Source organism: Rousettus aegyptiacus, unplaced genomic scaffold (genome assembly GCF_014176215.1).
Source record: "Rousettus aegyptiacus isolate mRouAeg1 unplaced genomic scaffold, mRouAeg1.p scaffold_m13_p_7, whole genome shotgun sequence".
Taxonomy (NCBI): domain Eukaryota; kingdom Metazoa; phylum Chordata; class Mammalia; order Chiroptera; family Pteropodidae; genus Rousettus; species Rousettus aegyptiacus.
In genome coordinates this window covers 108,978,816-109,117,278 of record NW_023416310.1, presented here as the reverse complement: position 1 = coordinate 109,117,278, position 138,463 = coordinate 108,978,816, and the positions used below count along the sequence as shown (strand labels likewise).

Below are 138,463 nucleotides of genomic sequence, written 5' to 3'. Positions count from 1 at the left end.
GCTTTTAAAATATCAATTAAATACATCTGGTCTAATGTGTCATTAAGGCTGCTGTTTTCTTATTAATTTTCTGTCTGGAAGATCTGTCCATTGGTGTCAATGGGGTGTAAAGTCCCCTACTACATGACTGTCGATGTCCCTTTTTATGTCCATCAATGTTTGTTTTGCATATTTTGGTGCTCCTGTGTAGGGTGCATAAATGTTTACCAAAATTATATCCTCTTGTTGGATTGATCCCTTTTTCATTATGTAATGATGATCTCTTCTTATAGCTTTTGTTTTAAAACCTATTTTGTCTGGTATAAGCATTGTCACCCCTGTGCTCACTTCAGTAGCACATATAATAAAATTGGAATGACACAGAGAAGATTAGCATGGCCCCTGCACAAGGATGACACGCAAATTTGTGAAGCATTCCATATTTTTTTATGAACTATATAGATGTCTAACAATGTACTATATACTTGAAACTAATTTAAAAGAAAAAAGTATTGTTACTCCAGCTTTTTCCCATTTGCATGTAATATCTTTTAGCTCTTTTTACTTTCATTTGTGTGTATGTTTTCAATCTGAAGTGGGTCTCTCGTAGACAGCATATGCATGTGTCTTGTTTCCTTATCAATTCAGTCACTCTATGTCTTTTGATTGGAACATTTAATCCATTTAAATTTAAAGTAATTATTGATAGGTACATAGTTATTGCCACTTTATTATTCATATTTATGTTCTCCCCCTCCTTCTTAAAACAGTCCCTTTAACATTTCTTGTAAAACTGACTTTGTGGTGATGAATTCCTTTAGGTTTTGTTTTGTTTTGTTTTGTTTTTTGGTCAGGGAAACTCTTTCCCTCTCCTTCAATTTTAAATGATAGCCTTGGTGGGTAAAGTAATCTTGATCGTAGGTCCTTGCTTTTCATCACATTGAATATATTGTGCTAATCTCTTCTGGCCGGCAACATTTCTGTTGTGAAATCAGCTGACAGTCTCATAGGAGGTCCTTTGTAGGTAACTAACTGCTTTTCTCTTGCTACTTTTAAGAGTTTCTCTCTGTCTTTATCCTTTGGCATTTTAATTTTGATGTGTTTTGGTGCAGGCCTCTTTGAGTTCATCTTGTTTGGGACTTTCTGTGCTTCCTGGACTTATATGTCTATTTCCTTTGTCAGGTTAGAGAAGTTTTCAGTCATTATTTCTTGAAATAGGTTTCCAGTCCCTTCCTCTCTCTCTTCTCATTCTGGTACCCTTATGATGCAAATATTGTTACACTTGATTTTGTCGCAGAGGTCCCTTAAACTATCCTCATTTTTTTTAATCTTTTTTTTTTTTTTTTGCTGGTCTGATTCAGTGTTTTCTGCTACCTTATCTTTCAAATCACTGATATGATCCTCTGCATCAGCTAATCTATTGTTGATTCCTTCTAGTATATATTTCATTTCAATTATTGTATTCTACTTTTCAAATGATTTCTATGTCCTTTTTTTAATGCTTATTATCTCTTTTTTGAAGTTCTCGTTAAGTTCTTTGAGCATCCTTATAACCAGTGTTTTGAACTCTGTGTCCGGTAGATTGCTTCCCTCTATTTTGTTTAGTTCTTTTTCTGGAGCTTTGTTCTGTTCTTTCACTTGGAACATATTTCTTTGTCTCATCATTTTGGCTGCCTCTTCGTGTTTGTTTCTATGTAATAGGTAGACTTGTAGTGTTCGCAGGGTAGCCTTGTATAGTAGGTGTCCTGAGGGGCCCAGTAGTTCAGTCTCCCTGATCACCTGAGCCAGGTGCTCCAGGAGTGTCTCTTGTATAGGTCTGTGTGTCCTCCTATTGTAGTTGAGCCTTGGATGTTGTTGGCATGTCAGTAGGTGGGATTGACATTCAGTCTAAAGGGTTGTGAGGGTTGGTCACAACTACAGAGTAGGAGCTGCTGTTTAGGGCCTGACTCCCTGGAGCTCGATTTGCCCCAGTGCACTGTGCTGCTTGCCAAGGCCCCCCCCCCCTTTGGGTCTGCTGCTTGTGGAGCAAATTGAGCAGTGCACTGTTGTGATATGAAGATACCCTTAGAGTGTGTTGGTCCTGGGGCCTTTTGGGAGGGGCTCCCCTGCAGGCCAAGGTCAGCAGCTGCCTGTGACCAGTCCAAAGTTACCTGGCAGGAGCTACAAAATGATCCATAGTTGGTCACTGCCTGTGCTGAACCTGGTGGTACATGGCAGAGGCCATGCTATGAAACTAGGCCACTTGACACCAGTACTGAGCCTGGGGCAGCTCAGCAAAAGGCACAGGGCACCTGGAGGACTGCAGGCTACTCATAAGTTTCAGCTGCTGAAAGAATCTTGGGCAGTATGAGAGTTGGTTGAGGCAAGGTCCCGAGGAGTCACCAGGGTAGAGCAAGTGGATACCACCAGGTTAATGCAGATTCGGGTTTGGCTGAGTTGTGAGGGGGCCCAACACAGGAAAGATGATGCCCACCTGTAGGCTGCACAGGAGAAGGGCTAGGCAAAGAGACAATAGTGGCTATCCCTCCAGCCCTCGTCCTGAAGCCACACAGGTCAGATTATCCCTGCATGTCTCTGACACCCCATCCCCCAGCCTCTGTCCCTCTGTTGAAGCCCAAGGTGAGCACCTGGGAGTGAGAGAGTCTGTGTGTAGGCTTTTTAAGAGGACTCCTGGGTCTACAGCCACCTTAACTGTCACCTGAACAGATAGAATCCCTGCTGATTTTCACAGCCAGGTGTTGTGAGGACTTCTCTTTCTGGCACTGGTGCTCTGGGCTGAAGAACCCTGCTGTGAGGCTGGAACCCCTTGCTCCTCAGGGGGGACTTCCACGGTCAAATTATTCCTCCTGATTTTTAATCCCACCATGGATATGGGACTAACCCCTTCAGCATTTCCACCCCTCCTACCAGTTTCCATGTGGATTCTTCTATACGTCCTTAGTTATAGGACTTCTGTTTAGTCTTCAGGTGGTTCTCCAGGTTGATTGTTCTATAATTTAGTTGTAATTCTGATGTGGTCATGGGAAGAGGTGAGCACAGCATTTATTTACCCTGCCATCTTGTCCGGAAGCTGCGCCTGGTAATTTTAACAGAGCAGAAACTCAGAAGCTGAAATGTCTGCAAGAACCAGTGCTGAGGTAGGGAACAAGATCAATGATTAGAAAGAATGGACCAAAGAATAGGACCATTGTATTCTGGGCCACTTCTACATATTCCAACCTCACATGCTGTTTTCTAGGAAATCCAGTCCAAAACAATAGTCTTTAGAGAATGACAGAGTCAGTTCTGAGGAGCTGCAGCAGCTGCCACTCTTCTCAAAGGAAACTTGATTTCACAAATCTCACGGAATCTCAGGAGTTCTTACGAGGAGGGCAGGAGAGTCCTGGGATGAGAAACCCCTGGTGCCCCAGGTGTTGGAGACCCCTGTCCCAGACCCACTGTAAAGAGTCTAGCTCATGCCACCTGTCAGGCAACCCCCAATGCTCAGGGGTCTGGACAGAGGGTTTTTAATCATACTGTTGCTTTTGATGGAGAAACCTTGGAAAGAACCTATATGGCCATCAATATGAAAATGGATAAAGAATGATCATGTCACTGGGCAGTGAGTGCTACACATCAGTTTTAAAATGAGCTGAATCGTATGCAGAGTTAAGTCTAAAAGGCATAGTATCAGTAGATAAAGCAGGCAATCAAATGAAAAAGAAAAACCCCATTATCCCTTCACCCACCCACCCCATGGTTTTTGTGTTCCCACTGCCTCCCCTCTGCCGAGACAGTCTACACCCACAGCTAAAAGCTGAGAATGAGGGGAGGAGGGGCGGCAGGGGGCTCAGAGGGGAGGAGATGTACCAGAAAGACAAGGGAAGGAAGCCCTGCCTTGCACAGCAGCGTGGGTGAGGAGGCAGGGTTGCAGAGAACCCCTGGGTCCTGGAATCTGGCTCTAGGGTCTTTCAGGTCCCCATGCTCAGTAATGTGAACCCCAGAAAGAGCTCCAGGACATTCTCAGTGTGGCAGGACTGGAAGGGGGCCCTCAGCCAGGTGGTGAGGGCCCAGGAGGAAGGGAGAGACCAAAGGACACCTTGGGCTGACCACTGACTGTCCTGTGTACAGGCAAGAGAGGCTGCCAGGCTGGCCTGGCCTCACTTACCAGGCTAGTGGGGGCACTGGGAAGGGGAGCTGGTTCTGGGGGTGCTGGGTTTTACAGGTCTCTACGAGAAGGATCCATGGACCCCTCCTGGGTTCAGGGAGGGTGCCCCACTGGATCCCTGGGGTATAAGGAGAGCTGGCGCCTTGAGGAATGAGGTCAGGGCCTCAGGGCACATACATGCAGAGGAGAGGGACCCAAGAGAGGAGTTTACCAGCGCCCTACTTGTCTCCCTGTCCATGTGTGGGCTGTCCGCTTTTGGGTCTGAGTGCCCCATGCTGTGGTGGGCGTTGTCCTGGCCCCATCCTGGTCCCCATAGCATGTACCAGGGGACGGTGTTCCTGGACAAGCCACGTCCTTCTCCAAGCTGAGCTCCGGGTCCCTGCCAGGACTGCAGCAGCCCCAAAATAGGAGGCTGCCTTCTCTGGTCCATGGATCCCGACTCCCTGGGGTTGGTCTTACCCTGGCCCCACTGCAGGGTAGCTGCAAAAATCCAAGAGCCATGACAAGTGCTACTGAAAGGAAGTTGTCACAAAATTCCAACATGCACCAGAAACAGTGAGGCCTAAACTTGGATCAAGAGAACACCACACTGGACCCTGCAGTTATTGGATTATGAAGCACTGATTTCCTCCCAACAGCCACAAAAGGCTGTCTCGGTGGTGGCTGCCCTCCAAAATGTTAGGAGAAAGAACTGAAGAGAAAAAATAAAAACAGACAGTTCTGCGACATCAGTTATGGGGACAGTCTACATGGCTGAGACCAGGTCCTAGTGGAGAAGCCTCGTGTAGTCAACTCCCACCCAAGGCCAGAGGGAGCCTGCAGGCCACTGCTGCCTGCATTCCAATGTCAGAAGCCACAGAAGACTGAAAAAAAAAAATCCAGAAAACTCTTAGCAAATTGATAACTGTGGTTATTGCTAGAGGTGGGGTGTTCTAATTTGACATCCTTATATTATTATTTGAATTTTGAACACCAAGAAAAAGAAATGAAAGACAAAAATTAGTTCCAGGAAAATTGAGTGGCTCTGGGAGCTACCTGCCCCTCGCTGGGGAGCCCCACAGAGGTGATCTTCAGGTGGAGGGGAGTGGACAGTCCACCAAGACCACCCAAGATGAAGGTCCCTGTCCTGGGGGTGGGATGACTCAGATCTAAATAACAGCTTCTGTAACATGACATGCCCCCTCTCTGTGGGAACACCACCTTCCTTTCTGCTGGTTTTATCACAAATATCTCTTTTCAAAGTCACCTTTCTCCAGGAATATTTCAGGAGCAAAATAAAATCTATTTGGAGTAAGTAAAGTTGACTCTGACAGCAGTAAAGTATTGACAACAGACACCACACACATGGATACCATGGAAATGAAAGGATATCGTTGCCCTTACATATTAGAAACAAGCTAATTAAGTTTTTTAAAGTAGAACTGTATTCCCAGTTATTAATGTGTGTTGAATTGCATCATAAAGCTAAGAAGACCTTTGTCCTCTTTCCCCTGCCTGGTCCACTCCTCTCTTCCGGTCAGGACATCATGCATCGTAAAGTTCATTCGACAACAATAAACGTTGTGGAGGAAACAGTCTCCAATTCCAATCCTCTCATTCTTCTAAGGATAATTCAAAAGTGGTTGTCCTCTCTGTTTCCATTTCAAGACCAAAGGGTAGATGCCCTTTATTTTCTTCTTTTTGTACCTCTTAAAAACAAAGTCATTCATTACACATTTAGATCAATTAATGCCAGAAATGAGGAATCAAAAAAAATGCTACTTTTTCCAAGTTAATTGTGCAGAGGGAATGTAGCACATGATGTATGGGCTCACGCTGTCTCTGTTAGAATTGTGTTATGGGTGTTTGTGACAGTGAAGCCTCTGCACTCATCACACAAAATGGGAGTCACACTGTTCTCATGCTCAGGTTTACATCTGGGTACTTCCAGCTGAGCTTTAGGAAAAAAATAACATCATCTTTGCAGATGTTATTCTGTGGTCAGGATTCTGCAAAGCTTTTATATGAAAGAGGCACAGATGTGGGACAGACCCCCGAGGGGGCTGTGTACACCCCTAACCCCGCCAGCTGTACACTGACTGAGCCCAGGGTTTCAGACGTTTAAAATCACCCTGATAGCTTCTAAAAGTGGTCTTATGGGTTTACCTCTAGCATATCACAGTGTGGAGGAAAAGTATGGGCTTAATTTTAAAAGTTGACCTGAGCCAAACACAGAGAAAGCCAATTTACAGCCTCTACCTGCATCCTACAACTATCTGATCTTCAGTCACACTGCTAAGACCATTCCTCCCATGGGGAGTCAGCCATGCCCCCTCCCATTCAAAACAGGGTGTGAGTGCCTTTAAGTATAGGGTGAGCGATTTGGTGCCTTTCTTCACTGGCAATCTGGGTGTGAACCAGACGCAGAGACCACTTTACTCCAGAAAGAGTCTGAGTGTAGACCTAAGGGGCCAAGGGTGGCCTTGTGTTAGACTAAATGCTAATGGGTCACTTAGGGGCAACACGGCACAGCACTGGGAGCTAACCCAGCTATAGGCCTTGTCCCTCTGAATCACATACTGAATCGTAAACACTACCGGGATTGTAATAGGAGACAGGGCCTTCGGAGGTGATGGGGATGTGAGGGTAGAGCCCCAGGAATGGGATTAGTGCCCTCATAAATGAGACCTCCCTCGTCTCTTCTGCTGCGAGAGGACACAGAAAGAAGATGTCCTCTGTGAACCAGGAAGGAGTCCTCACCAGACACCAACCTCCGGGGGCTTGTTCTGGGACGTCCAGCCTCCAGAGCTGCGAAGAGTAAACATCCGCTGGCTACAAGCGGCCCAGCCCATGATACTTGGTACAGTGGCCGAGCTAACACTGGAACAGTTACTGGCAGGGCCGCATTCCCACACTCAACACTGTCACTTTTACATTTGCGTGGTGAAGCCTTTTGTAAAAGGACTTCAAAAGATTAAACAACATTAACTAGGCAGACTCAGACACAATCGCTGAATCCTACAGAAAACCAAGCGCACAGAACTGGGGCTATCGCAGCTCAGGGCCCAGCACTGCCAGCCAGGCCTCAAAGCAGCTCAGGGCCTGCAGAGTGAAAAGAACTACATGTTCAGTCTTGGCCCCAGTTCCTAGTACAGGGCTCCTAAGCCCCTAACAACTTCCTGGGTGTTTGGAGCGTCTGACACCGAGATCCTAGATCTCTTAGAATTTCCTGAGTGATAGGAGCATCTTTTGCTCTAATGATGGACCCTAGTGGACTTTTGGGTGACCATTGGTCACCAGAAAGACCAGCCATGGGTAGAAGCCTGTAACTTTTGGCACCACTCCCAGCTTCCTGAGAGGGGAGGGGACCCGAAATGGAGTTAGTGACAGATCACACCCACATGAGGAAGCCTCCATAAATTCCAGTAGTAAGGGGTCCAGGGGATTCTGGGCTGGTGAATGCATCTACATACCAGGAGGGCGACGCACCCCAACCCCACAGGAACAGAAGCGTTAGCACTGAGGACCTCTGAGACTTGCCCCACGTACCCCTTCATCTAGCTCTTCTTCTGCATCCTGTATCACATCCTTCATTACATGATAACCCGGTAAATGTGTTTCCCTGAGCTCCATGTGCTGTTATGGCAAATGATGGAAGCTGAGGAGGGGTCATGGGACCCTGACTTGCAGCCAGCCGGTCAGAAATGTGGGTGGCCATGGATTTTCTATTAGCATTTGAAGTGGGGACAGTCTTCTGGGACTGAGCCCTTAACCTGTGGGATTTGATGCTGTCTCCAGGTAGATAGTGTCAGAATTGAAATAAATTGTTGGACACCCCGCTGGTGTCCACTGTAAATAGTAGAATCAGTTGTGGTCATTGGAAGACACCCCAGGACACATCTATTCTAAAACTTCACTGAGGATACACTTATGAGGGAAAAAATGTAAAGATACACAAACTGATCATGATACCTGCACATCCACAGCCATTCCTTATAGCCATTTGAAAATTAAAGTCAATATTTCATGTTTTGATTCTGTTAACATCCTGATAAGATGCTGCCACACAACGGATATTATAAATGCTTACCACTTGAATTAAGTAACTATTTTGCTTTACAATGTCAGTCACCTGCCCCAGACCTCGTATCACTAGAATTCTTCTTGTTCCCTTTGAAAGGCTTCCGACCCTCAAATGTTTTTATAAACGATGCTGGGAGGGGCACTGGTATCCAGCTATGTTGGACAAGGCTGGTGTTTCTCCAGAACCTGCTACAGAGTCCCATGCAGCTTCAGAGAGGGTAGACTCCCTGTCTTCCCTCACTTCTTGCCCATGTCATTCATATCAATACGAAATAATCCAATCAATATCTAGGCAGTATGGTTTTAAAGGCCCCTCCCAGGAGACCAACTGCATCTGAGTCTGAGAACCACAGGCATCACCTTAGTTCAGAAAAGGGGAGAAAGTTTCCACCTTTGGAACACAGCATGAGGTACTATGCAGACCCACCTGCAGCAAAACAGGTAAAATAGGTGAGAGCCAACTTAAAAAACAAACATTTATAATCTCCAGAAATTGTCCTCAATGCATTCAGCAAATGAAGAGACATTGAATCAAGAAATTTTACCAAAACTTGGTGAGAACAGAGAGTCTGGGGAGCTTCGGCCATCTCCTGCTGCCCTCCCACCCACCTCCCACCCCCACCCCCACCACAGCTAGTCAGAGCTCCCTCACTGAAGTGGATGTGGCCAAGAAGATGGGGCTTTATTTCCCTGGTGAGTATGGCCAAGAGTCTGGGGGTGCCCTTTCTCTGCCTAATGCCTACCCCTAGATGGCAGGCTGAGAACACCAGGCCAACTGTCCCCACCCTTACCTCCCCACTCCCGCCCCATCTCACTCACAGAGCAGGGTGTGATACCAGGAGAAGCAAGCCAAGAAGACTCAGAGATCCTGCCTGGGAGAAACGCAGCCCAGAGGGGGCTGCAAGCAGCTCCCCAAAAGAACTGCCCTATTTGAAATAGTACAGGAAGGTTCAGGCCTCAGCCTGCTCCTCTGAGTTCAGCACAACCCTCTAAACCACAGTTCCCAAGTGAGACCCAGGGAAAGTGACAGCTAACCCCCAGGGTGGGAACAAGTGTCAGACCAGAAGACCGTATAACAGTTATGCTCTAGGAGTTGTTGAAAACAGCAAACTAGTCCACGAGGCAGCCGAGTGTGACACCCAATGAGACAGCTTAATGAAGGGGTGGGGAAACAGACGTTCAGAGGGGGCCTCCTACCATCCCGCATCCTAACGACCTTGCTGTTCCCCCAGAGGAGCGACACCAAAGGCTCCATGCAACAGGAGAGAGACGCACAGCCATAGTCTAGCCACATCACCAAGCACATATGTAGGCAGACACTTGCAAAACCAAGCCCAAAGAGGAAGGCAGAGGATCAGTATCTACAATATGTTGCCTAAAATATCCAGTTTTCAATTTAAAAAAAAAGTCATGACACACACAAAGATCAGGAAAGTGACCCATACACAGGGGAAAAAAGCAGGCAACAGAAGCTGTGTGCAAGAGGGCCCAGATGTTGGACTTAGTGGACACGGCTTCGCAGTGGCTACTATAAATGCCCAGTGAATGGAAGGCAACCACCCAGAGAGAAGTGAAAGAAGTATCATGATGACATCCCATCAAATAGAGGATAGCCATAAAGACACGGAAATATGAAGTGCAACGTTCCCCAAGGGGACTCCACAGTGGACGTCAACTGACAGAAGGAAGAATTGGGCAACTTGAAGATCGACTGATAGAGATTGTGGAACCCAAAGAACAGAGAGGGAAAAAAGGAAGAAAAATGGACAATCTTAGAGAACTAGGAGCACCATTAAGTGCACCAATATATGTACGAGGAAACCACTGACTGCACGCAAGGAAAGCCCAACATGATTGACAGCTTATTTCTCATCAGACAATGGATGCCACAGGTGGTGAGGACAGGCAGCAAAGTCGAACCTCCTGGGTAAATCATGCTCTCTGGTCAAAACAGTGCATCAGCTAAAACAAGGTCTTCAGTGCTGAATCAGAACATTAAAATAAACGTCGCATGCTTAAAATTCTGTTACTATTATTCAGACTAGTAACTATTATTAAACTCATTTGATCATGGGCGATGCTTTCAACCCCTGCTGGGGAGTAGTGTGATCCTATTGGTTAAACTCTAGAAATTCTCTCATCGAACTCTGAGGTTTTCTTACAGAGTTCAAGAAGGATTCAGTTGCAATGACTAATTTGAGTGAAAATCCAAAATTGACCCCATAATTTGATAGTGTTTCAGGAAGCAACACTGGTACAAGAATTTAAACGACTTAAAGTGAGGTTTTTGATAACCTATCTTTTCTCCACTAAAAAAAAATGCCACAGAACACATATGAAATAAAAATTTTTTAGCCCAAAATATTTGTCAAAACTTCAAAAAGTCTTGTTGACATGTGCTGAGGAAATGAATCCCTGGGTGCCCTGGCACCAGTGCCAGCTGTGCAGCTGTGAGCCCTTCCTCCCCCTCCCTGTTATGGTTTAAAATTAGAGCCCACGGGGCCTGGGAGCCACCAGCACAGAGCTGCCTCCTCTCCCTGGAAATGCTGAGATGAGGGCTACACAAATTCCTAGGATAGAAATTAAGGTCTGCAATTAACCGGATGACTTAACTTGGCCACCTAGCCATCCTTCTTGTGGCCATGGCTCTGCTGCAAAGTGACTCAGTTGCTTCAGCTCTAGTCCTGCCTCGCCAGCCTTTGTGAACAGCTGCACGCCCACAACTCATGCCTTCTGGGCATCTTGTTCTGGGCATTAGCTTCTGCCACATCCTGTCCCATCTTCTTGTCCCAGGGCTGTGCTGGGAGATGCTTTGGACAAAGTCATTTGTATGGCATACCACTAGGCTCCAGGACCTCCACATGGCCACTACTCAGGGTTCCAGGGCCAGCATGTGCAGGAGGGTCCCCAGGACAGAGGGCTTTCCAAGCAAGAAACACTGACTAATCACTTACTCTCAATGTGTTAAGAGTTCTCGCCAGGACAGAGAGCCTGGAAACGGGCCCACACATAGACACACGAGTGGGAGAATATTCTGGCAACCGTCTGTCCTCTGGGGGGTAAATAAATAAATAAATAAAAATAGATCCTACTTCACACTGGGAGTGGGATGAATGGTATCCCCCAAAAAAAGACATGTCAAAGTCCTCACTCCTAGAATCTGTGAGGGGACCTTATTTGGGGGTAGAGTCTTTGCAGGTGTAATCAAGTTAAGGTGAGGTCATTCAGACAGGCACCAATTCAATAACTGGCATCGTCACAAGTAGAAATTTAGACAGAGATAGACATGCCCAGAGGGAGGAAGACACAGAGACACGCAGGGAGAGAAGCCACATGACGACAGAGGCAGAGATGGGGTGATGTGGCCACAAGCCCAGGGACACATGGGGCACCAGGAGCTGCAAAAGCCTGGAAGGACCCTCCCCTGGAGTCTCCAGAGGGAACATGGCCCTGTGACACCTTGATTTTAGACTTCCATGAGAGAATAAATTTCTGCTGTTTTAATCCCCCAATTTGTGGTAACTTATTACAACAGTCCTAGGAAACTAATATGATGCCACTCACAAAATTCAAGCTATTTAAAATTATCATGTGATCCATCAATTCCATTCCTGGGTGTATACCCAAGAGAATGGAAACATATCCACACAAGGACTTTACACTCACTAAAAAGTATGTTATAGAGATGTTAATTATCACTACAATGGCAATTGTATTACGACATATATGTATGTATCAAATTAACATGTTGCATACCTCAAATTTACACAATGTTATATGTCAAATATATTTCAACAACATGAAGAAATACTTGTACATAAATGTTTATGGCAACACTATTCACAAGAGCCAAAAAGTGGAAACAACCCAAAATTTCACCAATGGATGGATAGAAAAATAAATAGTCATACGATGGAATACTACACAGCCATACAAAGGAATAAAGCACTGACACAGGCTACAATTTGAATGAATTTTGAAAATACAATGCTCAGTGAAAGAAGCCAGACACACGGCCACACGTTGTGTGACTCCATTTATATGAAACATCCGGAACAGCAGTAAGTTAGTCCGTAGAGATAGGAAGTGGATGTTTAGTTATCAGGGCCTGGGGAGGGGAAGACTGTATGATAAGTATGGGGTCTCTTTTTGAGGTGATGATTGTACAATGTTGTGAATGTACTAAATACCACTAAATTACATGTTTTAAAACAGTTAAGTTTATGTTATGTGACTCTTACTTTGATAAAAAAAAAAAAAATCAAGCTGAGATATATTAAAACCTACCTAAAAAATTTAAACAACTTTTAGGAGAAAATTGAGAATATTTGTATGCAAGGATTTCTTTTGTATTGCGATATAAACGACACATAACACTGTTAGTTTTAGGCGTATGACACAATGACTCGATTTATGTATATATTCCAAAATGATCACCATCATAAGCTTAGTTAATAAATATCCAGGATTTCTTAAACAAGACACAAAACAGCAGCCAACCTGAAAAAGAAAAAGTTAATTTGACTACATTAAAACTCATAATGATGGCCCAACAAACAACATCAAAAACAAACCCTGGAAATGGCACTGCCCCACGTGTGACTGGCAGGAATTTTAAAACACATGCATAACAATACAGATACAAGATGTTCAAGGTAGCAGATGGCCGCAAAAAAATTGTCAACAGGCTCAATCACCAGGGAGAAAATCAAATAAATCACAGGATACGCCCTCCTAGGGCAGGGCACAGTCACAGCCAGAACACAGCAGGTCGTCGCCTCTGCTGAGGGATGACACTGCTATTTAGGCTTCTCTAGAGGGACACAAATACCAGGAGCACAAAGGTATGTATCTGCTCAGCAAACTGGAGAGCCCTGGGGCTGACGTTCCAGTCTGAGTCCAAGGACAGAAGATGACTGAGGGCCCAGTTCAACAGCCAGGCAGGAGCCGTTCCCTCTCCCTCTGCCTGTTGGAAGGTGCAGCCCACCCTGGAGAGGGCCATCTGCTTTACACAGCCCACTGACTCAATGCTCACCTCACCCAGAAACACCTCACAGACATGCCCAGATTCATGCCAGACCAAACGCCTGGGCTCTCACGGCCCAGTCACGGTGACATAAAATCAACTGACACAGGTAACGAGCTTGGAGACGTGAACTGCAGGACACAGATGGCACAATCCGATTTAGCATAGAAAAGAGAAACATGGAACAGTGTGTGCGTGGACACGAGGGTATGTCTGCAGATGCACAGGTGAGGACCACATCGACCTTTGGGAAGGTAGAAAAGGGGATGCGGCTCTTTACCCTGTGTGCTTCTGTGCCATTAGGTTGTACTCAACGGACACACAACCCATTCGAAGTAAAAAAAGTAACAAGAAGATAAAATTTTAAAAGAAGAAAGCCAAGTCGTTGAGCTTGACCTCAACATAGGAGTCCACACAGGAGATCTTCCAGATGATGCAGCCGAGGGTGGAGGGAACAGGTGCAATCAGGCCAGGTAAGCATGTTGTGGAAACCTGGAGAACTCAGTCAAGCAGGCCAGAGCCGGGAGAAGACCCAGAGGCACCCAAATTTGTGTTTTATGTCCCAACTCTGAGCTGCTGAAGACAGCACACAGGTCAGTTAACGAGAGCAAAGAAAGTCTAAAACAATATAGCAGCAGCCCCAGATTGCACTATGCTAGAGGCCAAGCCTGGGCAAGGCTGGGTAACAGCCATGATAGAGGCCATGGTGAGGGTCATGGAGGGGCCACAGAGAGAACCATGGTGGGGACCAAAGTGGGGGGCATGAGAAGACCATAGGGGGGCCATAGGGAGCCATGGGGGGTCATGAGGGGTGGCCACAGGGGGCCACGAGAGGCCTCAGAAGGGGGCAGTGTCACACTGTGAGGGCCATGGGGTGGGCCACGGGGAGGGACATGGGGAGGCAGGCCCTGAGGCCCTTTTAAGAGACTTAGCAGTATGGGCAGTTTCCAGTGATGCTGAGACGCTGCTGTCCTTTCTCCCATTCCCATAAGTGTGGGGTTGTCCCTGGAGGCTTTAGGACTCCTAAGCAGGGAACCAACTATCTTGGGTGTCAGTGAGCTGCACACTGTCACAAACACCAGTCTCCTGATACATTTTTTATTGGTTTTGGAAAATACAGCTTTTTTTTTTTTCACTAAAAAATATATTACTTATATTAACAAATAAAATAATAAACATCTAAAACTTTCCTCAGTTTTGATATTGATAGATTTGTTGCACAGGAACTTGAAGCTCTCTGGAGCCCATAATAGTTTAGGAGTTGAAGTGCTTGTGAGGCCAAATGGCTCCCAAGGAGAACCCGACTCACACAGGACATAAATCTAAAGTATCAAGCTTTAAACAAGGAGCAAAATGGTTTTGAGCAATGGACATCAAGACTTGTGGTTCATAAGCTAACAGCTATTGGTGCAAGTGGTAGAGATATATTCAGAGTTATGTACATATGTTGTATACACACACACATAGTGCTGCTAAATGAAAAAGATTTGGGAGATAAATAACAAAACCAAAAATCTAAATATTGCTGAATATTAGAGACACCTCTAAAACATAAGCATATAAAAAAGTTCGAAGAAAAAGAATAGGAAAATACAGAAATAGTAAATGGTGTTCACCAAAATAAAACCAATGCAGTTGTGTTACCAGTAAACAAAATTGGCTTTGTGGAGGAAATAACAACTAAAGTTCAGATGTCATTGAAAGGATTCAGTTCACCAGGAGCCATGAACTTCAAAGGAACAGCATGAAAGCTAACAGATGTTAAAATTCATCAAAAACAAAACAAAGACAAGCTCCATTCATTTAGACATTGTCTCTGAATAACTCAAGGGCCAAGAGAGAAAAAAAGCAAAATGGAAATTTTAAAATACTTAGAACTAAAATGTAACAAAAACATAGCCTGTCAACACCATGGGTTAAGTAAGGCTCAGAAAGGAGCCACTTTAGCAGCTTAGAGCTGAAGAGAAGAAAGACCAAAATGAAAAGCTCTCATACAATTTCAGAAGCTAGAAAAAGAAACATTGAACCAATACCAGGGACAGGTAAGGAATGAAAGAACAAGACAGAAGTTAATGAAACAGAGTCACAAGACACCAGAGAGGATAAATAAAACCATATGTCACTTCCTTGACAAACCTATGAAGACCAACCAAGAGAAAAGGCACAAATAGTCCACACTAGGAGTGTCAAGGTGGCACATTGCGAGTGCTGCACAGACTGAAAAGATAAGAGGATTCAAACTACGTTATAAGGCTACAGTCATCAAAACACCATACAACTGGCATAAAACAGACATATAGATTACTGGAACAGAACAGAGAGCTTGGAAATTTATCCCAAGGAAACTAAAACATTAATTTGAAAAGATATCTGCACACTTGTGTTCATAGCAACCAAGATACAGAAGCAACCTAAGTGTCCATTGACTGAAAAAAAGGAAAGCGTGTGTGTGTGTGCGCGCGCGTGCGCGCGCGCACACACACACACGCACACACACACACTGGAATATTACTCATCTGTTTAAAAAAGAGAGAGAAGATGGAAATTCTGCCATTTATGACAACATGGACGGACCTAGAGGGCATTATACTAAGTGAGATAGTCAGAAAGAAAAAGACAAATGCTTCATGGTATCACTTTTATGGTTGCCAGGGCTCAAGGGGATGGAGGAAAAGGCGAGATATTATTTAAAGGGTACAAACTTTCAGTTACAAGATGAAAACATTCTAAGGATCTATATACAGCAGGGTTAAAAAATATAAGAGGACATTTGCCAAAATTCATTGGATTGTATACTTTAAATCAATGTAGTTTACTGTATATCAACTCTACCTCAATATAGATTATTGTTAATAGTGTATTATGAACAATATTATTATAATAAAATTTTAAAACTTAGATGATATGGACAAATTCTTGGAAAACATAATCATTTCAATTCATATCCCAAAGAAATCAATAAATTTCAACAAGCATTCTCGATTTTTAATAAAGACTTAGGATGGCATGGGAAAAGCACCAAACCACCTACAGAAAAGAATCATTTATAATGTCACAATTTTTTCCATGCAATTTCATAAAGATGCCATTTTCAATTGTATCAAAATTCTTTTTAAGAACACATGGATAAATTTAGCAAATGACATGTAAGAACTTTAAAAAAAAGTATACGATTGTTGTGAAAGACATTAAAGTAGGATTAAATAAATGGAGAGATATGTGAAGTTCACAGGTTTGAAAATTCAATAACACTAAGATGGCAGGTCTCCCAACTCAACCTACAAATTCAACCCAGTGCTGATCAAAATGCTACTCCACATGTGCACAAGTGTGTGTGTGAACAGATCATAAGCCATCGGACTCTGAAAGTCACACAGATAAGCAAAGAGCCAAGAATAACCAAGATGCTATCTCAAGGTCTTGGCTTGCTATAGAGCCACACCAGTTCCTGAGACAGAACTCAGAACAGGGTGATCAATGCAAAGTAGCCCCAGTGTAGGGATGGACAGACAGGACATGTGCAATAGGACACAGGGACCAGAAACAGACCCACATGGGTAAACTGAGGGGGATGGGCAAGCCATATCTGCGGTATCCTCTTCTTACTGTAACTGGGGACTCTGTAGGCAAAGGCCCCACCCCAAGCCTGCCTATCAGTAGTGCTGTAAGGCCAGGGGTACCAAGAATGAAAACATGTACTATGACATGGGTCTTGGAGCCCCTCCCAGGGCAACGCAGGACCCACGAGGGGCCGCAAGTGTCACCCCACCTCATGGAACAGGTCAGTTCTCCACACACTGCTTTGCAAGTCTAAGGCAGTTCCTATCAGAGCCAGAAGCCGAGGTCAGCATAAAACCTTAAATGAGCTAAAGCCAACAGAGGCCCTGCAGACCCCACACTTGCAGTTGGCTCCCCGTGACCCAGTGAGGCCAGTGCTGGCCACTGCCCATCTGGACTCTGCGTCTTGCTGCACACTTCTTGTCTGTCCATCCTGCACTGGTGCCACGTTGTCTTATCACTTCCTGCAGTGCTCGCACACACATGTGCATGCCCTTTCTGGATGCTGCTGGGACCTACTTACTTCAACTCCACTTCATCTCTCTCTCTCTCCATCCACCTCTGTGGCACTGCATTTTATTCATAGAATTCAGCACTGGCATCTGACTCTACCCTCCCCACATATTATGTTTCCATGAATGGCTCTAGAGCTAAGTTTCTGTCCATCACTCTCGGCCACCGGACAAACAGAGCCTAGCTGGGTTACAAGATAGGCAGCTTCTGCAGCCATTTCTTCTTCAACTGTTTGTATTCATCCCTACATTGTGCAAATCTATAAGCACAGACCAGACTTGTGCTCCATCTCAAATTCTCCCTATTTCCTCTCCCACCTACAATTCCTCTCTAGGAATTGTCTGCTGCCCACCTAACTCTTTAGCAGTTCACTGCAAAGTAAGTTTCTGGAAAATGAGTCTTCATTTTCCTGAATTATATTTGACATGCACAGATATGTTCCTTTAGAGATAAGTCTAAGATGAAAACTTAGTTCATTGTCTTCTCCACTATATACTAGAAAATGTTGCTTATAATTATGTTTCGCCAATCAGATATTATTCTAAATCCGTGCTCTGATTTCTTGATACTTCAGACACTCTCTCTTCTTGATTGCCATTTCCAGTGTTTTATGCGATAACATCCACTATTGCATTAATGCAATGCATTTGAACACAAATCTTTACTGACTGGAAAAGTCTCTTATTTTCATAGTCAATTAATACAAATAAAGAAGTGCCAAATTGGTCAGTTCTAAAGTTTTATCAACATATAGTGTCTATCTAAAATTAGCAGTACTCATGATGAGAACTTCTAATGCATATCGACTTCGTTCTCTACTAGATTTCTAGCATCCTGCATGAGGCCTGCACTTAGATGATACTTAATATATTTGTAAGATTAATTAAATTAATGTTCACATCCTCAATTGAAATGCCAAAAGTAAAACAGACTTAAAAAGAATTTGTCAGTGAAGGTAGAAGAATTCACAATCACTTGCACAATAAAGTACCATGCTCTCAAGAAAAGAAAGGAAATGTCAACAGAAGTCATTGGCACAAATTCAATGCCAAAAGGAGTCCCCAGTTTGGGGTGTGATGAGGGGAGAGTACTTTATTCAGTTCAGAGTTCAGTTGTGAAACAGCTCAGTTATGATACAGCGCGGCTGTGGAATGGCCCGGCTCTGAGCCTCAGCAGCCCTCATACTTATGCTCCATATTGTAGCTAAGCCAGTGTTGCAGCTCCAGGTCTTCCACGAAAACGGGAAGCACACTTCACTGAGACAGAGGGTGATTTATATAGGCAAGAGTACCTGCCCCTGACCCCTGATTGGTCAATTTCTATGCTAATGAGGACTCCAAATCCCCAAATAGCACTATCCTTGGTCAAAATGGAGCCACTTTGATGGATCAGTGAAGATGCAGATGAGGATATAGCTTTGCAGCTCCGACTGGAGGACTGGACAGGGAAAGTCTTAGTCCTATTGGTCAAATTTTAATCCTTTCAGGGGTTGACTCAGGCGGCAAGAGCTAGTGCAGGAGGCTTGGCGGCCCAGTCTGTGGCTCTTCCCTGAAATGCAGTGTCGTTGAGGGAGCCCTGCAAACAATGGCTGCTACTGGATTCCAGTTATGAATTTGAGCCCAATCAACCACAAGGAGTCCTCTTTGGCAAGTATATTCTCCTTGGTGTCAATGGAAGGAAGGAAGAGAAAAAACAGCTAGGTTTCTTGAAGGCACAGTCAACCTTATTCTAAAAGGTATATAAAAAGGCACAGGCCCTGGAATAGCTAAACAGTCTAGACAAAGAAGAAAGTGGAAGAATCACACTACCCGACATTAAGGCTACTCTAATACTTACAGAAATCAAGACAGTGTTGTATGGCAGGGGTCAGATGCACAGAGATAAACAGAAAAAGAGAGAGAGAGAGAGAGAGAGCCACACAGATATGCACAACTGATTTTCAACAGGCATGCAAAAGCAACTCAGTGGAGGAGGGATCCTTTTCAACCAACAGTGCCAAAGCAACTACACATCCACAGGGAAAAAAGTGAATCATCTGTGGTTTGTAGGCACTTGGTAATTTGTTGAATGAATGGAGGGAAGGAAGAGGGGAGAGAGAGAAGGAAGAGGGAATAGTAAACATAGAATTCGGCAATCTTGACTTTTCATTGACTGGATCCCGGCTATCATTATTTTTCCAAATTTCTCATTTTGAGAGATCTCTAACATAAAACAAAATTTACTCAGAATTAATTCATTTTCCTACAAACCCTAATATGACCAAATGGAATCAATCTCATTTGAAAAGAAATTAAAGACACAGACTTCAAGTAGGTCAGGTGCCTAGACCACAGAGAATGCATGGGGCTCTCCCAGGGCCACCTCCCACCCCCGCTCACACACAGGCAGGCATCTGCCCAAGATGTTTGAAATTTAGACAACAAACTTACATGTGGAAATTAGAGACAGACAGCACCAAGTGCTGGTAAGGACGTGCTGTTGACAGGAGTGTCACTGCGGGAAAGTGCAGGCAGCTCCCCATACCCAGCTTTCCCTTACCAGTGGTCACAGGTCCACTTCTGGTCGTTGACCTGAACCCGATGAATGCCTGTGTCCACAAGGTCGCTTTACAGTGTGGAAATAAACGGAGACCACAGACAAGAATGGATATTTGCTCAGAGTTCGCTGCAGCAAGGGGTTTTGCCACCATCACTCACAAGAGACACTTAGAGGCCCTGTGGAAACAAGGAGGACTCAGGGGTGCTCTGATGGGGCTGGCAGCTGAATGGAAGTGGGCGTCCTAGATTGTCACTAGAGATGACAGCCTATTGTCCTACTAGGCTGACTTACAGCAGCCAACTTCCCGGGTGGGCTACTGGGGACGGTGGGCTGATTTCCTGGGCAGGTGGCTACAGGTTGTGGGTCAGAATTCTATTTTTGTGGCTGATCCAGCCACAGTCTGTTTGGATGTGGAGAGCTGCTTTCCTCTTAACAAACTGCAAACACCCCAGGGGCCCCTCCATAGGAGAAGTAGCTAAATGTGGTCCACATTTTCAACAGCAGTACTTGGCAACAAAGGACTGCACTAAGGACACGCAGCACTGAGGAGGCTCAAAGTAGTACCAAGAGGTCAGCCTCATCAAGGGCATGGCCCCAGGTCTGTACGCACATGAAGCTTCAGAACAGGGCAGTGCATCTGTGGTGGCTGGGGCACCATGACAGACTGGGAAGGGGCAGGAGAGTGCTGTCCTGGAGGAGATGGAATGAATGTTCCAGACCTCCCTGGGGTCTGGGTTACATGCTCCTATGCATTTCTAAATCCATCAAATAGCAGGATTTGTGCATTTCACTGAATGGAAATCTTACCTACAAGGAGAAAAAAGAACTATAAATGATAACCATTTAAATGAAAACCATAACACCTGACAAAGGTGTTTGTATGAGGGGCCAACATCTGCACTTGCTCATTTGGAAATAAGTCAAAAATAAGAAAGGCCGAGTGGGGTGAGAGGGTGGGGGGTTGACACCCAGAAGAGAATGGCCCCAGCTGCTCATTGAGAATCGGGAGTGTCCATGGGGTATTTACTGAAAAACTCTCACTTTCTCTGTTAAATGTCTTCATAGTAAAGTGTTAAAGGAAGCAGATCTTTTTTTTCACCCTCTTTAATTCCCTGCTCCCACTCCACTTCCACCCCTGACCTATGGATGTTGCCGTTTCCCCTTAAGAACTGGATCTCTGAAGGTGGGGCATCTCCTCCCACATGATGCGGCATGCATCCAGGGCCTTCTGGCACACCCGAGGCCTGGCACACCCAGGGCATGGTCTGTAGCTCCACTTGGGGCACAAACCCAGGACCTTCTGCATGTAAAACAGACATGCTAACCACTACACTATTGAGCCACCCTGAGAAAGCAGATCTAACAAGCATTACGCGGTGTAGGATTCCTGCAGGGCGTGTGACTCCCTGCACCCAGCACCCACTTGCCCATCACCCGCCTCCACTCGGCTCTCACACTGGCCTCTTAAAATGGGGTCTCCTTCCCACCCAGTCTCAGCCTCCCCACTCCATAATTTTTTTCAAACCTATTTATAAATGCTCCTCACACCAGTGCCAAGTAAAGAACACAGCACAACTGGCTGTGCGCCACCTACTGCTGGCCAGCACCCCGCCCACACCTCCAGCTGACCAAGGCACCAGAGCAGGGTCAAGAGGAAACCATCTCCCACTACCTACCTGGAAGATTTCTAGCAAAGCATTATTTGCCTAAAAAGAGAAAAGAACAAAGGAAACCCACCAGAAGTCCACCGACAGCCTACCTGAGTGAAGGGGGTGACATCCAGACTGGATGTCACCCAAATCATTCATAGTGACAACAGGGGTTCAAGCACTCATGATACACAAGGAAAAAATACAGGAGATGAAACCGTTAACTATTATACGTGGCAAAATCTCAGCTACACAAACAGCGCACAAACCTGGAAGAAAATGAGACACACTACACATTTGTAAATGAGCACTCTGAAAAATCAACGGCTGGGAAGGGGAGCATGGAGAATACAACAGGGAGGCAGGAGAGGGGCCCCTAGGAAGGCTGGGCACGGGAGGTGGGTACAGAGCCCCGATCTGAGCCCCTGTAGACCTTGGGCCCTTCCCACACCCACCACCCCGTTGATCTCAAAACATTTGGTTTTATTGCTCCTCTGAGGGTTTTTTAATTTTTTAATTTATTATTTTCCTTCTACTTTCTTTGAGTCTATTCTGTTATTTTAAGTTCTTAAGTTGAAGGCACAGCTGATTAATCTTCGGTCTTTTTTTTTTATGACTAAAGTTATAGTTACCTCTAGTAAATCTATCACAACTCAGGAGCGAAGAGATTTTGATAGGGGTTTGCTATGAATAACAAGTCACCTTTATCATTTTCATTACAGGAAATTCCAAGGGTTTTAAGAAGTTGGTGTCGGGAAGGACCACAAAGATCAAATACATCTATTATAAGTCACATCACAGATAAGAATGTCTTATTTTGCCTCATTCTTGAGTGAGTTTTGCTGGGCTGATAATTATTTTTCTCTCAGTCCATGGAGGATATTATTTACTTTCCTACTGTCTTCCACTGTCACTTTTGATAAATCGGATTTTTTTTTTTTTTAACATTTTCTCTCTACCTAAGTTTAAGATCTTCTGTCTTTGGAATTCTGTACTTTCACTAAATGGTGAGTAGGCAGTTTTTTATTTATACAGCTGGGGACCCACTGGACTTCCTGAGTCTAAGAATGACCACATCCATTAGTTCTGGAAGGTTCTCAGGCACTATTTCTGTGAATATTACTCCTGCCCCCATGCCCTTTCCCTTCTGTAATGCCACCTTAAGCCAATGTCACAGACCTTCTGGCTTGACCCGTCTGTTCACCTTGTTCATGTTTCCATCTCTCTGTGCTCGGTCTAGGACTATCTTTTCATTCTAGAGTCATTTCTTGCTTGACATCAGCCTCCCAATTCTTCAGAAAATATATCCATGAATTTTTTTGAAATATTTTATTTCTGTAAATTTGCTTCTGCAGTCTATTATTTGATTTTTTCAAATATATTAAATATACATTTAAAGTGTCTGGTGACTTTGCTATCTGAAATTTTATGGGCTTTTCTGCTGACCTTGTTTCTTTGGGGGCTAAATGAGTGTTTCTGGGTTTTTCGGTTTTTTAGCAACAAAGGTTTATTTATTCCTTAGAACCTTCTAAGGAATGGGTTTCCAAAGGCAGGCTTACTTACATGCACCACCAGGCTCCTAGAAACACTGCCACACAGGGCTTTCTTTTACTTTTAGCTATGGCCATCTATTAGTTTTAGAAATTTACTTTCTATAAAATGAACTAAAATAGGTATGAAAAGAGGCAAAGATCCTTCTGGGCACCTGCAGCAGTTCACAGATTATTTTAATGAAGTTGAAGGCAGATGTGAGGATGGGACCCACTGCCGCCAGGGGCAGCTGTAGTACCCCTACAGGCTGAGCCTTCTCCAAGTTTGTGAAGGTTGATGTGGTTTGTCAGTGTAGCAGCCATCTTCTGAAAGCACCAAGGTAGAACCTGGAAGGTGTATTTGGGTCTGAGCCAAATATTTTAAGGTCCCCATTAGGTTACCTGGAGAACCCTGGAAATGGTCATAGGAGGTCCCCGTGCTGAAAAGCGCCAAGGCCAGCGTCTGCTCTCACTCACAGCTTGCTCCTTCCACCAGCACTGATGTGCTGCAGACGCCAGTGCCCACTGAGAAGCCTGAGCACCCGCAGGACACAGCAGGTGCTGGCCCAAGAGCACCCAAGAAGGGTGGCCTGGCTTGCAAGGCTGGCCTCCAGGATCCAGTCACACAGATGCAGAGAAGTGGAACCCTACGCCATCTCAGCATCAGTGTACAGACCAGCCAGAGGGGCTGAAACTGCCACATCACATGTACTCGTGAATTATGAATTGTCTCCTACAGGTGGGGAGAAGTGACTGATGCAGTTTCCGGTTAATATATTACCTCTGTTACCCGATTTTCAGTAAAAGAGAACACAAGAAGAGGGTGCCAGAGGTAGAGCCGGGGACAGGTGGCTATTCTGGTCTTGGCCAAGTGGGACGGTCACTGTAGTGCCATCAGCACAAGGGCTCCTGAGTTTATGTGTTGTGAGAAATTCATTCCTGTCCAGAGGCTGACCTGCCTCAATCTCGTTCACCCCAGATGTGCCTCAGCACAGTAGAGCCTGGCCTGACCACCTGCTCTCAGTACTGGGGGACAGCACTGCCTGAGGGGTGCCTTGCCTTGTGTGGCTGGCTGGGGCCACACCCCCATCTCCCTCACTCTCAATGGCCCAGTCACTCTCTGGGCCCCCTTCCCTTCAGGTTCGCCCTATCTCCTCCTGGGGTGACTCCAAGCTGCATTTAGCTGAAGGTTCTGGGTGAGGTCTTGCTCCCCACCTGGCACCAGGATGCCTCCTTGTGGGCTTAGCCCTCTGCTTGGGGCGGGCCTTGGCTGCCTCCTTGCCCTGAGCCAATGACCACAGCTCAGAGCCCATAGGGCCCTGGTGCTCCCTCCCTGTCCCAGCCTCTAAGGCCTCTTACCTTACTGTCAGCCCAGCCAAGCCAGGAAATCTGACTAAAATATTTTAACTGGTGTGCTTGGCTGCTCAAGGGAGAGCTTCTCAATGTATCTTCTACCCAAAATCAAGTCCTGGCAACTTCCACCCCAAATGAAACCAGAATCCCATGAGGACCGCTTGTGGGTCAAACTTTAATAGTTGCTCTGGAGTACGAGCAGGTCACCCATAAACACAACATTCACACTGAGTCGAAGGATGGATGTCAGCAAGGTCTCCTTACCATGAAGGCACACCACATCATAAAACAGCAGCAGGAAATCAAGCCAAAGCCCTCCCTGCAGGCAGCCTGCCAAGCTCATGCAGGCTCCAAAAGGGGCTGCCAGGACACCACAGCCAGACGGTGCGGTGCCACCATGAAGAGGTCCAGGGCTCCACAGCTGGCGCCGAGCGCATGGGTGTACCTGGAGAACCTTGTGTGGTGCTTAGGGGCGGTGAGTGCCTCCACGCACATACACCACCATGATACCACTGCACACAATTCCCGCCCTGAGAACTGCCCCAAACCCATACGGAAGACAATTTCCAGAGCCACCTACCCCTTGCCAACCAGAGGCTGTACTGCCTCGGTCCCAGGCCTGCCCCAGAGCAGGCTGAGTAGTACAGGTGGCAGGGAAGGCTCAGGAGCACAGCTCCTCTCTCCTATCCTTGCCTGATGGACAAACAGCCTCTAGACCAACATGGTTTAAGACCTTGTCCAGGGTGTGATAGAGGCTAGGACTTAGCTCAGCACAGAGGTAGGCACAGGGCTGGCTCCTGCTCCCCCTGGCACAGACCAGTGTCTCTGTAGAAGCATGGTGGGCTTTCTGGAAAGGCCTGGAGCAGCAATGTGCCTACTGCACTCACAGTCCCAAGAGCCCCATGTATACTCGAGGACCTTCCAAGAGGGTGTGCATTCCACAGGGCAACCCTGGGAAGTGGGAGCCAGCCTGCAGGTGTGCAGAGAGAGAAGCCCTCGGTGGAAGCGCAGGGATGTCCAGGCTACTTGGTGGTTGTGGGCCACCAGTCAGGCACAGATGCAGTCAGAGCCACCCGGCCACTCTCGGCAGTTCTGATATGCAAAGGGCCCTTGATTTTCTCTGAATGCAGCAAGGCTAGCCCCACGTCCCCCTGGCCGGCTCTGTATTTGCCAGCTGCCTGTCCAGACTCAGTGAGCACTGTAGTGCCAGGGGCGATGCCGTTGGCAGGAAGGGGACCCGAGAGCTGCACCGGAAAGAGGCGCTTGCGGATGACACCCATGTGGTGGGTGCGGGCTGTCAGCTCCTGGCCTATGTAGCAGCCCTTGGTGAAGCTGACGCCGTTCATGAAGGCCAGGTTGGACTCCAGGGGCAGGGCCACTCCTGGGGGCAGGTCGTGGACTCCCTCAGGAACGCCTGTAGGGTAGGAGGGGAGAAGCTTGGTGAGGGCTGAGGTGTCCTCCAGAGCCAGGGCTCAGCCAAGGAGAGTGGTGCAGCCCAACACATCTCCATAGTTACCTACCCTCTGCCCCCTGCTTTGGTCCCCTGGTGAACAGCTGTCTGGCCCTCATCCCACCTGCTAGAGATGGTACCTTGCCTGACCAGAGCCCTGCTCTCTCCAGTGGCTCTTCCCAGTGCCTCTCTAGGGTCTGGCCCTGCATTCCCACCCTCCCATCCAGCCCCTGCCCTCCCTAACCCTTCTGCCTGGCGCCCGTACCTTGCAGGTACCGATGCCGGTGATAATCCTGGAGGTCCCCGAGCTGGCCCCCAGGCACCAGGGTAGAGCCCTTGTCCTGAGCAAGGAGCCGCCAGCCCATGCGAGCAGTGCGGGGGTCGCGGGTGAGTATGGCAGTACTCTTGTGCTCCTGCAGCAGTGTGGCCCCACTGGCCCCCTCTGGGTCACAGGACAGCACAGCCCAAACGTGCAGCTCAGGGCATGGCTCCACCGTGACCTTCCGCCGGATCTTGTGCAGCACCAGGTGCTTCTGCAGCGCGTCCAGCACTGAGCTGTCACACTCCAGGAGGAAGGCGGGCTCCTGGTCAGCGTGCTGGGGGACCCTGTGGGAGAAGGCAGCAGCACACGTTGGGGCACACCATAGGACCAGTAAGCAGAGCTGGGCCTCGGACCCTCCTGCCTCCACTATTACTGAGCAGCACAGTATACACAGGAGACCCCTCAGCCACCACGAGAACCCGCCCCCACATGGCCATGTGCATGCCAAGGGGTGGGCCCAGGGACCACAGTGGCAACAGGTACTCAAGGTGAGGCAGAAAGGAGCCAACGTCCACCCTGAATTCAGAACCTGCCGCCTCCAGCCCTGGAGCCACCCAGAAGTCAGGGTCCTAGGCACAGCCAGAAGGGGCGCACATGAATTTTAGGAGGGGCACTCTGGAGCTGGAAAGTACGAAGGGGCCAGTGAGGCCACACCTAACAACGACCACTTTCGCCTCCCAAAGGCCGCCCAGAACCACCCCAAGCCCATGTCCACCTGAATGACCCCAAGATTCTGATGTGGTGACCAGATAAAGTGCAAAGGTCCTTCAGTCAGGTAAGAACAGAGAGGCTAATGCAGTTAGACGTAGCTGGGGGGCTGGGGCCAGATGGAGTGGTCCGGCTGGGATGAGGACACCCAACAATATGAAAACAAACAACTGGACTTAAAAATGGGCCAAAGATTTTGACAGACACCTCACTAAAGAAGACATACACAGATGAGCACATGAAAAGATACTCCCCATATGTCCTCAGGGAAATGCAAATTAAAATAATGAGCTATCACTATACACCTACTAGAATGGTCAACACCCGTAACACTGACATCACCAAATGTGGGCAAGGAGGTGGAGCAAAAGGACCTCTCAGCTACTGCTGGTGGGCATGCAAAATGCTGTTGCCACTTTGGAAGAGTTAAGCAGTTTCTTACAGAACAAACTCTTACGACATGACCCAGCAATTGGTCGGTCTCCTTGGTGCTGACCCAAAGGAGCTGAAAATGTACATCCACACGAAAACTTGCACACGGATGTTTACACTTGCTACACTTGCTTTATCCATAATTGCTGAAACTTGGGAGTCACCAAGATATCCTTTTGATAGGTGAGTGAATAAACTGTGCTGCATCCATTTGATGGAATATTACTCAGCACTAAGAGGAAATCAGCCATCAAGCAATGAAAAGACAGAGTAACCATAGCTGTGTGTTACTAAGTGAACGAGGAGACCACACACTGGATGATTCCAACTGCCTGCCATTCTGAAAAAGGCAAGAACTATGGAGACAATAAAAGACCCATGGCTGCCGGCGGTTGTGGGGTGGGGAGGGGAGGGATGACTAGGCGGAACACGGAGGATGCTCAGGGCAGTGAGACTACTCTGTTCAGACCACAGTGGTGGATCTATGTCAGTAATTTGTCCTAACCCACAGAAGGTACAGCGCCAAAAGTGACCCTAATGTACACTATGGACTCTGGATGGTGATGTGTCCGTGCTCAGACAAATGCACCACTCTGGGAGAGGATACTGATCATGGGGGGAAGCCATGTGTGTAAGAAATTTCTGTACTTTCCTCTGAATTATGCTGTGAACCTAAAACTGCTTTAAAAAGTGTGAAAATGAGTAAAAACATCATTAAAATAGGAATCGTGAAACTCTGAAGGGGGAGCTCTCACACACTGCCACCCACTGTCCTTTGCAGACTCCAGCAGGAAGAAGCTTACTTTACATGCCCCATCAGGAAGATTTTCTCCTTGTCCAGATACAGCCCAGCCAATGAGAAACCACCAAACTCTAGCTCTCATCCAAGGAATCTCTGCTCACAACAGCCCCTCCAACTCCCTCTTTTCCTCCATAAAAGCAGTTCCTGTCCTCTGTTCTCAGGAGTCACCATGGTTTGCAAGTCCCTAATTGCAATTCCTCTGCTAGTCCCGAATAAACTCATTTTGCTGGAAAAATAAGAGGCTATTTTATTTTTAAGGTTGACGTAACTCTACAAGCAAAAAGTTGCATCTGAGAGAAGGTACTGCATCCAGGACACAAGAACAGGGCGCTCTGTGGAAGGAATAACTCAAGAATGGGAAATTAGAAGCATGAGAGTTAAAATGAAAAATTCAAGAGAAAGGATGCAGAGAAAACACTCAACAGGGAGCAAGCACAGAGGAAGCCAGAAAGCACACAAGCCTCTGGGCGGTGGTCACACCCAGTGCTGCACTCTGCCCAGAGAGCAGACCCCAGAAAGATGGGACACAGGTAAACAGCAACAGCAACCAAGTGGGGAAGGAGCTTATCAACCAACCCCGTGAACTAACCAGAGGGGTCAGACTAGAAAAGACATGTCAGGCAGGGAACAAGGAGAGTCCCCAGTGCCCCTACACCACAGAACAGAACTAGGAGATGAACTTGGACATCGCCTATCAAACCCCCAGGCGGAAGGTGTCTTTAACTCCTCCCTCTTCTCACTGCTGAGGAGAAGTGAGACCACTGCCTCTGTGGTGTCTGACAGAATGAAAACCCATCCCACCCCTCCCTGCTGAGGACTTTGTATTGGAATCTCAGAAGAGAAACAAGGGTCAGGGGACATCATCATAATGGCCCCCAGTTCCCTCAGCACACTGAACAGCGAGTGGCACCACGATACACTATTCTCAGGAATTAGCCAGGAAAGAATAACCAACTCATCTCTAGGACAAATCAGGGCACACACAACATCTGCAGAGAGTGCCAAGTGCGTGTACTGGGCCAGGAAATACTAGTGCAGCATATGTGCAATGACATTCGGACCAGAGGGACAGTGTGAAGAGAAAACAACCAAGAACCAAAAAGATACTGCTTTCCACTGTAGAATGACTTATAATATAAACTCGTTGTAACAAGAACACAAAGGCAAAGAGCTTAAAGGCACACTGCAGATACAGCAAGGAAACTGGGGATCAAAATATCACAATGGTGATAAATTAAAAACAGTAATAAGCAGAACAGGTGCTAGTGAAAATTATTGACAGAGGGCTCAAGATAATTAAAGAATGCAGGTTTTAAGATAAAGAAATTAAACCAACTAGATGAAGCTAAAAGATATATGAGGCACAGTGACCACGGCATCTCTGAAACAAGGGACATAGCACAAGTCACAATTGTTTTCTGCAGAGGGTCAGATTGTAAGACAACTTGGGCTGGGGCCACACTGCCTATCACAAATCTGCTATTGGACTGACTGCAAAGTAGGCCCAGGCAGTATGCAAACAAGTGGGAATGGCAGCGTTCCAGTAAAATATTTACAAAAGGCAGGTGGCGACTGCCTTACTGACCCGTTCCACAGTCACAGCACCCACCGAGCACCAGGCAACACGATAGGAAAGAAGCTGCAAAATAATCATTGATGAAAAGCCCCTAAGAGCTTTCAGGGAATGAAACAAGAAGGCATGAGACCTCTCAACAGAAATACTGGTGCAGGAAGACAGGCCACAGCTTCGTAACTCTCAGTGAAAATTTTCCACCTGGAGTTTTATCCTAGCCAAACTATCAGGAAGACCATTTGCAGAGCTATAAGGAGTCCAAGTCCACTTACAGTATCCCACCTCTCAATAAGTCCCTAAAGAACGTGCTCCTACAGATGCAGGAGTCAACTAAGAAAGATACAGATGCATCCACATCAGGAGGGGGACATGGGAGTTCCCAGGGGTGCAGGCCTAGAGGACTGGTCAGAGAGGAGCGGCCCAGCATGGCTTCCAATACATGGCCTGGAATTGCACGAGAGGGCATGGCCCTGTGACCATCACATTTGCCATGATAATCTCAACACAGGCTGATGTAAAACACCAAACACGGATCTCGCTGGACATGGGTTGATTGGGGAGGGAAATGCAGAAGACACTGTAGAACTCGTGGCACAAGCCGGTCACGCAGAGGCTGTTCCCTGCAGTCATGGCTTCAGAAGCCTCTGACCCCTGTTCTGTGCAGTGGACAAGACAAGTCGAGTAACGCAAGGCTGAGCCGGAGCAGAGGTCAGGCGCAGGGAAATCCAGAACTCCACCACAGGTGCCATTTACAGGCCCGTCCCTGGGTATCCTTCTGCCTACTAAGGAGCCCTGCCCCAGTGACCTCCTCCAGGGTGCCCTCCCATCCTCGGGTGGCCTCCCTGGATGCCCAACCCACGCGTCCCTCTCCAAATGCCTTACCGGTGTGGTCTTCCGCGCGGTGGTCTCCACCAGGGTGGCCCCCCCTCTGGGTGACCCTCCCATCCTCAGGTGCCCTCTCCCTGGGTACTCCCTCATCCTAGCTCCCCACGCCTCCCTTGGGTGCCCCGCCTCTCCACCCTCCAACAACCCTCCCCCCCCACACACACACACGGTAGGTCCCCTTCTAGCAGACTCCTGGGCGCGCGCCCTCACCCGTAAAAAATGACGTCATAGAGCGTGCGTCCCTGGACGTTGAGAAAGTGGGCATAGACCGCGCGTACCAGAGGCGGGGCCGCATCCGCCGCAGGACCCGGAAGCGGTAGCTCATTGGTCAGCAGCCCCAGGAGAAACGGGGCCGAGTCCGGCCCGCGCACGCGCACCAGGGCGCGCTGTCTCAGCGAGAAGCAGGCCCAGGCTGCGCCGCCTGCACGGTCGCCGTCCTGACGGCCCGACCCGTGGGCCAGGCGGTGCCTTGGGGCAGCGCGCAGCCGCCAGCACCAGGCCGAGCCGCCACGCCCCGGAGCTGCGCCCCGGAGCAGTGTCGTGGCCGCCATCTTACGCACGAGTGAGGCAACGGGAAGGGGTGACCCGGGCAGCGGGCGGGTACCACAGCGACCCCTCGCGGCGGGCGGGCAAAGCGTATGCCTGGGCGGAATCGGGGTGGAACCTGTGTGCTGGAGGTGTAGGTGAGGCGGGGCCTTGCACTGTCCGTCAACTCCACGCCGCCCCACCTGTCCCCTGGACTGGATCCTGGTCCAGGCTCTGGGCGCGCCTGCCGTGCTCTGCTGGTGGGTTTTCAGAGCAGTTTCTGCTTGCTTATTGCGGTCTTAGTGCTATTCATGTGCACAGTTCTGGAGCATTAAGCGCATTCCCACTGTTGTGCAGCCATCCCCACCATCCAGCACTTTCTCCTCTTCCCAAAGTGACCCCCCCACACACCCATCGGACTGGCAACTCGGCTTCTCCCCAGCTCCTGGAATCCCCTCTTCCACTCCTCTCTATTTCTGTGAACCTGACTCCTTTTGTGACTGCGGATGCCAGTGCCCACAGTGTTCTCCAGGCTCATTCAGTGTGTCGGGATTTCCTTCCTTTGTAAAGCTGAATAACATCCCCTTACGTTGTTTACCCATTCACATGTGGATGGACATGGAGGTTGTCTCCACCCCTTGGCTATTGTGAATGTACTATTGTGGACACGAGTGCGCAGATTCTCTTCAAGTTCCTGCTTTCAGTTCCTTTTGACATTGTGTAAGGAAACCCACTGCTCTGTGCCCTTTACTCTCACATTCCCTTCACTTCTGACACTTCTGATCACCAAATGTGCATGTTTAAGGGGTCATTCCACACATCAATCAGTTCTGTGAAGCCAGCTGGGTGTCCCACAATTTAAGTCGATTCTGACCCTACCTGCCTGTAGATAGCCTCAGACCCCACAGGTAAAGAACTCAGTCTTACAAGACTGCCCCCACTTCAGACACTAATCACAAGTCCAGATTGTCACTTGTTCTTATAATGGAGGTTCCCACAACCCCCTCTTTGGGTTTAATTTGCTAGAGTGGCTCACAGAACTCACGGGCTTATTATAAAGGATATAACTCAGGAACAGCCAGATGGAAGAGATGCACAGGGCAAGGTATGGGGGAAGGGACAAGGGGCTTCTATGCCCTCACTGAGCCCACCACTTTTTCCGCATCTCCACATGTTTACCAACCTAGAAGCTCTCCAAACCTCATCCTTTTGGGTGTTTACAGCGGCTTCATTACACAAGCATGATTGATTAAATCACTGGCCATTGGTGACTGATTCAACCTCCACCCCCTTTTCCATCCCCAGAGGTCAGGGGATGGGACTGAAAGTTCCAACCCTCTAATCACTGCTTGGTTTCCATGGCAACCAGCCCCTTTCCTTAGAGACGTTCCAAAGTCACCTTATTCACATAACAAAAGACACCTTTATGGTTCTCATCACAGGAAATTCCAAGGGTTTTAGGATCTGTGCCAGCAACAGTACGAGACCCAATATATATTTCTTATTATAAATCATAGTATCATAGGTATATACCCATAGTGGAATTGCCGGGTCAGATGGTAATTCTACATGTAATTTTTCTAGAAATCTCCATATTGTTTTTCCTAAGTGTCCCATTCGGCTCAGGCTGTGTAACAAACACTACAGGCTAGGCGGCTTAAACAACAGACGTTCATTTTCTCACAGCCCTGGAAGCTGGAAGTTCCAAATCAGGGTGCTGTCAGAGCAGGTTTCTGGTGGGGCCTCTCTCTTCAGTGTGCAGATGGTGCCTCCTTATGGTGTCTCTTCTTATAAGGACACAAGTCCTATGGGATCAGGGCCCCACTTTTATCACCTCACTTAACCTTAAATAACCTCCTAGTGGCTCATCTCCAGATACAAAGACACTGGGGCTTAGAGCTTCTGAACAACCTAGGTGACGCCATCTTAGGTATAAGACTCCATCTTAAGCACAGGCCAGTTCCCGGAAAAGCCACAGATAGCGAGATGATAACCCCACCCTAGACTCAGCTAATCAGAGCAACTGTGGAAAGTAACTCTCCAAATTCCCCGCCTTGTTCCTTGGCACCATCACCCAGCCAATCCTGCTAAGAGACAAGTTTGTTGTACCAGTCCTGTAACGCCAAGACATCTCTCCCCATGCTTATGATTTTCCCCTTCAAATACCCCTGAAGCCCCATGTTTGAGATCGCCTCCTACTCACTGCTGCGTCAGTGTGCGGAGTGTGGTCCGGACTCGAGTCTGAAATAGACTCCCTCTTGCTCTTGCATCGGTGTCGGCTTCTTGGTGGTTCGTGGAGATACACGTCGGGGCATAACACTTCCACATGTGGATATTGAGGGACACAATTCAGCCCTTAACACCAAGCACAGTGTTTGAACCCTGCTTCCCCATCAGCTGTCATCCCCAGTTGTTTGCTTCCCTTTAAAGAAAACTGAGAGCCTATGTACTGGCTCTTAACCCACTGTCTCTGAAACCCACCCCTGCTCTCCCCAGGAAACTGCAAGGTGGCAAATTGAAACTGGCCACAGACCCCCACATCCCTTTCTGTGTTTTATCCCTGCCTGCTTTCGTGATCTGGCAGGACTAGGCTCCGTGGATCACCATCACTCCTGCCCCAATCCACTGGTCAGAGCCCTTCAGAGCAGCACTGTACTGGCCTGTAGTGTGCGGTCAGGGACATCCTTGGCAGCCTCTCTACCACCCTTCCCCTCACCACCTCATCCAGCTACCGATTTCATAGTGCTAACAAGCCCACGGCTCCAAGTAATGTCAGGCATTTCCTCCCAAATTCCAGACCCCATGGCCTGTTTAGCATACCCCCAGCATGTCTGATACTCGAACTGTATGGGTACAAGTGTGACCTCCACATCTCCCCAGAGCACAACTGCTCCAGAACCCAGCATCCCGCCCTCCACTGCACCTGGTGTCACCTGCACACCCCTCAAATCCAGGAGGTCCCCATGCGTTCACTTAGACTCACCCCCACAGAGCTTGCAGCCCCACACTCCCCTCTAGGATTATCGGAATCAGCTCTGGCCCCTCTCCTGCCTCCCATCCCTGTTCTTTCTCCACCACAGATCCTGCCCCACCCCGCAACAGCACATAGGTTGTCCTCACCTCGAGTTTGGGCCCCAGTGCTGCCTCTCAACAGAGCTGCTCTGACCAACTATAGAAGCATTTGTCCAACTTTCCATTTGAAAATTTTAACCTACAGAAATTGTGAAAGAATAATAAACTGCACCACCTTTCACCTAGATTCAGCAATTGTCAACATTTTGCCCTGTCTGTCTGTCTGTCTGCGTGCTATCTCCTCACTGGTCCTCTGTTCATCTAGCTCCGATTTGGGGGCTAAACTCTCCTCAAGGCCATGCTGCCCAAGCCCCGAAGTCCCAATTTCCCAGCAGAACCAACTGCATGGTAAGAGGCACAAACAGCCTGCCCAGAGCCCCCCAGTCTCCTAGGCCCTCAGTCCCCCACCCAACGAGTTTCCTGACTATGACCAGCCAAGCCTGGTATGTGGCTTCCCTGGCCAATGGCCCTTTGTGGAGGTCTTCCTCTGCTGACCTCACATTCCATGGGTGACCCAGCACCTCCCTGCCAGCCCCTGGGGACAACAGAGGCAAGTTCCTCCAGCCTCACGTCAGTCCGTCCCCAGCCAGCAGAGAAACCTGCTTCCCACTGGCCCTGCTGCAGGAAGGGCCAACAGGCGACCCGGGACCTCCTGAAACCTTCCTGACCTCCTGATCCGGTTCCAAGCCCAATCTGCTCCACCACCAGGGCTGTTTAAATGCAAATACATTCAAATGATATCAAATGAACCTTCCAGCTCTTCCCCAGATGGTCCCACTGATGTGCCGGGGACATGCGTGGCTGGTGGCTGCCTCAGTGGATGGAGCAGAGAGCACCTCCCACCATCCCAGAGTCTGCTAGTCAGTGATGCTCCAGGGCCCCTCCTCCAAGAAGCCTTCCTGGGTCTCTGCAGCAACCTGGCGAGCCCAACACCAGGGATTTTGGCACATGGGCACCTCCCAGCTACTGCCCCTTCTCAGGTGTCCCCATTGCTGCTTCTTACGCTACAGCTCTGGGGGGGAGGAGAGGCTGTGGCCTCAGGAGGATCCTAGGGACCCCCACTCATTGACCTGGGCTAGGCAGGGGCTGAGACTACAGCTGTATCTCATGTGTGCTCAACTCTCTGAGGCCATGGGCCTGGAGCTGTCAGGAGGGGTGGGGAGATGAGAGCTGGAAAATGACAGGCGTGGGGGTCCAGACCCCACTTCCCAGCTGTTACTGTGCCAGGGTGATTTCCTGTTATTCTCTCTTTGTGGCTTCCTCCCTTCCCAAAGGCAGGAGAAGGAAGCTGCCCCATTCTGGGGGTGTTGGAGGACCCCCTCCCCATAGCTCTTTGTGGTCTCCCTGAGCAGCTGGGGAGCTGGCTCTGGCTATGGAAACGGATGAGAATGAGACAAGAAGGCCATTCTGTCTGGTCCAACCCCAGCCACTCCCCTGGCCCTCCCTGCCCCAGCATGGACCTAGGCAGGCCCCATGAAGCCCAGGGACACTGCCAGGCACTGAGGCTTATCCTGCCAGCCTGCTTCTGAGCCCAGAGGATGGGGGTGAATAGAGGGGACAATTCTATACCCAGACCCAGGTTCAATCCTTCATCCTCAGAGCCATCCAAGGTGGATGAGGAAACCCAGGGTTTTTTTGTTTGTTTTAGTAGCTAAGTAAGCACAAAGTACTATGTCGAGTGGTGGGTTGGGTTCCACCTCTGGGATGTATGTAACAGAACTGAGCATCTCAGACACTATGTCCCGAGGGGGAAATGGCCACCCACGTTAGAGCATCGGCTCAGACATGAGATTGTGGTTGTGTCAGAGCATCGAGGAATTGGTCTTAGAGGTGAGATCATGGATGACACAGAGGTTGGCTCCCCAGGCCTGGGATAACTAGTGACAACAGAACCTAAGACACTACCATTGAAAGCTCACAGAACTGACAGGACCCCAGTGGTACAACCAAGACCCTAAATCCCCAAAACAGAAGGCCAGTGCCTTCTCTTGCAGTGATCACAGTTTGAGTTGGGCACATGCCTTAGGGTGTAGACCAACCCCAGGACCTCAGGTGGGGCTGTATTTGGAGATGGGCCTTAAAGAGGTAAGGTAAAATGAGGTCACTTAGGGTGGGTTCTCATCTCGTATGACTGATGTCCTTATGAAAAGAGATCAGGACACAGACACGCACAGAGGGACAACCATGTGAGGACACAGGAAAGAGATGGCCATCCACACACCAAAGGGAGAGGTCTCAGGAGATCCAGCCCTGCCTGCACCTAGACCCTGGATGTCCAGCCACCAGGGCTTGGAGGCATAAATGTCTGTTTAAGCCCCCAATTTGTGACATTTGTTACACAGCCTGAGCTGACAGAGATGTCTTCCAGAATAGAGCCTCTGTTTGCAGCTTCCCTCACAGCTGGGATGCCCTTTAACCAGCCCTGACTGATGGGGTGTGTGAATTGGGTTTTTCCAGAGAGACAGATCCAACTAGCTATATATAGAGAGAGATTTATTAGAAGGGATTGTTTCATGCAGTGGTGGAGACCGAGAAGTCCTAAGATCTGCCATCTACAAGACCCAGGAGAGCCAGTAGCCTAAGCTCTGGCCCAAGTCCAAGTCCAAGGACAGGAGAAGACCAATGTCTGGACATCCTGTTTGGAATGTTCAAATCCAGAATGTTCTTAACCAAACACCTCCCCTGTTGGCTGACTTCATGGTTCTTTTCAGATGGATGCTGGGATGCTGGCGCCCCTCCTCCTACCCCTCCCACTCCCTTGTGGATCCTGTTACTGTCAGATGCCTGAGTGCTGACTTTCAGGATCCAGGCCAGCCTCCCAGATTTGCTGGGGATGTACGCCTGCCTTCCTCACTGACCCTCTGCAGCCACTAGGACTATTATAAACTTCATGTTCCTCTGTTCCCCACTCAGATGTCCATCTGTGTCCCTGAGGCCCTGAGGTCCTCCAGGGGATCCACTGAAAAGGGAGTCAGCTGCAGGAATCTGACCTGGAGCATGGAGGGGCCATGGAGAGGATGCAGGCACACAGGGTGCCTTACAGGTGTCTGTGGCCAGTTCTGCCACTCACTGCACCCAGTCACACCTATGGGGTCCAGGCAGGGCTGGACGGCACGGTCATCACCCCATGGGCCCAGCCTCCCTAATGATGATCCCGTCAGGAGCATAGCCCCAAGTCTGGGACTGCTGGTTCCATGGACCTCCCTCTCGTGGAGAAGTGAGTGGTGCACCCCTACTCTAGATCCAGACTGGCTTGCATTCAGCTCTTTCTGGGGTGGGGTTCCCCTGGGAGCAGGGCTCAGCCAATCAGATCCCACACAGAAGAGGAACTCAGCTTGCTTTTGACATTAGACCAGAGGCAGGCTTGGCCCCAGGACACCAAAGAGAGGATTTGCAGCTGGGAGAGGCTGTTAGGAGCTGCCCTGGGCCTAAGGGAGGCTGAGAAACAACTAGGATTACCCAAGTCTAGATCAGGTGGTTCCTTGCTGGCAGCAGCTTCTCTTCCCCAACCCATGTCTCCCTTACCCACATCTGTCCCTCTCCAAAGCCACTACTGCAGGCTCTGGCCACTGTCCAGATCATACTGGGCCTAACACAGCAGTGCCCCTCTGTAGCCTGAGCCACAGGCCAACCTTGGCTCTGAGCATGGGGGCAGGGCTTGCCCTTGTTCACCGTCTTCGTGCTTGTTGGTGCCCTCCCCGCCTGCTGCCTGGCACTGAGCTGTACCCACGTGTCTCTGAGGAGCTGTACTCCCAGCCAGCCTGGAGCAGAGCTGTGTCCTAGAGGCCAGCGATGGACATGTAGATGTGTGTATACACCACACGATACACATACAGGTGCATGCACACTTGTACACACCACATGTGCATCCACATGCAGACCACATATGCACACAATAGGGCTGTAAACAAAAGTTAGCTTTTTATTTTATGCCTTTGTTTGGGAGGCTGTCTGAATTAGGGAGGTCCTGGGCAGGAGCCCAGAGCGCCTTTTCCCATCACCTCTGAAGCTGCAGCCCCTGGCTACCAGCCTGTTGGTCTCAGCAGCAAGGCAGATCCATGTCTTTAAGGAAGTCCAAGTCTGCCTCAGAGGAAGGGGCCCTGCCAGGCCTGGCGAAACACAGGCGGGCGTGGCTGAGAAACTCCTGGGCCTCAGCCGGCTGTCTGGGCAGGAAAGCAGGGAAAAGCTGCAGGTCCCCCCCCCCCCCACACCAGCTGGAGGGTCAGCAAAAGGAGGCGCAGCCGAGGGCGGGGCGCAGGGGGCCTGTAAGGGCCCTGCCTGGGTTTCCTCTGCTGTAGGAGGAAAACCTGGGATTGCTTTCGACTCTGCAGGAACCACCAAGTGGACTGGGGGTCACGGAGCCAGAGAAGGAAGGAGCCGCATTGGCTGCTGCAGGGAGTGGGGACAGTGCTGTACGCCCAGCGCCCAGGCCAAACACCTCTGGGCGTCACACCTGGGCTGCTGCAGTGAAACAGGGAGGGGGGGGGCACTCTGTCTGGAGTCCTTGTCCTGAGGTGCCAACTGGATCCCAGGGAGGTTCCTAGGGAAGAGCTGGGTGCCGGGGCCAAGGCGGCTCAAGGTGGAGGGAGAGGACTGAGAGCAGTGGGGGCGGGGACTCAGATCCACACGGTGGTCTTCCCCTCCCTGCTGCTGGCACTGCCCTTCTCGGAGCCTGCCCTGGGCCTGGCGCCCTGCTGACCCTGGCCCCCGCCCGTGCCCCCCGACGTGGCACTGCCGGACCCGGAAGCGGGCGCACCGGCCCTCCGAGGTCCCCGGACGGCCTCGGGGAGGCTGGAGCAAGGCGGACTGTCGCGGTCCCCGAGCGCGTGCCCGTCCTGCAGCGCTCGCAGCGCCAGGCTGGCCAGGTCCTGGTCGTGGGAGCGCGCGCGCTCTGCCGCGCGAACCACTAGGCTGTAGTCAGGCGGGCAGGCCAAGCCCGCAGGCGCAGCGGCCAGTGGGCAGGGCGGCGCGCGCGGCACGGGGGCGGGGGGCGCGGGGCGACGGGCGCGCACGGCGTCTTGAGCGCTGCCCAGGCCCAGGTGCGCCATCTCGCAGAGGTTGAGCAGCAGGCAGAGGCAACTGACCACGTACATAACCAGTAGGAAGACCGTCTTCTCGGTGGGCCGTGACACGAAGCAGTCGACCACGTGTGGGCAGGGCTGGCGGCTGCACGGAAAGAAGGGCGGTACCTCAAAGCCATACAGCAGGTACTGACCCACCAGAAAGGCTACCTCGAAGGCGGCCCGCGCCACCAGCTGGGCCACATAAACGCGCATAAGGCCCTCCCGCTGGATGCGCCGCCGCCCGTCATGCGGCCCATTGGGGCCCGGAGTACCCCCAACCTTGGCATCCCCACCAGGGCCCTTGGCCTCACCCGCGTCCTCGGCTTCATTCTCCCCTCCCAGGCCCTCTGTCGCTCCCTGCTCCTCGTCCTCCTCGCCCAGGCCCAGCATGGGCTCCTCCTCACCCAGGTTGGTGGACTCAGGCCAACTGGGGTGGGACTGCGGGGGCATTGGTAGGGGCGCGCGGGGCCTAGGGCAACGGCGGGGCGCACGCCTGCGCTCTTCCTGCGCAGCACGGGCTAGGCGGTGCACAGCGTAGCCGAGGTACATGACGGAGGGCGTGGAGATGACCACTATCTGGAAGACCCAGAAGCGCACATGGGACAGGGGCGCGAAGGCATCGTAGCAGACATTGTCGCAGCCCGGCTGCCGTGTGTTGCACGTGAACTTGGTCTGCTCATCAGAGTAGATGGACTCTCCTCCCACGGCCGTGAGCACGATGCGGAAGACCACCAGCACCGTGAGCCACACCTTGCCCACGAACGTGGAGTGGTGGTGGATCTCCTCCAGCAGCCGCGTCAGGAAGCTCCAGCTCATGTTGGTCATAGGGGCTGGGGGGCAGGACCTGTAGGCCACAGCAGAGCTTAACCCAGGGCGAGGGGACGAGTAGAGGAGGCCGATACTGGCCACGCTGAGCTCAACTCAAGGCCAGGAAGGCTCCTGTGGCAAAGGTGGTGGCACCTGGAGCTGGGGCCCTAGACAGGAACTCACCGTCTTCAGCTGAAGGGGCAGCCCCTCCAGGAACACAGCTCCCACTCCAAGTTCTGACCTTGGTGCATATAGGGAGAGGTGGGGCCAGGGCAGGAGAAGGACAGACCCCAGGAGGATAGATGACAGGCTGCCTAGCTCCAGCTGAGCACCCAACCCCAGCAACCTCCAAACCCGACCCAGGTCCCAGTGGCCTGGAATGGAGCCAGCCCTTACTGCCTTCCCCTAGAACCCTTCCCAAGGAAAGCCTGGCCCCAGTGCAAGCCGAACCCCTCCCCCACCTCTGGGGACCCACCCTAAGCCCTGTGAGCCATAGGGGGTCAACTGGGTGAGCCAGCTTTGCAACTGAGGGGTAAACAGGCCAGCCCCAGTCAGAATCTGGGAGCTGCATGGCGTCAGGCATCATGCACACATGCCCTCACCCCACTCAGCCCCCAGCAGCACCCAAGTCCCTGGAGAGGGTCTCATGGAGTCCTGTTCCCAGCCTGGGAGTTCCCAGCTCCTCAGCCAATCCAGTCCCTCATCGGTCCCCATTCCTAAGGGCCTATGGGCTTCCAGTAGGGCACTGCTCTCCCCTCCAGACCCTGCACAGGGGCTCTGATCCCTTCCCCTCTATAAAGGACCCCCAGGCTTTTTCATGCCCCCCACTCTGGTCCAGCTGCACCAGGAGCTGCCACCAAACCCTCTGGGCTGCTTTTCTCCTTCATGGGCACCCTCGTGTCCTCTGCAGTTGCAGCTGAGAAATCCCACCTGGGGGGGCAGAGTGAGGCCAGGGGGACTGTCGGCAAGGCACAGTCACCATAAGGCACCTGTGACACTCAGAGATAGCCACAGGCCACTCACCACATCTCAGACCAATGCCCTTTCCAGACCAGCTGACCACTGTGTGCACCTGTGGCCAGGAGAAGGGGCTCTGCAGGCAGAGCTACACAATCCCAGCCCCCTGCACCTCCAGGAAGGGACTGTACCTCCCAACACTCACCCTCCCTCCACCACAGTCAAGCCCAGTACCTGCAACTGGATAGTTTGGGGCAGGAGACCCCTGAGTGCCAGACTCTCTGGTCCCCTCCCTCCTGGACTGGGCCTGGGAGGCAGTGTGGACAGGTATGAGATGGAGCAGCAGAGACGGGCAGGGCTCCAGGCCCTCTTTATGCAGCTGGGGCCTCTCCCCTGGGTGGGGGGAGGAAGAGGGAGCAGCGGGGGTTCCTGGGGAAGTGACCCCACTTCCTCACATCTGTGTGCATGGCCCATCTGAGCTACACACGTGTGAGGCAAACACAGATGCACACCCACACGTTCACTCAGACATACGTGCATATAAGTATGCCAACACAGACATGCACAACCGTGTGTGCGCACACGTATAAATATACTTGTGTACATGCAGTTACCTCACATGTGCAGACACTCAGACACATGAATGCTGGTGTACAATGCACTCACACATGCACACTCCTGCACACCTATAAATGCTCATGTACACGTAGTCACCACACACACATGCAAACACTCAGACACATGTGTATGCAGACATGCACACTCACATGTGCATATACACTTGTGCATGCACAGATACAGATACTGACTGGCACAGGCCCAGCCCTCCAGGACCACCACCTTCCTCACTGCCGCAGGTAGGGACTTGTAACCTGGGTGCGGATCCACATGCTGTGTATATGTGTGTGCAGGGCCTGTCACACATGCATAGTCCCACTTTACAGGAGACCGAGGTCCACACCCCTCCTGCAGGAACCCAGGAAGTGGATGGCAGAGCAGGCCCTACCTCTTCCTTCTCTCCCAAGACATGAAAGTTAGTCTCAGGGTTTAGGCAGACCAGCCCCTAATTCCCAGGGGTCATTGCTCCCTGCCCTGGGAGATATGATGGATTTTCTTAACATCACCTCTATATCTCCCATGGGTGGGCCCTTGCCCCGGGGGATAAGGGATGGTTGTCTGCCCTGAGGGGCTTGTGCAGGTGCAGTCAGGGCCCCAGAGAACAGACTTGTGGGGAAGAAGAGGGCAGATGAATGTGGCCCTGTGAGTAGTCAGCTGAAGGGTCATCTTGAGCAGCAAGATGAAAGAGGGAGCAAACCTCTTCTCTCCCTTCAACAGTGACATGGAGGCGCTTGGGAAGCCTCGTGGCAGGGCAGAGGCTCTGGCTTTTCAGATGGGTGCAGGTCCATTATGCAGTACCTATGTCACGCACGCATAGTTGGGGCGTGGTTACTCCATGGTCAGGGAACTGGCCCTGATCACCTCTGGCTGGAAGACCCCTGCCCTGATCTCAGTGCCATGGAGGGGGCTGCCCAAATCTACACCTTCTGCTGGCACTGCCTCCTGACCTAGCACAAGGACACTGGCAGGAACTGAAAATTCCAGAGGACCAGTCCCAGATACCTCCCTCCAGAATGGCTTCCAACACAGATGGGCCTATCTAGGTGGCTCTCTGCCCCACACCCTTTGGGCTGTCAGCTCCGATGCATCCACAGGACCTGTGTTGTCGCTCTGCAGAAACCTGAGGAAGCCCATGAACCAAGCTCTGTGATCTCCCTACCTGTGGGGTAAAATGCCAAACACCTCTGCAGCCACATTCTGCTCCACATGGGCCAAGCCCAGCCCTGCTGCAGCCTCAGCTTCATGCTTGGCGTACTGACCCCACACACTCACAGTCCCCCCCCACCCCACCCCCACACACATACCTCTGCCAGTGCACTGGACTAAACCTGGGGGAGTGGGGCCACAGATATGTGAGGGGCAGGGCTGGAGAGTATGCCACGTAGTCACGAGTTAGCGTTGGAGACAGGGGTCTGAACCTGTGTTTGTCTTAACATGGGCACAGATGGTTTCCTAGAGAATGTCACAGATACATACATGCAATACACAGCTCTGTACTCCCTTGCCTGTCAACTGAAAGGACCTAAATCAAAAACACCCCATAGCACTGAACACACCTCCATCCCACTCCCCACTTAAGGAACTGGGCTCAGAAGACTAGCTGATTCCAGGGCAGGGAGTTTGAGGGGAAAGGAAACCCATCTGGATCATTTGATGGTGGCTGAGGGTAAGGAAGTTGCTAACGTGTACACACACACATACACACTGATGGGGCGTGTCAAAGCAATGCAGGAGCTCACTGAAGGAGTGCCCTGTATCCAAGCCTGGCCAATTTGGACAATAGGATGAATAAAGTAGTAATATATAGATTGGGTTTTAGATTATCACCAAGTTTAACATAAATGAGTTCACACTCATTTGATATAAATGATTCAATAACTGAATAGGGAAAAGAAGATTCTAAAAGGTGTTAGCAGGCACTGTGCCTTCCAGGAGGGGAACCCAACTCTCCATTCCTGGGGGCAGCTGCCCAGAGAGCCCCTTCAGGGATCCAGTCCCAAGTGGTTTGCAGAGACTTTTGTTTACAGAGCACGCAGCAAAAGAGGGGAGAGTGGGATCTGTAAATGTCATTTCAGGTCAAGGCCAGGTCCCACCCACAGTGAAAAGCCAGGTTGAGAGCATGGGCGTTGCTAGGATGTGAAAAGGCACTGCCCCTGCCATCTTTCCCTCAAACCTCAGCCCTGACCATTGACCAAGCCAAGGGCGTCAGGCCAGGGGGTTTGAGGGGCCCTCGAGGGGGGAAGTGCCACATGGGGCCCTGTGGGGTTGGGGAGTACCAAGGGCAGTGAAGGTCATGGGAAAGCTCAGGAATCTGTGGCAAGTGCGGGCTGTAGTTTTGACAACACATCCTTATTGATGCACTGATTGTGCCAAGTGTGCCACGGGGGAATGGGCATGGGGGTCACATGGGAACTCTCCCTGGTCTCCACAATTTCCCTGTACATAAGAGTTGGAAAGAAAAACCTTAATTAAAATAGTTCCTGCTCCATCACTCAAAGGATCGTCTCCCTGCCTTTCCCACCTGCCAGGCATCTATTTGTCTGGTGGCTGCAAGCACTGAATAGGGACTTTGGTGACCTGTCCTGGGTTGGCAGGGGTCCAGGTGGGGGAACAGGCTGACCCCTTTGCTGTCAGTGCTATTGGGAGGCTGTGGCCATCTGGGCCTGTGGAGGGTGGGGATGAGGTTGCTGACCCTTCAGGGATCCAGTCTCAAGTTGTTTGCCGAGACTTTTGTTTACAGAGAATCTCCCTCAAGCTATGTGTCAGAGCATGTGTAGGCAGAGGCCACTCAGGGATCCAGGGTGAGGTTTGGTGGGGAAGAACCTGGGAGAGGCAGGCCTAGCAGTGGTCAGCAAGGATGTGGGGTTTGGGGAGGGGGGATGACTGCTGGGCCAGTATGGGCACAAACGGGGGTACCCCATGATAGCTGGTCATCTCCACGCAGAGCCTAGAGGGAGGCACCTGACAGGAAGGTGACAGGCAGACACCATGGGCTCCAGTGGGTGTCAGGAGGACCTCCCCGGGAAGACCTGGCCTGCCACCCACATCCAGGGCCAGAGGAGTAGTCTCTGTCAGGGTGGGCAGCTGGGGTCTCCCTGATTCAAGCCACCCCTCCCCCCAAGTTCTGAACAAAGGTCAAGGAGGCAGGCAAGGCTGAGGGCCAGAGCCAGCCCAGGGCCATAGAGCAATGCAGCAGACCGGGGGCTGGCCATCAATTTCCTTCCCATCCCTGGCCTGACTTCCTCCCAGTGGCTCAGGGCCATGGGCAGCACTTCCTCCACTGAGATGGGGCTATGGGCAGGGCCGCAGTGCTCAGTTGGCCATAGTGCCTGGGGACTCTTTGGTCACTGGAACTGAGTCTCAGGCAGCTTTTCCAGTCCCTGAGGACACAGGGCCCCTGCATGCGCCTGGCACTGGCACCCCTCGTCCACTTGTGAGCACCCACAAGGACCTCACAGCAGCTCTGCCTTGCTGGGCTGAGGCTTTAGTTGGGGTGCAGGGCCTGCCTTACCTGCCTGCCTGAGGGGCCCTGGGGGATCAGACCTCATGCAGGCTTGGTGCTACATGCCCATCTCCCCACCCAACCTTAGCACTAGCCCCAGGTCTCCCCCTTGTCAGCTCTGTGGTGGTCCCATGGGTTCTGTCCTCATTCCTCCCCAAGGACACTGGCCCCCCAGACTGGATTCCCAGTCATGTTTCACCTGGACTCCTCAGCTGCCTAAGACCCAAACCCCAGGCTTGGGGACCCTCTGCCACATCAACTGCACCTGCAGCTTCTGTGTAGACCACAGGCTACCTGCCCCCAGCAACCCAAGGAGGGTCACAAGCCCCACAGGGTTGGGTCCCAGGGATCCCAGGCTTTCGGTCGAAGCTCTCATCCTCACAGGGTCCTCAGGGCTGGCCTTGCCCACATCTGGACTCTGATTTGCAGGTGTGCACACTCACGTGCACTTGCACTCCCTTCTAGGAAGCCCCCACCCACAGCGTGTTCAGCAAATGCAGGGGGGTGAACAGACTTCTGAGCTCTGGGGAGGGTGGTTGCACCTGAGGTGCAGGTAGCTGGGCTCCAGGGGACCTCCAGGGGGCAGAAAACCCACTGAGAACCCAGGGACCCCTCTCCACTGTGGCTGGAACCTTGAAACCAAGAAGTGAGGGACATTCCTCCCCAAAGGGTGGAGGAATGATAGGGTCAGGCCTGGGGAGTGAGTCATGGTGGCACAGCCCAAACAACTCAAGCAACCAGGCTGGTGCTGCTTCTGGGCCTCCCCAGGCACTGTGGGCCCAGGGCAGGACACAGAGCCCCACCCCTGCAGGGTGCCCATACTCTCCAGCTCTCCTTAATCCCACCCTACCCCTCATCCCCATTTTATAAGCTGCCTTGGGTAAAGCCACCAGAGCCAGCACTGTTTCTTGGCAGGCAGCATGGTGTCACTCCTTTTTTGTCTCCCCACCCGTCACATCCATCTGCTCCCCTCACAGCCGGGTGCACTACAGGCCCTGGGGAGGCACGGCCCTCACCAGTGCAGCAGCCCTGGCCACTCTTGAATGTATCAGTGCCCCTTTGCCTTGCTGGCCACTTGCAGGGCCCCCTGCCCGCTTCCATTCCTCATCCTTGTCCCCCCACAGACAAGTCATTCACCACGTCTGCGGCACATTGGGGGGCCCTCCTGGAGGACAAGGGTCTATTCTGCTCTCTACTGGCCCCTGGAGGCCAGACCTGAGGATCTGGGACCCGGCAGGTACTTGTGAGGTCTTAAATGACAGGAAGCCCCAGGCCACGCTGAGGCTGGCTGAAGCTGGGTCAGCAGTGCAAGGGGCAGGCAGGTGGGCCCACTCTGGCTCATCTGCTCATGTATAGAGGTGGGGCTCCGAAATTCCCCCTAGGCCTGAATGGCTCAAGGCCTCAGCCTCTGGACACACTGCAGCTGCCTGACTAGTGTGGGCTGGACAGTCTTGCACAGTCTGAGGGGCCCAGCTGCTGGGGGAGGTGCTGGGCGCAAACCCCTTCCTTCCCTGCTCACTGGCTGGCCTGAGCAGTCCCAATAGCTCCACCTTCCCATACCTTCAGGTCTCGTTGTCCTAGAAGACCCTGCAGGTCAGGACCTGTTTATGAGACGGTAGGCCTGAGACAGACCCCTAGAATGGAGGGACACGCAGCCAGACTCAGCACCTGTTATCTCCTAGGGCCAGATTTCAGGAGAGGCCAGCCCAGCCCGAGACCTTGGCCTAAAGGGGAGGGTAACACTGCTCTGCCCCAAAGGGCAGCCCGTACCTGGTTCCCTAGATAGCAGCCTACCTTTCTCAAGCCAGAAAATGCAAGTTCTTCTGAGCCCTTCCACCTGCCAGCTGGTAAGACACTGGCCTCCAAGGGTGTCCACCCAGCAGAGTCTAGGGCCCGACCCAGGGCCACCTCTCACCACCAAGCACAATATAGAGGGAGGGCCTTCAAGGGCCCCATTGTTCCCCACAAGGCCCAGCATCTGAATCCTCAATTGTCCGTGGGGCTGTACAGGCCCAAGAAAGGGAAAGGGCCTCCCCCAGGCTGCACAGTGGGTTGGGAGGCAACCCAGCCCTGTTTCACCCGCCCTGAGGCCTGGGGGCACTGCCCAGCACCTTTGCCCACTGTCCCTCACCCAGGCCCAGCTCCCACCAGGCCTCCTCTGTGAATCTGGGCGTTTGGATGATGCCCAGTCTCCCCAGCTATTTCCATCTGGGCTATCTGCCGTCTTGGGGTCTTCATCCACTATGTGTCTTGGTCCCATTGCAGGTGTGTGGCCTGGGCACAGACCACCACACCACAGCCTACCATAGCTTCCCTGGCCCAAATGAGCAGCACGGGAGATGCCTTCTCAGACTCCAGGATCCTGAAATCACAAGAGGCCCCCAGGTGTCCTTCCTGTGTTGGCTTCCCCCAGACCACTGGGCCAGCTGGATTCTTGGATGTGCATAAGGCTGAGAACGTATGGCACATACAGTCCCCAATGATGCAGGGGTCTAGTCCCTGAAGTCTCACCCTACTCCCAGGTCAGCAGCATCTGTCCCTTGGGTACCCCTGGCCTGGATCAGGAACCATTAGGAATGGCTAGAGCAGAATGAGACCCCAAGGCCTCTTCTCCTCAGCCTCAAGTTACCTTGATGAGACAGTACAAGGCATATGCTTCCCAGCAGCCCTGCCCACTCCTGGGGGTGGAGGGAGCCCACCCACCAGGAAGTAGCCCAGCCCTGGGGGATCCCCAATGAAGGCAGCCCCAGCCTGTCCCCTGACATGGATCTGGGGCATTGGGAAGCTGGAGACCCTGGTGTTCTTGGTGGGGCTTGGGTGAGGGGAGCATGAGAATAGGATACAGCTAGGGGGCAGCCTCACTAGCCAGCAGTTCAGAGCAGCAGACTAGGGTGGGACCTGATGCTCTCTGCCCTCCTGGGAATGGCTGTTTAGGGGTGGGACTGTCAGGAGGGACGGGGTCCAGCATGGAGGGTGCAGGGCTTGAAAGGCCATCCACGGGCTCAAGGACACTCTAACCAGCAGCTCTTTATTAGGACACTGGCCAAGCTCCCACAGGAGAGGGGGACTGAGCACAGGGCATCCAGAAATGGGCATGGGTGGACGGAGTGACCTGGGCAGGTAGAGCCACCTCTCATAAACACCCTGGCCACCAGGGGGAGTGCAGGGCCCTATCCAGTGAGGACACAGCTGGCTGCCTCCTCAGGAGAGGCCAGTCCCTTGAGCCTTCTTGATTTCCTGCAGGAGAGAAAAATAGAAGGGCTTGTCCAGGGCCTGGTCCACATGTCCCATCCTAGGCTCTTTTCCTAGAAGAGAATGAAGTCTAGCCACCCCCCAACCCCAGCCCAACTTAGAGAGCCCACCTCAGAGAGTGCCTCCTTCAGGGTCCAGTAGGCCTTGTCCAGGCTGTCGTTGATGATGACCAGGTCAAACAGGCCAGGCTCTTTGCCTAGGGGTGAGTAGGGCACAAGGCCAGTGGAGGCTCCGTGAGGGGTGGGGAAACTATGGGTGACAGTTCCTGCCTCTGCCCTCCCTCTCCAATGGGTGAGTCAGTCTGCTACGAGGGAGAGTGGGGGACACTGGCTAGGCACTTACTGCTTTCCATGTCTACCCGGGCGGCGGCCAGGCGCTTGGCCAGGCTCTCCTCTGTCTCTGTGTTCCGCTGTCGCAGACGCTGTTCCTGAGGAGCATGGGAAGGTCAGAGCCCGCAGAGCAGCCATGGAAGAGCAGCCCCAGCCTGGCTGGCCCCAGCACTGACGCTGACCCGGCCCCAGCCCCGCTCCTGCCCCTGCCCCTGCCCAGGCCCCCACCAGGACTTCGAGGGAGGGCGGCTGCACGAAGATGTAGATGGGCTGCAGGTCGGTCTTCTTAATGTTGCGCACGCCCTGAAGGTCCACGTCCAGCACACAGATGCGGTTCATGGCCTGCACAGCGCGAACCGCCGCTTTGCTGAGAGTGGCCAGAGGGGAAGGGCAGCCACTCAGTCTGGGCTCCTCAGGCCTTAGCACCCCCACCTTTGGCCCTGGGCTCCTGTCTTCCCTACTCCCTTGCTCTGGGTCTGGCTAGGGGCCCTGCAAAGGCCCATCCTGACCCCATCTGCGCCCCTTTATGGAAGCACATCCCCAGAACTCTTGTACTCAGGCCCTCTGCTGGGTTGGGAGCCACAGTGAGAAGGGGCAGGAAGGCCCTGGCTGTCACTGCTGGGCCCGAGGATCCTGATACCTGCAGCCCCAGCGCCCCATTTCAGGGGCTGGCTGCCCTTTCCAGCTGCACCTGGGGTGGAGCGTGATGGTCCTGTGGGAGCTTGGGTACAGGCTGCACACAGCAAGCCTTGGCCAGCCTGTACAATGACACTGCTCTGTGTGTGGGGGTGGGGTGGGGGGGGTCCAGCTACTGCTGGGTCTGAGACCCTCCCAGGAGGCCCCAGTGGTTGGAAGGGAGGGGAGGGGGGCCTCAGTGTAGCCTGTAGACCTCTGAGACCCAGGTCCCCTGGTTCCTTACTGCATACCAGCCCATGGAGTGGCCCCCTGTTCCCACAGTGGCCTGGCCAGAGCCCTGGCTGCTGCTCCATCTCAACCCCTAGAGGGGCTAGGTCCCTCATCTCAACAGCCCGACAGCCCAAAGAGCGAAGCCCATCTCCTAGCTGCCCATTCTAGTTCCCCAGGAGGCTGGAGGGAAGGATGGAGGGAGGGTCCTGAGCTCTGCTCACCTGGTCCCATACAGGTTCCCAGAGAACTCAGCATGTTCAATAAAGTCTCCGGCAGCAATGTCCCGCTGCATCACCTCCCTGGTCACAAAGTAGTAATCTGCAAGGAGAAAGAGCTGTCAAGGCTGCCCATACCCAGACCACCAGGGTCCATGGGACCACACAGAACCAGCTTCTGTCCTGGGCATGTCTGCCCATCTGTCTATCTGCAGTGAGAGCTATTCTGGCTACTGGGCAAGGAGAGATGTCGGAGGAGGGGACAGACGTACAGATGCCTCTTCTCACACTGTCCTCACCAAGGGGGGCCTGGAGACTGCAGGAATCCACAGGGGATGCTGGGGGTACTTTGATGCCCTGTCTCAGATGGGCACAAATGCCCTATTAAGGTTACAGAGAATGCTTGTGATGTCAGAAAGCCCTAAATGGTGTGCATGGCTGTGACTTTATCAACAGGCCATGCAGAGAACAGTGCATACGCTGGGAGCAGTACCCCACAGATGCCTGGTGCTAGGATAAGGGTTCCCACCTGCATCTCACATGGACATCTAGTGCCAGCACTTGCTTTGATGCCTATCACCTAACTGAGCCCACCCACCCACCCTGGAGGAGAACCTCCATCAGATGGGGAGACTGAGGCCTCATCAACACCCCAATAAGCAGGGGGCAGCGATAGGTCTTTACTGGGGCACCAAGAGGCAGGGCCAGCTCACCTTTGCCGTTCTCCTCTCCAGGCCGCGGGTCCCTCGTGGTGTCTAGGAACAAGCACCTGTGACTCACCTAGGATATCTAGAGCCTTCACATCCCATCCCCAAGGCTTCCCCAAAGGGCCAAGCTTAGCCCGTGTGTGGGGCCTGTGGGAGGCTCCAGGGGTTTAGCAGCATAGGCATGCCCCCTGTGTGTGAAGGGGGGCTCCTGGGGATATCAGCAGGGTGGGCACATTCCTATATGTGTGGGGGCTCCAGGGGGGTTGACAGGGCCCCCAAACCCCTAGAGCCTCACGGGACACGCTGAACCCGAAGATGCTGCTGTGCTCTTGCAGAAGCCTCTTGAGCAGGGTGCTCTTTCCAGCCCCCGATGGTCCGCTCAAGACAACGGGCCTTGGTCCTGACATCCCTGTGGGCAAGTGGGGGCACATATCAGCAGTCCTCAGGGACCCCAGTGGGTGAGGTGGCTGCAGTCACACACACCCCAACTCTCCCCAGGAATTAGACAAAACTGAAGACTACTCAAACCTTGGCTGCACCTCCCCGAGGGGTGGGCTACTCAGTATCACAAACACATGGCCTCTCCAGCTGTCTATTCTGACTCCACCTGTCTATTTCGACCCAACCTGGGGAGCCTGGACTTCTCCTGGGAGGGGCACGTCTGGGTCCCCACCCCTGCGTCTCCTGGCACTATGCCCTAGAGGCGGCCATGGTCAAGGTCAGTGGAACCCAAGCCCTATTCCAGGAACCTTCAACAGGAAGTGAGGGGCCAACCCCGAGGGACAACGGCTTCCTGACTCCCCGCACCCCCTCCTTTGGTACTTGCCAGGAAGCCAGCAGGAGGGCAGCAGTGGCCTCCTCTCAGCCCACAGCAAGGGGCTTAGATGACTGCCCCAGGTGAGAAGGGGAGGAGGGGGGCTTTGAGGGGCATGGGTCCAGCCAGCTCTGTGCCTGCCTGACACCCCCAGCCTCCCTCCCCAGGGCAGGACCCACCTCCTGAGTGGGGTGCTGCAGCTGTGGTCAGCCTGGGCTCTGCATGAGCTGGGAGGGGTTGATAATCCCAGCCTCCTCCTGCCTCTTAACACTAAAACCCTCCTAAGGCAGTCAGCCCCACCTGCTGCTCCGTACTGGAGAGAAGGCTGCTCCTGGCCCTTGAGAGGCAGCTTGCCCACCCAGCCACCTGAGTGTGATGGCAGGAAGGCCACGTGCAGGTGCACCCTGACCCAGAGGGAGACTCCCAGAGGGCATGTGGGATCTGGAACAGCTCCCTCTACCAGCCTGCCCCTGCAGGGCTCTCTGGGGGCCCTCTGGTAAGGTGTGAAGGCCCCCAAAGCACAGTCAATGGCCAGAAGACCACCAGTGAGGACCCGGAGGGATAAGCCACTTGGGCCAGGGACACCCAACCCAGGGCAGTTCTCTAGAAGGCACCCCCCCTCCCCCGTGGGCACTGCTTTCTTAATCTGCAATATAGGCCAAGTGGGTAATCTCGCTAAAGCATGGCTATTCTGGGGCCATCAAACGCCACACATGTGCCCTAGAGGAGGTGGGAGACAGACACAGGAGGAAGGGACCTAGAAGAACCCATAGACACAGTGAGTGTCATCTCCATGTGACCAACTCTTAGCTCCTCAGTCTCTTGCGAGTTTCCTGTCACAGGAGTACCTTGTTTCTAATGATGATCCCGCTAGACTCCCAGCTCCTCTCTGGTGTCCGAGCTTTCCCACCCAGACACACATGCCACCTGCATGCCTGCACTCACATGTGCCTGGCTCCAAGCTCATGGCCACTGCCAGCTGTCCCCGCAGTCCTGTCCCCCAGAGGCCTGGTTCATGGGAAGTGTCATCTCTTCCTCATTGGCACCTTTCACAAAGCCTCATCCTTTATAAGACAGATGTCCTGTGGGTGGCCCAACACAGTCTCTTGCATCTGTCTGGACTTCCTAGGCACTAAGTAACTGAAGAGGGGAGTGGAGGGAGGAACACAGGAGGGAAGAGGAGAGACTGGGCACCACCAAGTCCTGAGGGGCGCTAAGGAGGCTGGGGTTTGCCCCACTACACTGCCTAGCCTCTGGACAGTGCTGAGTCCCTTCCTCTCGGGCCAGTGGCCTAGACCCCCTGATGGTGTGCTGCTGCCACAGAAATGTGAGTTCTTCCAGGGCAAGGGAACACAAAGTGACAGCTGCAGCGATGGACCAGGAGGTCTGCTTGAGCCTTGATCATAGCAGCAAACCCACAACCCAGTGGGTGCTGGGGCCCCTACCACCCAACTTGGGGTATCCACCTCCAGGGAGGGGAGAATCCAAGGTCTCTCCACCTCTATCAGGGATGTTAGGAGGCACCCTCTGGAGGACTGGGGGCACAAGGAAGGGAGTGTGGCCCATCCCTCCTGCCTGCACAGAAGCCCCTCATGGACATTCTGCTCTATCCTGTGCCTGCCAGAGGTGGCACCCTTCCCTAGCACACCATAACCCATGAGCACACCCAGCCTGCTGCTGAGCTGCTGCGGATGGGACTGTTTGGTGACTGCTGTGACAGTGATCACTACAGCCACCATCCACACTACATCTAGCGTGGGACAGTGCTCTAGGCTTCAGGGCCCCTGTGATTGAGCACTCTGGTGCCTGTAGAACTGGTTGACTGAAATGCACAAGTCAGAGGAGTCATCTCTTGGGAAGATAGAGCCCTCCATTCAGGGCAGTCTGTGTCCTCTACTCCCCAACGACCTCACAATCCCAAACCCCAGCTGGCCAGCAAGAAACAGGAAAGTACACAGGACTTAGCCTTAGCCTCAGGGCTCTGCGTGTGGGACACGTCCTGACCGAGAAGCCCTGACAAACCATTTGGCCTTTGGGAACCAGCTTGAACTGGGACAGCCACAATGTGGCCAGCCATTTTTTTCTCACTTCTACCCACAGTGGGGCTGGACCATTCCTATCCTGAGAGGAAGCTGGGCTTTCAAAAGCATGGGCAAGAACCACACAGTGCAGGACTTAGGCCTGTTTTGGTGCTGTGCAGTATATCCGGGCCTTTTTACATAAAGGACCAGGATTGCCCTGCACTAGATCTTAATTTTGCCCCAGAGGCAGAAGGCAGAGGAGGCACAGAGGTTATATGCCCCAAGCAAAGAGCTACGAAGCAAGAGGATCCCAGACCCTCTAGGGGTCAGTCTCAGCCTTACAAAGGTGAAATTGAGACCTGCATTGGCAGGGTTAACAGGGAATCAGGGGAGACCTGGAGCTGACCCTAGGAGCACCTGCCCCCAGTCAGTGTTCCCAGCTGTTCACCCTTGTTACTAACCTTTGTTTCTCATGGGCTGGAGTCACCTCTTCCCCTTCCCAACCAAGTCACAACACCACCTTCATTTCTGCTGCTCCTCGAATTGAGCATGTTTTTTAGAATATGCTAAATATGCCACAAAAGATGGAAGTATACCATTTAGGTGTTAGAAAAAAAGAGTTTGGGTGTGGCTGAAGAGAAAGGTACATACTGAGTGCACTGCTACAACTTCTGGAATCTGCTCCTCAAGGAAACTGCTGATATCACCCTTCCCAGCCAAAAGTCAAGGGCCAGGTCTGAAATCGAACTCAACAAAGCCCAGGCACGCTGCACCTGTCACAGGTGTTGGACTGACCTGGGTGTGAGCGGGCTTGGTGTTGCAGGCAGGTGTGTGGTGCTATGAGCAGAGGTAGGGTGGGGACTCACCAGGCAGGAAATTCAGCTTGTCAGCGGTTAAGACAGGAAACCCCACCCACCTGAAATCCCTCCACGGGGGCGGGGAATAGGAACGTTTTCTCGAGTTCCTCATAAATCATTGCCTAGAAAGTCTAAGAGTGACAGAAAAGTCCAGAAAAGCCCACATTTGGGCAGGCATGCTGCCTGGGGGCCTCAGGTGAGGCTGACTGCAAAGGTCAAGTCTTGGCCCCCCCTCTTCCTGCCCCACCCCACACTGAGCAGCTGTCACCTCTGCTTACAGTTTCCCTCTTTCCTAGTGAAAGCCAACAGTGATGACGGATGATGTGACATGCCTCACTGCTCCTCCCCAAACCAGCACATGGATGAACTAGGCTCACTACCTCTCTGCTCCTAGAAAAATGTCTAAGAATCACAGATGGGCAGCTCCAGCAATCCAGATTTGAGGTCTCAGAACCTGAAGGAAGCTGAACCTCAATTTACCACACGTATGAGTCAGGATATCCTGCCCCCAGCGATCTGAATCTAAAACTGTGGGGCAGGCCAGGAACCTGCAGCAATCCTAAGGGCCCTCACAGTAGTCAGCTCCACGTGCCCAGGACCACCAGGAGGGTTTCCTTTGAGCCCGGGAAAGACACTACGTTACTACTGGTCCCACAAGGTGGCTAGGACTGTGGAGACTCTGCTATACGAGCTCCCCAGGCGGCCAGTGATGTCCTTAGGAACCCTGATCTCCCAGGGTTTTCGGCTTTGCTGTGCGGTCCACCTTGGGGAGGAGTATCGGGCTGCTTCCCCTTTCTGCCCCTCCACATCCTTCAAGGTCCACAATGGCATCCAGCATGAAGTCCTCAGGCTGCAAGGGTTTTTACAAACTGTCTGGAGCTTCCAGTGACAGAATTTCCTCCTACGTTTTGAGAACTGACACAGGGAAACCAGCTTTTTTTAATGTGCCTAAGAAAAACAGCCCCTAGAAGCAACTTTAACACAAAAACACCCAAACACATAGAACACAACTTCAAAACGTAGTGCGGCCCTTTAAATGAAGTCAATTCACCTGCATGAAAAAACGCGCTACCCTGTCTGTCTTCGTATCCCCGCGTCTTGCTCGCTGGGATCCGGCGACAAGCCAGTCCTGGGAACCCCTGACGTAACCTGAAGCACGCGGGAAGCGGTGTTCCGGGTGCAGAGAGAAGACTGAATGCGAATGCTTGCTTATACGTGCGGGGCCGCGGCGGCCCCCGGGACTGCCCTCCGCGACCTGCGCGCACCCAGACGCTTCGCCCCTCGCGGGACAGGCCGCCACTCACCGTCGGAGGGGGCGCGGCCCAGGGCGGCCGCCGCCAGCCCGGCCAGCGGGCGCCGCAGCATGAGAGGCCACCACCGCCGCCCTTGGGGACGTACGTCACAGGAACGCGCCGAGCCGCTTCCACCCGCTGGGCCTACGTCAACGCCGCGCCGGCCACCTCCCTCCTACAGACACGTACGTCACGGCGCCGCGCCGGCCCCGCCCCTCAGGGTCGTTCGTGAGCACCGCGCGACTCAGCGCTCGCGGATGACGTCGCGCCTCAGGAGGGCCGGGCGAGGAGTTTGCGGTGACCGTGTGCGTGGCTCCGGTCACCCCCTCTCTTACCTGGCGGGTGCAGCCAGGGTCCTCTGGAGCTCAGGGAGAGTGGTACGTTGGTGTCGCGTCGTGCGAGTGGGGACGGACTTCCCGAGGGAGAGTCCGGGACCCGCTGCCGGCATCCACTCGGGAAGTTTACAGCATTTCTCTCTTCTGCCGGGTCACGTCCTAAGGGTGAGGGAGGCCTGCAGGTGCCCTGTCCTGACAGGAGACAGCGAGGCAAACCCCGCGCATCTCGGCCGGGAGGGCTCGTTTCCTGGGGCCTGAATGTCGAGACCTCAGACGTTTCGTTTTGAAACTCTGGCTTGTCGCCGCGGAAACCTCAGCCCTGACGCTTCCCAGGGGTCCAGGCTTAGTAAGAGTGTCTCTAAACCTCGGCTCCCTTTTTGTAATCCTTACCTCGCTGGATTTTGTGAGAATCACATGACTTTGAAAAACAAGGCGTGAGCTAACCTTTAAGTTACAGTCCATCCTCAGAGCAGCTTTCTGACTCCCTCACCCACCCGCATGGGCCCGGGCCCTGACCTCACCTACCGAGCAGGATCTTTGGGAGTATAACCTGGGCCTCTGGTGTTCACAAACCTTCCACAGGTGGTTCTAATGCCAGGTCAGGGCTGAGAGCTGGATAGGTTATGGAGGGACTGGCCCATTGATAACATGCTTGTTCAGAAACATGTTGGGGTCTGTGGCTTTCTTCCTGCATGCAGTTTGGCGAGGATCAATTAGAGGGAAAAGCCTGCCTGTTAAAAAGATTTCCTTGTCCAGCAGGTCACATGCCGGGCCAGTGACTTGATCTTTGGGCCTTTCCATGCCACAGGGCCCTCAGAAGGAATGGCAGCCGTGGGCAGCTTGCTTGGGTAAGCAAAAACTTCCAGGCCCCTTGGGAATGCTATCATGAGGTCACCCAAAGGAACACCAACTTAGGAGCCTCAGCGAAGCTTCCCCAGACAGTGTATTTACCTGGACAATACACATAAATACACGTGTATGGACGCCTTGACAGGCTGTTGAGGGAAGAATGGAAACAACTTGTAAATGAGCATCAGACAGTGGTGGCAGTCACCTTCCTATTCAGAGCCTGCAGCCCAGCTCTTGAGTCCCTGGAGAAAGTCACAGCCTTCCTGCTGTGACTTCCCACCAGGACTGCCTCCTCATCTGCCTGTTCCCCTTGCCCCCTGGCCTTCCGCAAATGGGAAACACAATGTAGTCAGTGTTGCCAGAGGAAATGAGAGCAGGTTTCCTGTTGTTTCTATGGAACCTTGGAAGAGGGATGCGGCACTCAAAGTCTGAGTCAGTGTGAAGATAGGGAAGAGACTCTGGCTGCAGCATTCACTGGAGAGCCCTTGTCCTGGGAAAAGTTCACGTAGGAACCGCTGTTCTCGTTGGGGAACACCCACCATCTCCTTTCTCCTGTCTTGCACTTCTGAAGGCAGTGACTTGGGATCATTTGGCCAAAAGTTACCAGGTGTTCAGCTAGGGGGTCTGAGATTTAACAGTAAATAAGATGCAGTTTTTTCCCGAGGCCATCAGCCCTGGATGTCCACTGGGAAGTGCAGGGTGTGGGTCAATCCAAGTTTGCACAAAAGCCAGACTGGAGATGACTTTAAGGATCACAGGGCAAGGACTCAAATAGGTGGGGGGCAGGGTCTCGCCCTTTCCTTCACCTTAGAGCATGTGCTCTGTCATGTGCAGGTCTGAGTATCCACCATGTTCAGAAGCTGAGTGGCTTCCAGGGTCTTGGTGTGCTCAGGCTGCCCGAGCAATACCATAGACCAGACAGCTTCTCTCCCACACATCTGGAGCTGTCTCTTCCTGATTCACAGACAACTGCCTTCTTCCTGTGTCCTCACAGGGCAGAGAGAGCAAGTTCCTGTCTCTTCTTCGAAGGGCACTCATCCTACCATGGGGGCCCCACTCTCATGACCTCATCTAACCCTAAGCACCTCCCAAAGGCTCTGCTCCTGATGCCATCTTACTGGGGGTTAGGGCTTCAACGTGTGATTTTTGGACACAAACATTCAGTCCACAGCACCAGGTCTGCATTCTCCTGAAAGGCAGCTTCCTGCTTCATGCTCATGTCCAGGGCTCCAGACATCTAGTGATTGTTGTCCTAACCCTTCTGTCCTTTTGTCTGGAAGCTTCATGTACTTACCCACTATGGCCTCTCCCCATACCTGGGGTAGGGGTTGCTCTGCCCACATCCCACACCTTGGGGGTTTTGTACACCAGCAGGAGCTGGTTGGGCTGTATGGGCACGCTGGTCCAAGCACCTGCCGCTGACCAGTGTGTGTGTCTGCAGCCTTCTACGGCAGCATGTGGTGACGAGGGTAGCCCCTGTGGGCTGCCACCTACACACATCCTCCTGGTGGGCTGATAGCAGCAGAGCCTTGCTCACACGTGTGCACAGACAGGTCTACGCACGCCTCTACCCTGTGCTCCTGGTCAAGAAGGATGGCTCCACTATCCACATCCGCTACCGGGAGCCCAGACGGATGCTGGAGGTAAGCTTCCCTCTCTGGGGTGCAGGTCCCCCAGAATTGTTCATGGGCTCAGAATTGTGGCTGGATGAGAGAGGAGGGTGGGCAAGTCATGGAGCTGACTCCATGCACCAAGTTTAGACAGCAGCAGCAGGCCATGTGTAAAAAAAAACACATCCTGGGTAAACAAGCAGAAGAGGTTTCTTTAAAGAGTGGAAATTTGAACGAGAGGAGCAGAGGTCTGGAGAAGGTCCTGGTACCTTCCACTGAGTGAATACACGTCCTCCCTCCACAGATGCCGGTGGACCTGGATGTCTTGTCTCCAGAGGAGAGGCGGGCGCGGCTCCGCAAACGTGAGGCCCAGTTCCAAGACAAGAAGGAGGAACCCGAGCTTGGTGATGACTTTGACATGGAGCGGTACAAGCAGTTTTGGGCCAAGAAGTGACTGTCCCCATACTGCCCTGACCTCAGACGTTGGGGGGAGGGGCATTTGTTTTTAAATCATCAGGATTTTAAATCCATCTTGTCTTTCCTGCTCATGTACTGGCCGGGGTGGGGGGGGGGGCCTCTATGGCTGAGCCCCCTGGAGGGCTTAGGGTTGAGAGGCTCAAAGGGCACATGAACTGTGGACATGACTGATGTTGTGGGTGCTCCTCCCACTGCAGAAAGTGGCCGTCATCACCCAGCTATCCCTCTGGGCCCTAGAGCTCCCTCTGCTAGTGCCTCTATACAAGGAGCTCTCACATTAGTGTGGGGAGCGGTTGGGTCCGAAGACATCTGTGCCAGACCTGCAGCCCACCTATCCTGTGCCTCACAGGGGCTCCTCTAGCTTGCTTGCTCACAGTGGAAAGGTGCTCCCCATCGGAGGAGCCAAGGGAGTGGCCAGTTGCCGACTCCTCTTGTGTCTTAGTGATGAGGCAGGCTTTCCCCAGTGAACTGCCACCTTCTGCTCTAGGGGTGGGTTTCATGCTGGCTAGGCTTCCTGCAGGACCTGAGGGGGCAGTTCTCAACCTGTCCGTGTACAGCTGACCCAGCTCAGGCATCTCATCCTGTCCTGGTGGGTTGATCATGTAACCTGGGCTGTCTGGCTCTTTCTCATAAACTTTGAGGGTCCATGGTACAGTGCTACCACATCGATGGTGGGGAGGCATTCCAGGCATGAGTGAAGAGGCAGAAGCCTCTGGGAGGTGATCTTGCCACTGTTGGCAGCTCACAGAGAAGGATCCTGGGCTGAACAGCGACCCTGGAATCCTAGCTTGCAGTCCATTCCCCACTGGTCCACTGAACAAGCCAGTCCCAGCCAGCCATATGCAGCTCCTGGAAAGTTGCCCCGCAGGCTCCGCCAGCCCTCTGGCCTCCTTGGAACCTTTACCCAGCTGCTCCATGCTCCCTACTCACCTCCAGAGAGATGCCCAGCAGCAGTGTCTGCACTCCCTATTCAGGGCCAAGTTATTCATGACACTGGAAGAATGCAAGGCAGACCTTAGAGGAGGGTAGAGGTGGTGGGTGCAGTGCAGGGAAGAGGCTGAGTACTGCACACACAAGTGGGGATATGTGCCAGGAGCAGGGCAGGGTCAGTGATGGGAAGTTACTAAAAGGACTCACCCTGGTGGGAGTTCTGGCAAAACCCACCTAATGGTATTGTTGAAGGCAGGTGGGCAATCAGACTGTCATGCCCCATGGAAGTCTGATTAGATGTGGAGGGTGCGGGTTCTTTCCAGAACTGGCAGTGCAGAGGTGAACTCAGAAGCCTAAGGCTTGGTTGGAGAGCTCTGGGAGCCTGAGAGTGGTTAGCAGAGTCCTGACTGCACTCCCTCTGTTGCAGGGCAGGGGACCTCCCTACAGCTCCTCCAGTACCTCCTGTCTCTCCTTACTGCCCAATCACCTCACCTACCTTGGGGAGTTAAAATGCCAACACTGATGACTCCACCCAGAATCCAGAACTGGATGGGGCCTTCCCCAGGTGGAGGTGGGGATGGAGTGAGAGCAGGCTTAGAGCTGACCCTGTGGCTCTCCAGTGCCTCCCTCACGGGACCCTTAACCTGCATTAGTCCTTGTCAGTCATGGCAGGACTGCCTCAGTGGCCCCCAGGGTGGAAACCAACATCTCCCACCAGGACAAGTTCCTCCCCCTGCTGCAGCAGAGCTGGGACCCTGCAGAGGGCACACTTGTATCTTTGGATCTGCTGTCTGACACTGGAGGTCCCTGAGCAGGGGCAGCTCTGGAGCTCCCATGTGAGGAAACTAAGGGTCAAAGTAGTACTCTTAAGACAGGGCTGAGGCTCACACCGTTGTTTATTCTTACTGTGGGAACCCCCTCCCACCCAAACAAGAGAGGGTGTTAGCGAAGGCGGGTCAGGTAGGGGCCTCTCCATTGCCTTCCCCACTGAGTACATGCAGGCCACGTAAGCAGGGTACGCGCTAGGGCAGTATCCTGTAAAAGAACCTGTACAAAGGACAACGCAGGGGATGCCGTTTTAAGTCCCAGGTCTGCAGCCACCCTATGGAGTGGGCTCTGAACTCATTAGACCATTGTCACCGACTCGGTCTGTGACCCGCGGTGGTGACAGGCAGGACGCAGTTGTTCGACGACCAGCCCGCTGAACCATCAGCAGTTCGTGACACGTGTCGTTGTGGCGTCTCCGCCAGGGCCTGGGTGCTTGTTCTTACCGGCGTCGCGGACCAAGCACGGTGCAGCGCGCTTCCACCCCCCGTGACCACAACAGGGTCCCCACACGGTATCCGATTCCTGGTTTCCACAGCCACGGATGTCGGAGAGGGAACCCTGGTGCGGATGGAGACTCGTCTCCTCAACTGTTCTCCTGGGACGCCTGTCTGCTGGCCCCGGCACTCGGTGCACACCGCGGACGGTGACTTTCGGGCGCTGCTTCTGGATCCTGGTGTCATCACAGAATGTGCCTTCTGATAACAGTTGTCGTGTCAGCGGGACCCTCGGCTTCAGCTTCCGCTATTTGCCCGCGCTGTCCCGGAGCCGGGCGGGCAGGGCGGGGCGGTGCGCAGGCGCGTACGACAACACGCGAGTTGGCGCGGGCATGACGTTACGACGCGCGACGCAGAAGCGGAAGCAGGAGGTGCCAGGGAAGGAGAAGCTAGGGAACCTGGAGGCTCGCGGGTAGCGGGCGGTTCTGCACCATGTTCGGCTCCAGCCGGGGCGGCGTGCGCGGGGGGCAGGACCAGTTCAGCTGGGAGGACGTGAAGACCGACAAGCAGAGAGAGAACTACCTGGGTGAGCGTGGGGTCGGGTGCGGGAAGCGGGGGTGTGGGTGCGTAGGGCGCGGGAGCTAAGACTCGGGAATGCGAAGGACGCGCCGACCAGCGGGCCAAAAACTGACTTCTGTCCCCTCAGGTAACTCGTTGATGGCCCCGGTGGGCCGCTGGCAGAAGGGCCGCGACCTCACCTGGTATGCCAAGGGCCGGGCAGACGGCGCGGGGCTGAGCCGGGAGCAGGAGCTGGCGGCGGTGAGGCAGGCAGAGCAGGAGGCGCTTATGGCGGCGCTGTGAGTGCAAAGGGGACGGGGGCCCTCCGGGAGGCGGGGACGCGGCGGGGATGACGGGAGCGGGGCCGGGGCGAGGCCTGCCACCCTTGACGCTCGTGCGCGGTTCCGCAGAGGCTACAAGAACGTGAAGAAGCAGCCCACCGGTCTGAGCAAGGAGGTGAGGGAGGGGCAGCTCCCTGGGGGTGGGCGTGGAAGAGGGCTGACCCCGCACCGCCGCGAGTGTTTGCCCGCCCTCCCTCCCACAGGATTTTGTGGAAGTCTGCAAGCGGGAAGGAAGCGACCCGGAAGAGAAGGGAGTGGACCGGCTCTTAGGCCTCGGGAGCTCCAGGTGCGGGGCGGGGGTCCTCCTGAGAGGCGGGGTCTCCGAAAACGCCAGGGTGCAGCTTTTAGGGACTCAGCCCTGTCAGCTGCCCAGGTGGAAAGTGGTTACCCGTAATGGAGGCCTGGGGCGGGCGGGGGGGGGGGTGTCTCACTCTGGGGGTTGTCTCACCCCTGTCCCCGCAGTGGCTCCGCAGGCCGAGTGGTATTGTCTAGAGAAGACAAGGAGGCGGCTAAGCTGGGGCTCTCGGTGTTCACGGTAATCGCCCCGAAATGTCTTAGGATCTCATGGCGGGATCTAGGTTTCTCTTTCTATTGAGGCTGGGCAGGCTCCCTTGTCTCCCCTGGGCACCCTTCCAGCTTCTTGACCTGGAAAATAGGGGCTGGTTCTCCCCATCAACACGTCAGGGCACCCTGTACACCCCCCAAGAGTGGCTCTTTTGGCAGCACCACCGCGTGGAGAGCAGTCGCTCAGGAGCCTCCCCCACTCGAAAGAAGCCTCGGCCTGAGGAGAAGGCAGAGTCGGGGTAAGGGCCCAGGGACCAAAACGCAGGGTTCTCTGCAAGCTGGCTGTCTCTCTTGGGTCAGTGACATTCCCAGTTTCAGACCCCTTTTCCTTCTGTGGAGGCCTTTCAAGGTTTTGAGGCCAGGGCAGTCACAGTCCCAGGACTGCCCACTGGTGCCCAGCGAGGTTAGACAGCCTCATAGTGTCACCCACCAGGTGCAGGGGCCACCTGCATGAGCCCTTCCCCACCTCCCAAAACCTCCCCAGGAGCAGTGTGCCGTGCAGTACCCACTCTGGAGGCCCAGTGGTTGTGGGGTGCAGGAGGGCATGCCACCTTGTGGGAGGGTGTTGGAAGGGGCCATGAGAAGGTCCCATCAATTTTCTGCCTGGATGGGAAGGCTACTAGTGCTGTCCACCATGCTAGCCACTGGTCATATGTGATACTGAGGAACTTCACACAGTGACCTGAGATTGAAATAGCCATACTCGGTCAGTAGCTACTATGGTGGCTTGTATGAGCCTGTGGGTCCCAACCCCTGTGAGACTCCCATAGCCCAGCATTTTCTGGCATTCTGTACCCACTTCACAGCCCTGAGAGCCACAAGAAGACCAGGAAAGAGAAGAAGAAGAAGAAGAAGAAACACAAGAAAGAAAAGAGAGAAAAGGAGCACAGGATGGAGTCATCAACCTCTTCAGTGTCCCCAGCTCACACCCGGTAGGTGCAGTAGGTATAGTGGCAGCGGGTCAGGTGGTGGCCAGCCCCTCACACCAAGCATCCTCTGGTCTCCATAGGGCCCACCACTGCAGGCATGACTCTGCCTCTGCCTCTGCCTCACCCTGCTGCAGGAGGCGGCGAGGACACAACAGTGACTAAGGCCCAGCCCACTGGGACTCTGCCCACTTCATCCAGACCCTACCCTCAGTGGAGCTTTTGAGCAAGTCCCCTGCTAGGCCTAGGGAGCTGTAGGGCAGCAAGCTGGCAAGGTATCTGGTTAAGGCTTCACCCCCAGATGGCTCAGACCCACCAGGGAAGGCCACACTTGCCAAGGTCCAGCTGCCCTAGGCCCCAAGAGGCTTAGCTGTGATCAAGTACTGCTACTTGTATTGACTCATTCTTTGTACTTAAGTAAACTTATTTTACCTGGAAAGCATCTCATTAAAGGGAAGGTTGTCATGTGCTCCAATTGAAAGTGATGTGTGAAAATGTGGTTCCAGCAAGACCATCTGAGACCCCATTGGGAAGGAGACTGTTCTGGCGGCCAGCAGGGAGGGCAGAGAGGAACTGGAAGTGCTCGGCATCATATGGGCCCATCCCAAGTGGGCAAGTGCAGGGAGAGAGGCAGACACCGTTATTCCCCAGGGACTTCCTGCCTGCCTCTCATGTTTCCCTATTTGCCTGCTGAGTCTGTTCTGCTCTTCCCACGTGGGATGGAGGTGTGCCATTCACCCCTTTCCACAGAATAAACGAAAATATAAACCCAGGCTGGAACATTATACAATTTCGCTGATTTTTTAAAGAAATGAAACTAAAAATGATTCTTTTTTCAGAGCCCCAGCCCTGGTTCTCAATCTGTTAAGACTTATCTCAGGCCAGGCAGGGCACACAGGACTGGATGCCTCCAGGGGAAAGGACACCAGGACCCTGTGGGGGGGCAGAGGTACCCAGAAGGGCCAGGTCAGAGGGATGGCCTCCAAGAAGCAGGTAGGGGGCCCAAAGCACACAAATGGGCATGGGTGTGTACAACAACAGAGGCTTCCGAAGCAGCAACACGCTGGAGGGAGGGGTTCCCATTTCTCCCCAGGTACTGCCTCCACATGCAGCTCTAGGCCTTGGCGTTTCAGGCACAACCCACTTGAGGGCCCTGCTGGTCCTCAAAGCCTGGCACTGCCAAGACTGGACCAGGACTGGGAGCTGGACTACCAGCAGGGAGAGACCAAGGAGGGCCCCTAAGGGCAGTGGGACCCACAACTGCCACAGTGAGGGCAAAAGGGAGGACTGGCCCAGGGAGGGAAAGGTCAGAGAATGAATGCAGTAGGTCAGGGACTGGCTGTACTACTTAAGCTGTCCCCGCCCACATCCCAGGAGACAGCTGTTGGTCACCCAAGCACTGGAAAACCAAGAAATAGTTAAGAGATTTTATTCTAATAGCTATAATTACAGTGCTTGTTTGTTGAAATGAAAACTGAAAACAAGTATACAAAACAGTTGATTACTAATCGTGTATTGAAAGCAGTAAGAGGTTCCACGACACCAGATAAACCAGTTCTGAGGTTTTCCCCAAGATAAAGTTTACCAGCTCCAGCTTCTTCAGTGTTTATCAAAATACAAAAGAAAAAAGTAGAGGTTGTCGTTTTTGATGGCAAATCTGACCCTTGCAGGCTGAGGGAGTGAAAGCACATGTGGAGGGGAGGGGGCTCCGAGGGGCTGGATTCCAGATGACTGGTCACCCACCCACCCGGCTCCTGCTGGTAAGAACCAGACAACCTGGAGCGAGCGAGCATGTGTGGGGACCATGGGGCTTCCACTCTGGCCAGAGCGGTCCCACCAAAGCACCCACGCTGACCCAAGGGAAGGAAGGCTGGGGTCCCTCCGTGGGGTCTGAGTGGTGGCCGCAGCCTAGCCCAGCCCATCCCCTGGGTGGTGGTGTAAGCACAGGTACAAGCACAAATGCTATGGGACACGGGATGACCCAGCGACAACAGAGCCAATCACAGGGACTGTATGTGACCATGCAGAACGTATCATGGTTGGTTCTGCCCGCTGCACACTTCAGATGGGAGACAGACCATGGGTGGACTAGACTCAGGCCATTACTGCAGAACCTGCACTAGGCACATTTCTCCCTTCTGTATGTTCAAGTGTGTTCTTATCTTGTATTTGTAACTATTTTAAAAAATGCACTGAGTTTGGATTAAAAACCAACCACCAAAATGGATCTCAACACAGATCTAAAGCTCCGAGAAGGAGCATTGGGCTGGTCTGACAGTGACTCCTGGAGGCCCTGGGTGCCTAAAATCCCTTCTCAGTACTAAACAGTGGGTTTGATTCTTTTTTACAATAAAAAAAGCTGAGTAATATTGCATAGGAGTACCAGAAACTGCCTCATTGGAAACAAGAACTATTTACATTAAATAAAAACCCGGTTGCAGGCTGCATCTGCACATGTACAGCATGGTGAAGCACACTGGGACCGACCATGGAGACAGCTTCTGGCACTCACACCACAGGGGCACGTCTGCCACATGAGAAGAAAGCGAGGGCGGAAGAGGGAGTGAGGGGAGAGAGAGGAGCGTGGCTCACTTCTGGTTCCGGAGCTGATTGGACAGCCAGTCCAGTCCCTCATAGAGCCCATCGCCACTGGTGGCACAGGTGGCCTGAATGTACCAGTTCCTGTGGCGCAGAGAGTGCAGGCCCAGCTTGTCCGTGATCTCGGCAGCATTCATGGCATTGGGGAGGTCCTAGTGAGAGGGGTGGGGTGGCACGGCAACCACAGATCAGAAAAAGACTCAAGACTCCTCCCCATCCCACTTGTGACCCCCACAGACCTCTACCCTCTTGGCCACCCATAAACACGTACCTGCTTGTTTGCAAACACGAGCAGGACAGCATCCCTGAGCTCGTCCTCTGCCAACATCCGCATGAGCTCTTCACGGGCCTCGTTTACACGTTCTCGGTCATTGCTGTCAACCACAAAGATGAGACCTGCCGAGGAGCAGGAGTAAGCAGGGGTGCCAAGGAGACCCCACCTCTCCCACAGGCCATGGGCCCCTGCCCTCACCTTGTGTGTTCTGGAAGTAGTGGCGCCACAGAGGCCGGATCTTGTCCTGGCCGCCCACATCCCACACAGTGAAGCTGATGTTCTTGTACTCCACCGTCTCTACATTGAAGCCTGTAGGAGCATGGCCCCATGTGAGCACTGCCCTGAGTGAGCCTGCCCCAGAGCTGCCCCCTCCGCCCCCAGCAGCCTGGCCGCCTCCTCACCTATGGTAGGGATGGTGGTCACGATCTCACCCAGCTTTAATTTGTACAGGATGGTGGTCTTTCCTGCAGCATCCAGGCCTACCATGAGAATGCGCATTTCTTTTTTGCCAAAAAGGCCCTTGAAGAGGTTTGCAAAGATATTCCCCATTCTGTAGACCGGAGGGAGTGACACTGGCCAGAAAAACCTGCAGAGACAAGGGGTCCCCAGGTCTCTTTCTGTGCTGCCCAGAGCCAGCAGCTCAGAGACCATCCACCTACCCATCCGCCACAGACAAACAGAAACGGTTTCTTTCTCCAAAATTCCAATTCCCAAAGCTACAGAAAAAGTTCTGCCCACTGGGCCTCTTGAGTCCCCTCAATTACCCTTAGAAGGGAGAATCTGATAATCTTAGGAACAGGGCTGACAGAAATTTGAGGCAGCAGCTGCCATCATCTCAGGAACTATGCCCAGGCCACATGGCAACTTGCCCTTAAGTTCACTCAACCTGCCTATTGGACAATGACACAGGAAAAGGGGATGTTTACTACCCGATATCCGTGGCTTTCAAACGAATGCCAGATCCTCTCCAATATGAAACAACTTTTAAGGGGCCAGACACAATCGCAACAAGGCCCCACTGTGTCTCCCAAATGCCCCACCAAGCTCCAATGAAACATGGCCCACACTCAAGATGACAAATGTATGGGAAGCTAGAGAGCCCCCTGGCAAGGACCAGAAGCCAACTTGTCTTAATATGCGGAGAGCTCAGCACTCACCTTGCAGGCAGGACATGGGGACCGAAAACACCCATGGACTGAGTCCAAGGCACAGCAAGGGCCCCAGGAGAGAACTATCAGGGGGCTCTTTCCCACCAGCAGAAGTCCCAGAGAGCAGGGGGCTCACGTGGTGCAGTAACACCCATATGCTCATGTGAGAACACACATGCTATGTCCAGGCCACACTCTTGACCCAGATTCCCCTCACTAGGCAGAGCAGAATCACTGGGACATCACAGAGCCAGCTGCAACTCAAGGTCAGAGAGCCAGCAGGAAGGGACAGAAGGTTATGTCTTAGCCGGGGGAGAGTGGGCTCTTAGAGGAGTTGTCTCTGTCTCCGACAGCCCCCAGGGCACAGGAGCTACCCAGGCCTGGCCTGGCTTCTGCAGCCTGCAACACTTTCACCCTTCGACTGTTTTATAAAAAAGGTCACTTTCTCAAATGCTGATGTACCTGCCCCCAGAGGTAACCACAAGATCCCAGTCTTTGGACTTTGGACAGGTACTGCTGGGGTCAGAGGCCAGTAGAGGACACCGTAAAGGCCTAGCATAGGCATTCCCCACTGCATCCCACCTGGGGGGCATGCCCAGACCCCCACTGCCCCATGTCACCCTGATGATGGGCTCAGGTAGAGTCACTATGTCTCTCTGCTATAAGTTTCTTCCACCTGAGCACTGAGTGACATGCACACCCAGCTTATCAAATGTCCACCTTCTGGTTTCAGCACCCTGACATTTCTGGCTGGACTAGTGCCATGACAACTGTCAAATGGTGCTTTTGTGTCAAGTCATTCCTTCCAGCTGTCAGCATTCTGCTTTAAGAAACCACCTTTCTTTCCCCAGGTAGTGATATGGGCGTGAACTCTCACATTCCTATTTCACTCATTGTGTCAGAACCAGCCGCCCCATTTCTCATATGATGCTCTGGTGGCCCTGGACATCCCCAGTGGAGTCCCTTCCAACTGGCTTCAGTGCACTTTGACACTTTTAAAATCTTTTTGGTTTTGAACAATATTACCTATTAAAAAAATTAAAATTTAAAAAGATCTTTACTATAACTTTTCTGCAAACAGCACGTTTCCCTAAATACAGAGAGTGAAAAACTATGGAGCACAGAACAGACTAAATGCATACATATTAATCTCAGTTCACTCCTGAAATCACTACCGATGAAGTGATGCCTAACCTATAAGGAAAAGAGAAAAGGGGGAAGACAAACCCTAGGAGCCAATGCTGTGTGGGCAGAGTCTGACCGTGTGCTCAACTTCAGCCCAGAGCAAAGGGACCTTCCTGAAACAACTCAACCTGGGGCTCTGACTCAGTTTCCAGGCAGAAGAGGGTGTCGGTGTACTGTGCTGGAAAGAGAGGGTCTCAGTACACAACAGGCCTCAAAGCAAGGGCCTAGACAGCCACACTCTATCTTCCTTGAAGAAGCTTCTATAGAAGTGACCAAAACAAACAAGGAATTTGGAAGGAGGCAAGACACAGACTACCTAAAAGGAAAAAAATAATTAAACAAAACCCCTACCCCACACACATCCCCAGTATCAACAAAGCGATGTGCTGTCTGGAAAACAAGAACTGCATGTTAGAACACAATGCAGACCTGACAAAGTGAAAAAATTCACACACGAAAAAAAGCATGGATAAGAAAGGGAAAATTTGAAAGGTCAACACCTACCTTGGGCATGGTGATGACTTTTTAGACACAAAATCAAAGACAGGATTCAGGAAAGAAAATTGGTAAGCTAGACTTCATGGGGGGGGGGGGGAGAGAGAGATATGGATGCAAAAGACACATCAGATAAATGACTGTCTGTCTTCCAAAACATAAAAAGACTAGTTAAAAACCAACAATAAAAAACAGACCACCTGATTAAAAAATGGCCCAAAGACCTTAACAGAGAAGTCACCAAAGAAGTATACAGATGGCAAATGCGCACATGAAAAGATGCTCCCCATCATATGTCCTCAGGGAAATGCAAATTAAAATAATGAGCTATCACTACACACCTACTAGAATGGCCAACACCTATAACACTGACAACACCAAATGTTGGTGAAAAGTGGAGCGAAAGGACCTCTCAGTCACTGCTGGTAGGCATGCAAAATGATGCAGCCACTTTGGAAGACAGTTTGGTAGTTTCTTAAAAAACTAAACAAACTCACAACACATTTCAGCAACTGGGCTCCTTGGTAGTGACCCAAAGGAGCTGAAAACTTACATCCACAGAAAAACCTGCAAACAGATGTTTAGGCTGCTTTATCCATAACTGCCGAAACTTAGGAGCCAACAAGATGTCCTTTGATATGTGAGCAAATAAACTGTGTTACATCCATTTGATGGAATATTATTCAGTACTAAAAAGAAATCAGCCATTGAGCCATGAAAAGACACAGAGGAACCTTAACTGTGTGTTATTAAGTGAAAGAGAAGGCCACACACTGGATGATTCCAACTGCCTGTCATTATGGAAAAGAACTACAGAGAGTAAAAGACCCATGGTTGCCAGGGTTTGAGGGGAGGGATGACTAGGCGGAGTACAGAAGACTTTCAGGATAGTGAGACTACTCTATGTGAGACCACAGGTGGATCCATGTCAGTCATCTGTCCAAACCCATAAAACATACAGCACCAAGAATGACCCTAATGTATGCTATGGACTCTTGATAGTGACATGTCTACAGGTTCATCCTCTGAGATGAATGCACCACTCTGGGAGGAGATGTTGATTGTGGGGGAGGCCGTGTGCGTGGGAAATCTATGTACCTTCCTCTCAATTATGCTGTGAACCTAAAACTGTTCCCCCCCAAAAAATTCTTTTAAGAAATTAAAAAAAAAAATCATCTGGCTAAGACTGACACTGGCCCACTTAAGGCACACTAAATTCTGAAACACCAAGGGTCAACATACCTCAAACTTAAGTGTCCAGAGATCAGAGAGTGGCAATGCTTTTAACCTGTAACCCTACATGAGCCCAAGTATGGATCAGGTATAAGGGCAGAGCAAAGATCGGGTGAGAAATGTCATGCTGCCTCAGGTGAGGGGAGTCCCCAGGGTGATGGGGAAACAAGTGGCAGGGGGCTGCCCACACTGCAGCAGGAAGGTAAGAGTTGAGGTCCAGGAAAGTGAGAACAGGTTAGCTGTGTGGTTTAAACATGGGGCTTGGCAATTCCAAGGGAACTGGAAAAACTAATGACAGATACACAGAAAAAAATCCAAGGGTGAAAATGAAAATGAACAAAAAGTGGTCACTTTAGGACTTCCTCTGGGAAAACATAAAGCAGCAGTCACCACTTGGCTCAGCAGTGAACTCTATCATGATACTGTTACTGTTATTGTTAGGGCCAGAACTTATGGTGTCAAGGACCTACCCTCACCATCCAAAGCAGACATGCTCATTCAGAAATAGAGTACAGCCAAGTGATAAAAGGGTCTGTCCTTAGGAAACGGGATAGAGGACTGCTATTTATGCTCGTTTTATTGTTAAAGTATCATCTTCACAAAAACCGACAAAAGCAGATACCAGAGGTTATCTGTATCCTCCCTAACCCTCTCTTGGGTGAAGGGCACATCTCCAGGTAAACCCTCCCATGTCTAGTGTCAGCCTCTGCATGCATGCAGCCCCTGCCTGTACCCCAAGCCTGTCTGTGAGCCCTGATTACCAACAAGGTCAGTCCCCAAGTCCCCCTTGGTTTTTAAACAGATCACACAAAGCTCTGGAGCCCTAAGGGTCAAAGGAGTCATGTTTGGGGGCAGAGCCAGGATGGAGATGAGCACCAAGTCTCAGATTTAAGAAGTTATGATAAAGAGCACTTGGTCTCTCCCCACTACGAACATCTGTACCAGCCCTGCACCTGGTCCAGGGACCGTGGGTGGCTCCTGGCCTGTCCCCCCAGCACTGTTTACTGCTTTGTCAGAGGTCCAGACCTAACACAACATCTGTGGTAGCAGAAAAATTCAATGCTCGCCACCAGAGCCATGCCATGGCCTCTTGGCACAGGTTCCGACTTGTGGGATGCCCAGCCCATGTGCTATTTCACCTTTTCCTCCACCAGGATCCCTCAACCTCAAGTCAAAACCTGTTTTTCAGGTCCGTCATAATGATCTGTCATATTAGTGAACAGAGAAGACACTTAATTTCTCAGAACCCCTGCCCCACCCACTTGAGTCTGTACCAGTTCCTGACCAATCGATAAGATGCAAGAATAGTCTGTGGGCTGCATTCCCGCATGCAAAGACCTACAGGGCTAACGGCCAGGGCTAACGGTCAAGGCTAACACGATGGGGCCTCCCTGGGGAAAATACCCGTCCCACTCCAATATGATATAAATCCTACGTGACTGCTTTAGCTGAAGAGAAATAAGCGCACCCAAGACCTCTACCTGTGCCCTCTGCATCTCCAACAAGCCTCAGTGGTTTCAGAAGCAGGGAGGCCCTCATCTGCGATCAGAGTTGTGCAGCGTGCCTCTGCAGAAGGAAAGTCTGTCAGGTTTTCGGAAACTGTTAGAGCTGGTTTATGTAACAGAATATAGAGTGAACGCCACGATGATCTGGACAACTAGGATCATGAGGAAAAAGATACCACCATTTTAAGTGAGGCCTGGGAAATAAAGTGTGACCCAGGGAGGCAGAAAGCGACGGCCAGACTCCATTCTGCTGTGCATGTGATGGGGGGATGCTTTGGTCTCCTCTGTAAATGGAGGCTCAAATGGATGAATTCTCTACTTGAATAAAAAGATGGGAGGCATCAGAGTTTTCTTTTTGCCTTTTTAAAAGTCAAGTTTACAAACGAGATATAAGTTACATCTGGTAAAATGTACAGCCCAACAGTTCATCACTTCTTTTAATATATTAAAAAAGTAACAAAGTAAAAATTTCTCCGGAGAACTGATATATACTACCAAACACTTTAAGCTTCATCAAGGAGCAACGCTCTCTAGCAGTCACGTATGTGCTTAGATTATCATCCATCACTCACAAACCCAGTTCATCCCTGCCACACAGGATTTAATTTTATAGGGGGGTGGGGAATCCCCTTCCTTCACAGGTGATATGGTCTTGTTATAATTGTTGCACACTGCTTTGTACATCACCTAGGGATTCCAGCACATCAGCGCTAAATAAAGGCTCAAGCCATGAACAAACACCCTGCCTATCAGCCCAACACTGCATTTCTATAGCTCTGACATCTTTTCTCCAATAGAGTAGTGCATTGTATTTTATCGCTGTTTTACAAAAATTAGTATAAGAGGAGAACTTAATGTACCAATACTAGTGATAAGTAGATAAACCTCACAGTCTAACACAATTGTCACAAAGATATGCACGGACACACTCAGAATACTTAGCCTGGGACACTTGATGGATCTAATTAAGCTGACATAACTGTCTTTTCTTCTCATTCACATATAATTGACATATACATTGTATTAGTTTCAGGTGTATAACACAATGATGTGACGTGCAAATGTTGTGAAATGATCACAATGAGTCTAGTTATCATCATTTCAGTTATATTTTTTTCTTGTGTTAAGAACTTTTAAGACCTACATTAGCAACTTTCAGATGTGCAATACAGTACTGTTCACTATAGCAACCACCCCACACAGTACATCCTAGGAAGTTTGTACTGACCCCCTCCCTCCCCAGGTCTGGAACTTTAAATAAACAGAACACCCATAATACTCCCAAACTGTTTAATTCTGGTCACCAAAAGAAACAAAACTTTCAGGATGTTTCTGTAGGAACCTATCGAGCACCAGGTTGGCCTCTCTGCAGGACTCCTGCTCCCCCACCCACGGCCCCACCACCACTAGAAGGCCTGCATCCTAATGCTGGAGGGCTGGTCTCCAACATATCCTAGTTTTGCGCAGCACCTCCCACACCTGAAGGAGGGCACTACCTGTAAGGTCCAACTCTCAGGAGGAGCAACCATTGAAACTTAATTTAGATTACTCTTTGCAGGTTAAGATTCAAGGTAAAATCTTTAAAATGACAGCTAGTAATGAGTTTCATTCATGAATGTGGCTCTTGTTCTACAGTAATATGAACACCCAAGAACCACTGTCACTAACTGAACAGATATACACCAACCACAAGGCCCACATTTGGGAACAGCTTAACAGCAATTAATCCTACTCATCACTAACTACCAAAAAAAAAAAAAAAAAAAAAAAAGGCCTTTAAACGATGAATGTGTTTATATTTTGTAGTTCCCCCTCATTTAAAGTTTTACTTACTATTTTTCAACATAACTGACCTCAAAGCAAATCACCAAGCATTACTTATGTTCTTCTGAAATCCAGAGGGGGCAAATACTCAGGTGGGCTAACAATATGAAAACAATATCCACGTGGGACACTGAACCCAAATGAAACCAGGATGGAAACCCAAAGTTGAGGCCTTGCTCAGAACTGCACCAGGAATACCTCTCGCAGCTCTGTCCTCGAGGCAGACAATGGCTGCTCCTGTCTTCCTCTCCCTGATTTGTCCCTGGGAGGAGGTCTTCCAGAATAAATCTACATTCCTGGCCCCCTGCAGCCATGCAGGCCCATCTGAGTATTCTGGTCTGTGAGATGAGGCAAGTGATGGACTAGTTTCCAGGTCCTGCAGGCCTGGTGGTGGCCGCCTGCATACTGGACCCTATTGAGCACCTTGAGCCTGGCAGTAAGGATGTAGATAACCCTGTCTGATACCAAATGTAGTTAAGACTGAAGGATTTGTTACCAGAAAAAAAATTAAAGAGCAAAAATACAATTTTGCATCAACCCACAACATAAACTGGAGAAAGCTAATTTATGACTAAAATGCAAAGCAGGATTTGAAAAACTATGGACAACTTTAAGGCACCCACCAGCCACCCTGAAAAGTGTCCTACCACCTCACTAATTTTGCAGATTATTAGTAGTTCTTTGGAAGTTTCAGAATTGTCTTTCAATCCAATCCCATGGGAACCAGAGGACCAACAGGTGAGTTCGGCTTGGAGAGCCTCAGCAAGTTGCTTAGGTGTGTCCTGACCCCAGTGCCCTCACCACACCCTGATTCTCTATGCTGTGCCCACTGAGCCCTTTGCTTAACCTCTGAAGCCAAGCTCTGAGACTACCAACTTCCACAGGAAATGGTCCTTTTCTCTCTATTCTTCTCAGTGTACCCTCAACCTCCACACATGACAGGAATAAGAGTCATAGTACTCAGCAAAGGAGGAGCTATGCCAGGAGAATTACACTGGGCACTGAGGCCAATGATACGCAGTGAACCCAGCTGACCAAGGGCAAAATTGGAGGGCCGCAGCAAGTGTCTACCTTCCACCCACCGTATTGGTAAGCTAGGTCTTAGAGGCCCCTGGGCCAAGCAACATCAAAGTGATACTGGGGCCCTCTTAATGCAGACACACACACATTCAGATGGCAGGCCCCTACACTCCTGACTGAAAAGGCTGGCACACCTATCACAAAACAGTCCTCGGTTTCAGTTCCAGTACTGAGAAGACAAAAAAAGAAAATTCAGGATTCTGATTTCTGTTGTGAAGTAAATCGCATTCCATTTCTTGATGTTATCCCACTTATCATGTGGTCACCACAAACACGCTGCAGCCTCTGCAGTCTCTTTTCTCGTGACTTCTCCAAGGGGCCACTCATGCCATCACGTAGACACAGGCCCTCCCCAGCACTGGGGTGTGGCTCGCTTCACAATCTTGAAGAGAAAGGGAACTGCAACTTCAGAGCCCCTCCAAGTGCTCAGAGTAAAAGGCAGACCTAAGGCTTTCTCACATGGGGGCTTTGGTGAGAGATGAAGCCAATCTCCAAAATTTGATTTTTGCCTTCAGGAAACATTCATTTTGAAAACAAAATTTTAAAAACTACAACCCCCTTTATCTGAGAGCCGGCCTCTGGAGGACACAGAAGTGGAAGTGCAGCATGGGCTGAAGCCTCTGTTGGATCCCCCCACCTTTGAGACAAGCCCTCCCATCACCTGACCTGCCCCCACCTCCTGTGACCTTTGCAACACTCAGAGGCTCAGGACGCACTCTGCCTCGCCTTACCTTGCCTGAGAGGCCACAGCAACCTGTCAACAGGCCTCTTCCAACTTCTGGTCACACTTTAGACAGGGAAGCCCTGGTGGCAGGGTTATTTCACACACCTGCTCACACTATGCTCTGCTTAAAACCTCCCAACGGTTCCACGCTCTGCATCTTGCATTTTCACACCCCAACACAGCCCCCTCTCAGCCATTCACTCGCAGGGGAGTACCACTCCTACATATAACCTCCATTTTTCTATTCCCCGCTGGACATTCTCTCTTACCCCTGGACCCCAATCCCATTATCCCTTAGATACCCAGATTTCCCACCAAAATCTAACCCTCCAACATAAAGGGCCTGTCTTTCTCCACATTAACCCTGAAAAACTTCTTCCCAGCTCCTTAGACCCCAAACCGGAGACACCCACAATCCCTGTGCAAATCTGTCTGCTTTACCAGCAAGTCCCGCCTCTCTCCCCTTGAATGGTGCATCCCTACCATCACCCACCTCTACCACAGAGTAGCCATCTCATTTCCCCTCTAGAACCTCAATAGCCTGTTGGATAAAATCATATGACTGAACACCACACGCTAAGTCAGGGTCTGTACACAGGTCAGAACCGGCACCCCATTGGTATTTCATAGTGCTATTTCGCAAAGAAGCTAGCATACAACACAACCAACAAATGCACCGACTGCAAACCACTCATTACATTTCCTAACTGCAACGTAACAGGGAAATGAAGGACAGTGACTTAGAATAAAATGCGTGCTTCAATGTCGGGAACTACCATGCCACCAGCTCAAGGAGGCTTTCAGATAACCAGCTCAGAGCCTGCTGCGATGCACATTACTGGGGCTGGCACCTCAGACACTTGGGGCCTGGTGTGCCCATGGAGCAAAAAGACAAAGCAATTCATGGTAAGGTTTTGCAAAGAAAAAATTCCCCACCCCCCAATGATTTACAAGGAAGCTGTTTTTCTGGAAAATTCAGCAAGTCTATTAAAACCATGCTGAAAAAAAAAGAAAAAAAAAGAAAAAAAAGAAAAAAAAAGTGTTGCCTCTGTACATAAACCAGAATTAACATTAAGACATGAAATTCACACAGAATGCATTCTTGCAGGTCACACAAATTCCCCAAATACTCTTCTGGTGAGCCAGCCTCCCTAAGGCCCATTGGCACACACCAGCAGGTTTCTCTCTTCTTCTTCACTCACTCTGCTACTGGCAGATTTCCAAAAACACCCCAGGGCCTCTGCACTCACTGCTCCCCTGCATGGGAGAAGCTTCCTGTTTCTCCCACAGACCCACAGGAACCCTGCTCCCCCACACCTCTTATTCCCAGCTCATGCCCCATTCTCCTCACAGGCCACAGGCACTTAACATCTGCCCCTTTCCTGTGTTCTGTTAGCCTGCCTTCTCTCTCTGCTCAGTGCCAGGGCCCTGCATCCTGACCCAGCTCCTCACCCTGCTAATGAGGCCTCCTGTGCCCAGAACTCACCTTCTTCCCTGCCTCCACCACCCATCTCCCACCACTGGGTACCTCCCTGGGTGACACCCAAAGGAGTCACCATCAAAGAGAGGAGAAAATAAGTGTAAAAGAGCATTCGCCAAGGTCCTTAGGGATTAAAAGTCAAATACATGAATCATACCTGTCTGCAAATATGCTTTTCTTAAAAATTAGTTTGTCAAGAAAACACTATCAAGTCAACAATGAATTTCATGCTGGTTTAAAATTATTATGTGAGTGGTGCAGTCTGAACATTCCTTTGACATTCCAGTGAGACCAAAGTTGTGGAGACAGTGTGACTGACTACTCAGGGCAAAGGTGAGCATCCCAGCAATGTCCAGTAGTACATGGGTGAGGTATGTGCACAATCTGCTTCCTATACTTGCCCTCAGGTGACTTAGAATACATTTTCACTGATCTCCCCAGGAATTGGCAAGATTCTACAACACTTTGATGGAAGAAAAATGCCAAAAGCTATAATTATTTTGAGCAAAGACTCACCACCAAAAGTGACCAAAAATGTAGCATTTTAAATATAAATGAAGGAATCCAATGTTACTTAGAAACTGCATGCTCACCTACAGAAGAGAGGAAATGTCACAGGAAAACACTGTTAACAGCAATTTTAAAAAGACTTCCCTTGTTCTAAATCCTATGATCAAAATGCTGGAATATCTAACTTTGCTTTCATTCCTACTCTTCTTGACCATTTGTATCTCAGCACAACTGATGGGATATTTAAAAAAACTTCATGTTAAAAAAAAATTTCAGAATCTTGAGAGTTACAACTACTAAGCTTCCTGTTTAGCTCCCAAACACAGAAATACAAAAATTATCTGACATATAATACAACCTGAAAGACTTTAATTATTTTACATGACTGGCTAGCATCCTTTTGAGGAACAAAGCTTAAATTCTGATTAAACATTAATTAATGTTTCCAAAATGTACTATGCATTTTAACTTCTGAAAATGTGTATGGATCATACCTGGGCCTCCCATTAATTTATGCCTTATACTAACAATCATCCCTGTGGCCTCAGAAGGTGTGTAAAAACATTTGCCTCCTAAACAAAATCACTCCCAATTGCTACGTGTAAAATCTGCCTTTTTTTTGTTTCTTCTCTTTCTATGACAGGTTGCCAAGCTCTTGTTGCCACTGTGCACAAAAAACAAACAAACAAACAGGAAACAAGGGTCTGTTAGGGACAAGGTTGTCAGGTTTCTGCATCAGACTCACCCACCATTCCTTCCAACTCATGTAAGGAAGCTGGGGTGACAGGACCCTGGGAGAGGGCCAAGAGACTTTCCTAGATTAAAGAGCTTTGATATTTTTGTCTTAAATTTTGCCACTTTTTCCCCCAGCTAATCAGACCATCTGAGAATTCTGAACTATCCTCCAGAATATGATAACAGCTATGGTTATGGCAGATGTAGTGCAAATATATTTAAATTTTCTAACAGAAAAGGATAGAACCCCAGGATGAAAGAATACAGCCGTGTAATATGTGTGACCTGGAGTCCTCCCACCCCCACACACTCACACATCCCCAAGCTGTCCTTTACTTGCCAGTAGGAAGGTTACACCCAACTCACTGGTAGGTCAAAATTGTTTCCAAAAGACCACTTCAGATGGTGCTGGGAGGACATCTCTAACACCATCCACACCATCAAGGTACAGAGTGCAAGAGGTAAGTTACCTAATTTTAAGATCCCAAATGAAGGGAGTTTTTCATGTTTCCCAACCGCCTCTGACAGATGTGCATTTATTTCATTTCCATTCACCTAATTCTACAAAGGTTGGAAGATCAAAGGGGAGAATATTGATGTGACAACATGCACAGCACAGAGATGATTGTGAATGGTATGGCAAGCCCAGAATAGAGGAGGCACTGGCTCAGTAAATGATCACAACCCTTAGGAGGCTGCGGAAATGCTCGTTAAGCCTAAACTGTGGTCAAGAGCAGATTTAAATCCACATGTCCAGGCAATATTCAATTTGGAGAATCTGAAGAATATTGACTCAGCTCTCACGAATCAAGTTAACATACTACTGACGAACTTGCACATGGTTTTCCCCTTGGTTAGGTTTATTCCTGTGCCATTTGATTCTGGATATCACCCCAGAAGCCGATGATCCACACAGAATTCCACTGAAGTCTACAGATAAATCAAAATGTACCTTCCTGTAGTTTCAAGCCTGCCTGGTCTTTAGCAGAGGCAGCTTAGCAAGTCTGAATGTCCGCTTCATATTGTGCAAGAGGCAACGCATAGAACTAGACCACATGATTTAAAAAACCAGAACTGTGAGGAGCACAGAACCAGTTTTTGCTTTATAACTTTCTGTGATGAACAGACAGCATGTGAGTCAGCTATGATCCAAACCAACTATTTTAGTCTTTTTGAAGTAGCAATCCCGAGTACTTGTACCTGAAGACAGCCCTTACAGGAAACAGCATGTTTCTCATGCCCAAGTGATATGGATTTACTTTTAACAGGACATTTCTGAAGACAGTTGACATCTGTGAGAAGGCACAGCTACGTTAAGCCAATGAGAGAGGAAACCTTGTGGGAAAGAAACAGCACACTCTAACAAAGTGGCTAGATTTGTGATGAACATATATACACTTATTCCTCTTAATTTTGAGCCCAGCTAGCTAGTTAACACCATGCATTCAAGTTCTTACAGTTTTGGCTACTCATGGAGGGTGCTCAAAACTCTAAATGAGGACACCACACTCACAGCCCCATGTGTTAGATACTGCGAATTGCCAAGGTAGAGGGCCACAATGCATCCTAGCTTCTCACACGCCTTGGGACAGACACAGCTGGAAACGCAGGACCCATCATGCAAACAGCCGGCAGAAAAAAAGTGCTGACCACCAGTTCTGAACTAGAACTAGAGCTGACCACTGGAACACCAGTAGTGGCACTAACTACACAGCTCTCAAAAGTGACTTCCTAGACCACCCCAAAGCATTTTGAATTCTTTCTTCTCAATCCAGTGACTTGTGCAATTCCGCTCAATTAATTTAAAACAGCAACTTGGTGTTCTGAGGAAATGAGAGTGCCACCTAGCTCAGAAGTGCTGGCTGAGCTTACTAGCTAATAAGTAACTGGCAAACTACAATTTTACACGCCGTAACCATTTCGATTGTGCAACAAAAAAGTGTTAAGAGCGCTCTCCTAAAAAGGCAGCCTCGACCACGGGCCAGTCGTCCCATAGATAAAGATTCACCAGCTCGTAAGAGTGTTTTCATCTCTGCCAATGGCGCCCAGGAAGCAGCAAGCTTTGACAAAGGGGCCCGGCACAGGCGGTCCCATTCGGACTCTAGGCCCTGGCCCCACAGGACGGCTCAGGCACCCGGGCCCCACCCCGTCCGTCCTGTCCTCGCAGCAAACAGGAACTAGGCTCAAACCCTGGCCATTGCGTGACCTTGGCAGCGTCCTGGGCCACGGACCTCAGTTCCTGATCCTTGAGACCCTGAGGGGTGAGGCTCAGTAGCAAGCGGGGCTTCCTCGGGATCCCGCGGCCCAGCCGGACTTCCGGTCACCCGCCCTGGAAGCTCAGGGGGGCGCAGACCCGTGGCGGGGGCTCGAGGAACAGTAGGAAGTGACCCCAGCTCCAGCGTGGTCTCAACTCGGCCCCGGCCTCAACCTCAACATGACCCTTAGCGGGCGACTAACCCCGGCCCCGACCTCCGCCCCCACCTGGCCTCGACTCACGGTCCAGTCCTCCGCGCCCGCCTCGCCTCGGTCCCCTGGTTGGCCTCGAACCCCGACTCAGCCTCGCCTCAGCCCTCACCGTTCCGGGTTAGTCTCGGTCCCCACATCGGATTCGCTTCAGACTCGGTCCCCAGCCTCCCCTCGCTTCAGCCTCGGCCTCACCATGGCTCCCGGCTCGGCCTCGCCTCCGCCCCAGCCTCACCCCGGCCCTTACCACGGCGCTCGGCCTCACTTAGACCCTCTCTGCCTAGCCGCCCTCGCCGCAGTAGGCAGAGAGTCCTGCAGCCCAGGCCTGCCCCCAGCCCCTGCGCCCACCTCACCCTCGGCGGCCGCGGCGTTAATGCTGCTCCGAGCCAGGCGTTGGTTTCGCTCCCACAAGATGGCGGTTCTGACGGCGGCCACGTCAGTGCCTGCTGCCGCAGGGTACGCTGGGGAGTGGGGATGGCCACCCGCGCCCCGCCCACTCGCCGCTGCGGCGCGCACGCGCAGACTCCGGGCGGAGGGCGGGCGGGAGTGCTGCACGGAGAGGACGCCCCGCCCACCGCCGCGCGTGCGCGCCCTCACCTCTGCGCATGCGCGTCATCACCTTTTCCGCCTCCCCGGCCTGGAGGGACGAAGTCTTTGCGTCTGCGCCTTGCGTAGCTGTGGGCGCTGCATATGGAAATCGCAACCCAATTAGGGGATGCGGAGGGTGAAGCTCGAGTAGGTCCTGCTGTTCCGGAGCCGCGACGCTGAGATGCCAGACACCTTCCTCGGCCAGTGATTCCCCGCGGTCAGTCAGGCCAGCCCCCTGGTATTGTGGAAACTGTTGCCACCAGGAGGCGACCACCGCGGAAAGGGGATTCCCTGGGGCCCCCGTTCCCTGAAGATACCGCTGCGACCCATGCAGTCCAGTGCGCACAGGACAGCCTACGCGAGGGATCGGCCACCAGATCAAATAAAGAAACCGTACAGTAGCAAATGCCAAGCAAAAAGACCCCTCCTCCGAGAAACCTCTCTGGGTTGATCTGAAGGGAGGCAAAGACCATCGCGACTTTTCACGTTCTCCAGGCTTGGGCCCTGGCTCTGGCCCCCACTTGAGATCTTATTCTGGCCTCTCGCCGACCTTGGACCCCTCCTTCTGCTACCTGAGCTCCCTTTCTCCCACCCTTGTGTTGCTGCGAGGGGTCCCCAATCAAGGGGTTGAGGTTGCCGGGGGCTTCAGCCCCGTGCCCTGCGTGTTGAAGAGGGTGCAAAGCAGATCCCAGCCGTCCAGGGACCTGCCTGACAGAGGAAGACCTGAGGTGTTCTGGGCCTGGCGGGGAACCTCCTGCCCCCAGTCTGCCCTCTTTACTCACCTGCTCCCCTTGAGTAGGGCCCTCTCACTGGGCTAGGGCTGCTGGTATCTTAACAGACCCCCAGGGGCTGCCCAATCCTCCCAGGCAGCCGGAGCTCCAGCCTCCCCCTAGACCTGGCTACCTAAGTGGTCTGGACCTCCGCTCTTCTATGCAGCGCCAAAAAACACTCCAAGAATACTCAAGCAAAGCGCCTCAGGGGTCTATACCTCCAGGGAGGGGCACAGAACCTTCTGGTGGAGGTGGTTCCCTGCCCCGGAGGGCCGATGCACATGGCCAATCATCTGCAAGTGATCATGTGTCTGTCCTTGGAAGCATCCTTTAAAAATTTTTTTTTAATTGAAAAACAGACAGGAAGGAGCATGTGAAAGGTACACACAGTTTAAAAAAGAACAAGATGGATTTCTGTGTATCTTTTGGGAGGTTAAGGAACTTACTTTTCCGGTTCTGTCTTGGCCCCCCGCTTAGGAAAGGGGGCATCTCAAGGCTATGCAGGTATGGCGGCCCCGGTCTTGACCCTGGCAGGAGACCTGTCAGGGAGGCAGGAAGTGCCAGGCAGCTACCTGGGTAAACAGGACCAAATTCTTGCCTGAGTTTAGGAAGCCAGGACTTTCCTGCCTGTCTTTTCTGGGGTCCTGGTCATGGACATTGGGGACAGACTGAGCAGAGTGTCTGTCCAACTTCTGCCAGGAGGGGGCGAGGTGAGCTAGCTAGGGGGCCACCAGCATCTGTGCCTCCACTGTCTGTCTGAAGCCTCCATCCCAGATCTTCATTCCAGCCTGACTATGGTGGGGGCTTGGCTGGGGTCTGGGGTTGAGCTTCTTCCCTCTCGGGGTACTTAGGCTAAGGACCAAGTCGTCACCAGGATGCTGAACAGTAAGGGCCCCAGGGAAGGTGGCTGGAGGGACAAGGACGGCTGGAGCAAAGGGGCAGGGGCAGGAGGAAGGAGGAATAGGAAATGTTCTCACCTTCCAGGACCTGGAGAGATGAGCCCGGGACGGTGAGGGACGGTGAGGGCCGAATGCTTAGGGTGGGGTCTCTGCAGCTTCACCTGTGAGGTGGGCACTGTTCACGGCAGGCTAAAGGCTCTTAGAGAGGTCCCAAGCCCTTTCAAGTTCACACAGCTAGGACTGAGCCCCTGGAACTCACCCCCAGGTTGCCTATTGGCCACACCTTCGCTCTTTCCTCACACTACCCTGCCTCTAGGGGCACTGAAGCTTCAGTGCCTCTGCAGGCTGCAGCATTATCTTGGACTCTAGTGCTAGGGAGCTCAGTACTTAGTTAACACACTCAGTATTCAGCATTTTTAACCTCTTAAAGGGTTCCCTGGTAGATGGGAGGAAGGAAAACCCTTGCTCTCTGCACTCCATTGCCTGCTCCTGGCCCAGTTGGGCTGGCCTCTGTGGACCCCCTGAGCCCAGAGTGGATCCTGCAACAGGTTTCTGTCTAGACAGGGGTGGGTGTGGAAAGGGTCTTACCCTTCTATCTGCTTGGTTGGGTTCCCTTCTCTTCCAGGCCTTTCCCAAAAGCTCTCACATGACCCTCCTGGTGCAGGTTGCAGGAATTATTATGGCTATTTTGACGGTGTAGGCCCTGAGAGGGAGCCTGCACAGCCCCCAAGCCCACACCCAGAGCAGCCCTTCCCCTGGCCTGGCCTGGACTGGGGGCTGGGGCCAGCCAAGCCTTGACCTCTGCCTTTGGTCATATGGAAAAACTGAGCTTGCCTGCAGCCACACAGCAGCAGAGGTCAGCATAAAAGCCACAGCCCAGTTCCATGTACATAAGGCCTCTTACCTTGGGACCTCACCTAAGCATCACCTGTTTCCCTCATGCCTGCACCTGCCTCAGTTTCCTTATCTCATGCCGTCCCCTCCCTTCCCTTTGTCCCTTGGCCCAAGCCCAGCTCACGGAGCTCCTTCCCAATCCTGGGACAGGCCAGGGCCATCCCCTACTTGGGGCCTTGCTCCCTTTCCCTGAGATGCTGTTCCCTATAGGTGGCTTGGCTGGGCTCTCCTGGGCATGGTGGCCATCCCTGGAAGGCCAGCTGCACAGGGCAAGGATGTTTCCTTTGGGCTACCCCAACACATGGGCAAACAGGTGAGGCGAGTATGGGGCACCCTGCCCTGCAGGGCCTTGCTTGAGGGTACTAAGAACATGTCCTTGCTCTTAGGAACCTTTGACCACAATTGAGCATTTTCTTCCTTGTGAAATACAGGTGACATTCTCAAACAGCCATATACACAGGACCAATGACTGTGTCAGCAACAGAAACCTCAGATATTTTCATGTCGCACCACAGCTGTTGCAAGAACTGTGAAATGTTATTTCTGCTCTTTGCTCAACTGAAATTATGATGTTGTCAGCTGGCCTTTTGTCACTCCAGTGCTGGTAACTAAGGCTGATCCATGACAATGCTGCATCCTGTGCCCCCCTTCTGCACAATGATTCACTTACAGGTTCCCTGGCTTTATGGGGATGCAGGTAGAACATAGCAGGATGCACTGGAGGTGTGCAGTCTAGTAAGTTCTGACAGCACTTGATGCATTTCATCAAAGCTATAGAAACCTGTCACCCCCGAAGGCACATGCCACAATAGTCTTAAAGCTTTTGATAACTGAATGTTTCTTTTGAAATGGTGTGTCTTTTATTTTAGGCAGTGAGACAGCCTTGTTCTAAGAAGGGGTCCCATCTTCACCAGCCTGCTAGGGGGCCCCTGACACACACACAGCCTCTCCACTCTGTCAGACACCCCCAACAGTGGCCCCCGACACCTGGCAGATCTTGTACATTTGCTTCCTTTTGCAGGACCTTGGCAAGTAGTCTTCCTGCAGACGAGTAACCCCTGCTGATTGTCCTGCTCCCCTTGGCACTTAGGGTGGGGTCTCTGGGAGGAAAAGAACATCTATGGGAGATGGGATGGGGGAGTCATTTCTGTCACTCAGGCTGTGTGGGTCCCAAGCTGCAGCTCATCTCAGCCACCTGGAGGGTCACTTACCTTTTGGTCACTTACCTTCTTGCCCCCACGTCTGTTTCTGAGTCAGTGGATGTATTAGTTAGTGTTCTCCAGAGAAACAGACTAATAAGGGGTATGGAGATGTATATGGGTCATGGTTGATTGCGGAGATTGGCTCGCAAGGTTACAGGGGTCAAATCCCAGGACTGGGCATCTGCAGGCTGCAGACACAGAGAGTGGGTGGGTGATGCATCCCAATCTGGGGACTGGAGGACCAGGAGCTCCGTAGTTCGAGGGCAGGCGAGATGGATGTCCTGGCTGAGGTAGAGAGCGAATTCACTCTTCTTCTGCCTTTTTGTTGGGTACAGGCCCTTCTGCTTTGGTGAGAGCCATCTACCTCCCTCAGCCCACCAATTCAAATGCTAACCTCATCTAGAACACCCTTCCCAGACATCCAGAAATAATGCTCTACCCACCTGGCCCTTTTAGCCCAACCACATTGACACATAAAACTAACCACCTCAGCAGCGCTGAGTGGGGCCTGAGAATCTGCATTCCTAAGTGGTTCCCTTAATTCAGATGCCGCTGGCCCAGGGAGACATGGGGTGGGGACAGATAGACTTCTGGCACCAAGGCTCTAGCATTGGGGGGTTCTTGTGGTAAGTGTCTGCCCATGCATATGGTATCTGTGAGGACTGAGGTACAAGTGCTGGTGGGTTTGAGGAGTCTGCAGTTGAGAGGGACAGAGTGGGCTCTGGGAGGAGCCCCTGGGCACCCTCATGCCTGAGTCTGGCTCTGTGACACCCAGAGATGCAGGCCATACTCTGCCTGTGGAGAGCAGTCATATTCTGCGGCCTTGTCACTTCCCAGGTGGTTGGACACTGGGGCAGTTGTGAATAAACTGCAGGGAGCATCCTGCCAGCTTTATCTAACATGCTGTCACTGTTGTAATTCCTCCGTGTGCAGTGGCTGGCTCGAAGACCATGGGGTCCTTTTTGCTGCTTCTTGCTGGGCTATAACTGCCAACTTTCCTAGTGGCTGTGGCTGCAACCTTGTCCCCCCACAGAGGAGTCTCTGTTGCTGCTCAATACAGAAGGTGGCTAGGGTTCAGGCAGGAGATGAGTTCAGGGCAGCACGCATTTATGTCCCTTAATTACCTTTTCAGGGGAAGATAATTTCAGCCCTCCCTTGTGACCCCCCTCCATCCTCTGCCCTCTGTCGCAAGCCTGCCCTCTCCTAGGGCCCTGGGAGTAGGGAGAGGGGCCTCTTTCATCTCCTTTCAGGCCAGATGTCTACCTGTTGGGACCTTGGGAAGTTCAAGAAACCTTCCCTTGAATCCTGCAAAGGAACCGACTGGACCCTCAGCTGGGGTCTGTCTGGCTACCTACAAGGGCCTACGTCTGAGCTCAGAGCTCCTGGGAGCCCAGCTTGCTGCCCCATCAGGGGACAGAGCTGAGAGTATGGAGCCGCTCCATCCTGGGGCCTGCTCAGGTCGGAGCTCTCCTAGGGATGCAGCCAGGCTGGTGAGGACCAGCACAGAGCAGGAAGCAGCTCCAGATGTGTTGGCAGGCAGTGTGGTTGAGCTACCATTGCTGGGGGCGTGCGAGAGGAGGCTAAATGGACTTTTGACACAAGAGCGTTGGCATCCAGCAAGGTTTGCTCACGGTGAGCTAGAGCTCAGATTCCTTCATTTCTTGTGTGGGAGGGAAGAAGTCACATGGAAGAGACATGTGTTGATGAGAACAGCTGGAGGGGAGGGGCTTACTTTTGGCCTTGGAGAATATCTGGGTGTGCCCTGTTTTGGGGGGCTGTGTGGGCAAAGGGGCAGGGTTCTCTAGATAAGGCCAGTCAGGGTGGGAGAGAGGCCCCACGTAGGGATGTGGTGAGAGCATGCTGGGGAGAGCAGAGCCAGCAAAGTCAGGGCTTGAATCTGAGGGGCAGGAAGAGTCCCAGTGGCTTAGGTTCTTGCCTTAATGGTCCCTGCAGTATAGGCAGAGAGGGGCTGGAGACTGAGTGGCTAGCAGGAGGAGGCCACCAGGACCAGGCTGACCAGGGCATAGCGCTTCAGCACACAGCAAGGTGGTAGGTTAGGGATGGAGGAAGGGGCCAAGCCCCCATGGGTGAGGGAGGACACAAAATGTGAGGGGTGCAGCCAAAGTCTTACCTGGACAAAGATGTCTTTTTGGGACCCACTCCCAGGTTTGAGGGGGCTGACATCTGTGTTCCTTTCTTGGGGCCTTCTCCCTCTTTGAAACCCCAGACAGAGAACAGATAGAGGGAGAGACCCTAACTGGGCTGGGTCGCACTCAGGGTTATCAAAACACTGGGAGAAGAACAGTTGGTCCTTGTTCTAGGTTCTATGGCCTGGTGACAAGTTCTGCAAACCTTAAGTGGTTTAAAACGATAGGGCTTATGTATGCTATCTCACAGTTCCAGGGTAATTCAGGACCTGGAGCTTCTTGGCGACATGTACTGGCCAGAAGTCTCACATGAGGGGCAGCCAGATGGTGGCAGTTCTAGGGTTTATACCACAGGCTTTGCAGTGGGTAGAATTGTGTTCCTCAAAAGTCACATTTACCTGGAATCTCAAATGTGGCCTTATGTGGAAATGGGGTATTTGCAGATGTAATCAAGGTAAGGACAGAGATGTGATGACCCTGGATTAGGTAGGTCCTGAACCCAATGACATGTCTTTATAGAGAAAGGAAGGGGAGATTTGAGACACACAGGAAGAGGGCCATGTGATGACAAAGACAGACGGGGTGATGTGGCCACAAGCCCAGGGATGCCTAGGGTACCGAGAGCTGGAAGAGGCAAGAAGGACCCTCCCCTGGAGCCTCTAGAGGGAGTGTGGCCCTGCAACACTACTGGCCTCCAGACTTGGGAGAGAACATACTCTTTTTAAGCCACAGCATTTGTGATCATTTGTTAAGGGTACCCTGGGGCCTCATGCAGGCTTTTTTATTCACTTGGCTGGTGCCTGGGCTGAAAGGATGGGGGCTCCCCTGGGTACCCCCTCTCTCCTCTCTGTGCTTGTCTGGGTGTCTGCACACAGCAGCCTCAGGGTGGCTGACTTCTTGCATGTGGGGCCCTTGGGCATGTGTCCCTGGCTCTGACCACCACCCTTTGCAGCCAGTCCCCTCCTGGGTGCCTCACCCTGCAGCTCTAGCAGAACCAGCAGAAAGATTAGTGGCAGCTGGTACTGGTACTGAAGAACACCCCTCACCCCACTTCCCTCACTCGTCACCCCCCAAAACCTCATGTCTGGAGAAAGCCAGTTGTGGAGAATGTCAGCCCTGCAGTGATGGTTATTGCAAAACTGCCCTATGGAAAGATGGCAGCTGTGGGGAAAGACTCACGTGCCTGTCTGCCGCCCCTCCTCCAGGGGACCCAACCAGCTGTGGACTGTCCCTAGAAGCAGGAGTAACCCAAGGGCGTCTTGCTTGCCATCCCATTGCACCAGGCCAGGGCTCCTGGACAACACTCAGAGTGGGGTCCAGGTCATGGGATGAGGGTGGAGTGTCAGGCCCCCCTGTGTTCCTGGTGCCTACTCAGTACATGGTCCTGTCAGAAGTCCCATGTGGCCCCCTTCTCCTAAGTGAAGCTGAGAGCCCCTCCCCACCATACCCACAGCCCTATGCTGCCTGGCGTCCCTCATTCTAGTTCATAGGTACATGGCCCCCAGCTCCTCAGGTCTGCCCAGAGTCCCGCCGGGGCCTTTGCCTGGCTGCCCCCCAATTGAGCTACCTCCCTCCCTCGGCAGGCCTGTGCTCCCTTTGCCCCCATCTAAAATAGCCCTCCCTGCTCTCTCTGCTCCTTCCTTGCCTGCCATCCTCCGTTTCACAGGGCACTCCATGCAGTCTTTTGTTTCATTGTGTTTGCCTGTCCCCCGCCACCTAGCAGTGCCTTTACAGTGGACATACCACAGATGCTAACTATGCCAGTGCAGATGATGGGAGGGAGAGGAGAACAGGTCTCCGGGGACAGCCAGCAGGCCGAATCAGGGCTGTGTCTTAGCCATTGGAGAGCAGGCTGGCTTTCGTCCTCTGAGGCACAGCCACCCATCAGACAGAGATCTGGGCGGAGGCGGTCAGGTGGGGGCGCTCCTGCCCAGGCCACCGCTGCCTTGGCTGCGAACCCTCACACTTTAATTAAAACCCGTCTCCCGCCTGACCCCACTCTGCCATCACATTCTCCACTTAATTGGGGCCCTTCGGAGCCACCGAGGTTAATTAAAAAGCCCAGTGAAGGCATTGCAGTGTCCCGGCATCTGCCGTCAGCCCCTGCCTGTGCACGCACCCTGCCTCAAACCCCAGAGGGACACCCCTCACCTGTCACCCCACCTGGGCAGGGGTCTTCTCTGTGCCGTGTGCTGTAGGCTACCTCCTGCTCTGGTCTCTCCAAGGATGCATATCATGCAGAGCTCACTGTTCCCACCATGGGAGGGCCAAGCAGCAATGTCCCAACTCCAGCTCCACCCTCCAACTGACAGCCTCGCTGGGCACCCAAACTTGGAGAGCCCCTTTCTTGGGTGGGTGGGTCTTGCACCTTGTTCCTCCCCCTCAAAGGCTGCCACCTCCATCACCCCTGTTAGGACTGTGGGGAGGGGTGTGGGACACCTGGCAACCCAGATGCATTCCAGAAGGTGGGTGTCCTATGATGGGGGGAGGTATGCAGCTCACCAGGTAAGAAGCCAGGGACATGTCTTCCAGTAGAACCTTCAAAGTTGTCATGTTCGGGGCCTGGCCGAAGAGAGGGAGACATAGGCTAGCCAGAGGGGCTGAGTCAGTGACAAAAGGGGCCTCATTCTGCAGCCAAGGAGATGAGCAGAAGGAGCTGAACTCAGGGCCCAAGCCTGAGCAGGTGGACAGCTTATTGAGGAGGTCATGCAGGGCACACTTGGGTCACTCTGTCCTGGAGAGAAATCCCTCCTTAACTGGATGGGGGGGAAAAAGCTAAAAAGAACACACCTCTGCAATGGGACAGATGAGAACTGGAGACTACCATGTGCTGGGGGCTTGTTAGGTAGGATGTTGACCACTGCTGCCCACCCAGCATGCCAGGTCAACACACCCCTCTGGCTGAGGGAGCATATTGGAGTGAATGGTGCCCTGTTCCCCATCATATGTTGGCCCAGTTGGGATGCAAGTACTGGACCCATGCTGGCTCAGCTCACTGTTGAGGGTCAGCCCAGGTAAGGGGCTAGACTTGGGGTCAGGAATACAACCCTGCTTTCTGCACACGGTAGGACAGTCCGTGAGACAGGGAGAGGCAGAGAGCAGTTCTGAGCCACCTGAGTGTGTCTCAGCCTGAGGCCTCCTACCTGTGCTGTGTGTGATCCCAACTGCAGTGTGCTCCTTCATTTTGTCCCCATCTGTAGTGTCCTCTCTCACCTGTAGACTCCTCAGCTGTGGTGTCCTCACCTGCAGTGTCCCCACCAGTGGTGTCCCTCCCTGCAGTGTCCTCTCGTATTGCATGCAGAACCCCACCTGTATCATCCTTAAGTGCAATGTTCTCATCTGCATTGTCCCCACCTGCATCATCCCCACTTGCAGCACCCCCACCTGTGCCCCACCATACCAATTATCCTCACAGCTGTCTGGGAACTGAGCTGTGCCATGTTGCTCAGAGGGGAGATTGGTGGGAGGAGTCCACACTGCCTACCTGGTCTGAGCGGGCGGGTGCTGGGCCTCAGCTCCACTGACTTTCCCACATTGGCTGAGGGTTGGGGTGTCTGTCCTTCTCATATGGGGGGTAAGAACTGTCTGTCCTCCACCCCTTCCCCATCAGGAGTAGCTGTCACACAAGCTCAGGCAGGGTTGTGGGTTGCCAGGCAGTGTCTGGGCAGCTCCCTGATAACTCAACAGGCACTTGGCACTCCGCAGGTGAAGGACTTGGAGCTGAGGAGCTCAGGTGTGGGCCGGGGCCCAGGAGCTACTGCTGTACCTCCAGGGCTGTCCAGGAGCTTGGGTGTGGCCACCCACCCCCATACCGTCGGGAATATCCTTATAGACCATCCCTTTGGAGGCAGGCAAGGGGCAGGCTGATCCTCCTGGCCTCAGTTTCCCTGTTTGTAACATGACGGGCTGCTATGCTGTCATCCTGAGACCCAGATATCCTTCCTCACAGCCACTTCCTGGGATGCTGATCTAGGAGCTGGGGCATGGCTCTTGGGTGGGCGCATGCACAGAACCACTTGGCATTGCTGTAGGGCCAGCCCTTGCTGAGGTTACACCTTATAGAGTTGGAGCCTTGCAGGGTTGGCCCCTTGCAGGTGCCCCAACTACTCCCGAATCTTCTCCCAAAGAGCTGAAGAGGGAGCATTCCTCTGAAGGGTTCTGAGGGCACTAGTTTGGTTCACTTGGCCTGACTTGCCCATGGGCTGGGCTAGGGAGGGTGGATCTGTCCGGGGCAGGCCTGGAGGTGGGGAGAGAGCTGGAGGTGGGGAGAGGGCCCCTTTGGAGGCTCAGCCTGCAGCCCTGCAGACAGGCCAGGTAAGAACTTGGCACTAGAAGCCCCCCACACCCCACCCCTACCTCATTTACACACACGCAGCTTCTCTGCAGCCGTGATGTCCTGCACAGACCTCTGAGGTGTGGCTAGCACCGACCTTCCAGGGCTCCCAGGGGATGGTGATGTGGGAGCCACCGAGGGTTATGGTGGCGTGGTAGAGGAAAGGTGCAGCTGGCTGGTGGGATGGAGAGAGGGTGAAGGAAGGCAAGAATGAGCTGCGGATGGGACTGGAAGGAAGGTGTGAAGTGAGGTCACTAAGTGCCCTTCGGCGAGTCACTCCTGGAGAGGGTCAGTTTCTCCATCAATGCACAGAGACCCCCGCCTTTAGAATAGTACCAGCATGCAAGGGGCACAGGCTGAAGCACTCCAACTCTATCCTGTGAGCACTGGGGGGAACCATGAAGGTTCTTGAGCACAGAAGGGGCTAGTTCAGGGCTGTGCGACCGATATTCTCAGTTCTCGAGATTCTGGCCCAGACCTGGACACTGAAAGCACACTCAGGAAGAAGCATGCATGATCCTCGGGGCTCCTTCCAAACAGCCTTGCCTGGGCTCCCGGTCTTGCCTCGCTGCGTGCTGCAGCCTGGCAGGCTGGGTCACACCAGGTGAGGTGAAAAGGATGAACCCAGTGGACTGTAGGGAGCAGAGGTAGCCGAGGAGCCAACCAGAGGTTCTGTAAGGCCCGCCTGCCTCTCCATGAGCCTATTGTCAGGCAAGGAGCAGAAGTCCCTCTACCCCCACTGTGGTCCGCCTATGCCGAGAATTCCACCATTTGCCCTCTTGCATTAGGGACTGGGCCACCCTGTATTCCTATCTTTAGTTCTTCAGATGGCTGCGGGGGTGGGGTGGGGTGGGGTGAGGTGTGTGCTCTGGGTCCTGACATCTGCCATCTGGACTTGGAGGAGGTGACGGAGGCTGTGGTTGGATGCAGAACACCCCTGGTGAAGGGTCAGCGGAGGGAGCTAGTGAGCCTTCCTTGTTCCTTTTGGAGGGGCCTCTCTGCGTGGAAGCCTCACCTCTTCCTAGAAGCCCTCTGGATTAACTACAGTGCCACCTCCAACTGCACTAGAACCCTGCCAACAGGATTCTGGGCAATGCCAGTCCAGTGAACCAGTTCGCCCCTTGCCTCAGAGTGGGCAGCAGGGAGCAGGCCGGCCTCCTTTTTCAGAGGTGGGGAACCACTCCCCACCCCAGCTAGGCCTCCATGGGCAGGAGGGTGTTCTGTCCCTGCTAGCCCAATGCCTCCCTCCCAGTCAGCCGTGTTTGGGTGGACGAGTCCTGGTCCTCACACCATAAACACCAATTTGCAGGGCCCAGAGAACCAAATGACTGTTTACTGTGTGCTCCAAGGACAGAGAGAGAGAGAGAGAGAGAGAGAGGTGAGCAAGGAGCCAGCCTGAAGCTAAATATCAATTAGCACCTCTGACTAGCTCCTGTCCCAGCTGCCAGGCTGGGTGGTGGCTCCCAAGCTGAGGCCCTCCTCCAGGCTTCCCTGGTGCCCTGGGCACGCTGCCTGGTCCTGGCATCAGCAGGGATGACTCTCAGAAGTATAGGAGGCCTAAGGGGCCCAGACAGAAGTTGGAGCTGTAGAAACTACGCCCATTGCTTACCCTCTTAGAACCCCTCCCAGGTGACCCAGTAGGTGGTAAAGGAGCCATTGCCCAACTCTCCAAGATCAAGGTCACCTGGTAGAGTGAGGGATGGGCTAGTGGGAGTATCTCTGTTAGCTGCTCCCTGATCCCCCACTTGATGGTGGGACAGGGAGGAAGGAAACGGACGGCCTCACCTTCATTAACTCACATTTGGAAGAGTGGCCTCATCCAGCAGACTTCAGTTTATCTGTGGGTGCCTATGAACAGGAAGGCTGGCAGTACCCCAACCTAGTGAGACAGGAGGGATGTCATCCTGTTCCCCTGAGCATTAGATGTCACCCTGGGAGTTCGTGCACCATCTAGACTGAGGCTGGGCTCCAGGCAGTGCCCAGCTATGCAGGGCTGGTAGGCAGTGTGGGTAGGTCAGGTGTCCAGTTGCTGCTCTACCTGGGAGGCCAAGGGGCTCGGCTGCTGACTGCCAGGCTGAGACCTCAGAATGACCTAACTTTGGGCATCCCAACCAAAGGGTTTCGTGAAAGGAAATGGAGTTCCAACAGGGAAATGGACAGCAGATAGGAGGATTGGCGATGTGAGGAAGCCTAGGCCAGGGAGACTGCTGTAGGGGACCGAGAGAGTGTGGTCATCTCAGGCCATTAGGCCAGACCCCAGGATCGGCTATGTCCCTCAGACCAGGCTCAGGTTCAGGCTGTGTCCCCCAAAACCCAGGGCACAGCCGTGTCCCCAAGACCAGACCCCAGAGCTGGGGCGATGTCCAGGCCGGCGGAGTCTTGACATCTATCCGTCTAAGCTCTGCTTTGGGGATGGGGACTTCACCATTTGGGGCAGCGACAGGGGGTAGGATTTTTAGTCCTCTGTTTGCTGCCCTGGATTGCCAGCCTTGGGGCAGTAGGGCATTGGTGTGTCCTTAAAGGGAGGAAACTGAGGCTCCAGGACCCAGAAAGTGGGGGCCAGAGGAGGGACTGAACACACCGCTGCAGAACTTCAAAGCTGCTGCTGTGGGAGTGTGAGATTTACAGGGGCAGGGCCGAGGGGGCCCTGGGTTGGGGGAGGCCTTTAATATGGTTATTCCTCTCCTGTCTCAACTACCTGTGAACAGGCCCACCAGGCCCATTTCCTCCCTCCCAGGGCAGGCGGGAGGAGCTGTAAACTCCCTGGAGAGGCAGCTTCTGAGGCGGCCAGGCTGCCCTGCTCTGCCCTCCCTCTGAGTGGGGAACAAGGGGCCAGCTGGGGGCTGCACCAGGGTTCATGGGGACATGGATATCTCGGCAGGTGAGGGGGGAGCCACATCAACAAAAGAGAGAAGCAAAGAGGCCCTGGAGAGATCCCCCTCAACCCACTTCCTCTTGCACTGGTGGGAAACTGAGGTCCAGAGAGGGGCAGGGCTTGCTCTTGGCCAGCAGAGTTGAGGGTTTCACCTCCTCACTCACCCAGGCTCTTACCAGCCCCCTCGGGGCCTGTACTGTGGCCTGATGGGCGTGGGCACCCCATCCTGGACATCTTTTGGTGGAGTTCTGCCTCTCTCCATCCTGGAACCATGGTGGTAGGGATGGAGGCCAGCCTGCTCCATCCAGGTGGAGACGCTCTCACCTTGTAGAAAGCTGAGAGCGTCTCCACAGTAGTTCTGCTCCCTAGCCTGTGGGGATGGGGAGAGCCTCAGGTCCCAGCATCCAGAGGTCAGAGTGGGTCCCTGAGACATGCTGTGTATCCTCAGGCCAGTGCCATCCATTCTCTGTGCCCAGGCCAGACAGAGCCTGGGTGCTGGGGGTTTGTAGTCCTGTGACTCATAGGTGTGGGGGCCTGGACAGGCAGAACTCACCTCTGCATGGACCCCCAGTGTGGTACTGGCTTATCTTCCCTCACAGGCCAGCCCCACCCCTGCCCAGCCTGGCTCTCTGGCCCTTTCATCTGAGGAGCCCCTGGCTCTTGGTTCCCAGCAGGTGCCAATTAGGGTGGCTCCTGCTCGGCTCCTGACTCAGGTACTGCACATCTGTGCTGTCTGCACTATAGACTGGACACGCCTGTGTGGGTAGCTCAATAAACCACCTGTCACCCTCACCTCCAGGGCCTGACCTCTGTGTAGAGTGTCTGTTGGGCCCTGTTGTCCAGCATGTCCTGGTAGGCTGCAGGAATTCGGCTGACGATTCAACCCCCATGGAATTGCCATGAGAGATTGCCACTTGTGCTCCAGCCTCGGCTGCTGTCCTGTGCAATCACCAGTTCTTTCTGTACAGAGCATCTGCCTGCAGCCCATCTGGCCTCTGCTGACCCCTTGGAGTCCTGGCTGAGAATCCCTGATGGTCAGCTATGGCAGTGGGTGATCCAGCCTGGAGTGGGCCTGGTAGGGGAGCAGCCGTCCTGAGGTTGAGAGCTTGGGGCAGGACGTGGCGGGTATCAGCCCATGAGGGCCTGCCTGCTGATGCAGAATTTTGAGTGTGAGGGGAGGGATGCTGGGACCCCAGAGCCCTGGGTCTGCCCCCTGTCCCTTCTCTCCACTGGGTCCCATCCAGCTCTCTCTTCAGTGGTTTGGAACTTCTAGTGAGGACCATGTGGCCAGTAAGGAATGGAGGGGCAGGCTGGGTCTCCCCAGGTCAAGTCTTGATGGACAGGACCATGACTTCCCACCACCAGGCTTTCTCTTGCCTCCCTCACTCAGATAGAAGTCCACTCCACTCACCAGGCAACTCCCCACACCCTCCCCGACCTTTCTCCCAGCACAGATTTTGGTCCAGAGTGGTTCCCCCTGTCCCCCCTGCATTTGCACACCTCTGTCCAGGACTCTCCTGCTCCTTCCAGCAAATGGCCCAGGCAAAGTGGCCAAGCTAGGCCTGAGATTTGAAAAGGTAGGAACTAGGCCTCTTGCTCTCTGTTTCCTTTTCATGCCCCTTACCCTCTACTTGTCCCAGCATGCCCACCCCCACCTCTTCCTCGGCTCTCTCCCTCACTCTGAGGCTGGATATCAGAGCAGGGCTCAGAGGTGGTGGCAGGAGCCATGGAAGGGCAGAGAGAGGTGTAGGTACCTTGCGGTGGGGTTGGCAAAGCAAAAGTGTGGCCTTGGGAAGGGCCCCTCACCTTGGTTCTTGTAGCCTCTGTTTCCAGAGGCCCCACCCAGCACTGTCCCATGTAGACCCAGTGAGGATGGACATGGGTGACTTCTAGGCCTCTGCTGGGCAAGCCTTTGGTTGAGGGGTTGTTTCTTGTCTTCCAGACGGGCCAGGTTCCCACAATGGGGACCCCACACATAGGCCATGCCCCCAAATACAGAGGGGTGGCCCTATAGACAGCACTGAAATGTCAGCTGAGTGAAGCACATCATGGATGTTTGGAGAAGTGGCTTGTGGCTGACTTAATGGATGTCCCGCGGCACCACTGACTTTTGCAGGCCCCCTGCCCACTGGAGCTGCGCTGGGTCCTGCTCCTGCATTGCATGGCCCCTGCAGCAGACAGGCCTCCTTCTCCTTCTCTGTACCCCCACCAGAGCCTTCTGCCCAGGTCTAGTCCCTCCACCCCAGACCTCAGCACCACTGGCTGTGTTCTTTCCTTGATGTGATCATTCCTCTTCCTTCACCTGTAATGCCAGTCTCTGGAGACCACCAAGGAGTCCCCAAGGTGCATCCTAAACATCTCCTCCCATGGCCAATGGGTGTTCCTGTCTCAGAGGCCACTGCCAATCCAACCCCTGTGCCTTGCCAACCTACCACCAGAAATTCAGCACAATTCACAGCATTTGGTTGTTTCTGTTTTGTTTTTTTTTTGTCTTTTACTTTCCCATTTTTTAAAACTCACAAGCTATGACTAAAATAATTTCTTTCATAGAAAGAAAAGGAACAAAACAACACATCTGTCTAGCTCCAGTGTATGATGGATATAGCAGCATCAGAAATAAAATTAAAACCAAAAATGTAAAATTCAAGGCACAGGAAGGTCAAGTCCTGGCAGCATGCTGGTCATCCTTGCCTTGCCTGTCTCCTCCCCCTGCCTGGAGGGTGGGCCCTTGGGGATTGGGGGCTGGAGGATGTTTCACAGTGGCAGAGGCAGAGTGAGGAGAGGCCTGGCATCGGCAGTGGCCGAGGGGTCCAGCAGCCTGTCTTTCCTGGGCTGGATGGATGAGTCAGAAGATGAGGAGGGCCAAGCAGCCAGCCAGATGCTCCAGGACGGTGGCTAGTGTGGCAGTCTAGCACACCATAGCTGTGGCATGATGACCCAGGGGTCAGTCTTAACCATAAGGGCTAAGAGGGAAGATCACCCCTCTGAGGGTTGTGGGTCCTTTGTCTTCAACATGGGCACAGCTCCTTACACTGAAACCTCCCAAACCATTCCACCCCACCAAAATGGGCTTCCAAGACAGAAAGATGGAGTTGTGGCAAAGTGGGATCTGGGCTGTGGACAAGGGAGGTGGGAGAGGTGCGGAGGCCAAGAGGGAGGATGGGACAGGAGGCTATGCTCCTCTCTTGTGGATGGGATGGGGTGCAGGTGGGAGACCTGAGGGAAGGAGGTGGAAGGACCCCACAGTGGGATATTCCATCAGCCACAAAGCAGAGGATACTGCCATGCCGGCTGACCAGGTCAAGACTGGGCCTGGGCAGGGCCTGGGTGACAGCAGGAACACTCACTGGGAAGAGTGCCTGGGTGTCTGATGCCCTGCACCTGGCAGCCAGGGGAGAGCCAGATCTCAGGGCCCAGCCTCCTGCTCACCTCCTGAAGCCAGGCCCCACGTTCCCCCAGGCCCAGCTGGTTCCTAGGGCTCTGCAGGGCGTGGGTCCTCGGTAGGGTTCCTGGTCAGAAGCATTGGCAAATGCCAGGCTGAGGAAGGAATGCAACAGGCCTCCAGGTGCCTGAAACTTTCCAGAGCGGCAGACTTGGAGGGCTGTCCCCAGACTTCAGAGGAGGCGGTGGGGATATAGGATGCCATCCCACATGGTCTCTGCAGCTGTTCTGCCAGGTGAGCTGCTCTGCACAGGGAGGTGGGGTGGACGGAACCTTACAGGTGGGCTGGGTTGGAGGGGCAGGCGGGCTGAGTCTATAGCTTGGGAGCCCCGTCCCCAGAGAGGTCCCGCCCCTACCCTTGAGCGAGCCCACCCTCCCTCCCGTCCGGAGAGGAGCCCCGCCTCCGCGCCAGGCGCGCACCACTACTTGCAAGTGTGCACATCGTAGACGCGCGCGCACTCCTGGCAGCTCACGTAGCAGCACCAGTGAAAGACGCAGTGGCACTTCTCCCGGCGCCGCTCTGCGCGCGCGTTGTGACCTCGGCCACAGCACAGCAAATCGCAGCCGTCAATGCCCGGCGAGCTCACGTTGCAGGTGCGGTCGCGAGTGCCAAAGGAGCCGGTCTCGGGGTTGGGCTCGCAGAAGTTGGGCGAGGCCTCGTAGTAGACCAGGTCGCGCTCGGTGGGCACCTTGAAGTAGGTGTAGCGCGGCCGCAGCGTCTCCACCCAGCCGCGCGATTCGCGGTGCTTCTCCACTACCATTTCCGAGGCACTGTCGTACTTGTCCTTGAGGAGGTCGCCGATGGCGCGGAAGTCGGGCTGCGACCACCAGCAAGTCTTCACCTCGCAGCTGCCCGACAGCCCGTGGCACTTGCACTTGAGGTGCATGTGGCTGGCGATGGCCTGCAGGATCGCGGGCAGAGAGCGTCAGGCCCATCCTAAGGCCCCGTGCATCTGTTGGAGGCCATCTCCCTGGACTGTGCTCCTGGCCTGCAGTCCCCACTCCCACTCCCACCTGGCAAACCCAGCCCACCTGCCTGCTCCATAAAGCAACTAGGATTCACAGGTGGATCAGGTGCCCTCTCACTGAGTCCCACAGTGCTATCCCTTTCCAGTGTCACTCCCTTTAGTGTGCCTCCCCTGGTGGAACTGAGATCCCTGGGGGGCGGGCCGGCCTGGGAGCCTCCCTGCTCTTTGCAACGCTGGGTCTAATTCTTCAGTATGTATGACAGAGTGAAGGGCTGTAACCTGTGATGATGTAAGTGCAGGCATGCAGAAGAAGGGCGCTAATTCAGACCTGGAGAACCCAAGACAGAGGTCCAGAGGAGGTATATGTGGGCTGCTGGCAAGGCTAGGGGCTACCTGAGCATGGGTAATGGGGGCACCTTGCACTGGGCACCTTCAGGGCCCAGGAGACTGGGTTCTTGGACTATAGGGGAGTGCAAAGAGGAGGAGAAAAGCAGTGCAGGAGACAAAGCTGTGAGGACCTGAGGGCTGACAGCAGACAAGGCTTGGCCAATGAGTGTGTATTTCTTTCTGTGGGCAGCAGGGAACCGCAGGTTCTCTTTCCTCCTCTTTGAGGCAAGGCGGAGGTGGGGTGGTGTAATCAGACCAAAAACTGACCTGTCCACCATGGTGGGCACTGCCACCAGAAGCCCCTGGCTGGTCCAAACTGAGAGATACTATGAGTGCAGACCACACGCTAGGTCTCCAGACTTCATGCAATAAAAAGATGTAAAATACCTCATGCATGATTGTCATATCGATTGCATTATTGAAATGACAACATGATGGATATAGTAGGTTAAATAAAATTTAGTATTAAAGTGAATGTCAGTTGTTTGCTTTTCAAATATGGCTCCCATTATACTCCTATTGGATAGTGCTGGACTAAGGCTTCATTCAGGTGAGCTCTGCATCCAGACTCTGCCCCTACCCTGTCCTCCTCTTCCTGCTGTTTCTTCAATCCTTCCCTCTCATACTGGCCCTTTCCTCAGGCATTTGAGTTGCACCCCACACACCCAGTTCATTTCTGACTAATCTTCGTTCTCTTCTCTTTTGTGGCCAAGCTTTGCCAAAGACGAACCCCACTTCCCATCTCTGCCTCCTCAGTCTCTCATTTTAGTCTTACTTGATCAAAGATATATTTGCACCTACTCTAAAGAACCCAATGTTTCCTAAGACCTGTTAAAAACCAGAGTTCTGCACCCACTCTTACTAGCACTTTCCTGACTTCTCGAGGCAATGCTATGTGCCTCTCATGAACCTCTAATTGATGCTTGTGTGCTGCTTCTTGGTTTCTCAGTGTTTGGCATTGCCTATGGATGTTTCAGCACCCCACTCCAATGCACACTTTCCCTATCCTCTTCCTACCCTAGGAACTAGAGCATACTTCCAGTTGGATCAGTACTTAGGGCTGATGGTAGTGGGGCTGGTCAATGTCATACTCAGCTGAGCCATGTGACGTTACAATTACTCTTTCTTTCCTACAAGATGTTTTATTGTGGCATTTTAAATACTCATGTCATGGATTCAGTCTTAAGCTCTCCCTTAATTGTCAAAATATCTTCTTCAAGATGTTCAAACATACCAAGTGTCCTATCGATTTCAACTTGGAGACATCTTTTTGAGAGGCCTTTCAGTAAATTTTATGAAATGTACATGTCTGAAAACAAATTTTCTCTACTTGAAGAATTGAAAAGATGATTTAGCTGGGTATAAAATTCCTGAAAGCATCACTCCATTTCATTCCTGCATTCATATACTCGGAATCTCTGATGTCATTCCACTCCTGACACCTTGCGTGAACCTGACCTTCTCCTGGGATGCCTGGAAGGCATGTCTGTGCCATTGCCTTGATGTGGGTCTCCCTTTCTTGTGCCAGGCACTTTCTAGGCCTGTGTTGTCTGAAACCTGTGACAGCCAGTGCTAGAAGCTTCCTGCCTTTTTTCTGTGCCAACTTCCTCTTCTTCATGTCTCTTTTGGACAGAGCTTCCATATTTTCTATTCTTTCCTGTTTTTCATCTCCTTGTCTTTTTTCCTCTATTTTGTAGAAGGGTGTTTTAACTATTTTCCAATGTTTCTGCTGAGAGTTTTGTTTCAGCTGTCCTATTTCCTAACTGCTAAGAGCTTTTTTTTCCCTCCTCCAAATGTTCTTTTAAATTAACATCCTGTTCCAGTTTTATGGATTTAGTGTGTTCTGTTATCTCTCTGGGGCTAGTAATAGTTTTATGAAAATTTTATTACTCTTTCCATCATCTCTTTCTCATAAGTGTGAATCTTGTTTCTTTGTTTTGCTCTTTACCTTTATGGTTGCTGGAGGCTTCCTTGGGTATCCAGCAGTTCTTGGATGTCTGCTCATATTGAAAAGTGGGACACTAAAATTCTTGTTGGAAGCTCCTGTGCCTGGGTGGGACTCATCAACTTGGGCTCTTGTTCCAGAGTGACCTGGCCACATTATTTCATTGGAGAACCCCCAAGTCAGTATCTTTAAGTCTATTCTCCTGGCGTCATCTGATTTCCAGGGGTGAACCTTCCATTCTCCTCCCTGGAAAGTGATTGAGTTTCGCTGTAGTATTAGGAGATTAGGAAGAGAAATGTGTACATAGATAGACTATTTTCACTTGGGAAGCTTCACTCTCAGCTGTGTGTGGGACCCTGCAGTCCAGACACCCTATTCTACTCTTTTTAGAGAATAAGCCTGCAGACTTCTGGGAAAGGAGAGGTGTTGACTGGGAGCAAGGTGTAGGATAGAAGAGCTAGTGTATTAAACAGTGCTTTTAAAATAGACTTTCAACCAATAATCCTATTTTCAGCTGCATATTTACTTTCGCTTCTCAAGATACCTTGATACTAGTAATTCCTGGGTTGGTTCTCAGATTTCTCTATTGGCTTAAGTCTACTGGCTTAAGCTTTCTTGGGTCTACTAAGACACTGGGTATTTTTCTATCTGCTTTTCAGCTTTCAAAATTGTGTTGCCATTGTCACCTCTTCGGTTTTCCATGTTCCTGAGAGTCTGCTTATTTATGTTAAATTTTATTCATTGTCATTTTAGTAGGTGTCTAGGAGGGTGCAGAGGGAAGCGCTTGTGGTTGCTTTTTTGTCTTAACTGGAAGTCCTCATTTGTTCTTCAGTTCTATAATTTCTATGTGATTCTTTCTCAAATTTATTATTTTTATAGTTTCTAGTTCCCTGCTGAAATGTTTAAACTTGCATTTTAGCTGTGTGAACTTAAGTGAGCATTTTTTTTTTCTAATAAACTGTGTCTAATTATTCCAGTATTTGGAGTCTTATTTCTGTTTTCATTGATTACCACTCATTTATTGCATCATCAGCTCTTGTGACAAGTTATCTTTGCTTATGTGTTAGGTATTGTGTTTGAAAAATTATTTGTAGAAACAATTTTCAGCCTAGTTTAAGGTTATTTTCCTCCAAAGAGAATTTGTATGCTTTTTCCAGGGCATGAGATTACTGGCATTTGAGATCATCTTAATCCATTCTCTGGTCTTGAGATTTTTCTAGCCTGCACATGTGCACAAGAGCTGGTCTACTTCTGGTCTTCCTTTGCTCCTTAGGGTCCCAGCCTAAACTGAGGAAGGATTACCCTTGGTGGGCCCCTTAGCTCTGTGAGGCCACCAGAAGTGTAGCTCAGTGTATGCACTTTCTTCCACGTCGGCAAATGACCCCCAGACAAAAGCTAACCCAAGTACAAAGGCTCAGAGTCTTTTCTTCTCCTGGACCTGAGGCTGCTAATTCCTCACTTTATGGCTAGTTATTTGATACTTAAAAATAATCTTATGGAAGTGTAATATACATATGAAAATGTATATATGTCATAAGCCAAAACATGAAATATTTCACAGTCACCAGCTCCTCAGAAACTCCCATGGTGCTCTCTGCCACTTGTTATCCTCCCCTCCTCAGGGCACCAATTCTGATTTCCTTGATGACTAATTATATCGAGCACCTTTCTCTATATTTATTGGCCATTTCTATATGTTCTTTTGCGAAAAGACTTTCCATTCTTTAGCCAACTTTTCTATTGGGTTATCTGTCCTTTTCTTATTGATTTGTGGAGTTATTTTGACATTATAGCTTTCATATATTTTTTGGAGATCTGTCATCTTCTGTGTGGGTTACCTTTTCAGTTTCATAGTGGTATTTTTATGAATAGACATTCTTAATTTTAATACAGTCCACATAATTATATTTTCTTTCATTTTTTTTTTTTGGCCTGTTTTAAAAATCTTAGCCTACTTCAAGGTCACAAAGATGTTCTCTTATGTTTTCTTCTAAACTTTTTTTGTTTTACTTTTCTCATTTGGGTTTGTTTGTAATTGATTTTATACATGGTGTGAGGTAAGGGTCAAGGTTATTTTTTCCATATTGTTATTCAATTGACTGAGCACTATCTATTGAAAAGTCCATTTCCACCTCTGCATTGCACTATCTTCCCTATGATAAATTAGATCACTATATACAGGTGAGCATCCTATACTTTCAACAAGGTGCTTTTTATATTCCATCCTGCATTTGTATTTGTCTTCAGCAGGAAAATGAATCTGAGTCACCTAGTCCCCATTTAGAACTTGAATGTCCCTGTTCACTCTTTAGTTCTCTGCAATCCCCTGGTTCCACTGGCCAAAGCCAGTGCCATCTGTGTGTTGCTTAATCTACTGCACACCCCTTGGTCCCTACATTAGTCACTTCTCATCAGCAGCCAGTCCTCCATCAGTCCCCCACTGACCTTCTGACCCAGTCCTTTTTAGCAGGGCTCACAAAGCCTTTCACATCTTGGTCCCTGGTAACCTCTCCACTCCCCAAATTCTCTTTCTTCCCCTGTTTTCTGTACTCTACCCAGACTAACTGATGTGTAGGCTCACCTCTGGGTAGCCCAGAATCTTCCCTGGCCTCCACCACCTAGTCAACTGCCATCACCCTGCATGTCCCCACTCACTACTCTTGTCAGTAGAAAGTCTTTTTTGAGAAGACTCTAGCCTGGGTCTGCGCCTTGCACTGTGCAGGGTCACCATGTTTGTGCATTTCCTCATCACAGAACTTCCCACACTGCATAGTAGCTACCTGGCAGTCTATTCTCCTGGACTCGCAGGAGCTCCTGCAAGGCAGGCCTTTAGCCTGTCCCCCTTTCCTGGTGACCCCAACTCCAGAAGTGGACCTGGCACTCTGTGGGAATATCCTAGACATTGTCAAGGCAACTGGACAGTGTTGTGTTTCAGACAGCCCTGGGTAGGAGGTGAGCAGACCCCAAGCTTGGCTACCACAGACAGCCTGCCATCCTGCCCCCACCAGGCCACATCACTTAAGGGACCAGGGCACCCAATTGTTCAGGGAACTTCTATTTCCTTTCCAAGGAGTGTGGTCAGAGTGCTTCCCAATACCCCAGGATGCAAAGGGCTGTAGTCAAAGAACCTCTAGAACACGCAGGGCCATGGTTGGAGGGACATTGGGTACATCCCCCAGGACACGCGGGGCCACAGACATACCTGGCGCCCGGCCTCATTGTTATGGCGGTTCATTGCAGAGCGGGCGTCAGGCCTGTTCTCCCGTGCATCCGCGAACTCCCGAGACACCATGCCGCCGAACTCGATATCCTCGCTGCAGCCGCCCCACTTCCAGCCGTCTCCCGGTGAGCTCTGGTGGCGGCTGCTGCAGCCGCAGATGGTGGCGGAGCCCTCAGCGCAGGAGCGCGTCACCGCGAAGGCCACGCCAGCAGCAGCGATGGCGTGCACAAAGGCAGATTCGCGGGTGGCTGTGGAGAGAGGCACCCGGTGGGCAGAGCCCCCTTGGGCAGCGGGGAGGGGCGGCAAGGCTGGAGGGAGAGGGATGCATGTCCCCGGAGGATCTAAGGAGGAGGGAGAGCTTCCCCAAAGAAGGGGCCCAAGAAGCCAGGCTGGACTTTACTTGTCGTTGGGAAGCGCAGGGACCTTTGTAATCAGATCACAGCGAGTGCTGGCGAGAACTTTGCGCACTGCTGGCTGGAGGGAAACTCGAGTTACTCCTTGGAAAGCGGTTTGGCAGCTTTTAAAAAACATAGTTACCGCATGACCCTGCCCTTACCTCCCAGGTATTTCCCCCGCAGGAAGCCCGCGTCCACGCAAAAACCAGGAAGCAAATGTCAGGGCCGCTTTAACAGCCTCAAACCTGCAGCTCTCGAATGCCCATCAATGGGAGAATGTATAAACACCAGCATAACGCATAAGGTCTGGGGATGAAATGTACCGGAGAGTGAACAATATTGTATATCTGAAAGCAGCTGAGACAGTAGAACTTAAGTGTTGTCACCACACACACACAGACACACTCAAACAGTAACTATGTGTGGTGATGGATGTTAACTACACTTACTATGGTGATCATTTCACAATATATACACATATCCAATTATTATATTGCACACCTGAAACTAATAAAATGTATATGTCAGTTATATCCTTATAAAAATTGTGGCATTTCCATAAACTGGGATTCTACTTAGAAGTAATTGGAAAAAATATGATGGTTCTCAAAATAATTATGCTGACTAACAAAAGTCACCCCAATGGCTGGGGTGCAGTCCGCTTGCCCAGACTTCCCAGTCAGAGCTTCCAGAAGCCTGACCCCCATCTACAGTGTCACTCCTGGCCTACATGCTGCCACCTGTGCACATTTTTCCCTTCTTCCACCCTGGACCACTGGCCCCAGTACACACCTCGCCCTGTGCTGGCTTCACATGCCCAGGCCTGGGGATGCTGAAGCCTGCCAGGAGATGGCCTCTGGGCCCCTATTAATCCACTAGCTGGTACTAGGGCTGCCTGGGCCCCTACATGCAACTTCCTGCTTCTACGTATGGAGAAACTGAGTCAGAGGAAGTAGCATTGGTTTTCCAGAAGGGCAGTGGGGGAGGGCTGAAGCTAGGAAAGAAGAAGCCTGTGAGGCAACAGGAACACACAGAGGTATGTGTGGGCATCCAGGGAGGCCTACCTGGACCGTGGGGAGGTCGGAGGAGGCCTAGCCTGACTCTGGTAAACAGAAGTCTGGGACAGTTGGTCCTGGAGGATAGGCAGGAAGCAGATAGAGGTAAAACGGGGGACAGGGGGATTCTGCTAGGCTGGCGGGACCAGAAGGAAGCACCAGGCATGTGAGGGCCATCTGGCCTTGCAGAGGCCAGATGCCAAGTCAGGCTTTGGCTGCTAGGATGAATGTATCACCTGTTGGGTGTGTGCAAACATTTAGACAGCTCTGGGTGCAGAACAGAGTCCTGGGGCTGCCCTGGATCCTGCGCGAATTGATCAAATGGTCTCTACTCAGCTCAGCTTTCCACATGGGTGTATGGGGTGCCTGCTGTTTGCCAAGCTATGCTGGAGAAATAAAAAGATAGCCTCATGGACCTTACCTGCTACTAGCAAGAATTTAAAAATGAGCCCAGCAGGCCCAGGCTGAACCCTAGCTTGGCCCTGGTGTCTCGTATGCCCTTAGGTATCTCTGCTACCCTCATGTGGGTCCTACACACCATGTTTCCTGGTTCTGGCCCCTATCTCTTCTTAGGTTCTGGGTTGGCAGGAGGGAGGAGGGAGCAGGAGACATGTGGGAACAGGATTGACCAGGGCGCTGGACGAGTGCCTTGTTGTGTTCCCTTGGAGCTCTTCTAGGCGCCCCCCATCCGTCCCCAGGCAGGCCTGAACCCTGCTGGTCTCCCTATGGCCATGGGAGAGAATTGGGGGGTGCTGCTGCCTCCTCACCCCACTTCAATGCCCAGGGGTCTTTTGTCCTGGGATGGGGACAGGCAGATGGGCTCCACCCAGGGAAGTGAACAGAGGTTTCAGGCTGCTCCGGGTTTATACCCGAGCATGTATGCCTCAAGGTCTGTGCATGCATACACTCACACTCACCCACCCAGCTTTGTTCATATCTACACACACTTGTCACTGAAAAAATGTACACTTTCTCTGATACCCAGAACACACAGACAGAATATTTTGGAGGAAGTGCCCTCTGCACAGGCCTCCCGCTGGCCATCTGGCCCCATCTGGCAGCAAGCATACCTGCTTTAGGAGATGCTTTCTGTGGATTTACCAGCACTTCCTGACAGCCCTGTGCAGGCCCTGGCCACTACGTGTCCTGCCTTGGCTCTGATCAGAGCAGGCCTGCACCCTCCCTGCTTTCTGGAAACTCTGGGCTGCAACCAGCCCCAGACTTCAGGCTGCTCTGTCCTCCCTCAGGGCAGGCCCATCCTGCCCACCCAGCCCTTCCTGGTGAGTCTAGCCTTAAGCATCTCCCCCAGGACTAGAAGGGGCTCTGGGCTGGGACCTGCACCCCAGCCTCCAGCTACCTCCCTCATCCATATGTGTGTATCACACACAGACATTCAAGCATACACAGACGCACAAACACACATGCACACATACATGCATACACACACAGGCCACTGGCACAGTGCTTTGTCCAATGCCCAGCTGACCTTGCCTGGTCCCTTCTTGAGTTCTTGACTCTGTGTCCTTTCTTGACTGGCACACAGGCCAACTCCTGCCTGAATGCTGTCTTCCCAATCCTGTTGGCCACTACATGGCCTCCAGCCACACTCAGCTACTGTCCTTCCCTCAGGTTCTTTCTAGCTGTTCCTCTGTTCATGCAGCACCTGCTGTGCCCCCGCCCCCACCCCACCCCCATTTTCAGGGCACAGGACAGGGTCCTGCAGCCATGCAGTCCAGGCATGGTCTACTCTTGGCCCCGGCAGCCCTCCAGTTCCCAGGCGCCCAGGGAGCTCCCTCCTTTACCTACTTGGTCTGAAAGGCCCCAGAGGTGGGGACTGTGTTCTGCTAACTGTTTCCAACCCAGAGAACCAGGTGGTCCCACAGATGGTTGCTGGGGAGCAAGGGCCTGGTCTGAGTAGAGAACAGGGTCCCTGGGCTGGGGCAGGATGTTCAGGAGGGGCTGAGACCACGGGGCAGGCTCACTCCTTGGGGCCCAACTCTCTGCCCCTCTCTGCTCAGCTTACCCTTGAATGGATTCAGGACAGCCCCCTTCACTGCCCTCTTTCTCAAATACCAGCAAGGCAGTTGCCTCCCCAAGACTCATGAAGCCTCTGCCCTGTTTTTCTTACATAATACAATCCATCAGTTCATAGACAGGCCTGTACGCCTTCTGCTGCCCCAAGGCACCTCAGTGAATAAATGCCAGTGTGCACTGAACACAGACCCCTCCCATCCTGACCCTCCACTCAGCTGAGATCCCGCCCTAATTTTGTGTTCTTCAAGGGCTTGGGCTGCCTCCTCCTCATTCCTCAGGCCTTGGGTCTCAACTTCTCACTTTCTTGCCTTTCCAGGGCCAGGTCTGGAGCCTCCTCTCCCACCATGTAGCCTGGATTAGGGACCGTCATTGGGGTGCCCTGCAGGCTCCTCAGGGGCCAGCTTTATTGGCCACCCCGCCCAGGACAGCTTGGGGCACATGTCCCAGCACTCAGGAACCTTCTGCAGATAGCACCCCGCCCCACACTGCACTCTTCCATTCTCAGCTTCCTGGGGCCCCTGGGGCCCTTCTCAAGGATCTCTGAGGGCTGGATACTCTCCCCCAGTCCCGGCAGAGCTTGCCTTTCAGTCCAGGGTCTCAGGGTGGGTTCTTGCAAGGGGAGCCTGGTTCTGCCTCTGTCTCTGCCCCTCTGCCAGCCCCTTCCCACCACCTGCTCCTCTGGAAGTAAGGGAGGGGGGCTTGATCCCTCCCTCAACAAGGGCTTGGGAATTTGGGCAAACAGCCCGAGGCTACCAGATATACTTGAGGAGAAGGGTATGTGGGGCGGGGGTGTTGTGGGGCTCCCCCTTGAACTCATTCCTGTCCAGCTCTGTTATCAGCTAATTGTGCAACCCCCCCCACATGCCCTCTCCCCACCATGGGCCTCAATTTCCCCTTCTGCTAGGTGAAAAAGGGCCTTTCTTCAGGTAAAGTCCCCACTGGCCGAGGACATCCTGGGGCACCATTCGATTTGTTTGTGGAGAAAAGAAGCCTTTGCTTCATGTTTCAGAAAGAAAACATGGTTCAGTTTGTTCTAGCAAAGAAAGTTCATTTTAAAAGTGAAGGCATGGGCCTGAGCGGTTCCCGGAGATACTGATCCAGCACTGGAGAAACTGGCTGGCCCCCCTCACCAGGGGGACTAAGGTGGCCCTCAGCAGCAATGCAACAGACAGAAAGACTCCACACACTTCCCTTCCCAAGAGGTGCTCTGAGGACACCTCTTTGCCAAGTGTTCTCACCAAAGATGTGTAACCTTCATGCAGTGTCAGGAAACACCAGACAAACCCAGAGACCTGAGCAGGCTTCTCCCAGCCTCCAGGGCACAAAGGACAGGAGCCCAGATAACTTAGTTTTGACGGATGCAGCTGGGTTTGTGCAATGTCAGCCCTGGGAGGGGCCTGGGAGGGGGAATGTACTCATTCCTGCAATGTCTTTAAGTCCACAATTTTTTCCAGAAAAAGTTGAAATGCACCAAGGCCATGCAGAAGGAAGACTGCCCACAAAGCTAGGTGGTTTTAACCCAGAGGCCAGGGGCAAGTTTCTGGGTAGAGAATCCATTACCTTGATCAGATTTTCACAGGGGTTTCAAATAGGAAGTTTGCAACCCACTGCCTAGAGTGGCCTCAGTTTACAGAGGAGGGGACAGGGATCCTCTGAGGCTGTGGGTGGGGAGGGTCTGGAGCACAGCAGCCAACCTTCACAACCAAGTTCTTATCTACAGACATTGGCTTTTGTTTACACAACAGAATGACTCTGGAGGGGTAGGGGAGCCATCCTGCATGGGAAGGCACCTCCCTCACCAGCAAAATGAGTTCCTCCTAATAGGCTGTCAAGAGAAGAGGAGGGGAGTGTGTGCTTGGGGACAAATGCTGCCAGTTTTCCCTATCTCTGGAGTGGACCCTGGGTAAACTTCTTGAGCTACCTCAGGCCTGCTCTGTTCAGGGCCAGGACTCTTATTCCCACACTGAGATCAGGGTGGGAAAAGGGAGAGGGAATCACATAATAAAGTCATTCTGTAAGACAAGCATCTTCCACCAGGAAAACCATGTTTCCAGAAAATTGATGTTGTCTCATTAGGAATTATTCATTGAATTCATGCAAAGTACCAATGACCTATCCTTCCTTCCACCTATCTCCCATCCATCTATCCATCCATCCATCCATCCATCCATCCATCCACCACCTATCCAATCACTTATTCATCCACCATTCAAGATCTGAGTCTATAATGAGCCATACACTAAACTCAGGACTAGGAATTGAACAGAGGAATCCTTCCATACCTCTAGCAGGAGGCTCTGCTGTTGCAAGTCAGGTTCTTTGCTTTGGACTGTGTTGAGTCATCTGCCTTTGAGAACTTACAGTTCATAAAAGAGAAAATAAGGAGAATCAGAACACACAGTAGGCTTGGAAACATGAGCTTTGGGGCAGGCATGGGACGGATGGATGGATAGCAGATGGATGGTAGATGGATAGATAGTTAGTAGACAGTGCCTAGAGTGTAGATGGGTGCATGGATGGGGGAATAGGTGGATGGTGGATGGATAAATGGATAAAGGGTGAATGGGTGGTAGATGGTGGATAGTGGTTGGATAGTGGATGGGCAATGGATGGATAGCAGATGATGGATGGATGGTGGATGGATAGATAGATTATAGATGAATGGTGGATGGATAGGGAGAGTCTAGTGTAGGTGAAAGAGTCCTGTGTGGCAAGAGCTGGGCATCTGATGGAAGGCAGGAGGAGCTGCCAGGTGGGGTCCATCATAGCCGAGGCCAGTGCAGCCCTTGGTGCAGGTAGGCAAGTGTCACTGTGAGATGGGCTTTGATGGTTACTTCACTTCCCAGAACTTAGAAATAAAGGGGTCTTAATAATTCCATTTCCCGATTTGGATTCAGGGATTGTGAAGTCCTAGAGATCATTTGGGGACTGAAAGAGGACTGCCAAGTGTTCTTACTTTTTTGTGAGATAGCAAAACATATAAAAAATGACTATTATGATTTCAGAAAAAGACTTTTTAACATCAAAACGAGGCTACATTTCTAAAGTCCTATACGTTGAAGAAAGTTCCAAAAAATCATTCCAAGGGCCTTGTCTATCACATTTCACTATGAAGCTGGTCAGTTAGAAACATTTACTGAGTACCAACTGTGTTCTAAGTGGATAAAAAGGCCACAACTTCTGTCCTCAAGCCAACTTTCTTCAGCCAGACCAATAGCAAAGCACAGACTGGAGGCTGCCCCCCACCCCCACCCCACCAGGGCCAGAAATCTTTTATCACTCTTGAGAGAACAGGCATGGGCAGAGAGAGGGGCACTCTGCTCAGCCCCAGTGACATGCAGGAGGCTCAGAGCCCATCAGCCACAGGCCCCAGGCAGCACAGCAGGGAATGCAGAGACCAGGCAGCGGGTTCCTAGAGAAGCTCCTGCGCCCCTTGCAAGGGGTCTGAGACCCTACTTGCCTTGCTGGGCCCATACCCACTGCCATGGTGGGGCAGAGGACACCCACCTGTTTTCTCCTGAGAGGGGAAGGCTGTGGGGCACTGACACTGAATGAGAAGGAGGAGACAGCTTGGGGCTCCTTGGGCAAACCCATTGGTCCAAGGAGACACTGGAGTAGCCTTTCTGAAGAACAAGGGTGACCCCAGGGAGTGGAGTTTCCTAGAGGGGACTGTGATTTAAATGTGACCTCTGAACAGCAAGATAGAGCTCCTGGGAAGTTCTGTCTGTGGGGTCCACTGGGTGGGCCCCTTGGGAAGATCTTCAGGGATGCAGTTACCCAGGTGGTGCATCACTGTGGGCCCCCTGGTGGGCTGGGGGGCATCTATACCCGTAAGGGCCCCAGGTGATTTCTCTGCATCCTTGGCCTGAGCCCCCAGGCTCCATTACAGCCTTAGATTTGTAAGTCTCCTCCTCTAGACGGTGGCCAGACCCAGCAGGTGTGTAGGAGGGGAGGATCCCACTGTGGGGGATCTCTGACACATTCCCCCTTCCCTATGTGAAGTCAGGCCCTCCATCACTGGCCTCTGGAACTCAGGGGCCTGGTTGTTGTCACCTGGTGACCAGGTGGGGATCAGCCAAGGGCAAGGTGGGATGTGACCTCCCTGGGAGGTGCAGGACCAGCTTGTGAGAGTCTCTTCCTGGTTGACCTCCTCCTTCATCTGGGGGCAGCCCCTGGGCTCTACCTCTCCTCTGGACAGTGTTAACCTTCAGGCCTCCCTGGGTCCTCCATGGGTCACTCTGCCTCCGCTGGCCCACAGAGTGCCGCTGGTAGGTCATGGAGAGAAGTGGGGTATCCTCAACCATGTTGCACTCCCAGCACACGCACGAGGTCCTGGCCTCCTCTCTGAGCCTCCAGACCTCCCTGGTAGCCTGGGGACTCTACAAGGCTCTGCCAACCCAGCAGGTGAGGGGCTGAGGGTATTCCTAGAGTGTTCAGTGGGTCAGCACCTCTCCTTCCACCAATTCCCCAAGACAAGGGATGGCCTGTGGCTCTGCTGGATGAAAGCTAGCCAGTGTCCCCCCCTTCCACACTGCCTACCTTCCCTGGTCCCAGAGTGAGCTGGGCAGCAGGGGTGGGGGTGGGGGGGTCGCGATGGCATCTGGTAATCCTGCATCCCGACGGAGCCACCTGAGAGCGGAATGCGGCTGACGCCCCACTGTGGCCACGGCCCCTGACACCGCCCTGTCAGTAGCCCAGCCGGTGTCCTGATTACCTGCTGGGGCTAATGAATCTGGCTTTGTGAGCCACTGTCACGCCGCGTTAGGCCCACAATGGCCTGCGATATTTTATATGAATTTCCCCCTCGTCGGCGATTAGGCCATAGCAAGCCGGTCATAGCAACCGGGAGGTATGTGCAGGGAGCGCTGTTCACACGCCGAACACGGCCCTCGGGCGTGTGAATCCAGCAGCATTTTCACTTCTCTCTGTGCTTAATCTTGTCGTCCTGGCGGGCACATTGTGCTCAGAGCCTGGCGCAGTGGGGTGTTGCAGGGCTTCTCTGGCGCCTTCACCCCCTCCCACTGGGGGGAGTTAATGATATACGGGGACCCCCCCTCCACACCACTGCACACCGAAACACTTTCCGATGGGGGTCTGGGGTCACAACCTGGGTTGGGGACATTAGTCCCCCTCAAGAGCCTCCTCTCCAGCCCCTCCTGAGCCCTGTGACCAGCCCACTCTTGCACTGGGCCCTCCCATGGAGGCAGCAGACCACCCCCTGGAGCCTGGCCAGGAAAGGGGCTCAGCTCATCCCCTTCCTGCTCCTCCCTAGCCCAACCCCCCAAGGAGAACTAGGAAGGTTGGGATTGGGGGAAACTTGTCCCAGGCCAACCAAGGGCACAGGCAGAGGGCTACGAGGGATGGGTACATATCTGCTGAGAATTTGACTGACCCTGCAGACCTTGCCTGAGGGACTCAGGGGTCCTGGGGAACTGACCAGGATTCAGTCGTGACAGGCTCCTGGCCTTGCTTGCACCAAGGGCGCGAAGTGCCTGGGGTCACTATATGATGCAGCTAGGGGTTGCTCCCCACCGAGGATAACTCACTCCTCAGGGCTCCTTCCATTGCTCTCAGGTGAAATGTCCCACCCAGCTGCCCACAAAGCTACATGCCAGAGGAGAGTCCCCACTACGGGCCTGACCCGGAGCCCACTGCTTCCACTGTGTTCACTCCCTGGGCTCAGCCTGGGTAGTTCTACTCCAGGTGTCTGCTGAGGTCTGAGCTCTGAGACCCGCTGCCACTGTCCCATGCTCCCTCTGTCTCCCCTGTCCAATCTCTCGCTTCCCTGCCCTTTGGCGTCCCCACCCCTTCACCCTGTGAGGTCAAGAGTGGATGTCAGCCAGCCCTGGGGAAAGCTGGCCGTCTGGGTGCACAGGGAACTTCCTGGGGCAGGGAACAGATAAGTAGCTATTCTGCACCAGCCTCCAAGCTCTCAAAATTCTTCAAATGCTTTTTGCCCCATGATGCAAGTTAAGTGGTCCTGCTGCCTTCGAAGCAGGAGAGGGACACTTGTTCCACACCGGGGTGCATTTCTGTCACCTAACCCTACCTTCTGCACCCCCGATTCTGGGCCAGGCAGGTGTGTGTGTGTGGGGGGGGGCGGTTATGATAAGGGAGATAGAGGGAAGAAGAGAGGGAGAGAGAGTAAGTGTGTTTGTGTGTATATGTGTATTTGTGCGTGTATGCTGGAAGCAGGAGCTATGAGCATACTTTCTTCCCCTCATATCTTCATAACCCTGTATACACACACGTGCTCACACTCACACACGCTCACACATGCATACTCACACAGGGTTGGGCGCCTCTCTTCAGCTAGCCGGGCAGGTGGTGTTAAGCTCTGTTCAACAGAGCCGCCTCAGCAGGGGTGGCCAGGCACCCTGTGGACCCCACCACAAAGCCTGGGTGACCTCTGACATGATTAGGGTTGCCCTGACCCTAATCCAATCAGATTGATTACAGAAAGCACAGCCAGGGAGTTGTGGGGGCCTCCACAATGGCCTCCCAGGCTGGCTTCTCTCACGGGCACCTGGTGGTCTCCTTCCTCTGTCGCATTCAGCCACAATGATCCAGAGATTTCTCAGCCCCATGGCTGTGAAGGGGAGAAGGAAAGTGTCTGCCCCATTTAGACCAAGTGGTGGGGGGTGGGGGGTGAGGCGATTGTCAACCAGCCCAAAAGGGAGGAGGAGCAGGGAAGAGAGAGATTGGACAGGAGAGACAGGGAGCGTGGGGTAGAGACAGGAGCATGGATGTGGGAGAGTAGAGGTGGGGAGAGTTTATGGGAAGGGCATGTGGGAGAGTGGACCTGGTAGAGTAGACATGGGGAATGGATGTGGCAGAGTGACCATGGGGGAGTGGACATAGGAAGAGTAGATAAGAGGAGAGTAGACACAGGGAGAGAATGCAGGGGTATAAGGGACTGGGACACTGAAGCCACATGGGTGTCCCTGAGGCCCATTAGCATCTAGACGTCTCAGGAGAGGCTTTCTAGGAAGTTACAGGGTCCCAGGAGCTGCAGCCCAGAAGCCCGTGGCTTGTCTGCTCTTCCGGCAGGCCTTGGGCACCTACGGGACCTGCTCTCCCCTGGAGAGCCCCTGCTGACACCATGTGGTCTGGGGCATCCTCAGGATTCCTAGCCTGGCCCTTCATTTGCCTTAGTTTCCTCACTTGTAAGGAAGTTTCTCTGTCTCGTCTGATGAAATGAGGATTCAATTTGCTGCTCAGTGTAAAACACTGATCAGTGCTGGAGAATACCATATACAGCTTGTAAAGAAAGAGCGAAAACCTTTTGAGATCCAGCTCAGGTGCCACCTCCCCTGGGAAGTCAGCTCACATGGAGACATCCAGGCATACACCTCATCTTTTAGTCACAAGCTCCGGACCTCAATACTAAGCACACAGAGCAACCAGGGGCTCCCCGTGTACCATGGAGCGCCTGCTGCCTGTGGCAGCGGGAGGGGTGGGCACACCAGAACCCATAAGCAGAGGCAGGGCCCAGCTCTCTTCTAGGAGAGGGATGGCTTTAGCGGGGTGTGGATGGAGCCAAGAAACATGAAGCAGCTCTGGGGACCTGGAGCCTCCCCAGGTGGGACTTGTGGGCTGTGAGCTGAAAAATAAGGAAGAGCTGGACCTAAGGAGGACTGCAACAATAAGGGCACAAAGACTGTTGCTGTTTCAGACTGTGGGAAGCAGTGAGGTGGGGGATGGGGAGCGTGGCTCTGGGAGGGCAGGGAAGGTCTGAGGCACACAGCGAGCAGGACAGGCCTTGAGAGAAGGCAGGATGCTGTGGCACCATAGATGGGTGGGAAACACAGAAGAGAGTGGATGAATCTTGGGGCAGACATCAGGGGTTCAACCACCCTGCTGTCTGAGATGCTAACTGGAGTATTGCGGGTCTGGAGCAGAATGTGATGGGACAGATCTCAGAATACATAAAGAAAGGACGGAGTCCATGTCCAGTGAGGCCTATGCTGTAGCCTATGGGAACAATGACTTACCCCAGGGGTCTCGCGGCCAGTCTGCATATCCCTGGGGAGCATGGAAATGGGCCAAGGCCCTTAGATACATTGGTGGCTCCAAGGCACCATTGCCTACACTCCTGCCTCCCCTTCCAGGGCCATCCTTTCCCACTGGTCTAAGAGGAGACTCTTGGACTTACTAGCACGTGTCAAGCCTGGCGTTGGCTGCAACAACTGGACCTCAAAATCCTGTACAAATCAGGTGCTTCCAATTCCTCATTTTCCACAGAATGAAAGAGAACCCAACTGAGTCAGTTATGAGCTGACATATTTTTAAAATTTTTTGATGACAGATTGCTATATGATTTTTAACTCAGAAAAAACGCAGAAACTGGAAGGACGCATAATATCAAAGCCCTGCCCCCACACCCTATGTTACCTATTCATGCAAATAGGCTCCTCACTTAGAAAGCTCTGAAGCCAGTGCACATACCCAATGGTGAGGGACTGAAAGCTATTCCTGTAAGGTTAGGAGGAAATCAGGGTGCCCACTCTGCCCACTGCTCTTCTATATTGTCCTGGAGGCTCCAATATAAAGAGATCGAAAGGAATAAGAAAAACAGTCTCTATTAGCAAATGACACGAAAATCCTAAGGAATGCCCCCCGCCCCTGCAATCTATCCGAACTGATAAACCTTCAGCAAAGTTACAGAGTATGAGGTCAATATTAAAAATCAATTGTGTTTCTCTGTACCAGAAATGAACAATCCAAACATGAGATTAATAAAACAATTCCACCTACAATGGCCTCAAAAAGAATAAAATACTTAGGAATAAATTTAATGAAAGAAATGCAAGACTTGTACACTGAACATAATAAAACATCATTGAAAGAAATTAAAGAAGACCGTAAATAAATGGAAAGACATGCCATGATTATGGATCAGGAGACAATATTGTGAAGATGGCGATACTCCTAAAATTGATCTGTAGATTCAATGCAAACCCAAAAATCCCAAGCTTATTGCAGAAATTGGCAAGCTGATCCTAATACTCATATGGGATGGTAAGGGGGCCCCAAATAGCCAAAACAAGCCCGGAAAAGCAGGACCATGCTAATCCAGACAGCACGGCATAAGTCCCAGTGGGATGCATATGTGGGCCAATTGGATAGAATCGAGTCCAGAAATAAATCCACGCTTTCCTGCCTGGCTTCTAGGTGGGGTCCAAACCCATTCAAGACCACTGGATGGCAGCCTTTATAGTTAGGAAAGGCTTCTGCCTTCTTCCCAAACTCCTGCTCTCTTTTTCTCAACTGGGGGAGTGGGAACCGTAGGCACCCCCACGTAGGCTCTGCAACCAGGTACCCAGATGGCACCAGGGCCCTGTCTGGGGCCTCCTAACCATGGTGCAAGTGCTAAACATGCCTCCCTGCCCCATACAGCACCAGTCAAGGCACAGCATGGAACCCACATAGGCAGCAACTGCACGATATACATGTTTGCTTACGTATGCATATACACATGACACACACATTTGCACAGACATACAGCACAATGCACATGTGCACACTTGCACACATGGGACACACATATACATGAACACATCACGTACACACCACACATGTACGCATACTAAATAGATGCTCAAACATGGGCACACAGTACACACAGAGTCATACACACCCATGCACGTGCACAGCACATACATGTGTGCACACATGTGCCACACACTCGCACAGGTACAGACACATATGTATATATATTCTCACACACATGCGAACACATTCAAACATACACTCACACACACATGTCCCCACACATCTGATTTGCCACATTGCCCTGTGAACCTAACTCCATCTACACACGGCAGTGGCCATCCCTGTGGGGAGCTGCTATGTAATTACCCTAACCAGTAGCTCTGTGAAGTTGGCTGAGTAGCAATTATCCTCCCATTTTATAGATGGGGATACTGACACTCCAGGAAGTGAACTGGCTTGCCAGTCAAGGTTACATGGTACAACCATCCCTGCTCCAGAGAACACAGGCCCACCGGGGGGGAAGGGTCATGATCACCTGACACTGGGGAGTCCTAGGCCCTTGAATAAACACCATCAGGCCCCACCAGCCCTCAAGGCAACACTCAGCGGCACTCTCAGGATCCCTCTTCAGCCAGCCCCACCCCTGGCACACCTGCAGTCCTGGGATCTGGTGTAGCTTCCTCCCAGATGTCTCTTGTTCTCCTTTCTTCCTCTGCATTCTGGAGGCAGCTATACCAGTGCACATCCTATTCTTCATGCTCATCTCCCCAGGTGACCTTGACATGCCATTAAGGACTGGGGTTTGTTTGTGTCCCCTACCCTAGGTGGGGCCTTCAAAGCGCCTCAACCAACAAATGTGGCTCTGCATGGTCCCTAAGACTAGGTCTCAGAAGGCAGTACGAAGTGACATCAGTAAAATGGCAGAGTAAGGAGTGTCAAGGGCCTGTCCATCCTCAGAAACATGGAAAAAAATCGAGCAAAAACTATTAGAACCAACATCATCGGAACTGGGTTTCCACATACAAAAGAATTAAGTTGGACCTTAATCTCACACCATATACAGAAATTAGCATCTTAGATCAAAGATTAGATGTAAAAGATAAAACTGCAACTCTTGGAAGAAAACATAGGTGTAAGTCTTTGTAATCTTAGATCAGGCAATCCTTACTTTGATATGACATCTAAATAGATCAATTGGACTTCACCAAAATTTAAAACTTTTGTTCATCAAAGGACACTGTCACAAAGGTGAAAAGACAAGGGGGGAGGTAGACAGGGTAAAGGGGGTCAAAAATAGGGGTTAAGGGGAGGGTGAAGTGAGTAAAAAGGATCAAATATATGGTAGCTGAAGGAAACTGGACTTTGGGTGGTAAACACACAATAGAATATACAGATGTCGAATTATAATGTACACCTGAAAATCATGTAATTGTATTAACCAATGTTACCCCAATAAATTTAATTTAAAAAAGAAAGAGGCAACCAATCAAATGAGAGAAGGAAAAAAAGAAAAGAAAAGAAAACCTACAAAACGGGAGAAAATATTTGCAAATTGTATATCTGATGAGAGTCTAGAATATATGAATAACTCTAACAACTCAACAACCAAAAGACAAACAACCCAATAAAAAACTGGGCAAAGAATTAAAATAGACATTTCTCCAAAGAAGACATACGATGTCCAATAATCCCATAATAGGATGCTCAACATCATTAGCCATCCAGGGAATTGTGAATAAAAACCAGAATGAGATACCATTTTGCATCTACTGGAATGGCTACAGAAAACAAACAAACAAACAAACAAACAAAAAAACCCCAGAGAATAACAAGTATTGACAAAGATGTAGAAAAAAATCGGAACTCTCCTATATTGTGGGTGGGAATGTAAAATGGTGCAGTTGCTGTAGAAAAAAGTTTTGTAGTTCCTCTGAAACTTAAACATGGAATTATCCTGAGGCTGAGTAATTTTACTCATCCATTCCAAAAGATTTGAAGACAGGCATTTTAACAGATTCTTGTCCAAAAATGTTCATAGCAGCACTATTCACAACGCCCAAGTTGTAAATAACTTTAATGTTTATCAGTGATAAATGGATAATAAAGTGTAGTGTATTCATACAATAGAATAATATTCATTCATGAAAAGGAATGAAGTGCTAGAACATGCTACAGCATGGATGAATCTTGAGAACATTCTGCTAAGTGAAAGGAGTCTCTCTCTCCACTTCCCTCCCTCCCCGCCTGCACGTAGGTCTCAGCAACCATGTCTAAGGGAGCGCAAGCTACATGTTGAGGACACTTGTGGGTATTCCTGCTGACAGCAGCATTGTCTGCCAGACAGAGAGAATGGGATGGCTATAGGGCAGAGATTAATCATGCCTGCAGGTGCTGCACTCTGATCTGTCAGGACCTACGACACATCATCGTTTAAACCATGACATTTTGTGAAAATTTGCTATTCACCAAAAGTTAACCAACATCCAGCCAGCCTCATCTCCCTCTCCTTCCCCAAATAACCCCTGGCTCGAGGACCCTGGATAGCTTTCACCATGTGCCTCTTGGCACCCCAACTCTTTCACTTCCTGAGTGTGGGTTTTGTTTTGTTTTTTGTTTTTTGTATTTTCTTTCCAAGATTTGCCTGCAGTGTTCCCCTGGAACCATGCAATTTCTTTTTGGGGAAGGGAAGCAGGAAGCATTTGCACAATTCGATGTTCTTCCCAAGCTCCAGGAGGCTCCCAGATCCAGAGCTACTTGTGGCCTAAGGTTATTGTAGTGGAAGGACCCACGTCAGAGATGCCAATGTTGCCAGGTATGTGCAGCACTACTCACACACTGGAGCCTCCACTCCCACGCCCGTGGACAGGTATGACACCAAGGCAGAGCTGGGCCCCTGACTTGGGCCTGCTGCACCCATAGGTCGCCCCCTCCCTGGAAGGCGTACCTTTGTCCAGCACGGGGCCGAAGATGGCCAGGCTGTTGTTGACGGTGGTGCAGTTCCACCGGCGACCGCGGAACTGGTGCTGGCACTCCTGGATGCTGACCCGAAGGCCTTCTGCCACGCTGGGCATGATCTCAACGTAGTTCCGGCAGAAGCGCAGCTGCTTGGGGACCAGGCCCGGGATGCTGGCACAGAGGATGGGCTGCATGCCCAGAGATGAATACTGGGGCCCAACGGCCAGGGACCTGGGGAGGAGGGCAAGGAGGCCTGCTTAGTGGGAGTGCGGCCCACCACCAGTTTCCACTCTCCATGGGTGCCTATAGATTTAAATTAAGTAAAATGACATTAAAATGGAGAAAACTTCGGTTTCTCAGTGGTACCAGCCACATGTGGCCTAAGGTTACTGTAGTGGAGAGTTAGATAAGGGACAGTTCAGTTCTTATGGAAAGTTCTACTGGACCACAGTGGGCAAGAGTGATAGAGTGCTCTGTGTTTGATGGAGGTGTTGATTACACACATGTTTCTGTGTCAGAACTTATTAAACCATGTCTGTTTTACTGTATGTAATTGCACCTTGATTTCAACAACCACCAGGCCTGCTTGGCAGGAGAAGAGAGAGAGAGCTTCCCTCATCTGGCAAGCAGGTGATGCATAGCCCTGCCACCTGTGGACGTGTTCATATCTGCAGCAGGTCCCCCACCAGCCTGCTTCCTAGGGATGTATCCATCTCCACAGTGGGTGCTCCGTGGTCCTGCCACCTGTTGGATGTGACAATCTCCGCAGTGGCTGATAGCTCCTGCAGGCAGAGTTCTGCCTAATTCTTCTGCACCTCAGCACCTCCCTCACCAGGTATGGATGTTCCATGCGAATGATTGCATGGCCACTGTTCCTTTTTTGTGCCTGACCATGTAATCTTGTCTTCCATCCATTGCTGATATCACAGAAGGTCTGCTGGGTCTCTGGGAAGGTACAGTGGAGACCCTCAGTGTGGTGGGGGAGGCCCTGGATCCAAAAGGACCACTGGGTGGGTGGTTCCAGTGGAACAGCATCTGTGGCTTCTAAACACACTGTCCCCAGAGATCTGCTGGCTCTTGGCACAGAAGTGCCAACACTCACTCAGGCCGTGGTCTGTTTGTGCTGTCCCCTCCCTCCTCAGGGAACCTGTCCCCTCCTTCTTCTGGGATGCCTATTGCGGGGCATACAGGCTCAGATCCAGCCCTACCCTGGGCCCTCGCTGTAGCTTGCTAGGTGGGCTCCAGGTCGGGAGGCCTGTCTCTCCTTCCCTGTTGAGGAGACTGAGGCAGTGGCAGCCTTATTACTGCTGTGACCAGAATTCCTAGAGGTTCTTGTTATTTAGTGCTTCCTCTCCCCTGGGGGGGTTGAGCCCCCCATGAGAAGGCAGGACAAAGGCTTGTCTCTCAGCAACCACACACCCACACTATGACACTGGTACATGGTTAAGTCCTACTCGAAATCTTAACTCCAGGCCATCCAACTTTGATGAGAGCGGTAAGAAACAGACCTGCCCTCTGAAAGTACAAAGCAGATCCTATGATCTTTCCTTCTCAAGTTTCTAAAATATTCAAAGGCCACCTCACATTGAAGCATGAAGCCCGCACACTTCAGCTGCTGAGTGCCTGCTGCCTGCATGCCGCAGAGGACGTTTCCTCATTGCATAGTCCTGCAAGCGTCTGAATCTCTCCAGCTCTCACCTCTCATTCCTGGAAAGCCCTGCACTCTGGCCACACCACCCTCCCCACACTCTTCCTCTGTCTTTGGTGCAGGGCTTTGTCTCACTCATCCCAATGCCACACCGAACTCGCTCTCTCTCCTGCAAACCCCGTGGCCCGTGCCCCTCAGCAGGCAGCACGTACACAGTTCCACCTAAGTTAGCTGGCTGGAGAGCAGGCAACTTCTCCTTGGGGTCCTGGACGCAGGTTTTCCCACGTATGATGTCCTCTCATCTTGTACACTCCTAGACAAACCCTTCAACAGCCTGTGTGTTCCCGTAATTCCTGGGCACCCTCCCCTCCTCCCAACCATGCACATCCCTCAGGGCTCGAAGCCTGTCTTCCTCAGGAGTATCCTCCCACCTTGTGACCAGATGCCCCAGTGAAGCCAAGCTTCCTTCCTATGGCTGACTGGCCCCTTGTCCCTGGTGCTGGGGGAGGCCTGGTACTTCCAGACCAGACTCTTGGCTTCCTGGTGAGCCTACATGTCCCCATGCTGGTACCCCAGCATGCTCCTGTCTTGCTTGGATGAGCTGCAGACCAACCTTGACCTCACACCAGACACCGAAGGCCTCCCCTTACCCCCATCTGAGTCTATGACTCTGATGTGGCATGTGACAGCAGGGGCTGACTCATTCATTCATTCCTTATGGAGCTCAGTGAATGCAGGGTGCCAGGCTGGGCCCGACCATCCCAGGTCTCTCTCTCATACCTGCCCCACAGTCCCAGGATCTTGAAGTTTCCAGAAAGGCCAGTCCCCTACCCCCAGCTCTCATCCACCTGTGTGCTCTTTCTTCTCTGGGAGTGTCCTATGACCTGTACCTGGCTCTCCCATACCTTGCTCTGCATTGATGGCTCTGAGTGGGAACTACAGGGGCTGTCTTCTCCACCTTTTGGGGACCTCTGTGCCAACCTGGTGTTTGGTTTCCTGATGGATGAGCATGGATTCAGTGGATGACTGAATGGGCCAAGGTCAGCTATCTCTGCCCTCAGGGATACCCAGCTAATTGGAGTGAGGCCTCTGGGATGATAAGTTGGGCCTGGCCAGGTGCCCCAGCACAGGGCAGGGGTAGGAAGACAGGGCGAAGCTGAGGGGCAGTGGGATGGGATTGGATAAGTTGCATGCCTTCTGCCACTCTTGGTCACTTGGGCACAGAGAACTGTAAAGGGAGAACAAAATGCTCAGCCCCTGGTTCTCCTTCAGAACTTCTACCTCCACTTCCTGTTCAGCACAATCCAGCTGGTTTTAATGCCACCCACCTACTAGATGGCCTTGTCCAGCCCCAGGGACCACATGGCCTGGGTCGACACATATGTTGTGTGGACAGCTCTGCCCGCCCCAAGCTGAAATCAGCGTTCATTTCCATAGTTACCCCAAGTGTCCCCACTTCTGGACATTGTCCAGCAAGAAACAGGTACTGGGAACTCTGTATAGAGGGTTAAGGGACCAAAATCCTCTTGGTAGTGCATCTGGGAGACAGTATGCCCCATCCCCACTCGGCACTAGCAGGACTGACCTGGAACCACAGCACTAATGTGGAGGTGATACTTTCTGTAGTAAGTGGAGGGGACCAGGGCTAGGGGCCCTGAGAACTGTGTAGCCTGCAGGTGGCCCAGCGGGAACTGGGTAGGGGAGAAGTGCTGTGGCTCGGGCTCCTTTGGCAGCTGCCACGGTGCCTCCTGTAGTGGATCCCACCTCTCACTAGAAGGAAGAGTTGATTTCTCTTCACGGGTTCAGTGTGCTTCCTGATTTGGTTGCTCAGACAGAAAGAAAAGAGGATTCTTCCTGTGCTCTCCAGTTTGCTGGCCACTGGCGAGATGTGAAGCCAAGATGTGTTATGGGTGGGGGGTACAGAAAGGAAGAAACCCCCACCCCAGAACCCCAAGCTTCGATAGAGCACAGAGCTGCACAGCCTCGGCCCCGCCCTGCCTCCTTCACGCCCCAGGCCACTGCTCTGGGGAAAGAAGAGTGGGACTCCCAAGTTCACAGCCTCTCCCCAGTTCATCCCTGGGGGTGCTGAGTCAGCTCCCACCCGCCTCCTCCTGGCCCTCCTCTGGGCAAGCCCAGGCTTGTCACTTCCCCAAGAGAGGCCAGGGTGCTGGCGGCCGCCAGCCCAGATGCCACTCCAGCTGTTCCAGCTTCCACCAACCCCAGCTGGATGCCTCTCCAGCCCCTTTAATTTCTTGAATTGCTTTCAGAAAGTTTTCTCTGTCCAAGAGCTGAGTGCCCAAGGGGACCTGGGCAAAGCAGATCCTACTTGAGGAGAGCTAAGAGCTGGGGGGCTCCCTTCCCATGCGGGCAGGGCCGCTGCTGAGCAGGAGAGGTTGGGAAGGGCCGAGGAGTATCATCAGGCCACCAGATTTTGGCTAGGCCTTGAAGGATAAATTGAGTTATTAAAAAAAATTATAAAAAATCTGAACATGTCCACTAATCTTACGTGGTGATCATTTTGCAACATCTTTATGTATCGAATTAACACGATGAATACCTGAACCTCACACAATGTCACGTGTCACCTATATCTCAATAAAGCTGGGAAAACATTCCCACTGCGCATACACTACCCCCCCCCCCCACACTCAGGACCCAGACTTCTAACTAAGGAGAAGGTAGCTGACCCCAGTCAATCTATACTTGAAAAACCACAGTCTGTAACTCTCTCCTCCCACATGCAGCCTTCCAGGAGGAGGTGGGGGCTCTGGGACTCGGGCCTGAATGGGAGGGTGGGGTGTAGCCTCTACCTGCAGCAATGGCTGCAAGGGGCCCAGTCTCCCGGGAATACCATGTACTGATCTGTCTGTGGATTTCCTAAGGACTAGAGGCAGAACCAAGTGGACGGACAGAGAAAGGACGTCCATAGAGAGACTGGTGAAGTCAGCCTCCTATGGCTGGTGGCGCTCCCCTGCCTGGCATCACCTCTCCTCACATTCTGGTGCCTCTTTCTCCCAGAGGCTAGTTATTTCTTCCTTCCAAAACCCTGCCGTTGCTTGGTCCTCTGCCGTTAGCCACTGCCCAACCCCTGAGCTGGCCCACCTGCCTTGTCACCATCACCTGTGTGAGCTTGGCTTAGCCTGGTATATGACTTACTTCAACAGGCAAAACCTGGAGAGGTGGCGCCCAGGGACCTCCTGGACCATGAGGCCACGGCTCAGAGGAAGACACTGGCCAACTGACAGCTGCCTCCTCGCTGTGCCTGCACAGGGCAGATAGAGAGTGAGTTCCTGTCTCTTCCTCATCTCTTAAAAACACTGGTTCCACCGTGGGGCTACCCTCAGGACTTCATCTAACCTCATCACCTCCCAAAGGTCCCACCGTCATATTGGGAGGCGGAGCTTCATCATGTGAATTTGGGGGACAGGGACATGAAGTTCATGACGAGTAAGATATACGTCAAATTAGTAAACTAACCCCATTCAGCCCATTTCCATCATAGAACTGTCATCGAAAGTGGATACGTGTGGTGGCCCCCACATCTTCCCTGGCTGGTCAACTTCACCTGCAACTGGAGGACCCTCTGTCTTTGTGCTTCGTTTTCCCAGCTGATATGCCAGGTGGCTGGGTGAGAGCTGGGTCCTCCCAGGGTGGTCCTTAGGCTGGCGGCGTGCACACCATAGGGCCTGTCAGAAATTCGAGTTCTCAGCGGCCCCCAGACCTACTGAGTTAGAAATGTGCCTTGGGAGGGGTTCCAATTCTGGGTCACTGAGGCTGCATCTGGCTCCGAATCCCAGGGCTGCAAAGCCTCCCTGCTGGCGAGGAGATGCCTTGGGTCTTCAAGTCCAAACCCTTGGGTCTTGCAGCCCACAGTTTCCCCCTGGTTTCTGCTTCTGGATCCCAAAGCTTCCAGAGACTTCCAGGGCTGCCTTTGAGACATGGGTTCAGTTAGATCTGAGGGGGCAGCATCTGATCCAGGTCAGGAGTGGGGCCAGACATGAATCTCTACCCTCCACAGCCTTATCAGTCTCCATGGGGTGGCCACAAGCTTCACCCCAGCCCAGCATCCTGGAACCAACAATGAGCAGGTCACTTGGGCCAGGCCCCAGATGTCCCCTCAGAAGCACCAATGGAAGGAGGAGGAGCCAGCAGTGAATATTCCAGAAGCAGTGTGGCAAGAAGGGTGATGCCTGGCTGGGCACTGTCAGCCTGCTGCCTGGGGTTGGCCAGTCATGAAGGTCCCAGGAACTGTGGTCCTGGGGGCCTGGGGACCATAGGGGTATGAGGGCCCTGCCAAGCCTGAGAGAGGTTGAGAGCCCTCCTGCCCTCGCTGTGCCCCCCTGCCCCTGGCTGTGTGCTTTACCCCATCTGCATCTCCCTGCTGCCAGCCTGTGGTGCAGGATGGCATCCCAGGAAGTGCCCTATATCCCCGTCTTCAGCTACCACCTGGCAGAGGGGCTAGAATTTTAACACCCCAGATGGATATCGCACCCTGATATCCCACAGGCTTCTCAAAATAAGAGCATCCCACACTGAATGTACCTCCCAAATGTGTCGCTCCTTCTCTCCTTGAGCCCTGAGCCTTTATTCTGAGTCCTAGCTCAAAAAGAGACCCTCCCTGCAGGGCTATCCACTTGGCAGAAAGGGCCGATGGTCAGATTGCAGCACATCCACACCACAGTCCTGCATACCTGCCAGTACCATCTCTGAGAAGGCTCCAGAGAAGCCCAAGATACTTACTGGACAAGGTAAGCCTTAAAACACAGGCCACAAACTGCTCCGTGCAGCCTTTATAACCATGAAAAATGTGTGAGTGAAATGAAAAAAACCCCCACAGTATTAAGTTGGTGAAATGACAGACTTGTGTTTTTTCCAAGGGGGATGGGAGGGTGGGGCGTCACCTGCAGCCCAGGATACACCACAGGCAAAGTAGCCTGCCCCTAGGCTTGATTCCAGCCTGTGGCTGGGGCCACGTGAACCACGCCCACCACACACTCTCGTGGTTTCCCTCCTGCCCATTGAAGAGGACGCTGCTGAGAGTCCAGGTGCCAAGCCAGACAGTCTTGCTTGGGATAGAGGCAGCACTGGCTGTGACAGGCAGGGGAGATGGCCAGCCGGAACCCAGCCTGGCTGGTGGCCTTCACTATGTGGGTTTTACTGTAATTTTGCAGTGGGGCCAGAGGACCAAAGAGGCTCTGGACAGAGGACAGATTCCCAGTTAGAGAGGCTGGCCCTGCGCACGATCCGGGCTATCTGGATGGGTGACAGGCTCTTGGATTTCTTGAATGCTGTGGGTTCCCCCCCCCCCCAGTAAAATTCAGCAAACATGAGTGCCTGTGACTGTATTTGGTGGGCTCTGTGGATGGGGACTTGGCTAGTCCTGGAGGGCAGGAGTTGGGAACCAGCTCTGCCATTATTCACTGGTTTAACTGTTCCTCCCTTTCTCCTCAGTTTTCTTGTCTGTCCCAGGAGGTAGTGGGGCACATTCTATATGATGTTCCCAGAGGGAGGTGACCAGTGGTCCATTACAACTTGGTGGCCCCAGGCACATTCTATCCCTCGTCATCAGGCTACCTTTTCCAGGAAGCACCCTGTGTGCCGGCCCTGCTGGCCACTCTTTCTTTCTGCTGAAGTTCGCTACCTCCTCATGCATGTCCTCCCACGTTGGGGCTGTCAGGTGCCTCTCCCGGAGGGCAAGGCCACGTCTTCTCTTGTCCTTCAAGGGCACAGAGCAGGCATAGAGCTCTGCCCAGGCCCTAGGGAAATGAGAAGGTTCAGGGAGTCTTCTGCTGCCCACTATGTGGGGTCTCTGCATGGAGGGTTCTGGTTTGTTCTGGGGGTATCCCCTTGGTGATGCATGAAGCCTTCAGAGCACCTGGAATTGAGTCTTCTATGATTTAGGTCTCTCCACAGGTAGAACGATGTCCCTGCACCAAGACCTGAAGCCCAAAGGTGGTCGCCCTGTGGGTTGATGGCTGCCCAGCTGGATGGGCAGGCTCTGTCCCTCTGGGTGGAGCCATCCAAGAGACACCCCCACAGGTGCCAATCTGCCCAGAGACCCTCCAGGTTCTGCCCACTGAGAGGGCCCCAGGAAGGGCCACATGCCTCCTCTCTCCCTCTCTCTTTCTCCCCCTCTTCTCTCCCCCTCCCTCTCTCTTCTGCTTTCCCTCTCTTGCTCTTTCTTGCTCTCTTTCCTGGAGGACTCCTCCCTAGGAGCGAAAGCATGGGGAGGGCCAGTGGGAGGGGTCCCAGGACCCACCCTTCCCTGCCCAGCCACATGGCCCTGCCTGCAGCCCTCCCAGCACCCCCGCCCCACTGGGCCAACAGAGATTACTGACACATACTTTGAGCAAGTCCCAGCAGGTGGGCAGAGGCTCCTGTGCCCGCGGCCAAGCATTTGCCCGCTTCCCTGGGCGGCAGTAGCACGTTTCATAGGGGAAGGAATGTAGAAGCGCCAAAGCGTGAAACACTCCAGGGTGTCACCTGGGAGGCCTGGAGGGACACTGAGGCAGCACTGCCTGGCGCATTATGGGCACCCAGTCCCAGAGCCAGGAACTCAGCAAGGGGGCTGTGAAAACATTCAAGTGTGTCTTCATGTCCCTGTGCTTGGGCTACCTCATTTGCCTTCTGTTTTTTTTTTATTTTTTTATAGAAAAGATTCTATTAGTTTATTCATTTATTCATTCATTTGTTCATTCAACAAAAATCTTACCAGCAGCCTCAGGGGGTGAAGGGCCAAGAAGGGAGGAAGAATGGATCCCCTCATGGGATTTCACAGCTGGTGATGTAGGGACAGTCCTGTGACAATTCTATGAAGAGAGGGACAAGTCGAACTGGGAGCAGGCAGCCTGGCCAGAGCCTTGTTCCCCATGACCTGCATCCAGCCTAGCTTGGGTGCGCCAAGTGCAGCTATGCCAGGATTTCTCTGCAAGACCTGCCCAGTATAGTGCACGTCTGACACCACCGGTTGAACAAACACACCTGAACCAGTGACTGTGTCTGGTGGAGTTTAAGGGAATTACCAGAAGGGCGATCACTTGTGGAGGTGACTGCTGAAGGGGAGGGCTCGTGAACCCCACCAAAGCAAGCTGCCCTTTCCTAGGCCTCCAGAGTGGCACCTCCACCTCCCAAATGCCAGCACTCCTCTCAGACCCAGAGAGCCTTTCCCAAGCCTGAGCCAAAATCCACCTGCTGGCCACCTGCAGCCTCTGATTCCGCCTCTCAGACCCCACACAGCCCTGGGGGCTCCTGACACTTCTTAGTCCTCCAGCCACACTTAAAAGGGGCAAGTACAAGGCTTCGCATTTAGTTCGAAAACCCAAGTGCAATGCTGGGCAGTGAAGCGAAGGGGCAGCGGACCATGGGGCTGCTTGCTGCGGGGACTTTGGGCTCAAGGCAGAGGTAGGTGCTTCTCAAACTTGCTAGAGAACAACTTGCATTTTGAGATGTTTTTTTTTCTTTTAACTTTCAACCCATTATAAATTGCTTCAGTGCCAACACTCCTTAGATGCACCACATACGTATTTTAAAATTTTGTTCCTATTTCTTTATGGACAACTGTGGATGGTCTCTGTCCTGCGGACCACACTCTACATGTAACCAATACTTGCATAGACAGGTGGCACATCCCAGCCCTGCTTTCCTATCCAGGGCTACACCTGCAGGATGCCAGCGGGGCCCCTCAAGGACCAGGAGCTTCCTGTCCTGCAGGCTGGAGACTTGCACAGGGGACCCTCTGTCGATAATCTGATTTACAGTCCCTCTGAGACTGCCCCTCCTCCTGTATGTACCCATCCTGTTCCCCCACCACAAAGATTCTAGCAGGTTTATGCAAATAAAACAGAAAATCACTTCATAAAAATAGATAACAAGCCCAGGGAAATGGAGGACAGCTGGTCTGGAAAAGGCTGACGCACCAGGCCCCAGTCAGATGCCTGAGTGCTTAAGGGCACAGTCAGAGGGACAGACGTGAGGACGAGTGTGCCAAGGTAGGCTTGCAAGGTGTCAGGATGAGGGATATATGACTTGGTGGCTGTATGAAACCAGTGTTCTGACCATAAAAATTTTACCTGTGGCTGTTTCTGACACTGCCCTTTGGTTAAAGAATGTCTGTTGGTGGTTCTGCAGGGGAATGCTGTTCCCAATACTCAGAGCCTACTACACTGGTGTGGGGGTCAGCTGGTGTTTGGATTTCTCTAGTAATTTTATAGGCCAGCTACCACCATCACCAGCCTCAGGGGTGCAGAGAGAGACAGACAGAGGAACAGAGACAGAGAGAGAAAGAAATAGACAGAAACAGATAGAGAGAAATGGAGAGACAGGGACAGAGATATGCTAGCTTCTGTCATCACCAAGCTCAGGGCAGCAGAGAGATCAAGATACAGAGACAGACAGAGACAAAGGGCAGAGGGAGAAGGAAGGCTTGAAGAGAGGTGGGAGCAGGGCGCAGTGGTGAAGCTCACAGAGGCAGGGTAGGTGGGGAGTTCTACCCACTGGGCCCTGGCTGTCTGAGAAGCCTCAGAGCCTTGGTCAGCCCTCGCCCTCCTCCTTGCGCAGACTCAGAGGCTGTGGGTCCCCAGGCAGTGGCTTCTGAATTCTCCTTCACCCACCCCTGAACTCAACATGCGTGTTTCCCCCCACAAATACTGGAGCTCAGTGAAGAGGTCTGTGTCCTACCCCTGGACTGAGAAGACCCTGCGTGCGAGGAGCTTGTGTGGCCAGTATGTGGGAGGGCCATCACAGAGGAGGTTCTGGGAGTTGGGGGCAGGTAATGGCATACCTTAGGGATCAGAAGGGGTGGGAAGCCTGGACACATGCTCTTAGCTGGTGCCTGCATGGCCAGGAGTGTATGGGCCAAGGTCTGGGGAGGAGAGTAAGGAGGCTGAGATCATGGAGAGGCACTGAGCACATCCCAGGCCACTGAGCTGGCTGGCCCAGGGGAAGGAGAAGGCTAGACTCGGCCTCACACTGCTGCCCAGCCAGCTGGGATGACATCTGCTCCAGGGCACAGCCTCTGCGCAGGAGAACCAGTGGTCTAGCCGGGACTGATGAGGGGCCAGGCAGCTGAAAGGAGGTCCCAATAGGGAGCAAGGGGCCAGGCTCCCTGTGTGGGTAAAGGCGGGGCAGTAACTCTGGGTATCAGAGGATGAAGGATTGAGGCAGGAGGTGGCCACAGGGGTGGGGTACAAAACGCCATCAGTGCAGATGTGGGCAGTTGGAGGAAGATGCGTAAAGCACAGTAAGGAATGCCGTGTCCACCAGGGGCTGCTCTGCAGGCTAACTCTGGTTCCATAGGAGTGCAGCCTGGTGAGGGATGTGGAGGGGAGTATGGCCCATGGGGGTCAGGTGCCCAGGCCCCGTCTCTTCTCTGGGTCTCCACCTTCCTGTCACACAAGGAACCCATGTCCTGGAGGTCTCAGCAGCTCTCAGCATTCTGGTCTTAGGAATGGCTCTGCCTGTGGACCTCGGGCATCACCATCATGGGTGAAAAACACCCCGAGATGGTCCTTAGGAGCTGGAGGCCCTTCAGATTCTCACAGGGCGCTGCAAGCAGGACCAACTCCTCCTCTCCCACCAAGAGCCACACCAACTTCAAAGGCCTAATTACTCCCGATTTGGGCTGTTTCCTGGCTGTTTCTCAGGTGAGGAAGTCCCCAGTCACTTTCACTTTCATATGTGAGGTGCTGGGGTAGGAGGGGGAGAAGGGATGGGGCAGCAGCTTCCTTTTGGAAAGGGAGGGTGAAACAAAACAGCCAATTAGGGAGGCTGAGCATGAAGGTGAGAAGTTATAAAGAGAAGGTGGGGGGGGGGGAGGGTGCAGGTGAAGGGAGGAGCCAGCTGTGGGAGCTCCGCCAGGTGAAGCACGAAGACCGAGGCCTCCCCTGCTATTAAACCGGCTCTTTCCTCGAGCCCTCCTCTCTGTTCTGCCTGGGTGCCCTGTGGGGAGACAGCATCCCTCCCGTGTCTAGCTAGCCTGGGACAAAGAGGAGACAGGAGGAAGAATCATTCCCAAAGGAGCCCTGAGGATGTATCCACCAGACATGCTTCTTCTCAGGAAAAGGAGTCTAACTGAGTGTATAAGCGAAGTGAGGTCTCAATGGCATCCGTACCCTCTGGGGCCGGGGCTGCCCTAGATCCCACTTGGGTTGGTACTGAGGGGTCCTTGTGGGGAAGGACTCCTTAGACTCACCTGGAGAAGGCGGGGTCAGATCCATTTGGACCAAACGCATATGGCTCAAGTGAAAAGAATGGCACATGTGTGTTGTGGGGGAGGGGGACAAGGACAGAGACCCTCCGGGCGAGCAGGACAAAGTCCTCACTGAGAGGGATAGCCACGAAGCTGGTGCAGAGCCCTTCTTTATGAGAGGAGCACGGGGGCAAAGGTGCTTCCTCCTGCGCGCGGGAATGAGGCGGCAATTCTAATTAGAAGCCTGCCTAGGAGCTGGTGGCTGCGGGGCCCTCTGGACGCGCTCCCGGCTCCCCCCGCGGCCGCTGAGGAGGTCGTTAGTGTCCCACGTCCGAGGCACGCCCGCCGCAGCCCATGGTCGGAGGGCGACCCGAGTGGCAGGTGCCGCGCGGGTGCGGGGAGCGCAGGGATCCCTGAAGCGCGCGTCCCGGCCGCCCCGCCACCTCTCGCAGGCTCCCGGACCCGCCCGGGCCGCTCTCGCGCCCCGCCCCGCCGGGCTGCGCCTGGACCCGCGTCCCCACCTCGGGCGCCCCAGCTCCTGAACCATCTCTAAGAGAAAAATTATTATCGGATTAGATGTACTTCGGCTCGCTGGGTCTCCCCCTTCCCCTTGGCGTAATTATTATAATTCCAGGCAAGCTGTTGGAGAGGATTCCTGAGAGTGTGTGTGCGCGCGCGCGCAAGTGTGTGGGGAGGCTCCTCTCCAGCTCTGGGTCTCCTCCAGCAGCGCGCTCCAGCCCCTCGGCACCCGCTTTCCCCCCAGCGGGGCTGGGGTGACCCTGGCCTGTGGGGACTCTGCCTAATCAGATACCCCAAGGGAGGGTAACCCTGACCCCCTCCCCTCATTTGTGCAGTAGACTCTCAGGACCCTCCCCTAGGTTTGTCTGCGCTTCCATCACTAGGTTTAGGACGGTCTCACCGGAATGTGCCTTGTCTGAGGCGAGGACAGAGCGCCCCAGTCCTCTCAGAGGTGGGTTGTGAGGCCCTTCACTCAGGAAATCTCACTCCCTCTATACCCTCCTTGCCACAGAGGTCCAGGCAGAGGGCTCGCAGAGAGGGACCCTCGGGACATCGTTGCGGGGACAGTGGCAGGAGGCGCAGAGGGCCGGGCACTGGTCCCAGTGCGCCTGCCGCTCCCGGCCGGTCCCCGCTGTCTTTACGTAACTGCGCTGCCCCGAGCTGTTCGGTCTTGTCTCACCGACTTTGTTTTAAGGTGTGTGTGTGTGTGTGTGTGTGTGTGTGTGTGTGTGTGTGTGTGTGTGTGTGTGTGTTTGTAAGACACGGTCCTTAAGAAAAGTCTCTGGCGAATCTCCCTCTCCCAGCTTGTCCTCCCGGCTTCTCTTGGACTTAGGCTGTCTTGACGTTCGTGCCATCTGTACGGACCCTCTTCCTGACTCTGCCCAGCCCACTGCTTGCCCCGTCCAGCACCAGGGTCCCTTTGAGCCCGGGGATCAATGTCCCCGGAAGCTCCGCCACCCAAGTCCCAGTCCCTGTCCGAACAGGTCGATAGTGGCCACTAAGGGAAACAACTCGCCTGCCACCCGCTGAGTCGAAGGGACGGGGCGCGGGTTCCGGGCCACCTTGGGCCCTGTCCGAGGGGACAGCGGCTGGGGGCACACAGAGGCCGCGGCGAACGCGTGGAAAGCTCACTTACCACCAGATAGGGTAGCTGCCCAGCGCCTGCTTCAGGCCGTAGAGGAATAAGAAGTACCGGAGCAGGGCCATCGCCGGCGAGAGAGCGCGGGCGCCGGGCGGGCCGGGCCCTGAGAGCTGACGGGCGGCAGCGCAGGGCCCTCCTGCGGCCTCGGGGTGCGCGGGGTGCGCGGGTGTGCGCGGGTGCGCGGACTCCGAGGGCGGCGCTGCGCCAGGTGGGCTGGCGGCCGGGCGGCGGGCCGGGGCCCGGGGCGGCGCGGGACGGCGGGGGCGGGGCAGCGCCGCGGGGGGCGCCCGCCGGGGCTGGGGCCAGGGCCGGGGCTTGGGCGGGGAGGGCCGAGAAGGGGGCGGGCGGGGCCCTGGGAGCTGGCGCAGCGGTGGCGCTGGCCCCTCCCGCGGCTGCGGGGTGCACGGAGTGCATGGAGCATTTGGGGTGCGCTATTAGTTAGGGGGACTTCCCCGTGGCCGGCTGAGCTCCAGGACAGCATGGTCAACAGACATCCCCCCTGACCTCCCGGGCTGCGCCTTGCGTTTGGAACCGTGCACGCGCTGTCCCACTCTCGCTCCTGCTCCTTCTCTGTTGCGCTCTCTGTCCTTTACCCTCATGGTGGCTGGGCTGCCGCTCCCTTTCGTCCATCTTCTCGTCAGGGGCTGATGTTCGTTCTTCTGAGGTCGGCCCCTCGAGCCGCCCCTTGCTGGTCCGCTGGGATTCCGGTTGCCTGCGAGGTTTTGCCCACGGAGATCCGAGAGGCTGGGGACCGCCCGCCCAGGGGACAGCGGCTGGGTGGGCCTCCAGGGTGCAGCCGCGTATCAGAGGTTAGGATTGGGAAACAGAGGGTAACGCCCGCCACTCTCTTCTCACATCCCACTGGGGAAGAAAACGCTGAACCTCTTCGCGTTGCCGGAGGCACGCACAGCGCGGCTGCTGCGCCCTGGCCCTGGGACCTCCGACCATTAGGTCTGCCAGGGCTGCCAGCCTTTTTCCCAGATGGGATTTCTGAGAACTTAGGTACGTCAGCTGAAGGAAGAAGGAAAGACCAGAGAAGGGAAGTGAGTTATCCAAGGTCACAAAGAATGCCTCTCCAGCTTTCCTGCTTGCAGTACACAGCGAGGCTCTGTCTGCATATTGATCTGTAGCCCAGGAAGACACAGGGGCTTTTATTTGGGGAGGGGCGATCTCTAGTTTTCCTCTAGTGCACATGATAATAACAGATGAGGGGCCTGTCCCTGCTCAGTGTCCATGGGAGAGATTGGTCAGTCTCGATGACCCTGTGAGAGGAGCGAAGCAGGAATTTGTGTCACAGTTTGAGGACTAGGGGGAGTGAACTGTGACTAAAAATCCTAAGTCCAAAGTGCGCGTCTCACAATGTCTCTTTTTTGCGTGATCACTGTTTCCCACAGCCCCTGAGCTGTGCCCTACTGCACCCTATTATATGGCTTACAGAGTGTGGGGCCCATATGGAGAGCCCCAGTACAGGGGTGCCTCGGTGTCCCCCCAGATTTAATACTGACTGGAGAACCACAAGGAGGCTGTGCTGCACAGCATGGTGCCCATCAGCTGCAAGAGTCCTGGGGCCTGTGGACTCTGGCCCCAAGTGTCACTTGGTGACTGTCAGGAGCCTTTTCCTGACGTGGAGCAGAGCCAATGTTTCAAGGAAAGCTCTCTCTCCTCACCAGCCTTGAGATCCAGTTATGTTTATGCATGCCCGTCCCTTCATCCTCCTCTTAGTCATCGCACGCCCCCCACCCGAAGAGAGGAGGGACAGAATCTGGAATGAAGTAGGTGGGTGGGCAGGAGGGAGCTGGCTCATCCTCCTGTGGACTTCCCCTCTCTCTCAGAGAAAACCCCACCCAATTATCTCATTACTGTGACCGGGCTTTGGGACTGCCCTGGGGGCTGCAGTGGTGGGCTGCAGTGGCCGCCTCTACCCTGCCTCCCCAGCTGCATGACCTCCAGGGATTAGAGCTGCAATGGAGAGCCCCCAGAGGCTGCTGGCTCCGCACACACAGGGGTGGCCATCCTGCTGGGGTGGAAACAGGTGGGTGCTATGTCCTCAGCCCTTCCTCCTGCCCCTCTCCTGCCAGGCCCCTGTCTGCTTCCCCTGATACTCTCTTCTTCTTCTTTAGCCTTGTCCTCTACTGGTCTCAGTGGTGGGGAGGGAAGAGCAAGTGAAAGATGGACCCTGCACTCACAGATGAAGGCTCCCTGTCATGGAGACGGCCCTGAAGATGTGTGGCAGAGCAAGCCCTCCAGAAAGCTGCAGCCAGGGCTAGCTCTTCCTTCGCCCTATTTCCTAGAAGCTGTTGAAGCCCTCCAGGCTGTTTCCTGCCAGCTCAGGGGCATGGGGCGAGGCCAGTGGGGCTCAAGAAGGAAAGCTCAGGTGCAGCAGGGGGAGGGTTCTTCTGCATTTGGGCGGCAAGGCTCCTTCCTGTTCCGTGACTTCCAGTGGGAAATTCTGCACCCTAACTGGAGGAGAGTTCCCCCCTCACCCCTTGGCATGCCTGCTTGTGCCCCTGCTCATGTGACCGTGGCTAAACTGTTTGGCTCTTTCTTTCCCCTCTCCCCTAGGAGCTGCTGAAGGTGAGGTCCTCCCTGGCAGCGCCCTCTGCTGTCACATGGAGGGGGTTTCTCTGACCCACCCAGGCCACAGTTCTGATTCCACAACATTCCCCATTTATACTGGTGACCCCAGAGCAAAGATCCTCACTGTAGGCTGCCCGAGGCCCCTGGGGGCCACTTTTCTTCCAGAATAGGCGGCAAGGGGAAAGCAGATTTCATCCCAGGAGCTCTGGGAGGCCCCTGCTAAAGGAGGGGCAAGGTGAGGTCCTGGTGTGGGGGCAAAGTCAAATGGGAGGACAGTTACCTTTCTGAGGTAGCGAGCTCCTAGCCTGTGGCTTGAATCATGAATGACAAAAGTCAGGTGGAATTTTTCAGTGGTCCTTCCTGTGGTGGTGGGGGCTGGGGAAAGGGAGAAGCCAGGCTTTCAGACACGAATTGCCTAATAATTCACTTCTTTCTGGGAAAAGAAGTGCTGGAGGCAGGAGAGGATCTGGGTAGCCTGGGGCTGGAGGCAGAGAGCTCATGGCTTTGTCCTCAGAGGGGCCAAGAGCAGATAAGATACTGATCTCCAGTCAGAAGTGGGAGTGTTCTTCCTGCCCCTTCTGGAAGCTTCTTCACCTGACGTGTGTGTGTGTGTGTGTGTATGAGAGAGAGAGAGAGAGACAGACAGACAGACAGACAGACACTCCGGACACTTGCTCCTCAAGGATAAGGTCTTTGCATTCAGAGGCAGAGGGCCTATTCATGCTCAGTCATCTTTTCAGAGTGCCCCAGGCCTAAAGAAATGACTGATGATTTTGTTTAGCAAGTAATTAGGTCTGAACAACGTAATAATTAGTAGCACTTTGAAAAAAAAATTCACATGAGTTAAAAGAAAAGAATACAATTTTCATTTCATTCTCACATAACTGCAGTTGCTTACCATTAGGAAGCTGTGCCCATGGCTGGAAAGGACACCCTCTTTTCTGTTCCCTGTTGATTTTCACTGGTACTTGCTTTTTATCACAGTGCCAGCCAGAAAGCTAGCTTTGTAAAGATACAATAACTTCCAAAGAAAGGTGGGCCATCCCAGCTGAAATGGAGCTATCTGGAGCCAGTAGGCATCTCACCTGCAAATGATGATACTGCTGTGTCTCCCCCAAGTGTGCAGCACCCTGGGGATTTGCCGTAAGGCCTCGGGGTGCCTTGTCACACAGTTTGGCAACTATGGCTCTAACACAAGCAGCCGGGAGTGGCCACCTGACCTCACTCAGAGCCTCTGTGAAGGTCTATTCCAATGAGGTTTTCCACATCCCCAGAGAAGGATGAGGCAGGATGGGGTCTCAGTCTCTATTTCTCATGGAGTCAGTCCCTCCCAGATCTGAATACTGAAGGTGGGACTTAGCTTTCCAAGGCTCTGAGATGAGAGAGCTGCACCCAGAGAAAACCCAGGGCCAAGATAGAGGGGTGTGGTGAGGGCATGTCACTTGTCTTTCTGAGCTGCCCCTGGATGGAGGATAAGGTATTTTCCATCCCCAAGAACCAGTCCACCTGTCTCAGGATATCTCTCAGCTGGGGCCCCTCTCTTTATTACTACTTCTAACTCTTCCCGAGAGCTCCATCTTGATAGGAGGCTCTGACTAGACTCCATGGAAGCGACTGGAACCTTAGGTCAGTCCCCCCTAGGTTCAGGGCTAGTTTCAGAGAGCGAGGAGCAAATGGATGAGATCTTGGTCTCTGGACCCCACCCCCCTAGGGAACCCGCATGCCTTTCAGAACATTAACTCATCAACTCGAGTCACCACACACCTAACTTGTGCCCCTGGATGTCATGTGGGAGGCTGTCATCTGTGGCTCGTGGAGTCTCAGACTCCTGTGTGCATCCCAGGTACACAGTCCTAGCTCTCATCCTCCCATCCCCCACTCCAGGAAGTACAGCCTTCTGACCTCGGCAATATGGTTCCCAAAGCAGTGAGTGGGCCTCAGAGGCATAAGAAAACATAATTCAGGGATAAAAGTCTGCATCGTGCACTTCCAGAATCCCAGACTCCCATCTCAGTGGTTAGGACTGCAGATTTGCTGTCTGGAGTCTCACTTCCCTGGGATCTGGAATCCTGGTTCCACTGCCCACTCACCTGTAAAATGAGGGTGTTAGCTCAGCCCAGCCATTCTGTCTAATGTGCTGTTTTGCTGTGGGGCCACATGGGGCCATTAGAGTTTGAGTGGCCATCTGCACAAATTCTGCTTCTGGGCCAACACCGCCAC

At 52.5% G+C, this 138,463-nt stretch overlaps 7 protein-coding genes and 1 non-coding gene across 17 annotated transcripts; 3 read left to right on the top strand and 5 right to left on the bottom strand.

The window, feature by feature from the left end:
* Positions 1-319: 319 nt before the first annotated feature.
* Positions 320-426, top strand: LOC118605835. Its single transcript, XR_004952245.1, has one exon. It is a non-coding gene; the product is annotated as a U6 spliceosomal RNA (small nuclear RNA).
* A 24,076-nt stretch (positions 427-24,502) lies between these two features.
* Positions 24,503-33,394, bottom strand: IBA57 (iron-sulfur cluster assembly factor IBA57). 2 transcript variants are annotated; one of them, XM_036224752.1, is made up of 3 exons: positions 33,255-33,394; positions 26,070-26,410; positions 24,503-25,768 (listed from the first exon to the last, which is right to left on the bottom strand). In XM_036224752.1, the coding sequence occupies exons 1-3, from the start codon at positions 33,377-33,379 to the stop codon at positions 25,377-25,379; spliced, it is 858 nt and encodes a 285-aa protein (XP_036080645.1). In that variant the 5' UTR covers positions 33,380-33,394; the 3' UTR covers positions 24,503-25,376. The 2 variants fall into 2 exon arrangements, with proteins under 2 accessions (XP_036080645.1, XP_015997749.2); XM_016142263.2 differs by lacking the exon at positions 33,255-33,394 and adding an exon at positions 30,737-31,077.
* Positions 33,395-38,087: 4,693 nt separating this feature from the next.
* Positions 38,088-47,957, bottom strand: GJC2 (gap junction protein gamma 2). 2 transcript variants are annotated; one of them, XM_016142253.2, is made up of 2 exons: positions 46,865-47,957; positions 38,088-40,030 (listed from the first exon to the last, which is right to left on the bottom strand). In XM_016142253.2, exon 2 carries the CDS (start codon positions 40,009-40,011, stop codon positions 38,740-38,742), a length of 1,272 nt encoding a protein of 423 aa, XP_015997739.1. In that variant the 5' UTR covers positions 40,012-40,030; positions 46,865-47,957; the 3' UTR covers positions 38,088-38,739. The 2 variants fall into 2 exon arrangements, with proteins under 2 accessions (XP_015997739.1, XP_015997734.1); XM_016142248.2 differs by lacking the exon at positions 46,865-47,957 and adding an exon at positions 41,185-41,423.
* Positions 47,958-48,077: 120 nt separating this feature from the next.
* On the bottom strand, positions 48,078-55,622 carry GUK1 (guanylate kinase 1). Of its 4 annotated transcripts, XM_036224777.1 has the most exons (9): positions 55,476-55,550; positions 55,223-55,320; positions 50,775-50,888; positions 50,486-50,527; positions 49,779-49,875; positions 48,880-49,018; positions 48,665-48,749; positions 48,433-48,518; positions 48,078-48,307 (listed from the first exon to the last, which is right to left on the bottom strand). In XM_036224777.1, the coding sequence occupies exons 3-9, from the start codon at positions 50,884-50,886 to the stop codon at positions 48,272-48,274; spliced, it is 597 nt and encodes a 198-aa protein (XP_036080670.1). In that variant the 5' UTR covers positions 50,887-50,888; positions 55,223-55,320; positions 55,476-55,550; the 3' UTR covers positions 48,078-48,271. The 4 variants fall into 4 exon arrangements, with proteins under 4 accessions (XP_036080670.1, XP_015997765.1, XP_015997782.1 ...); XM_016142279.2 differs by lacking the exon at positions 55,223-55,320 and having other exon boundaries at positions 55,476-55,622; XM_016142296.2 differs by lacking the exon at positions 55,476-55,550 and having other exon boundaries at positions 55,223-55,467.
* A 63-nt stretch (positions 55,623-55,685) lies between these two features.
* On the top strand, positions 55,686-58,787 carry MRPL55 (mitochondrial ribosomal protein L55). 3 transcript variants are annotated; one of them, XM_016142330.2, is made up of 4 exons: positions 55,686-55,840; positions 56,555-56,646; positions 58,089-58,290; positions 58,562-58,787. In XM_016142330.2, the coding sequence occupies exons 1-4, from the start codon at positions 55,721-55,723 to the stop codon at positions 58,709-58,711; spliced, it is 564 nt and encodes a 187-aa protein (XP_015997816.1). In that variant the 5' UTR covers positions 55,686-55,720; the 3' UTR covers positions 58,712-58,787. The 3 variants fall into 3 exon arrangements, with proteins under 3 accessions (XP_015997816.1, XP_015997821.1, XP_015997831.1); XM_016142335.2 differs by having other exon boundaries at positions 55,688-55,840; positions 56,558-56,646; XM_016142345.2 differs by lacking the exon at positions 55,686-55,840 and adding an exon at positions 55,855-55,963 and having other exon boundaries at positions 56,558-56,646.
* A 2,544-nt stretch (positions 58,788-61,331) lies between these two features.
* Positions 61,332-64,100, top strand: CUNH1orf35 (chromosome unknown C1orf35 homolog). Of its 2 annotated transcripts, none has more exons than XM_016142316.2 (8): positions 61,332-61,512; positions 61,633-61,783; positions 61,895-61,940; positions 62,029-62,111; positions 62,288-62,360; positions 62,549-62,628; positions 63,196-63,321; positions 63,822-64,100. In XM_016142316.2, the coding sequence occupies exons 1-8, from the start codon at positions 61,419-61,421 to the stop codon at positions 63,832-63,834; spliced, it is 666 nt and encodes a 221-aa protein (XP_015997802.1). In that variant the 5' UTR covers positions 61,332-61,418; the 3' UTR covers positions 63,835-64,100. The 2 variants fall into 2 exon arrangements, with proteins under 2 accessions (XP_015997802.1, XP_015997794.2); XM_016142308.2 differs by having other exon boundaries at positions 63,399-64,100.
* A 628-nt stretch (positions 64,101-64,728) lies between these two features.
* ARF1 (ADP ribosylation factor 1) lies at positions 64,729-81,059 on the bottom strand. 2 transcript variants are annotated; one of them, XM_016142361.2, is made up of 5 exons: positions 80,923-81,059; positions 66,589-66,773; positions 66,386-66,496; positions 66,185-66,309; positions 64,729-66,065 (listed from the first exon to the last, which is right to left on the bottom strand). In XM_016142361.2, exons 2-5 carry the CDS (start codon positions 66,734-66,736, stop codon positions 65,904-65,906), a joined length of 546 nt encoding a protein of 181 aa, XP_015997847.1. In that variant the 5' UTR covers positions 66,737-66,773; positions 80,923-81,059; the 3' UTR covers positions 64,729-65,903. The 2 variants fall into 2 exon arrangements, with proteins under 2 accessions (XP_015997847.1, XP_015997857.1); XM_016142371.2 differs by having other exon boundaries at positions 80,918-81,039.
* Positions 81,060-96,859: 15,800 nt separating this feature from the next.
* On the bottom strand, positions 96,860-133,799 carry WNT3A (Wnt family member 3A). The gene is made up of 5 exons (XM_016142381.2): positions 133,661-133,799; positions 120,162-120,403; positions 104,221-104,486; positions 98,139-98,620; positions 96,860-97,963 (listed from the first exon to the last, which is right to left on the bottom strand). Exons 1-4 carry the CDS (start codon positions 133,729-133,731, stop codon positions 98,141-98,143), a joined length of 1,059 nt encoding a protein of 352 aa, XP_015997867.1. The 5' UTR covers positions 133,732-133,799; the 3' UTR covers positions 96,860-97,963; positions 98,139-98,140.
* Between the last annotated feature and the right edge of the window lie 4,664 nt (positions 133,800-138,463).

What these genes read in the sequence shown, in the direction of transcription:
- IBA57 (XM_016142263.2), bottom strand. Translation starts at nt 31,077, where the DNA reads ATGGCGGCCACGACACTGCTCCGGGGCGCAGCTCCGGGGCGTGGCGGC. An exon ending in TATGACGTCATTTTTTACGG is followed by an intron (nt 26,411 to 30,736) that starts GTGAGGGCGCGC and finishes CTTCTCCCACAG; the next exon opens with GGTCCCCCAGCACGCTGACC. An exon ending in CCGGCATCGGTACCTGCAAG is followed by an intron (nt 25,769 to 26,069) that starts GTACGGGCGCCA and finishes CCTACCCTACAG; the next exon opens with GCGTTCCTGAGGGAGTCCAC.
- GJC2 (XM_016142253.2), bottom strand. Translation starts at nt 40,011, where the DNA reads ATGACCAACATGAGCTGGAGCTTCCTGACGCGGCTGCTGGAGGAGATC.
- GUK1 (XM_016142279.2), bottom strand. Translation starts at nt 55,536, where the DNA reads ATGCTGCGGCGCCCGCTGGCCGGGCTGGCGGCGGCCGCCCTGGGCCGC. An exon ending in TGGAGAGGAGAACGGCAAAG is followed by an intron (nt 49,876 to 50,485) that starts GTGAGCTGGCCC and finishes TTCTCCTTGCAG; the next exon opens with ATTACTACTTTGTGACCAGG. An exon ending in CGCCCTCCCTCGAAGTCCTG is followed by an intron (nt 48,750 to 48,879) that starts GTGGGGGCCTGG and finishes CATGCTCCTCAG; the next exon opens with GAACAGCGTCTGCGACAGCG.
- MRPL55 (XM_016142330.2), top strand. Translation starts at nt 55,721, where the DNA reads ATGACGTCGCGCCTCAGGAGGGCCGGGCGAGGAGTTTGCGGTGACCGT. An exon ending in GCCGTGGGCAGCTTGCTTGG is followed by an intron (nt 56,647 to 58,088) that starts GTAAGCAAAAAC and finishes GTGTGTCTGCAG; the next exon opens with CCTTCTACGGCAGCATGTGG. An exon ending in AGCCCAGACGGATGCTGGAG is followed by an intron (nt 58,291 to 58,561) that starts GTAAGCTTCCCT and finishes CTCCCTCCACAG; the next exon opens with ATGCCGGTGGACCTGGATGT.
- CUNH1orf35 (XM_016142308.2), top strand. Translation starts at nt 61,419, where the DNA reads ATGTTCGGCTCCAGCCGGGGCGGCGTGCGCGGGGGGCAGGACCAGTTC. An exon ending in CCACCGGTCTGAGCAAGGAG is followed by an intron (nt 61,941 to 62,028) that starts GTGAGGGAGGGG and finishes TCCCTCCCACAG; the next exon opens with GATTTTGTGGAAGTCTGCAA. An exon ending in TTAGGCCTCGGGAGCTCCAG is followed by an intron (nt 62,112 to 62,287) that starts GTGCGGGGCGGG and finishes CTGTCCCCGCAG; the next exon opens with TGGCTCCGCAGGCCGAGTGG.
- ARF1 (XM_016142361.2), bottom strand. Translation starts at nt 66,736, where the DNA reads ATGGGGAATATCTTTGCAAACCTCTTCAAGGGCCTTTTTGGCAAAAAA. An exon ending in CTACTTCCAGAACACACAAG is followed by an intron (nt 66,310 to 66,385) that starts GTGAGGGCAGGG and finishes GCTCCTCGGCAG; the next exon opens with GTCTCATCTTTGTGGTTGAC. An exon ending in TCGTGTTTGCAAACAAGCAG is followed by an intron (nt 66,066 to 66,184) that starts GTACGTGTTTAT and finishes CCCTCTCACTAG; the next exon opens with GACCTCCCCAATGCCATGAA.
- WNT3A (XM_016142381.2), bottom strand. Translation starts at nt 133,731, where the DNA reads ATGGCCCTGCTCCGGTACTTCTTATTCCTCTACGGCCTGAAGCAGGCG. An exon ending in GGCAGCTACCCTATCTGGTG is followed by an intron (nt 120,404 to 133,660) that starts GTAAGTGAGCTT and finishes CCTCCTCCCCAG; the next exon opens with GTCCCTGGCCGTTGGGCCCC. An exon ending in CGGCCCCGTGCTGGACAAAG is followed by an intron (nt 104,487 to 120,161) that starts GTACGCCTTCCA and finishes CTCTCTCCACAG; the next exon opens with CCACCCGCGAATCTGCCTTT.